General features: G+C 34.2%; 13 protein-coding genes, 1 long non-coding RNA gene and 2 pseudogenes across 23 annotated transcripts; 8 read left to right on the plus strand and 8 right to left on the minus strand.

The window, feature by feature from the left end:
* Nucleotides 1-6,123: 6,123 nt before the first annotated feature.
* Nucleotides 6,124-7,189, plus strand: LOC148199117 ((+)-neomenthol dehydrogenase pseudogene; annotated as a pseudogene).
* A 4,094-nt stretch (nt 7,190-11,283) lies between these two features.
* On the plus strand, nt 11,284-14,968 carry LOC148199118 ((+)-neomenthol dehydrogenase-like). Its single transcript, XM_088112186.1, has 5 exons — nt 11,284-11,437; nt 11,580-11,826; nt 13,082-13,141; nt 14,152-14,331; nt 14,454-14,968. Exons 1-5 carry the CDS (start codon nt 11,421-11,423, stop codon nt 14,841-14,843), a joined length of 894 nt encoding a protein of 297 aa, XP_087968312.1. The 5' UTR covers nt 11,284-11,420; the 3' UTR covers nt 14,844-14,968.
* Nucleotides 14,969-17,508: 2,540 nt separating this feature from the next.
* On the plus strand, nt 17,509-22,339 carry PMM (phosphomannomutase). Its single transcript, XM_047321398.2, has 12 exons — nt 17,509-17,779; nt 18,730-18,824; nt 19,251-19,295; nt 19,432-19,498; nt 19,799-19,875; nt 20,239-20,274; nt 20,565-20,620; nt 20,707-20,806; nt 20,901-20,996; nt 21,086-21,175; nt 21,645-21,696; nt 22,132-22,339. Exons 2-12 carry the CDS (start codon nt 18,756-18,758, stop codon nt 22,185-22,187), a joined length of 744 nt encoding a protein of 247 aa, XP_047177354.1. The 5' UTR covers nt 17,509-17,779; nt 18,730-18,755; the 3' UTR covers nt 22,188-22,339.
* A 435-nt stretch (nt 22,340-22,774) lies between these two features.
* On the minus strand, nt 22,775-25,934 carry EMB3127 (Amino acid dehydrogenase family protein). Its single transcript, XM_047321397.2, has 5 exons — nt 25,588-25,934; nt 24,082-24,407; nt 23,624-23,860; nt 23,316-23,483; nt 22,775-23,163 (listed from the first exon to the last, which is right to left on the minus strand). The coding sequence occupies exons 1-5, from the start codon at nt 25,727-25,729 to the stop codon at nt 22,993-22,995; spliced, it is 1,044 nt and encodes a 347-aa protein (XP_047177353.1). The 5' UTR covers nt 25,730-25,934; the 3' UTR covers nt 22,775-22,992.
* Nucleotides 25,935-29,402: 3,468 nt separating this feature from the next.
* Nucleotides 29,403-32,131, minus strand: LOC124844461 (uncharacterized). The gene is made up of 2 exons (XM_047321407.2): nt 31,795-32,131; nt 29,403-29,986 (listed from the first exon to the last, which is right to left on the minus strand). Exons 1-2 carry the CDS (start codon nt 32,108-32,110, stop codon nt 29,763-29,765), a joined length of 540 nt encoding a protein of 179 aa, XP_047177363.2. The 5' UTR covers nt 32,111-32,131; the 3' UTR covers nt 29,403-29,762.
* A 1,283-nt stretch (nt 32,132-33,414) lies between these two features.
* Nucleotides 33,415-54,675, minus strand: LOC124844460 (K(+) efflux antiporter 2, chloroplastic-like). Its single transcript, XM_047321406.2, has 22 exons — nt 54,375-54,675; nt 52,308-53,986; nt 51,792-51,963; nt 51,619-51,709; nt 50,622-50,758; nt 50,458-50,517; nt 50,242-50,361; nt 49,855-49,923; nt 49,177-49,242; nt 48,664-48,753; nt 47,925-48,029; nt 47,342-47,470; nt 43,034-43,243; nt 38,405-38,554; nt 36,241-36,294; nt 36,096-36,154; nt 35,475-35,541; nt 35,215-35,391; nt 34,883-34,939; nt 34,358-34,432; nt 33,795-34,256; nt 33,415-33,666 (listed from the first exon to the last, which is right to left on the minus strand). The coding sequence occupies exons 2-21, from the start codon at nt 53,903-53,905 to the stop codon at nt 34,125-34,127; spliced, it is 3,618 nt and encodes a 1,205-aa protein (XP_047177362.1). The 5' UTR covers nt 53,906-53,986; nt 54,375-54,675; the 3' UTR covers nt 33,415-33,666; nt 33,795-34,124.
* Nucleotides 54,676-59,585: 4,910 nt separating this feature from the next.
* LOC148199119 (uncharacterized) lies at nt 59,586-64,859 on the plus strand. The gene is made up of 4 exons (XR_015785531.1): nt 59,586-59,799; nt 59,939-61,928; nt 62,423-62,533; nt 64,245-64,859. It is a non-coding gene; the product is annotated as an uncharacterized LOC148199119 (long non-coding RNA).
* On the minus strand, nt 64,613-67,675 carry LOC124844453 (pentatricopeptide repeat-containing protein At2g22410, mitochondrial pseudogene; annotated as a pseudogene). The gene is made up of 3 exons (XR_015785530.1): nt 65,404-67,675; nt 65,041-65,131; nt 64,613-64,905 (listed from the first exon to the last, which is right to left on the minus strand). The product of XR_015785530.1 is annotated as a pentatricopeptide repeat-containing protein At2g22410, mitochondrial pseudogene (transcript).
* A 1,215-nt stretch (nt 67,676-68,890) lies between these two features.
* On the plus strand, nt 68,891-69,997 carry LOC124844457 (protein FAR-RED ELONGATED HYPOCOTYL 3-like). Its single transcript, XM_088112574.1, has one exon. It carries the CDS (start codon nt 68,891-68,893, stop codon nt 69,995-69,997), a length of 1,107 nt encoding a protein of 368 aa, XP_087968700.1.
* A 2,265-nt stretch (nt 69,998-72,262) lies between these two features.
* LOC124844456 (uncharacterized) lies at nt 72,263-77,657 on the minus strand. The gene is made up of 12 exons (XM_047321401.2): nt 77,261-77,657; nt 76,460-76,588; nt 76,261-76,353; nt 76,036-76,115; nt 75,533-75,646; nt 74,710-74,783; nt 74,232-74,308; nt 73,826-73,909; nt 73,649-73,741; nt 73,436-73,543; nt 73,283-73,354; nt 72,263-72,950 (listed from the first exon to the last, which is right to left on the minus strand). Exons 1-12 carry the CDS (start codon nt 77,612-77,614, stop codon nt 72,492-72,494), a joined length of 1,737 nt encoding a protein of 578 aa, XP_047177357.1. The 5' UTR covers nt 77,615-77,657; the 3' UTR covers nt 72,263-72,491.
* Nucleotides 77,658-79,499: 1,842 nt separating this feature from the next.
* LOC124844458 (LIM domain-containing protein PLIM2c-like) lies at nt 79,500-81,889 on the minus strand. Of its 2 annotated transcripts, XM_047321404.2 has the most exons (5): nt 81,398-81,889; nt 80,724-80,823; nt 80,559-80,587; nt 80,291-80,380; nt 79,500-79,946 (listed from the first exon to the last, which is right to left on the minus strand). In XM_047321404.2, the coding sequence occupies exons 1-5, from the start codon at nt 81,530-81,532 to the stop codon at nt 79,674-79,676; spliced, it is 627 nt and encodes a 208-aa protein (XP_047177360.1). In that variant the 5' UTR covers nt 81,533-81,889; the 3' UTR covers nt 79,500-79,673. The 2 variants fall into 2 exon arrangements, with proteins under 2 accessions (XP_047177360.1, XP_087969780.1); XM_088113654.1 differs by lacking the exon at nt 80,559-80,587 and having other exon boundaries at nt 80,704-80,823.
* A 5,570-nt stretch (nt 81,890-87,459) lies between these two features.
* Nucleotides 87,460-90,660, minus strand: LOC124844462 (uncharacterized). The gene is made up of 3 exons (XM_047321408.2): nt 90,520-90,660; nt 88,545-88,662; nt 87,460-88,438 (listed from the first exon to the last, which is right to left on the minus strand). Exons 2-3 carry the CDS (start codon nt 88,545-88,547, stop codon nt 87,668-87,670), a joined length of 774 nt encoding a protein of 257 aa, XP_047177364.2. The 5' UTR covers nt 88,548-88,662; nt 90,520-90,660; the 3' UTR covers nt 87,460-87,667.
* A 740-nt stretch (nt 90,661-91,400) lies between these two features.
* On the plus strand, nt 91,401-94,049 carry LOC124844459 (remorin 1.4-like). The gene is made up of 5 exons (XM_047321405.2): nt 91,401-91,688; nt 92,178-92,228; nt 92,597-92,684; nt 93,130-93,211; nt 93,621-94,049. The coding sequence occupies exons 1-5, from the start codon at nt 91,532-91,534 to the stop codon at nt 93,813-93,815; spliced, it is 573 nt and encodes a 190-aa protein (XP_047177361.2). The 5' UTR covers nt 91,401-91,531; the 3' UTR covers nt 93,816-94,049.
* Nucleotides 94,050-95,102: 1,053 nt separating this feature from the next.
* On the minus strand, nt 95,103-97,893 carry LOC124844448 (transcription factor MYB17-like). The gene is made up of 3 exons (XM_047321394.2): nt 97,401-97,893; nt 96,464-96,593; nt 95,103-95,959 (listed from the first exon to the last, which is right to left on the minus strand). Exons 1-3 carry the CDS (start codon nt 97,534-97,536, stop codon nt 95,302-95,304), a joined length of 924 nt encoding a protein of 307 aa, XP_047177350.1. The 5' UTR covers nt 97,537-97,893; the 3' UTR covers nt 95,103-95,301.
* Nucleotides 97,894-110,142: 12,249 nt separating this feature from the next.
* Nucleotides 110,143-114,615, plus strand: LOC148199120 (uncharacterized). The gene is made up of 2 exons (XM_088114053.1): nt 110,143-111,619; nt 114,158-114,615. Exons 1-2 carry the CDS (start codon nt 110,158-110,160, stop codon nt 114,613-114,615), a joined length of 1,920 nt encoding a protein of 639 aa, XP_087970179.1. The 5' UTR covers nt 110,143-110,157.
* A 9,252-nt stretch (nt 114,616-123,867) lies between these two features.
* On the plus strand, nt 123,868-126,914 carry LOC148199121 (kinesin-like protein KIN-5B). Of its 8 annotated transcripts, XM_088114060.1 has the most exons (8): nt 123,868-124,116; nt 124,207-124,223; nt 124,302-124,341; nt 124,433-124,589; nt 124,664-124,752; nt 125,814-125,895; nt 126,215-126,291; nt 126,663-126,914. In XM_088114060.1, the coding sequence occupies exons 4-7, from the start codon at nt 124,524-124,526 to the stop codon at nt 126,275-126,277; spliced, it is 300 nt and encodes a 99-aa protein (XP_087970186.1). In that variant the 5' UTR covers nt 123,868-124,116; nt 124,207-124,223; nt 124,302-124,341; nt 124,433-124,523; the 3' UTR covers nt 126,278-126,291; nt 126,663-126,914. The 8 variants fall into 8 exon arrangements, 7 of the variants coding, with proteins under 7 accessions (XP_087970186.1, XP_087970185.1, XP_087970182.1 ...); XM_088114059.1 differs by having other exon boundaries at nt 123,868-124,223; XM_088114056.1 differs by having other exon boundaries at nt 124,207-124,341.
* Nucleotides 126,915-138,198: the final 11,284 nt, after the last annotated feature.

Consider the following 138,198-nt stretch of genomic DNA (forward strand, 5'->3'; position numbering starts at 1 on the left):
TAATAATTTTTTCTTTGGAAACAAGATTAACTATCGACACTGTAATAAATTCTTTGATGGGTCACGCCAACTGACTTTTTGGATCTGATATATGTACAAACTTCATTATTAAAGTAAAAGAAATTAACCTGTAGTGTGTTCTCTTCTTAAAATACATGTACCACTAATATGGTATTATACTTTCAAATACATCTATATGAATTGTTAAATGAATAATATATTTTATGAATTTTATTGTTTCTTTAAATTTTTTTTTTCAATATGACATTTTTTAAAATTTAATTATTTTTTAACTGTAAAATTACTTATAAAATAAATAAAAACTATTTACAAAAAAATTGTAAAAAAATATTTATATTTAATTTCATAATTATAATAATAAAAATAATTAAATTAATTTTATTATTTTTTATGATTATAAAAAAATTAATACTCACATGGGTTTTCACTTGTTTTATATTATAAATTTACTATTAATTTATATATCTTACATAATCCTATTCAAGTTTAATATAAACTAGAAATAAATAGTTTTTAAAATATATGCCATTTTTATTTCGGTTAATGAATTCAATAGTTAAACTATCTTGAAAAAACCCTTTAAAACAGGTTGTAAAATTGTTACATGGAAGAAACTGATTAACAACAAATTGCACATAATTTTTTTTTCTCTTTAAAAGCTGAAAATTAACCCCAATCTTGCAAAAGAACAAGTATTGATTAACACACTAATCTTGGAAAGTGTTAATATCAGGAGGCACATGTGTCTCCAACTGGTGGGTCCCACACAAAGTTTCTTCCTCTCTCCCCTTCTTCCTTGCAGATCCCAACCAATTCTTATAGACCCCTTTGGAGGGAGAACTGCTTCAAACTCTGTCCCCTTCTTCAACTTTCTCACTCCCCTCACAGGCAAGTTCTCACCTTCCAATTCAAATCCTGCATTTGCATCAGCTTCAATTACAAAAGCATCACCTTTTCCTCGATTCTGATTATTTGTTTTGATAAATAAGTATTGAAAAACAACTTGGATGGTGTATTTGCTGAAGGGTGTCATTTTTAATTATGTTTACTGAACCCACTCACTTTTAATTTTTTTTTAATGAAGAATGGACTTGTTCTGTAATTGTGTGTCTTCTGCGAATGGAAGAAAAAGAGGTTATTTGAACGTCTGAAGTTGTATTTGTTTAGGTGAAAATTTCAAATTGGTCATTTTCTTTTTTGGTGTCTAAGTCTTTATTTTGTAAAAATAGGAACAATTACATCCCCTACCATTAAATTGAGTCAACGGCATTGACGCGGTGGATTATGTTTTTAATTGAAATGCTGACATTAGTAGGTCTATGAGATTCTGATGTGGATATTTATTTTTTAAAAAGAAAATTGAAAAGAATGAATGAAATATTGGAAATTAATTGGGGATTCAATTTGATTGAATTAGGGATTGGGATTGGAAGAACTTGGTTCTCACATTGTAGGGTTCGTGCAAATTTGGAATCAGTTTCACAAATTAGGGTATCAATTTGGGGATTTAGGGTTTAATCATAGTTGATGTTGAGAAAAAGAGGCTCGAGGTTTAAAGATGGCCCATTTCGTCTTGCTCACGTATTGGGGATTGAATTTATTCGTCTAGCGTGAGGAAGATGAATTGATGTTAGATGTGATTATGGACTTTCTCTATTTTCTTGGTTTGCGATTTGGTTGGCGTCGTGATGGAGAATGGAGGACGACAATGTTGCGAACAGATCACGACTTTAGGGTTTAATTGAGTTTTTGGAAAATTTGGGGTTACTATGCGAAAATATTCACGGTCTGGATTCTCTGGGTGTAGCGATTAGGGCTCGCGAAGACTGCTGGCTTGATTTTCCTGCAAGTTGCCATGGAGATGAACGAGGAGAAACGAACCTGGTTTTAGGTTAGGGTTCCATGGTGAACTCGTTGCGTGGTTGATGCTCACACAACTGGTGCGACTTGGACAAATTGGATTTTGAGTGGATATGCTGCCGGGTTTTCCTCTTTCTTTCCTTTGCAGGTTGATGAAGATGGAGAAGAAGTGACTCAATGGAGATGAACAACGCGAAGTGATGGTTGGCAATCCCTAATTCCTCACTACCTTTTTCCCCATTCCTAATTCGAACAAATTCAATCCCTAATTCGAACAAATTGAATCCCTAATTCGAACAAATTTAATTCCCAATTTCTGAAATTCATTTTTAATGTTCAATTCATTTTTGCCAATTTCTTTCTTTTAAAAAAACAAAACAAAAAAGACACGTCATATTCACCTACGCCAAATAACAAATAATGAAGTCCAAATCATTTAAAAACGAAGATGACCTTGTCACATCAACCTTAAAGGTCCAATATAGAGGCCTTTATTATTGATCGGATATAATATAGATGAAACATAAATCCTATGTACTTCAAGAATTCGTATCATTTCTAATCCAACATTTTAAAACAATTAATTTATAATTTTTTTTATATAATATTCATCTTTCTTATCTTTTTTCAATATATACTCTTTATTAAGAAATTATAAGGGTTGAAATTTAGATTTCAATGACTTGAGGATGGAATCAATGAGTTGCAAGTGCCGTCTACAATACCCAAATCCAGAAGGAAATTAGAAGGAAATTGGTCAACATGTTCTTGTAATTTGTAAAGACATACATTGACATTGTTCGTAATTAATTATTTTTCTTATACTAATTTCTTTGAACAATTTTTACTTGTAATATTGTTATAGCATTCCCTCTGTTTGTTAATTATGATAGTGAAGACGGCAATTGATTCCAATCATGCAGTTGAATTCCAATCATGCAGTTGAAAAACCATAACATGATACATTGTAATTAATTGTTGTGTGTATTTCTTAATTCTTATTTTGAACATAGAAAAAGGCCAAAGTTGGAGAATCACTGCTTATTAATAAGGTTCATCATTGTGATGAATTGAAGGGACATACCCGTAGTAGATAGTTATCACCTTCTAATTTCTGTACAATGGGGGAGGAAGCAAAAAGGTTTAGCTTTTGTTTAACTAAGTTTTTGTTTCTAACTGTATTAGACTGACATCTGAGACTTATTTTTAGCTTAAATATAATATTTCTGCTTTTTAACATTTACAATAACTTCTTTATAATTTCACATTTTCGATTTATGATGAACAAGCAGTAACGGATTTTAACTAATATTTTTAGTAGGGAGAAAAATAATATTTTCAAAATTAAGCCTAATTTTAAGATTTAATTTTCATGGAAAATTATATCTTCCTCCACATATGGTAAAGTAGAGTGGGCGGGTTTCTCTTCCTCCCATACATGTGTTGCATCATCCTCACATTGCATGTAAACAAAAGATACGGCAGAGTTGTACCCTTCGTAATTACCAATAACTTATCTTTGTATCTTCTCTCGAAGAATGAAGCTTTGGAAGTTGAACTTGGCGACTTGGTTGGTGGTTTGAGGCTACCCTGTCCCTACTAAAATCAGCTCTTGTGTACAATATTTTTAAAAAACTAAGTAACTAGTGTAGGAGAGAAAAAGAAAGAATATTAGAAGCAATCTGAGAAATTATGAGAAGTTATCGTTATAATTTACTTTTTTTTCTAATAATTGAATAGACTTTCTAAGTTCTAATCACAAAGTAATTACTTTCTGGACTATCTTTTAGGTATGCTGTTGTGACAGGAGCAAACAAAGGGATTGGTTTTGGGGTGAGAGAAGTTGGCTTCAATTGGTGTTATGGTGGTGTTAGTGGAAGAGGTTCTGGTTTCAACTTCCCCCACTAACATTTGGGAGTTATAAGGTTGGTTTGGTGGGTTTGGAAGGAGATGTGAGAAGAGTTGTCAGTTCAACTCTCCCACTAATGAATCCTGACAACTATCATTGTCGATCCCAAAAAAAATGATGGTGCTAACCATTAGAGATGAGGGAGGGGCTTGAAAGTGTTGGAAGTTATGAGAAATAGAGAAGATTGGGAGAGAATATCCCTTGTGTGTGTTGCATACACATAGGGTAATTTATTTATATTGTAAGATATGGGCCAATGCCCTTAATACATAATAGACTAAGCCCAAATAACAGAAACACACATCTTAACATCTAACACTCCCCCTCAAGCTGGAGCATATAAATCATATGTTCCAAGCTTGTTACAAAGATAATCAATTCTAGGTCCTCGTAAGGACTTAGTGAATATGTCTGCCAACTGGTTGCTTGAGTTAACAAACTCAGTCTTGATATCTCCGGATATGATTTTTTCTCGAATGAAATGACAATCAACTTCAATGTGTTTGGTTCTCTCATGGAAGACAGGGTTAGAGCTAATATGGAGAGCAGCTTGATTATCACATATAAGTATCATGTGAGTGACATCTCCAAATTTCAATTCACTAAGCATTTGTTTAAGCCACACAAGCTCGCAAGTAGCTGATGCCATAGCTCTATATTCTGCTTCTGCACTAGACCTTGCCACAACACTTTGCTTCTTACTTTTCCAAGATATCAGGTTGCTACCAATAGAGACACAATATCCAGAAGTAGACCTCCTATCAGAAGGGGAACCAGCCCAATCAGCATCTGAATAACAAACAATTTTTGTATCGTTGTTAGGGCCATATAGCAAACCTTTTCCAGGTGATCTTTTAATATACTTCAGTATGCGAACAACTGCCTCCCAATGGTCTTCACATGGGGAGTTTAGAAATTGACTCACCACACTAACTGCGAAAGAAATGTCAGGACGCGTAACAGTAAGATAGTTTAATTTACCAACTAGTCTTCTGTACCGTTCAGGATCTGAGAAAGGCTCCCCCTGATTTGGTAGGAGTTTGATGTTAGGGTCCATAGGTGTCTCAACAGATTTACAATTCATTAACCCTGTTTCCTCCAAGATGTCTAACGCATACTTCCTCTGAGATATGACAATACCATCATTGGATTGTGCTACTTCAATACCCAAAAAGTACCGGAGTTTGCCAAGATCTTTGGTTTGAAAATGATGACAAAGGTGTTGTTTCATCTGAGAGATGCCAAGATAGTCGCTTCCTGTGAGAACAATATCATCGACATACACTATTAAGTAGATACATCCAGCACTCGAGTGGCGATAGAACACCGAATGATCTGCTTCACTGCGAGACATACCAAATTGTTGAACAACACAACTGAATTTACCAAACCAGGCCCGAGGAGACTGTTTTAGGCCATATAAGGATTTGCGAAGACGACATACCAATCCAGATGACTCCCCCTGAGCAACAAAGCCAGGCGGTTGCTCCATATAAATTTCTTCATGCAAATCACCATTGAGGAAAGCATTTTTGACATCAAGTTGGTAAAGAGGCCATTGGCGAAGAGCGGCCATGGCAATGAAGAGGCGAACAGAGGTCATTTTTGTAGGGTTGAGTTAGGCTTAAAGTCCACTCCTTAACAAAAAACAGTTGAAACACTGAAAGAGTTTGGTCTCTCATACCTTTTGGTTTTTCATAAGCTTGATGTGGATGACCCTGCCAGTGTTGCTACCATAGCTCATTTCATCAAAAGCCAAATTTGGGAAACTTGATATCTTGGTATGAACCATAATTGCTTATTTTTCTTTCTAAATTAGTTTTGATTCTTATTGGTGTAACACATAGAGATATTGAGTTATACAATTTGAAATGTTGTAAATCCATAAAATGATATAATGATATCTGTCAGTGTTGAAAATTTTATATCGACTAAAGATAAAGAAAATGTACACTATACAAGTGAGTGCAAATCTCATCTTACAAACTGGTTTTGTGGGTTTAAGTTGTTAAAGTCCATCTCTTAACATATATTAGAGTCATGAGTTAGAGCCTATCTTATCAAAGTTTGTTATTTGTTGAATCTATTGTTCCATTTGCTATCAGATCATCCATTAATATTAATCTCATGCTCGAGATGTATATGTCTTGCTGTGAACAGTGTGTTGGAAGTCCCACATGATAAGGTTAATTTACACTATATAAATAGATGCAAATCTCAGCTTACAAGCTAATTTTATGGGATTGAGTTAAGTTTAAAGTCTATTTCTTAATAGTCAACCCTAAATTTAAAGTTCATTTTAGAGTTAGAATAATGTATCACTAAGGGTACTGATGCAGGTGAATAATGTAGTTGTTACTGGGGTAAATTATTAGATGGTGACGCTTTACTTAGAATGGTTTGTTTGCTTCTTATTCTTTTTCTTATTTAATACAATTTCTTTTTATTAATCTATCTACTCATATTCTGCATCAAACTATTAAATGTTGTACTCTAAAGTCAAGTATAATATATTTCTGAATTAGCTAGCTAGATTAAAATCACTCTCCTCATTACTCAATATCAACAACTTATGTGTTCATTTCCTTGTTATAGAGCCATATACACTGTAGGTATATTCCATATATTAGGTCTCCGGGTACTGTAATGGAGAAGAAACTAATTATAAATGTCAGATTTGTTGTAGAGAAATGATGAAAATGTTGATTGGAGTGAAGTAGGGTATGGAACTTATGAGTTAGTTGAACAATGTGTGGAAACAAACTTCTATGGTGTGGAAAGGATAACTGAAGCTCTTATTCCCCTTCTACAGTTGTCTACTTCACCAAGAATTATCAATATTTCCTCAAGACCAGGTCTCTTGAAGGTACATTGCAGCTCTTCTACAGAAAACAAATTTATTGAAGTAATCTTATATTTAATTTTTTTTTGTTCTTTAAGTAAATAGAATACAAAATGTAAAGTGACATATGATAGAGCATGTTAAGATAGTTCATTATTTTTGTTCTATGACTGTTTCAGAACATATCTAGTGAGTGGAATAGAACAGTGTTCAGTGACATTGAAAACCTTACAAGAGAAAAAATAGATATGGTACTCAAAGAGTTTAAGAAAGATTTCAAAGAGGGATCATTGGAAATCAAGGGTTGGCCAGCTTTTGCTCCTGCATATACAATGTCAAAAGCAGCTTTGAATGCTTACACAAGAATTATGGCCAAGAAAATTCCATATTTTCATATAAACTCTTTGAGCCCTGGCTTTGTCAAGACTTATATGAACAACAACACTGGAATATTAAGCATTGATGAAGGTTCTGAAACTCCTGTAATGTTGGCACTGTTGCCAAATAATCTTCCTTCTGTTTGCTTCTTTTATCAGGGTGAAGCAATACCCTTTTGATCATTGAATATCCATTTATTTAGCAAAAGATTCTGAATAAGTAAGTAGATAATCATGAAAACATTGACTTAGTTCTATGCAGAGTCTACATTAAGGCTATTTTCTGCACCAAATTTATATTGGTTCTGTTTCTGCAAGCAGTTTGCAGCATGTTTGAGGAATACATTTTTTACGCCTTCATGCTTTTATGTGTCTTACAGTTTTCTTCAATACACACCAGATAGTGGAATTAATCCGGAACAACTTCTTCATAGAATTTCATTATTAAGTTATTATTCCTAAGGAACCATTTAGCAGTTGATGAAGTGACTGCAATTACTGTGAGTTTGACCTTGCAAACATAGTTATGGGGAAAACAAGTTCTCCGCTTTTGATGAAGTTCAAGAGTCTAACAAATATGAATTTTTGGCACTTTGTAATCCAATAATTGTTATATACTTTATATAGATTGAGTGATTAATGATGAAAAATAAAACATCACGCATTTTATAGATCTGTGCATTTGTATGAAATCTAAGTAAATTAATGTCTAGTATTTATTCACAAGAAACTATTTGTTTCAAGTTGTTAGATGTTATGTTGTGTGTTTCTGTTAAGTTGTATACTCTTTCAGGAATTTTTCAGATAGTATGAGGACCGTCAGCACTCTAGTTCCACTACATCTGCTTCTGTTACACGCACAGGTACTCCTTTTGTCGGTCTGACTCACTCTCTCGGATCTTGGGTCCTTGACTCAGGTGCCACCGATCATATCACTGGTAACAAGTCCTTGTTTTCTTCCTTGTCATGTCCGGTTAATCTACCCTCGGTAACGATGGCTGATGGGTCTCGAGTCTCATCTCATGGTATTGGTACTGTTCATATTTTTCCGTCCATATCCATTGATAATGTACTTTATGTCCCTGGGTCTCCTTTTAACTTATTGTCCGTAAGTCGTCTAACTCGTTCCCTTAATTGTGTTATTTCATTTACCAAAGATTCTGTTTGGTTGCAGGACCGGAGTTCGAAACACATGATTGGCACAGGATGTGAGTCTCATGGCCTATATCATCTCAGCCCTTCTCCACATGCTGGCGTAATCATGGAGTCACCATCCCTTCTTCATGCTCAGTTAGGTCATCCCAGTCTTGCCAAACTGCAGCAACTTGTTCCGAGTCTGTCCAAATTATCAAGTTTGTCGTGTGAGTCTTGTCAGTTAGGTAAACATACTCGTAGTTCCTTTCCTCGTAGTGTTTCACAACGAGCGTCATCCCCCTTTTCATTGGTTCATTCTGATATTTGGGGACCTAGTCGTGTTAAGTCAACTTTAGGATTTCAGTATTTTGTTACCTTCATTGATGACTATTCCAGATGTACTTGGTTGTTTCTCATGAAGAATCGTTCTGAGTTGTTTTCTATTTTTCAAACTTTTTTCAATGAAATAAAAACTCAGTTTGGGGTTTCTATTCGCACTTTACGTAGTGATAATGGCCGTGAATACCTTTCTCAACAGTTTAAACATTTTATGGCTTCTCATGGCATTCTTCACCAAACCTCATGTGCTTATACCCCTCAACAAAATGGGGTGGCTGAGCGCAAGAATAGACACCTTATTGAAACAACTTGTACCCTTCTCATTCATGGTCAAGTACCCTCATGTTTTTGGGGTGATGCTGTTCTCACGGCATGTTATCTTATCAACCGCATGCCATCTTCCGTCCTAGCAAACAAAATCCCTCATTCTATATTATTTCCTCAAGACCCTCTACATCCATTACCTCTTAGAGTTTTTGGGTCTACATGTTTTGTTCATGATTTTAGTCCTGGTCTTGATAAGTTATCTCCTAGGTCTCACAAATGTGTCTTCTTAGGATTTCCATGGTCACAAAAGGGCTATAAGTGTTTTTCCCCTTCCCTCAATCATCATTTTATCTCTGCTGATGTCACTTTTGATGAATCTTCTTTTTACTTTACACATTTATCTTCTAGTTTTGTACCTCTCCCTGTTACTGTTGATATTCCTCTTATCTGTGATCCTCCTGGTGATGCTCCACCCATTTTGTCTCCTTCTTTAGACTCTCCTTCACCACAGGATCGTCCTTCACCACCACCCCTTCAGGTTTATAGTCGTCGCAATTGTCTCCCTCATGACTCACTTCCAGTGCTGCCTCCTATGTCTCCTCCGGCTCCAGCAAATGAGTCTGACTTGCCTATTGCCCTCCATAAAGGTATACGCTTTACCCGTAACCCTTCCCCCCATTATACTGTTCTTAGTTACCACAGATTATCTCCATCCTTTTACACTTGTCTCTCATCCATTTCTTCTGTGTCAATTCCTAAATTTGTGGGTGATGCCTTAAGTCATCCTGGCTGGCGTCAAGCTATGCTGGATGAATTAAGTGCTTTACAGAAAAGTGGAACTTGGGAGCTTGTCCAATTACCATCTGGAAAGTCTGTTGTTGGTTGCAGGTGGGTGTATGCTATCAAGGTTGGCCCTGATGGCACAATTGATCGTCTGAAAGCTCGACATTGAACGTCTGAAAGCTCGACTGGTTGCCAAAGGCTACACACAGTTTTTTGGTTTGGATTATGGTGATACTTTTTCTCCAGTGGCAAAAATGACCTCTGTTCGCCTATTCATTGCCATGGCCGCTCTTCGACAATGGCCTCTTTACCAACTTGATGTCAAAAATGCTTTCCTAAATGGTGATTTGCATGAAGAAATTTATATGGAGCAACCGCCTGGCTTTGTTGCTCAGGGGGAGTCATCTGGATTGGTATGTCGTCTTCGCAAATCCTTATATGGCCTAAAACAATCTCCTCGGGCCTGGTTTGGTAAATTCAACTGTGTTGTTCAACAATTTGGTATGTCTCGCAGTGAAGCGGATCATTCAGTGTTCTATCGCCACTCAAGTGCTGGATGTATTTACTTAATAGTGTATGTTGATGATATTGTTCTCACAGGAAGTGACTATCTCGGCATCTCTCAGATGAAACAATACCTTTGTCATCATTTTCAAACCAAAGATCTTGGCAAACTCCGGTACTTTTTGGGTATTGAAGTAGCACAATCCAATGATGGTATTGTCATATCTCAGAGGAAGTATGCGTTAGACATCTTGGAGGAAACATGGTTAATGAACTGTAAATCTGTTGAGACACCTATGGACCCTAACATCAAACTCTTACCAAATCAGGGGGAGCCTTTCTCAAATCCTGAACGGTACAGAAGATTAGTTGGTAAATTAAACTATCTTACTGTTACGCGTCCTGACATTTCCTTCGCAGTTAGTGTGGTGAGTCAATTTCTAAACTCCCCATGTGAAGACCATTGGGATGCAGTTGTTCGCATACTGAAGTATATTAAAAGATCACCTGGAAAAGGTTTGCTATATGGCCCTAACAACGATACAAAAATCGTTTGCTATTCAGATGCTGATTGGGCTGGTTCCCCTTCTGATAGGAGGTCTACTTCTGGATATTGTGTCTCTATTGGTGGCAACCTGATATCTTGGAAAAGTAAGAAGCAAAGTGTTGTGGCAAGGTCCAGCGCAGAAGCAGAATATAGAGCTATGGCATCTGCTACTTGCGAGCTTGTGTGGCTTAAACAATTACTTAATGAATTGAAATTTGGAGATGCCACTCACATGACACTTATATGTGATAATCAAGCTGCTCTTCATATTAGCTCTAACCCTGTCTTCCATGAGAGAACCAAGCACATTGAAGTTGATTGTCATTTTATTAGAGAAAAAATCATATCCGGAGATATCAAGACTGAGTTCGTTAACTCAAGCAACCAGTTGGCAGACATATTCACCAAGTCCTTACGAGGACCTAGAATTGACTATCTTTGTAACAAGCTTGGAACATATGATTTATATGCTCCAGCTTGAGGGGGAGTGTTAGATGTTAAGTTGTGTGTTTCTGTTAATTGGGCTTAGCCCATTCTGTATTTAGGGTTTAACCCTTATCTTACATTATAAATAAACTACCCTATGTGTATGCTAAACACAAGGGAGATTTCTCCTAATCTTCTTCACTATATTTAACACAAGTAAACATATTAAATTCTTAAAAAATAATAAATAAATGGTGACTTTTGTTCCCAATACTAAGGTCAAAAGTCCAGAAATATATCCTATGTAGAAGTTGTGGAAAACGTTCACATCAAAAAACAGAGCAGGTGAACTAACCTCTTAAAAACTGATGTTAAATTTCAAAAAGCTCACAAAGATTTCTTGCATCACCAATGGCAGCAGCAAAAAGGTACACGTTTCTTCAACTCTCATAATGGTGCCCATTTGGCACCGCATATTATATGGTGCCCAAATTTTAATCAATCATAGAATAACAAAGATATGTAAGTGCTTATTTTTCCATAATTTTGTTGGATTGATTTATGTTACAGGTGCGCAGTTGTCACAGGAGCAAACAAAGGAATAGGATTTGAGATTTGCAAGCAATTGCTTTCTAATGGTGTCACTGTGGTGCTAACGGCAAGGGATGAGAAAAGGGGTATTGAAGCTGTTGAAAAACTGAAAGAGTTTGGTGTTTCTGACCAAGTGGTGTTTCATCAGCTTGATGTGACCGACCCTAAAAGCATTGAATCCCTTGCGAATTTCATCAAAACCCAGTTTGGGAAACTTGATATCTTAGTATGATTAAGTTTTAGCATCTTATTATATGTTTCCACTTTCTTTTTTCTTGTTGATCCTGTGTGTTACAAAGAGAACTGATTAAGATAGTAACATTGTGAAGAAGGGTTTGAATTTGATGTTTATGCAATGAGTTGGTGAAGTTTGGAGGATGAAGTACAGTTTCAGCTATTGATGTGAAAATTAACAGTTTAAATTATAACATCTGCATAATTTGTGATACATGAACTGATATTTTGTTACAATTTTAATCCTTAATTTCTAAATCAAGGATATAACTGCATCCTCTACATAAGCCAAGCCGTGAAGGAGAAAAAGGTTATTAATGTTGTAGTTTTTGGTAAAGAAAATCAAATCCGTATTCTGGTCATTTTGTTTTGCCCCAAAAGTTGTTTTCAGTGTGCTTCTGTACAAAATTTAAAAGCAGGAAGCAGATTGACAATAATAAACTTTTATAATTGGGAAGTGAAGACAGAAAATGAAAATAAGAAATAATAAAAGAAAAAACATGTCTTTAACTTTCTGTCTTTTATGTCAAGAAAGAAACTCTCTGTCTTCATTTTAAATAGTAAAAACCGGATCAAAGAGGGATATCTTAGCTAAAGTAGCACAGCCCATCTCTTAAGACCTGGATTTAGGAGTGATAATGTGAAAGGTTCAGTCTTTTACTGGGTGACATTTTTCCCTACCCTATTTTGGTGCTTGCACCTTCACTATGAAAAGCGGGGCTAAATGGTGGTATAAAGCTCCCCTTATGACAGGGTCCTGGAAAGGATCACACCCTCTGTATATAGACTAACCCTGCATTTTTTTTGAATGCTTAAAATCAATTTCAAAAAATCAAACTAAAAAAATTGATCTTTTGATCATTTGTGGTGATTTGGATCCTCTCTTTAAGAAGTGAAAGACAATTTTGTTTTATTATATGATCAACCATGCTAGTTTCTTCTAGTAGAACAAAAACTGTGTATTTTCTTTTTCCCAATAATAAGGCCATTTATGTTGTTTAAGAACAGGGAGCATCAAGATCCTCATTTTTGGAAGTTCATTGTGCTTCATGACTTCATCAATATTCATATTCATGATTGAAACTTATAGTTAACAAGCACTTGTTCTGTACCAATTCTTAGATGGGCTGATGTTACTGTTTTTCTGCTGTGTATGCTGTTGTATAGTTCATTTTTCTTCCCATTATCATATACACACTTATTTGTAAATTGGAATGGATGTTGATTAATGTTTGAATTCTGATTAGGTGAATAATGCTGGAATAAGAGGAACTACTGTTGACCATGATGCTATAGCTGCTGCACGGGTATGTATTCCTAGTCATGTATAATATTTCCTTAGTCTTTTAACCTGAAAGCTGAAAGTTCACAAGGAAATATTAATTTATAGTAATTTGATTGAAGGCTTAGGTTAGGACATAATTAATCTGTTGATCTAGTTTGTGAATGGTTTTCTGAAATGTATTGTCTGCAGCTTTTTAGTTTGCATAGACGATAGGACTAATATCCTACAGTACTGGGTTATAAAACGAGACAATTTTTAGCATAATCTAACATTTGTTAGCATAAGATCAATAATGGTTGAGCTTTTAATCATGATGATGTGCATAATCGAACGTAAGTTTCCAAAATATAACATATACTCACTCTTAGAATTTGGAATTGGAATTAACCCTAAAGCTAGATAAAGAGTTTAGGGTTATTGTTAGGTTTCTAAGTAAGAGATCTAACTTTTCTCGCAACACCCACTCACGCCAAAGCAAATAAACAAGAGAAATAAAGGAAATGTGTATAACAACTCGAGAGCCTAATCCCCCCCAACAAGATCCAAGATGTTTGCAAAACGTAAGAAATGGCTAGCTATCTTCTAACAATAAATAGAACTCTATTTATATAAGATCTCCCATCCCGCCTTTCCTAACCGCTCTCTCATTTTTCCGTCTTTCTTAACTGCTCTCTCAATTCCTCTTACTTTTATCCTCTTACCTTAGATCCTATCAGTTATTCCCAGTTTATATACTTTATTTTAATCATACCACCACTCAGTTATTTTTCTTTGGTCAATGATATTCCCTTATGCATGTTTCTATGTCATGTCATGTCTGTTATAAACATTTCTTTCTCCAAGAAATAACTGAGGTAACATTTTTACTATATTCAAATTTCTGTGGGTAGAACTTAATCTTTGTTCTTGCAAAGGTTTATTCTTGAAAAAGACATATTAACTATAAATAGCCCTGCTTCTTTTTCTTATTTGAAGTTGTTTGCCCTTATTTGCGTTAAGGAAAGAGGTTAACTTTCTTCTCTTTGACTACAGGAAAAAGTTGACAGTGTTGATTGGAGAAAATTCTCTTATGAAAATTATGAATCTACAGAAGCAAGCATTAGAACAAATTACTATGGACCTAAATTAATGTGTGAAGCATTTATTCCCCTTCTAGAATTGTCAGACTCACCAAGAATTGTTAATGTTTCCTCCACCTTTGGGAACTTGGAGGTATACGTGACTAATATGCGTGAACTTGTTACTGTGTCTGGAATTACAATCTGACTAGCCAACTTTTGCTATTTACTGTTTCTTCAATCATTGTGATGTATTTGATACTGTTGTTCATGCAGAGCATACCAAATGAATGGGCTAGAGGAGTCCTAAGTGATGTTGAAAGCTTAACAGAAGAAAACGTGGATGAAGTTGTGAAAAAGTTTCTGAATGATTTTAAAGAGGGTTCATCAGAAACCAATGGGTGGCCACCTGCGTTTTCTGCATATATCGTCTCAAAAGCTGCTTTGACTGCCTACACAAGAGCTCTTGCCAAGAAGTACCCATCTTTGGGGATCAATGCTGTTTGCCCTGGCTATGTGAAAACAGATCTCAACCTCAATAGTGGCTATCTTGGTGTTGATGAAGGTGCTGAAAGTGTAGTAAGGTTGGCTCTGCTACCTAATGGAGGTCCTTCTGGTCTCTTCTTTTCTCGAAGTGAAGTTGCATCAGTTTATGGAAGACTTTAACGATCTTTACTGCAAGCCAATATATGGCTTACTTACCTATCTGTATGCTTATAAATTTGTAAAGATGGTATATTTGTACTTCTCTGCTTCAGAAATTGGTATGCCCTTACCATTTATGACCCTAACTAATTGATGAAGGAACCGAACATCCTCTAAAGCCAGATGGTAGCAACTTGCTTTCAAAGCCTTATTTCTTTTAACACCAATCAAGTGCCGCAATTTTAGCTCAAAATATTTTCGTTTCATCAGAGTGTGAGCAATATGAATACTCATTGTTGTTAACTCTTTGGACTCTTATGAGTTTATGATTCTTGTTGGAGAAACTAAGTTAATCTACTATTACTCTTTTCTGGGTATCCTAAAGTAAGTTCTTAAACTTACATACACTTGGATAAACTCCCAAATCAAGAAACAATTTAGACTGTGTTATGTATGTTATTGCAGCTAGTTTACAGTCTTTTTTTTATTTTTTATTCTTTACTAGCTGAAAATTTTGTTTGAACTTATTGACAGTATTTGGGAAACAGTTTTTTCACTAGCTTAGACTATTTTTTTAAAGGGCACTCAAAAAATTATTTTAAAACCCTAATTTTTAACCTTTTAATATTTATTACATTTAATCACTTACACGACTGATTCAATTTCAGTTTAATACTTTTTAATATTTTTTTAAAATTCATCCAATTTTGATACATTTATTTACATTACACTATTTTTTAATCATTGCATGAATTAATATAATGAAATGCTTAAAAGTAGGATGTCCTTACTTTATTCTAAATTTAACTATAAATATTTTAAGACATAGTTTAAAATGAACAGTAGAATATCCCATATGAAAAATATACTAATTGAAAATAATATATATGTAATGAAAATGATTGATATGTAAACAAATAATTATAAAAGTTTAAAACTAGTTAAAATTATAAATACTTAAAAATAGTTCATATAAATTAAATAAAAATGTATGTACATTCTAAGTGATTTTATGATAAAATATGTTAATTACATTATGAATTTACTATTAATTTATATATCTGACAATAATCCTATGCAAATTTAATATAAAGTAAAACTAATTAGTTTTTAAAGTATATATGACATTTTTCATTACGTTAATGAATTTAAAAGTTAAAATTTCTTTAAATATAATACTAATCACCATATAACAGAGTCATGGTTGAACTACACAATGTAGTATCACTTTTCTTAAAAAAAATGACCATGTATCAACATCAATGTCTTAAACTATAATCCTTAAATAGTGAAAAAAATATATAAATATAATTTTAACCATTGAAAGGCTTTTATAACCTAAAATATTATAAAAGTATAATTTTAAAATATTTTGAAATAACTTAAAAGGTTTTTATGTGAAATAAAAAGGTGTTTCGATTCAACGCATTTGTCGCACTTGGAAGGTGAATTTGTATGTAAATTTTTTAAGTTTGAAAACTTATTTTGAGGAAAATGGGAAGAAGTTTCCTTTCAACGTAAAGCCAAACTATACTTTGGCCTAAAGTATGCAAAATTTGGCTTATGAGAAATCATCCATATCACACAAAAACACCTTAAATATTTGTCAAATTCTTTTGCTTAAAACATTTTAATAAGCATTAATTGTATAATTTAAAATTATTTAACATTTGATTGTTTCTTGCAAGTATGAACATTTTTACTTTTGTTTATGAAAAATAAGGATTTCTTCTTTGTATCAAAAGTAAATGTCTCTCATGGACTTCGACAACTTTGCGTGCTCAAATCGCAACACCACCATTTCATTGAATGAAATAATAAATACCATTTATGGTTATATAAGCCGCATATAGAATAATTAAGTCAAACTTTAAATGTAATTTCTTAATTTTTATTTTTCATACTAAGTTTGATTTTTATTTTATATTCTTTGTGAATCTCAATTCAAAAACTTATAATGAAATCTGCTAAAATAGAAGGCTTAATCCCATAGGAGAAAAACAAACAAAAACCCAAATCCTTAAAATCCATCACTTGACTACCTATATATGATTTATTTTGTATAACAAAAACCCTCATTATTTATTTTGTATAACAAAATTCCTTAAAGGGAGAAAAGGAGGTGTTCACTTGAAAATCATTAAAATTTGTAAAAGATTTAATGAATATAATAAAATAAAATAAATATTTTAATAAATTAAAATATAAAATTATCTTTTTATCATTACCGTTGTTATTATTATTATTACTAAAACCTTCAAAACAATACAACATAATTGAAAAATAGGATCTCTAAAGTTGGAGAATTGATCCACCAACATACAAAAAGCTTAAAATATAGAATCGGTTCCATTAACACACCTTATACATTGAAATTGGTTCCAACATTATCTCATTCTGCCTCAAACAACAATAATTTCATGCAAAAAAAAGTAATATTGTAAAATTTCACGCCTTACCTCCAAATCTCCTTCCCTCTACAAAAGATTGAATCTTAAATCCTCAGCCAAACCCACCCTCTAATTGTTACAACCAAAAACACAACTATAACTAGCATATTTATAGTCCACAACATAAAAGAACTTGCAAAATTGTTATATGGATAAAAATATCAACAAATTGCACATAACTTTTTTTCCTTTCTCTAAAAACTGAAAAATAACCCTAATTTTGCAAAAGAACAAGGATTGATTAACACACAATTCATGACAGAAAAGTAAGCAGCGTCGACTTGATAGATGAATTCTTTTATATGTACGTCACTCATGAATGAGTTGTTGAAGCTTCGCTTCGGAAAGTTTTAATGTTACGAGGCACATGTGTCTCCAACTTGTTGGTCCCACACAGTTTCTTCCTCTGTCCATTTCCTCTGCAGATCTCAACCAATTCTTATAAACCCCTTTGGAGATCTGCTTCAAACTCTGTCCCCTTCTTCAACTTCCTCACTCCCCTCACAGGCAAGTTCTCACCTTTCAATGCAAATCCTGCATTTGCATCAGCTTCAATTACAAAAATATCACCTTTTTATCTATTCTGTTTATTTTTTTCTGATAAATAAGTATTGCTAAACAGCTTGGATGGTGTATTTGCTGAAGGGTGTCATCTAATTTTGGATTATGTTTACTGAACCCACTCAATTTTAATTTTTTTTTTATGAAGTATGGACTTGTTCTGTAATTTTGTGTCTTCTGCTAATGGAAGAAAAAGAGCTTATTTACCACCTCTCCATATAGGTTCTTCGCCATCGCATTCTTGTTATGCTTTCACTGTGCCTCGCCGTTGTGCTTGGGGTCGCATCCCATTCTTTTGTTTTTTTCAAGTAGGGTTTCCTTCGGGTGTGGAGTGACAGCCTGTTAATTCGGTTTTAATTTTATTTTGGTAATGTGGAGTGTATTATAACTTGGCTCCATTGCTTTTTTTTTCCTTGGTTATGTTCAGATTTTTAAGACGTGTGAAAGTGGTTCAAATTCTAGTCAAATTAATCTTGGTACATCCTCACTTTCCCTTAGAAGTAAAAATGATGTTGAAAATAGGACAGATGTTGGGGAGAAAAATGAAATGCATGTTTTAGGTAGCGGAACAAAAGATGATGAAGTCCTGTAAGTGATTTCATTAGAAGATTGGATGAAAGAGATCTATAAACTCGATAACATTTCTGTTCTTTAGTTATTTAATAATTTTCTTATCTCTTTAAGTATTAATATTTTGTTGGGGTATTGTATGAACATTTTTATTTTAATATTGTAGAATTGGTATCATGAATATATATTGTTTTATTAAATTTTCATATGAAGTAGACTTTCTTACGAGTCTACAGACTCTCCATGAGTCTATGTAACTCTCGACCTTGGATTTGAAGTTGTATTTGTTTTGAAGTTTGATAAAATAATGGTTTAAAATTTTTCAGGTTTTTGTGGATAAGAGAGAGCTATCATGGCTGCCCGGAAACCTGGTGTTATTGCTTTGTTTGATGTTGATGGGACTCTTACAGCTCCCAGGAAGGTATCTGTTTTTTCTAGAGCTAATGACACTACATGACCATGGATGTGGTTATTTTGTTACAGTTTGAAAACAATCTCTGGCTGTTACGTTAGCCTTACCGTCAAGTTTTTGGGTTACTAACATGGCCACAATTGTGACTGCAACAGCCACAACTATTTTCAATTTTCTGCAATATCAAGTATCGTGCAACTACAAGTTAAAACCTTAATTACATAATCATAGTTGAAAAATATGTGCATACTACAATTCGATATAGTTCTAAGACAGATCTGTTACCTGTATGCCACCTGAGGTTATTCATAATTTCATTGATTATCAAATGCTGTTGTTCCCCTTGGCTAAACAAAACTAGAAAATCTGAATTTCTTCTTTCTGATTGTTTAGTTTTCCATCACCTCTAGTAATTTTTTCTCATTTGAATGCAAGGTGGCCACTCCAGGGATGTTAACATTCATGCAAGAACTACGAAAGGTGTGTGATTTTAGATTTTTTTTAATATAAAGTGTATTTACTTGGTCTTTTAGTTCAACATCTACATGGCCACGCATAAAATCTGTACTGATATTCTGTCCCTTTTGTTGTTGAATTTTATGTTGTCTGGGTGCAGGTTGTAACAGTTGGAGTTGTTGGAGGTTCTGACCTTGTAAAGATATCAGAACAACTTGGAAACACAGGTTAGCAATAGATTCATGTCAAGACACTAAAATGCTATAGCAAGTAGGAAGCTGCATTGAGGAAATTTATTTTAGCGTTTCTTTCATTCCTTCATATGTATTATTTTCATATTCTCGCTGCACGTAGGTGAATTTATAATCACTGTTACAAATTTTTCCTTTCCATTGTATTTGTTCTTCATTTCTCCTTGTTCTGAAAAAGCATACATTATCTGCTCTATAGATTAGCTATTAAAGTGAAAGAATGAAATAAAGAAACAAACAGGAGGGTTTATCTTTGTGAATATCTGTCTGTTGCAGTTACCAATGACTATGATTATGTATTTTCTGAGAATGGTCTTGTGGCTCACAAGGAAGGAAAACTCGTTGGAACTCAGGTACAACACATAAACCTGAATTACTGAAAGGAACGAATTGTGATGTGATGACCATGGATGTATCGTAATAGATTTATTCTGATCCTTTGAGATATTTAAGAGAACATAACTAGTTCACTGTGTTCTGACTTATAAGTAAAGCAGGCATGATACAAATTTTATAAGGCCACTTTTTGGTAAAGCATGTTAAGTAAATTATGCCCATTAAAATCTATTGAAAGTTGAGCTGGTAAAGTTTTTTATTTGTGCAAGCTATCGCCCACCACACATACACACACAAACACACTCGATCACTCATTTTTACCCATGTATTTTTTTTCTCTCTAATACACCTTGACAAGTTGTGAATTGCCCTCTTTTCAGAGTTTGAAATCATTCCTTGGGGAAGAAAAGCTGAAGGTATGGCTTTATTTGATGTTGACTACATCCTAAAATTGTTTTGGGCTGTGTTACTCTTCCATATTCTTATTCCTAGGCATATTATGCATATCATAACCCAAAATTGACTGGGAAAATGAAGTTTATCTGTAAGGTCAATTTAAGCAAGCTCAGAAGCCATGAATATAGAAGATTATGCTTGTGTTAACTGCTTGTAAATTGAATAAAGTTGTGACTTGTGAGCATATAGTAAATGCATTTTATATTAATAAATTTCTTTTAATAATGACAGAGTGGGTGATATTTTGCAGGAGTTCATTAACTTTACTCTCCATTATATTGCTGATTTGGATATCCCTATTAAGAGGTTAGTGAGATTCAGAAGCTAATATATATTTTAAGGATTAGTTATATGAACCTGTTAGTTTCTAATTGATATAACTATATTTTTAGGGGAACATTTATAGAATTCCGTAGTGGGATGCTGAATGTGTCACCTATTGGCCGAAACTGTAGCCAGGAAGAAAGAGATGAATTTGAGAGATATGACAAGGTTATTTATTTTGGTTTTTGTCATATTCACTAGAATTAAATTGATATGTTAGGTGAATAATTTTATCCTAAAATTTTGCAATTTAAGCTCTCAGGTTCAAAATATACGCCCAAAAATGGTTTCTGTACTTCGCGAGAAGTTTGCTCATTTTAACTTAACTTTTTCCATTGGAGGACAGATAAGTTTTGATGTAAGTAATGATCCTCCTGACATGATTTGGTGATTTTATTTCTGGCAAAATGATAGTTAAACAGTGCTTAATTTAAATATACTCCACAGGTTTTCCCTCAAGGTTGGGATAAAACATACTGCCTAAGATACCTCGACGATTTCAATGAGATTCACTTCTTTGGTGACAAAACTTACAAGGTTAGTCCATAAGTTTATCATACAGTCCTTGTTTGGAGTATCAAACCAACATCTTACATGTTCTATGCCTCCCTGCATACATGTGCTATCATTATGTATTCTATGCAGTCTTCATAAGCAATCACATTTGTCTGAGTCTCCAATGTCACTTATTGTTATGAAAGTCCTGCAAGTGAGTTGAGGCAAAAGTTATTGTAATAAGCAAGTTATTAGCAATATAATTCTGTTTTATAGATAATGGCACAGTAACATGAGTCCTTTTCTACATTTTGAATATTTCAAACTATTCAGCAAAATATAATGCTTAGTTTTTATATTTATTGATATACTTCTCTTATTATGACACCTTGTTCAGGGTGAACCTTCACTTGTTTCCAATGCTAGATTTCTGGTTTATAAAAGTATTGTTGGGGTAATTAGGTAGAAGGATTGATTAATGTCCTATAATTATTTTATTTTTGCTGTGCAGGGTGGAAATGATCATGAAATCTATGAATCTGAACGGACTATTGGACACACAGGTTAGTACTTAAACTTTGTTATCATTTGTTCAAGGAATTAATTGTTTCAGTGCCATGGGTTAACAGTTCAAATTCGATTTTCTTTTTTAATTAAGACCCAATTTGTTTCAGATTATATTACTTCAAAAACATTTTTCTTTAGGAAAGGCAGTGATGCCCCCCATTTCTTGAATTCTTTACAAAAGATTTAAAAAAGAATCAGAATCTTCAAAAGAAAATATTTTTAACTTACTGTTCAAGAAACTGGAAGTGTACGTTTTTTCTGAATGTCAAAAAATAATAATTATAGTAAACTTTTTCAAAATTTTGGTATATTTTTTTCTTAAATGAACCAACTAAAGTTAACAACCAAGCCAAAGTAGGGTAAAATAACGAAGAATCATTGTCATTTGCACTGATTATGTGATCCTTATCACTTTGTATTTTTCTTTTCAGTTACAAGCCCAGATGATACTGTGAAGCAGTGTAAATCTCTGTTCCTAGAAAATTAAAGATATTTGCAGAAACGTACTTTTATTGAGAATTACAGAGGAAGTGTAACCGTACATGTTCTACATGGGACCATATAGGCTGTAATCAAAGCTCTGTAGTTTGATTGTCTGTTCACATTTTGGTTTAATAATAAGTTTATCATTCCGTAAAATTTGATATTGAGTCTACTCAAAGATCATGCTACCAAGTAGCATTCTTCTCATGAAAGGGTATTTATGTTAGAGAAAAAAGTTAAAACAATCAATCCAAAGTTAAAATAAAACCGGTCAACAGGTCTAAATTAAGTAGGATGCTTAAATTGTTATAAACTCTCAAACTTTGGTCGAAACAACATTGAAGCAAAGTCATCCATCAAATAATTGCATTAATAGTATCAATGCCTCACATTTTAAGAATATTTTGTTCTTTATCTGGTTATGATCCAACGTACTTACCGTTATGTGTATGGCTTCATCCTTCATGTGCATCTACGCATAGTGTAATATATTACGCTCCAAAATGTTATATGGGATTTCAAGCAAAATGCACCAACTTAAAGGCCATCCACAAGCATTTTTATACTATGATTTCTTATATGATTGCTGTATGTTTTCCCAATCAATTTTTATTTTTGTAGCCACGATTTTTGCATCATATGATGCAACTATAGGAAAGGAGAAGTTTTACACTGTCATCCTAAGCAACATTTTCCCTTATTATTTTGGCTTACGGAAAAAACTCAAACCCCCCTTCACAAATGTTGAAAAAAGCTACCTTAAAATCCAAGAATCCCATAAACAAAAAGTATAGACCCTTTTCACAATGTCATTCAAAATTGTGCACCCTCTTTGCAGAGATGAGTGTATTTTGGAGAAGCATTGCTATGGTCATTGGACCAACTCCTCCAGGGACTGGTGTAACGGCAGAGGCAACTTTTATGGCTTCTTCGTAACAAACATCTCCTACCAGTTTATAACCTCGGGGGCTATTTGGATCCTGCAAAATAAACCCCATACATGCATTGCTTGAATAATGTTGGTACTGAAATAGATACATTCTATATAAATTTACTCCTCAAATACAGTAGCAATCAAGGTGGAAGCCTGGAGCCATTGCTATAAACGTGACCTTGATATAAATCTACTTACATCTACTGGGTTGATTCCAACGTCAATGATGACTGCACCAGGCTTTATCCAGCTTCCCCTCACCATGTTTGCTTTCCCAACAGCAGAAATGATAATATCTGCCTGTCTTATGATCTCTTCAGGGTTACTGGTTCTGGAATGGACAATACTGACAGTAGCATCTTCCCTCTAATAACACAAGAGACATATACAGAAGTAGAAACACATAAGTTAGAAGCAAAAAATGAAAGAAGCAAGCAGAGACAATGAAATAAAAACCAGTTTTGAATTGCTAACTAAAAGTTTAAGTTTGACTGAATGTATATTACTTGCAGCAATAGAGCAGCTGGCATTCCAACAATATTGCTCCGACCAATCACAACAGCCCTCTTTCCTTTAATGGAAATATTGTATCTGTGCAGTAGCTCTATGCATCCCTTTGGTGTACAGGGAACAAATAGAGGGTCTCTTCCACGCATGGCAAGACGGCCGATATTTAATGGATGAAAACCATCTACATCCTTCTCAATTCTAACAGCATTCAAGATGTTTTGCTCATTCATATGCTGTCTCATGGCCAGGGAAAATTAATTAAACTTCCATTAAAAAAATCTTATAGTTGTACTTTAGGTGCCAACAAGTTAACTACAAGAATGAGTTATCAATGTACCATGTCTGAAAAGCTTAACTAAGTTCCCTAAGGACCTAAATAGGAAAAAAGATTAATGATAAATTTTGGCATACTTGGCTCCAAAAATAAAATGAAGTTGGAGATCTAGAAATATACCGAAGGCAAGGGCAACTGAACTAGGATGCCATGAACTGACGGATCATCATTGTAGCCTGAAATATAGTTCAAAACTTCCTCTTCTGTGGAATCCTCAGGCAGATTAGCTTCCAAAGAATTAATTCCAACAGATTCACAAGCCTTCTTCTTGTTACGCACATAAGTTGCAGAATCCTTCCTATCTCCTACAAGAATTACAGCTAATCCTGGAATCACACCTGTAGCTTCTCTCATCCTGGAGACCTCAGCCGTTATCTCGTCTCTGATTTGCTTTGCTACAGCTTTTCCATCAATCAACTTAGCAGAAGAATCCATAGCCATGGCAGCTGCATATATTATATAAATTCAGATGGAGGCACACGAGAACAGGCTAGCAAAACCTTATTCAGTCAATAGCAAGAAGAGGAAAGATAATTTGGCATGTACATGTAAGGGAATACATGTAAATACATGTACATGCATAGCACTGACAAACATGTGTACAAGGTAACATAACAACCAGCAGTGTTAAATTTACAAGTAATGACAACAGCAGACAAATTAAAAGAAAGGAACCTTTAGAATTAGTGACATATCATAAGTTGTTTTCATAAATTCTCACAAACACTTGTGCCAAAGAGGATAAACTTAAATAATTTGAAAATAAGCTCTTCCCAACGCACCCTAGACCTAATATCTTGATCCAACATGCTACGACACCTCGAATTCTTCAAAGAAAAACTATCATCTTAAATCTGATCACCGGGAAATTTAGGAAAAAGACTTCTAAAATCAACAGCAACCTAAGCCAAACCCAGAGAGAAACACTGCCACTAATACACACTGTAGCAACACAAACCATGTCTCTACAAAGCCATATACTACCAAGTGAGAACTAGAAGACTATGTAGTCATATAAAATCAGTGCTCTATTACTAATTAAAAAATTTGCAACTAAACAGATCAAGGCTTTTCCACCCTTTAACCTTGCACTTCCAACATATTAACACCATAACCATAATAACAATGAGGACAAAAGTTGGATACAATCTACTGCTCAAAGCGTTATTCTATAAACAAAATTAGAGCTTCAGCTCAATAACATATTGACCTCTCACGAAAATCTTTATTATACAAATTACTGGGGTAAAACTAACTCAAATTCTGATTAGAGAATAGAATCAAAAGGACTACATCTGAGTTCCATGCCAACAACAAATTAAACCAATTAGTAAGGAAACACCAACATTCATAAACTGAAAATTAAAGTAGTCAAATAAGCAGACAAATGACCGAACACCGATTTTGCAGTGAATGGTAAACTCGGTACGAAAACCCTTCACTCAAAACTCCAAGTCCACTGAGAGAAAAAGAAAAACTAAAACAAAAACAAATTTTGGCACACTTTTTTTTTTTGAGAAAAGAATAGAACCCAGTTAAACCCAGAAGCCAAAAATTAGATAGAAGGTTGGCAATGACAAAAAATGAAAGAAAGAAAGAAAAGTTAAGTTAATAGCTTTATCATACCAACGTTGGCAACATGGGAGGATGATAACCGGAGAGAGGTGGGAGCCACACCCAGTTGACGGTGGAGGCGAAAAACAAGAGAAGAAGAAGAAGTAGAAGAAGAGTAGCAATGGGAATGAGTGAAGAACAAAGAAGAAGCCATTGTTGAGATTCGGTGACCAAACCCTAAACAAAGATTCAGCAAACTATAAGTTCTGTTGTGCTTTGCTATGTTTCTCCGCGTTTTGATTTGCACAAAGAGAATGACAACGACAAGGACAATGCTACGAATTGGGTGTTCTCAGAGGACAGATTCTCTGTATTTTTTAAGACTTAAATCCGGCGTAGCATTCATGCTTTGGCTACTATGACTTCTTAAGGTAATGTTTAGAACTAATTATTTAGAACAATAATGATATTTATATTATCTATATTATTATATAAAAAGAATACATGTTGACAATTATTTTCTTCTGTCTCTATTAGCTACACGATTTTTTATTAAATTAAAATAATTTATGATAAAATATATACCAGTAAAAATTATCTACCAAAAACTAATTGCATAATTTCCTAACTTCAAAAATAAACGCATTTTTCTTTTGCTTTTATCCTTAAATAATTGTTTACTTTTTAATTTTTAAAATTAAATTATTTTAATATAATAAAAATGTGAGTAGTCAAACGCACAATTTCTTGCCTTAAAATTATTCGTATAATCTTTTTTAACTTTTATCTTTATAAAAGTATTTACTTTTCTCTATTTTTAAAATCTTATTATTTTAATGCTATAGAAATACATTGCAAATGCGAGAATATGTGTTTTTAATAATAATTAATAATGTAAAATAAATGTGTTTCATGTTTATGTTGACATATTTACATGGTCGAATTGTTTGTGTAATTTTTTATATCATTATTTCACATGCGACCTTGTCATGTTTATATAATCAAGATTTTAGTACAAATTTTTAAATTAGTTTCTCACATTCATGCCAATGCACTTACACCTTTGTGATCGAATCTCTTATAATTTTCTATATATAAGTGTATCTCATAATTTCATATATACATAACAACATTTATGCAAGGAAACTTTTGATGAAATTTTCTACATGAAGCCACCTTCTACAATCATGTAGGAGCAACCAAACTATACATATGTGGACATAGTTACACTTATGAAGTTAAACATATAATGCAATTGTCTATATATGAACTTGTATTTTATAGTTATATTGATGTAATCATAACCTTATAGTTAAACACTTTTGCAAGTTTGTACTAAGTGTGTCTCTTATACATAAGTAGATTAAACATATAATGTAATTGTTTATATGAACTTGTATTTCATAGTTATATTGATGTAATCATAATTTTATAGTTAAACATCTTTTTAAGTTTCTACTACGTATCTCTTATACATAGGTGGATTTACTCGCACTCATGTAGTTGAGTCTCCGTTACAAAGCACACGTTTGACAACAAGGTGAAATTGACCACATCCTTAAAATCAAATCTATGGTGCAATTTTCTATTTTAGTATGTTTCATCATTTCATAATCTTTATAAAAAAAAAAATGTCAAACCTTTATTCATTTGCAATTGAGAATCTTTAAATTAAAAAACATAAGTGACAAATTATACCATGAACTACAAATGAAAATATTGTGCAACGGATTATCTATACGAGCATAATATAAAATGTTAAAACATAAACAACTAGCAATGAGGAAAAGTTATATCTCATTTGATTTTTTTTTCTAAATATACTTTAGGATTCATCATATAAAACTCAAATGTTCTAACTTATTAAACATTCTATTAGAAATGTTAAAATTCTCATTTGATCTATTTAACATGTTATTATATTCTTAATATTGTGGTAAAATATTTTTTGTTGAATATTTATATGAAAAACATTATATTTGACTTTTCCTTAAGTGAATGTTAAATTAGTTTTTTTTTTGTTATTGACAATTAAAATTAACTGCTAATATTTTAATATATGAATGATTAGATTACACATACTTTTTTTTTTATCGAACATGAAGTTACGTTGTGGGAATCCGATAGAAATCGTTGTATTATCATTTTTATATACAGACTAAAGGGAAAAATTAAATACAATTTATTGATTTCTAGTATCCTTTTCTATCAGAATTATAGTTAAAGAGATGCATTAAAAACAAGCATAAGTTACTTAAAAAAATTACGCTTAAAATAGCTAAACAAGTTCATTTATGTTTTGTCGTAATCTTTTTGTCTATTTTCCCATTTTAAAATAATCCCTTTGATTTCAGCATTGGTTGTCTATTAAATTAAATTAAGATTAAGATTACTGGTTTCACGACTTTGATTGGCTCGAGACAAATCATTCGATGTAGTATAAATTAAAGCACTCTTAGTTACTAAAAGAAACTTGCACTTTTAATTAGATATTTTTATACCATGTTCCGTAATAAATTTAAAAAATCATTACAAATACCCGGACATTTATTTAAAGTCTTAATAATCTTATTTCGTATGTTAACATTTGATAATTTAAAATTAATGTAGTCATTTATAACATTAATATGGTTCTTCTTTTTTGTGTACATAAATTCCCACTAATTGTACTTTTCAATTGATATTTTTTTTTTAAATATTGACTTCCTTTTTTAATTTGATTGTATTTTTAAAATAAAATAAATAAATTACCTATAATATAAATAAAAATTATTTACAATAAAATTATATAGTTTATTTATATTTATTTTTATAATTATTAATAATTTTATTATTTGTATATCCATGACTGCAAGAAATTATTAAATATTTATTAAATTTAGAAAGAAAAATAATTAGTTATTATATTCACTAAATTAGAGATATTTTATGAACTAAAAATGATTGATATGTTTAGATTCAATTATTAATAAAAATTATAATTAATTTATGAATTAGAGTTACGAGTACTAAAGTTTTAACTAAACAGTAGTATTGATTCTAAATTAGTTAGTTTCGGTAAACTTTAAAACTTGGAATTTAATTCTTTTAAACATTTTTAGCTTTACTATTTTATAAATAAATTAAGTGAAAATAAGTTAGAAATTAGAATCGGAGAGTTTGATACATTAGTTTAAAGTATTATGAGGATGGCAAATCAACAAAAATTTACAGAACAACAAGAAAGAGCAAAAAAAACAAGTACAATCTTGTTGAGCTAATTGCAATACTCTTTTAAAGTTGGATACGGAACATGAATATCTAGTAGAAAATAATTTGATGAGTAAATTATTTTTTAAACAAACATTAAGCTTTAAATCTCTATACATGCATAAGTGACCAATAGATATATAATACTTAGGTTCAAAGTAATTCAATCTCAAGATCTTTTCTTAAATTGTGCTTCTTTTAGTTGCTTAAATCTTATCTCCTATATTTTAATCAAACCAATTTAAAAAAATGAATTACTGTGAATATGTGTGTATAAAGTGAAGTTATATAGCTCATTCAAATTTCACACAAGAAAATGTCACAAATAATGTAAACTTTATTTGAGGTGCCTAACAAGTTTGTACATAGCAAATATCACCCTAGTTGTTGGGTATATTTGAGGTGCCTAACAGTTCAAATGATCAATCTTAAAATAGGACAAAGAATAAGTTCATTGCAAGAAATTTTTTACATACAATATGCTAAAGCCTAAAGCCATCACAAGTTAAGCAAATGTAAAAGCTTACATACAATTAAGGAAAATGATACTTGAACAACCATTTTTGACAACATTTAGACACGCGCACACGTGTCTAAATTTGAGTGGTCCAGTTGGAAAAATTAAATGAAAATGGACCACTCAAATTTAGACACGTGTGCGCGTGTCTAAATGTTGTCAAAAATAGTTGTTCAAGTGTCATTTTCCTACAATTAATGATGAAGCCGATACACAGCGACAAGAACTATACAACATCCTGTCTTTTCCTTCACTGTCTCACTCCCTGTCCTACTGGCAAGGGTTGCTTTTCAAAATATTACCACAAAAGACCAAACAACGTAATACATTATACATCAGCATCGAATCATTCTTCCCACTTGCAGAATAAGGAAAATGGTAAAGAGGTGGCTTCATCGAACAAATCCAAGTTGGTCAATGCTGGATCACTTGTTTGCTTAGGTGTTGTTTAGATAAATAACTACTGTAAGTTACATCAAGGCTATCCAGTCTTCTTCCTTTTGAAGGCCGGATGTATCATTGAATCTTTGTATGAATCAAACTTTTCAATTCTGGTAATGCAATCTTTCATCCTTTTCAAAACAATTGGCATAGCAGAGCAATTGCTCGAGATCTTTTCATTCAGCAATTTCAGTTTCTTGGCAGTCTCTGGGTCTTCCGGAGCAGATGAAGTTTCTTCTCTAGACATGTTTTGTTCTGATGCACCTAGACAATATAAAACCGATCAACGAGTGAAATACACTAACAAAAAAACATTGCAGCTCGAAAGAGATAAGCAAATAAACAAAATATATAGAAGAAGCCTTAACCACCAAAGTACAAGGATCATAGCTTAAAGACTGAAACTGTCATCTACCTTTAACTAGCACCGGGTGACATATAGTCCTTCAATACCCATGGAAAAACAACTACTAGATCTAAGTCAAGAAAACAATGAAGGAAAGATGAACAAGACACTACCAATCAAGGGAATACAAAACAAGCTTTATGCTCAATTTAACAAAATGTCATCTGTAAATGGTGAATTCTTCATATATTTGGAAAACAACATTTGTTTCCGCCCACCTGTCACTATTCAAAATGCATTTTGAATTTTAATTAAGTTTGATCATCACAATGTTAGCGATGTCTATAGGCCAAATTCAGTTTTCAGCACAGAAAATTCTAAACTTACATCTCATTACTCAAAAAACCTATTGGAAAATGAAGCCAGGAAGGTAAAAGAACATAATACTCAGACAAGCTGATGATGCCAACAAAAAAGTAATATTAATTTTAGAAAAATGAAAGATGATTCAAACAATTTTATTTTTTATACATAAGATTGAAATGACAATTTCTCTTTATTGCTAATAGATCAATCAAGTAATAATTACTAAGTCATCATCTTTTTGTTTTTCTGTTCGGTTCTAAGAAAATTATAGCACCTCACAGTAAATAAGTAGCTAGTTTCATTGCACAATGCACAACAAATTTTTTCATCGCAAACAACATGACATTGCCAAAACACAGATGATCAAAATCAGTAAAACTTTTACTTTTCCTTCCTCCAAAACCAAACCAGAAGTATCATGCATCTAATACCAAACATGCTACATTTTCATTCATCTACGCACATCAACATACTTGCATTACCAAGTACTAGCTTAGAACTTACATACACTAATTCCTTATTTGAATAAACTTCTTTATTAACACATACAGGAAAAGAAAATCAATGAATGTACCTTAGCTTCAGGAAAAGTTAAATCAGATCTTCCACAAAAGGTAAGTGCAAAAGCTTGTTTTAAACTTGTTTGGATAAATTTCTCCATAAACACTTTTAAGAAAAGAAAATAAAAGGTAAAAGGTACATAAACTTCCCTTAGCTTATGCATAAATAATTTGTAGAAATTCTCTTATATTAATTTTTCTAAAAGATTGTTTGTAAGAACTTTATAAAATAATTTTAACTTACAGATAAACTTATTTCACCATTTGTTTTTGTTTTATTCTCCTACTAGTGTTTATTGAAAAATTTATCCAAATAAACTGCTTAAGAGAAAAATTCAATTCAACTTTCTCTTATCTCCTTCTCCCACATGTGCTTACGGAAAAGTTTGTCCTACCATGACCGAATTTCAGATTTCAGTTTCACTAATATGTGCCCAGTAATAACCTCAATAAAATGACAACAAATAAGTAGGGACATATGAGAGAAATGAAAGTCAGCTCTAAAACTCAGTTAAGAATTAAAAATATTGAAGCAACCTACATTACCAACAAGATCCAAACAGCACCCATTTCAAATCACATTACTTAAAACTCACATGCCCAGACAAGAAAAAGAGGCCATCTTTCCTAAATCCCCAAAAAACACAAATTGAAGAAACTAACTAAAACCACAGAACACCATATAAACTCTATCCATCTTGAGGAGCATAAAACAATTCAAAATGAGCCCATAGGTTTGGTCCACACCAAATTTCCCAAATTTAGAGCCATGAAAAGAAAAACCCTAGAAAGAGATGTACCCAGAGGGAGATAGGGTCTGTGGGCATCGAGAATCGAACGGAGTGTGGAGCTGAGCTGATCTGGAAGCGTTGTCCGGTATTCGAGAATCTTCTGCGCCATTTGCTTCAAATCAGATTCCAACTTCTCCACTTCCGCTTTTTCTTCAGCTTCGTGAGTTTCCACCGCTTCGGAAGCCATTGTTTGTAGAAATTGGAATACTTTTGCGTTGGTGTGTTCACGTTGGAGAAGATAAAGCAGAGAAGTAGTGTGAATAAGAAGGCTGTTTAGTGGGTTTACGACTTTTTCTGGCGTACTTTCAAATTTTGAATCTACCATGAATATGTAGTGTTAAGGTGCACAGGGGAAATTATTGTATTTATAATTAGTTAATTAAAAATATTTATGAACCCACGCTGGTTTTATACACTGCTAAATTTGTCAGATATGAATTAAATATTTGTTTTTGTAAATGCAAAAAATTGGCCGAGAAATAACATGTCACCAAATATATTTATCAAGTTTACTGGAAATTATTCGTAAACAAATTTAGTGAATATTTAATATTAAAAATATAGTTTTCTAAAAATTATATTTATAACTTTTTTATTTTGGGATAATTTCATTTTTGGTTATTCAAATTTAAAAGTAAATCTTTTTAACTTCAATTAAAAAAATGTGTAAATATTTTTGTCTATGTTGATGAACATTTAATAATGTAATAGTAAAAAGTAAAATAACATTAAATTAACATCTAAACTTGTCAATAGATAAATTAAAAAAGTTTTCTTCAGATTGGACTTTTAAGACGCTCTGCCTATGTCCTTTATCCAATACTTTTTCTTGAAATTTATTAGAAATCACAATTTTGGTAAGTTCTACTTGTAATTTTATAAAATAAAATTCCTGAATTTTAAGTGAATCCGAAAAGTGCTTTAATAAACTCTAACAATAATGAAAAGAGTGTGAGAAATAAGAGACACGCAGCTCTTCTATAAAGATTAGCATGATTCGAAGATAAAATTAAAAGTTTGCTCTAAATTTAAGAACCTAAAAAAGCATATTTAACATTTTTCACAGACTATAACCACAATTAGTTATCATGTAATGTATTTTTTCTAAGATGGATGGATTTTATCCGTATTAAAAGTTTTATTCTATAAAATATTGAATTCACGTTGTAGAATAACGAAAAACGTAATAATTTTGAGATATAACATATTAGCGGCCTCTGATAAGTTTAAAATTTTGTTGTAGTTTCTAATGTTTATTTTAACATTTCATCCTCTATAAATTTTCCTTGAAAACATGATCTAAATAAATTAATATCACCATTCAAAGTGTTGTCCACATAAACAGGAGTCAAAATAAAAATACAAACACTACGAAAGATAAAATGAAAATTTCATCTAAATCAAAAACATATTTAAACCTAATTTTAATGTTATTTGTTCGAAATAGACGTGAAAGAATGGTTATGGTATTTATCCAATGACATTGTGAAAATATTAAAAGTTAAACAGAAAAGTGTTTCAAACTAAAGTAATTAATAACACTAATAGTTGTTCATAGGAATAAGTAAGGAATATTCCTAACCGACTGCCAAATCTCTTCCAAGAGTGTGTGTGGATAACACAAACAACTCGTAATAAAAGTCTTTATTCTAGAAATAGTAAAAAACAAATCGCAGTGAAATTACTTACAAAGTCCAAGTATTTAACAAACGTACTGAAAACATCGTTAGTGCATGCAAATAAAATGAAATATAACATCATTTTGTTCACTCCTCTTATTTGTTACGTTGCAATACATCGAATAACATCATTCAAACACAACGCAAAGGATAACATTTCTTAACTTTTTAGCCTTGTGGCTATGCGGGCTGAAGCATATAGCTGAAAAAGAAATAAAAAAAACGAAAGATGTTCAGGTTAGAATATGTTTGAGTAAAAATATGTAAGTACCAACTTTCCAACATAACAGCAATACAAAAGTAAGAAAAAGAGTGAAAACAATTATCTACCTGCGGGAGTGACCCTACTTGTCAAGGGCATTGGCATATTGATGTTAAGCAGGGGAAACATGACTGGACGTTTTTCTGGAGCCACGGCAAATGAAAACAATGCCAATGGCGCATATAACTACATCAACAGGGATATCACCCTTTAACAGAAATTTGAGGTGCCCGGAACCAAAATTTTTCTAGGCAAAAAGAAAATAAAACTACTGCATCTCCATCTATCCGGCTATATCTGTACATAACAATAGAACTAAAAATCTGCTATACATCTTTTGATAATTTTTTGTCTAACTCCTCTTCTGCCATCTAACTTTTGTATATATGCAACACTCTTCATATTGCCAGTGTGCCTTCAGAAACAGGGGTCTCGTCTAATGAATCTGTTGATTGGGATTTTGGTTTTCCCGCAATTTTATTATTATTATTATATCCGTAACCCAGAGAATTTCCACTTGCTTCACACAGCTGCACAGATAGATCAAGAACATCGTCCATTTAAATATCCAATATATAAAAGAGTGATACAAACTGTGCATGTTTATGCACGAACTCAAAAGGAATATTACCTCTGAGAGCTCAGCCAGATGTCGAGTTCTGAATTCATTTATAGTGGCTGCAATCTCCGTCGTGGGGAGTTTGGCCTAAAGAAAAATGAAGATCACCCATCATTGTGTCATAATTTTCATAAATTAGCAATAAATATAATAATATTTTTTAATAGTTTACCCAATAACGCCTAATTACACATCATCTGACATTTTCATTTTATTTATTTCATCTCATTTACAATTTTATGAACGGAAATGCTAGTTCTGCCAACTAGATGTGAAGAAAGTGTAAAAGAACAAAAGTTTGTTGAAACCATTTCGAAGAAAAGTTAATCAAGATTGTAAACTTGGTATGAAGAGAAATTAACGATAGTGAATGCACAGGATTCAATCGCAGCAAGAAATAGCCAATAATCATTTGCTACTAACAGACAAATTTGAATATGACTATTAACATAAATACGAGAGAAACAGGTTAAAGTATTTTCCATTACATGAACATTTTGTTTCAACGAAAATATGATATTCACTGAAAAACGTTACCTGAGAAAGCAGAGCAGCTGCAAGTTGAAGACTTGGTTCCAAAGTCTCTGGTACGACCTGCAAATGGAAGAAAGTTCTCTAGAGTAAGCATTTTACTAACGGTATGTTTTTCTTTTAATTTTGCTACAACATACAACAGCGTTTTTTTCCTATGACAGCATTTGGTTGCAGATAGAATAGAGTAGAATGCCTGTTCCGTTTTCTTGTTTAATCCTTTTAATGGACTCATAATTTTCCAAACATTTTAATGCGATAACCAAATGCTACACTGTTATGGAATTATATCAGCAGGTAATCAAACAGGGATACTAGAACAGGTACTAGAATATTACAGCAGTGGCTCCAGCCTTTTCTAAATTCAATCCATGATCAACGTCATGGGCACGGACAAAGGTCTTCACATTTGGGAAGTACTTGCTCAGAGCCCAGACTGTTCTATAATTTGCACCAGGTGTATCGAGTGTTATTGCTGCAGCACATGCCCTTTCAGCTCCAAGTTTATGTAAGACCTAAACACACATCCCAGAAAGAATAAAGATAAAATCAAGTATGAACTGTAATGCGACTAGTGTGCTGAGGTAACGTGCACTACCTCTCTACTACCAGCATCCCCAAAATACACAGGCAGACCCAGACCACGGCCAACTGCAACTCTATCACTGAAGATAATAATAGGAAACATGATAAACAAGTTAGTTCATCATCTCTTTAACATATTGAAAGCCACTCATCTTACAAGCAAACCATAATAAAAAATAATGATATGAACATTCTGTTCAGAGAAAACAAAATATGTAAAAAATTATGTGAGAGTACTCCAATCTTTTGGGTATCATATATTTTATGAATGTAAATTGCATATAGATCATTGACAGACACAGTTGTGACGTGGCTCGACAATTTATTTACTCATCATGTACAATCCAAGATTGTCTCTCATCCTAGACTTCAATTATCAGAATCGTGGAACTAGAACTAACTATATATAGATGCTCTCCAATTAAGTATAAAACACTACACTCGAACCAACCGTTATGAAAAATGAAAACACAATCATATGGCCGAAGGTACTTGTGATCTGTACACAGAAATATGATTGTGATGATTTTATTTTCTTTCCCCCAGAAGACAAGTCGGTATTGCATCTAACAATGTAGATATCAAATCTCATCCAAAGAGAAAAACAATAATCTCAATTAGCAAGTTGCGTTACCTCCTTACATCTAGTGCGACGAACGGAATAAGACGCTCAGAAAGAAGTTGGGCAATGATCTAATCATAATACAAAAAGTAAGCCGTCATAGTTAAATCAGTTATATAAACAACAAACTAATTTATCAAACCAAAAAAGAGTTTACCTGGCCCACTCGTCCAAATCCACAAATAATAATATGATCTTGCAGATCATCTGTCTGTAAAAAGGTGTCATCCAAAAAGATGTCAGTCAACTACCAAATTTTCATGTTACTTGGAAATAAAGAAATTACAAAATGGTAAATCCATATGGGATAATTGCATCCACTGCCCCATCTCTGGTTTAGGAAGAGCTCCTACAGAAACTCCTTAAACTACCATATACTTTTTAGCTATAAATGTCAACTAAATTGTTAACAAGGAACCAATAACATTCGTGTCAAGTGATCAGGATGAAAAAAGTTAATAAAGAACCTATAGCCCAAAAATTTCAAATGCAAGAAATAAGCACTCATAATGTCAAAAATGTATAAAGGGTATCAAAGTTCTCCATTCAGACATAATTATCATTTCTCTGTTTAAGAATTCTATCCAAACGTGCTAATCCCTATGGAATCAGAACAAACTTTTACAGAGGGAGTGAGGACTTTAGTAACTATAGTTAACTGACTTCATAAAAAACTTTACCAACTTTGCTAGGTGTATAGTTCTCAACTTTTTCCATCCCTACACTTTTCTGATAAGATATGTCAAACTAAAATGAGTTACCAAACTGAACTATACGGTGCTTGGGAAAGGTTATAAACCAACTCTAAAATATAAATAGGTATATATAGTACTGTTTCATATTAGGTTTTGATATCCATTGACCTATAGTATAAATGTTGTTATTTACTATAAAGAAAAATTTTTAAATTTGAACAATAAATACAGCTAACATTTTATGTTCCCCATATTTTCAATAATGTTGATAACAGTGACAGCAAGGAAAATTTCATGTGCAAGAAAATTATTCACCTCAAATACTAGAAACGTTTTCTCTTTCAATCACCAAACAAGATAAAATATTGGCAAATTGTTAAGAAAAGACTAGTTATACCTGCTATCAGAAAAAAGTCTTTTAATGTTTTATTTTTATGTAGTCTGAAAAGTGTATATATAGATGAAAGGTCTCCTTGGCTGAACTGGTCTATCATCATTCTCGTGTAATCTTTTTCTAATATGTACATATAGCATATTGATACTGAGTGAAGATAGTTCACTCAAGCGTTTTTAGCAACTCTAAATCTTCAAGTTTAAAGCAAGTTCAAACTCTGTTACTACAATGTGAATTCCACTCTATTCACTTTGTGTGTTTAGACCAAAGTGGAACTAACCTATTTATAGGGTAGATAATATAATTACAAAATATTCAGCTACCTTGTTTTAGGCTAATAAGATAAAAATAAAATCAATTTAATTGATCCTAATATTATCATATCTATAGATTCTAACATACCTACACTCCCCTCAATCGATCTATATTTCGGGAAATTGAAGAATGATTAAGCTAATCCAATACTTATTTTATGTACTACTAGATAATAGTAGATGCCTCTTAGTTTTATTGGAATCTATGAATTGACGGAATTCACTTGCAAACTAGGATTAAGATAATTTAACTGAAATATGTTTTAAAAGGCTAACTGAATAATCCATGACTCCATGTGGTCAGACATCAGTTTCTGCACAACTTTGATAAAGACCAAATATGACAACCACATTATACCTGCAGGTCCAAAATTCCTATACCTACGAAACATAAACAATTTATTCAGCTCTAAGAATGTTGATAAACAATGCACTAGAGCGCCCAATCATAGATACTTAATCTAAAATTTCATGATCATTATCAACGAAGCTGTTGGAAGTCCCACATCGACTAGAGATAAGGCCAATTTATAATATATAAGTGAGGTGCAAACCTCACCTTACAAGCCGGTTTTGTGGGGTTGAGTTAGGCTTTAAACCCACTTTCTAATATGGTATCAGAGCCATGGTTAGAGCCTATCCTAGCGAGTTCTGAGTGGGCATTCTATTCTTCTATTCCACCCGCTATCGGGCCGTTATCGGACCACCCAATTTCTACTATCACGCACGAGATGTCTATACCTCGGCGTGAAGGGGGTGTGTTGGAAGTCCCACATCGACTAGAGATAAGGCCAATTTATAATATATAAGTGAGGTGCAAACCTCACCTTACAAGCCGGTTTTGTGGGGTTGAGTTAGGCTTAAAATCCCACTTTCTAATAGAAGCTAACAGTCAGCTGCTCGTGTAAGAGAATTTACCTCACTTTCTTCAGGTAATAGTCTTCTAACATCATTCTGCTCAAAACGGGAAGCAATCAGCTGGCCTCCTGCTGCTAGCCATGGTGTGATGGCCATTGAAATGCCCACAACAAGAAAAAGCAAAGATGATAGCTGGGAAGACATTATGCCCTGCATAAATGGCGATTAGTGGGGGGGAAACAGCTCTTTTATTTGCAAACTATTAAGGAAAACACCAACTCTTAGTGGGGACTAGTAAAGTGATCTGCATTTTGTATTTTTCAACTTACAAGGAAGACCAATCATTAAAAACTAAAGACAATACAAAATTGACAAAACAGAGAGCTTCATCTAAAACAAGAAACAAGCTAGCCAAGCCCCACAACTTAATTAAAGATCTACAAGATAAATTCCCATAAATGTTGCAAGAGCTGAGCATCAGAAAGAACAAAGAAAGATATAATTCAGCCTAAGAAAACAATATAATCATTCTCAGACTTCAGAAAATACCAAAGCTTCTTCGCATCCTTATATTCAAAGCAATACAAATATAACACATCTCAATCTCAACTTATTGAACTTATTGATATAATCTTACCCAAGGTTGTCAAACTCGAGTGTATTCATAAACATAAATTTGTGAGAGACAAGTAAACTCATAAGAGTTTACTTCACTTAAAAAAAATAATTTTTACGAATAACATCCTAATTCAAATAAGGCCACAAAATTATATAACTTGAAATAAATAAGTTCATACAAATATCGTAAAACAGAAATTCAAATGTCAAGTGTCTATGTGTAATCTTTTAATCCTCTAATGACATAATCATCTCCATCATCATCTTAATCCAACTCTTCCCTCGATGAAAGTTGTGCATCCTCATTGGCATTAAAAGTTATGCAATCAAGATCAATAATATCTAAAGTTGTATTTGTTGTTGCTCCATCTAATTGAACCTTTTCACAATCATTTTCACCTTGAGCTTGCTCAATCACAACAACATCATCTGCCTATTTAGTTATCCATTCATTATCTGATTCAATATCATCAAATGGAAGAACAATAGTTTTTCGAATTTGTCTAATTTTCCACTTCAAATTATACATCACATAGACTAAATTATTCATCTTTCTGTAATGCAAATGATTCCTTATCTTTGTATGAACCTAAAATGAAATATCAAATCTTATTAAAGATATCAACCTAATAAAGAAAATTATAAATTATAAATAATTTAAGTTACCATTTCAAATGAACTCCAATTACGAGGAAGTACAAGTTAAGCTTAGAATTCGAAAAGCAAATCTCTTCAACTCCGAAGTTCCATCCCCGAACATCTCCCACAATTCCCTAGGATTTAATGCTTTCCTACATTCCTTTACATCTTCCATTCCAAAAAGTTCTCTAGCAAAATGAAATTCAACAATTTGAAAATTAACTCTTCTTCTTTCTGGCATATCTAGTACCATTCTTCTCATGCACGTACACAATCCTTCTTTCACCTTTCCACCATCATCATATCTAATGTTACATTCATAGTAGAAGTGGGGGTTGAGAAAATAGGCAGTTGCATGCAAAGGCTTAAGAAGTCGATTATCCCATTGAGCATCAACTATTCTCCAAACCTCTAAATAGCTATAGTCAATACCAAACCAATTATGCTATATTAGAAATAATTTCACACATAAGTAAGTAAACTGTGAACAAGTAAAAGTTTGAAATTTTAACTTTTCTTAATTTGGTTAAAATTGGACCTAACATTCCCTTTTGTAGAGTCCATCTCTTCATAAATGAAACCTGTCGTGGGATTTACATTTGAGTCCACCAATCTTCAGACCACCATAAGAGGAGCAGCGACTTTCAAGCATGTGAGACATTCTTGCAAAACCAGTTATCTAATACCACATGTTCTACTCTTCTCCCCTCTTATAAGTTTCAAACTTGCTTGTCTTCCACTTTTTCAAAGCTAAACATGGTCAATAATGATACCTTCAATTCATGAAGACAAGTAAGAGTTAAATAAGCAAGGACAAATCTAGTCACACCCCGTCTTACCTTTAGTGGACTTTTTCAACAAGGAAATCAACATTGTTCTTCCATAAATGTAAATGGTAATCTTTCTCTTCTGGATTGTCAATTTATGGACCTTCAAATTCTTTTCAAAATCTTCAAAGATCAAATCAATGAAGTGTGTTGCACATGGAGCCCAATACATTTTTTTTCCTTTCTTTGCTTCAACAGATCTCCTATTGCCTTGAAATTTGCAACATTATCAGTGACAACTTGAACTACATTTTCTTCTCCAACAAACTCAACAACGTCATCTAACATCTTGAATACTTCGTCAATTGTTTTTGGAATGTCTGAAGTGTTAATTGAATAAAGAAAAAAATGTGCCTTTAGAACTATTCACCAAAAAGTTGCAAATAAAATGTCTTTTTTTGTCCGTCCAAACATCATGCATAATGGTATAGCCAGTTCTCTTCCACTCTTCCTTATATTCTTTAAGAATTAAATCCGTTTTGTTCACAGCATGTTTCAAGAGCTTTTCTCTAATATCATGATAAGATGGTTTGTAGCCAACTCCATATTACCAATCATTTCAAACATCTTTGCAAATGCTGGATTTCTAAATACATTGAAAGGAATGGCACTAGTGTAAAAGACTTCACCCATTTGAGCATCAACTTCTTTGTATCCTCTTTTCATCATTTGATTTATAGTTGCTTGGACTCCCCCCTTATTAGTAGTGGCAACTTGTTGTTTTCCTTTCATACTAAACACCCCATGTCCTCCTTCAACACTCTTACTTTCTTCATTGTCTTCATCAATTATATTTAACTTTCTTCTCTTTAATGAAGCTTCCTTAGCTTCTTTAACAATTTTTATCATCAAATTTTTTATTTCTTCCAAAACAAAAGCACAAGGTTCAAAATCTTCCCTAGATCTAGCAAGATGATGTTTGAATTTAAATATTCCTCCACTCATAATCTTTGAGCAATAGTTACATTTCACTTTTCTACCATTGCCATTAATATCTAATTTGTGTTTCCATCCAATATTTGACTTGTTTCCCAGAGCATTTTTACTTCTACTTTTAACAAATGAGGATGCACTGGGATTAGTATCCATTGAATTTGATGCATTTCCAGACATAATGGTCTAAGTTTTTCACCACAAAAATTAAAAAAATAAAAACATCATTGGTAGATTGTGTAGAATGTTCGAAAAATTAAAAATAACAAAAAAAAATTAACCATGCTACATAACAGGGGCTTAGAAAAGTGAAATCATCTTTACTTAAACAAAGAGTGCAGAGGGGGAAAGCGAAAGTGGGAGTGCGCAACAAGCGAAGGAGGTGACAAGTGGCCAACAACGAGCATGATGGTCACAGATAGCAACGCAACAGTGATGTGACCAAGGACAACAACAAGATGATCTACAAAGGCGAGTGTGATGGCTATAGACAGAGACGTGACGGCGAGAGGGTGAAAGGATGGTAGCGAGATGTTACATGATGGCTAGAGATAGTGATGCGGCTCAACAAAACAAAGAAAAAGGGGCTTAATATCATAGCCCTAATTAGATCAGTTTTCCCCTCCAAACGACCTCATTTTTGCTTCAATTTTTCCCCCTTTCAAACTTCCAAAAACGTTGCTAATTTGCGATTTCGCACAATTCTAACTATTTCTGATAGGGTATGGAGGGTTTATGAGAGGAGAAAGAAGAGTTAAGAGGGAAATCGGGAAGTGTTTTAGAAATAAACTCATATAAATAGAGTTGATGTACTTTTGTATGAGTTAGTTTTGGATTCTTTTGTAAAGACAGGAACATTTATCTTGTGGAGGGGGGATTAGGCTCCCTTGGAGGTGATAGAGTTGTACAAAGGTTGAGATAATAATACAGATACATTCTTTTTCTCGTCTAGACTCTTGTTTGTGTGTGTGTTGAGTTAGATAGGTTTCGTAATCCAGGAGCCTATCCATTGGTCCGACCTCCTGGATCCTTGTCAGAGAGCTATTTTTTTGTACAATTGAGTTTGACTGGAGTTTAGTCCAGTGGAGGGAGGTTAGGCTTCCTTGAGTGTAAAGAGTTGTACAATGGTTGAGATAATAATACAGATACATTCTTTTTTCCGTCTAGACTCTTGTTTGTGTGTGTGTGTTGAGTTAGATCGGTTTCGTAATCCAAAAACCTATCAATTTCACACCCAATTCTAGTTGGAAATCAAGTGTGTTTCTGAGTTAACTTGGAAGCCATGTCTAGAAATGTAAACTCGTCCAAGTTAATGAGTTAACTCGCAAGTTTGATAACCATGATCCTACCTCAAACCCTCCCTGGCAATTGGAGGAAATCGGTTAAGACATGCATCAAAGCTTCCCAATTAAACCATATATTGCAATCCTATAATATCCAAGGTAACAAGCATTGCAAGAACAAATGTTTATGGATCTCAACTCTTACTACGCATCTTGCTAAAACAGAACTTATTTTATGAACATACGTTTAACCCATAACCCATTATATATACATTTATATAAATAACTAAAGAAAAGTGATTTATTTTACATGAATATCAAGTCCTAGAGTAAACTACCACAAATAAAACACAACTCTTCGCAGAGAAAATAGTTTTAAGGACAAAAACCTGATTAACGGCATCACCAAAAGCCACAAATGCAAACTCTCCACCAGGAGCAAGAAGAAGACCAGCTCTGATGGCAGAAATGAAGGAAATCCCAAACATTCTACCCATCAAAGAAACCAAGATAGTCTTGCCACATATTAAGAGTCCTAGTGTAACTCCGATGATTGGGAAGTTTGATACAAGAAGTTTTGGATCTATTGACATTCCAACCTGAAAAGTCACAAAAACCAATTGCCATCAATTATGTAGATAGAAGCTAGCTGATCATTAAGACACAGATAGTAACAAAAAACAAATTCACAGTTAAGCAATCAAGATTTTCCAATCAGTGTAGCATAATTGTTTTTGCCTAGATTCTAATTCGATCAAAGTTCAAAATGTTATAGGTACAAACCCATTTTTGCTTTAGACAGAATTAACTTTCTTTCAAGTAAACAAGCTATCCCGAAGTGGCCGAGGCCACCTTGTGGGATAAGGCTTGGTTAACACTGTGTAAGTGTACAAGTTCTAACTATAACAGACCATGGCATAACTAATGTATTCCTATTGTCAAATCATCAGTACATAAGTAACAGCTACAGACTAAGAATTGTTCGCATAAACATTAGCCCCTTCTTGTCAATTATTATAGAACTAGTATACAACCCAACTAAAAGCAATACTTCAAACTCTAAATTATTTTCACATAATTCAGTTATAGTAGAATCTAAAATTGAATATTCTTTTTACAGAGTGGTTAGTTGACTTTGTGCATGCCAAAATAAAGGAAATAGTTTGATTTCTAAAATTTTCAACTTTGATTCAGTTTTTCTTCTGGTATTTTTCTGCATAGGGCCTTCGATTTAGTGCTATGAAGTCCACACAATCACCATTAGTAACTAACTTAAAAAAGAGAGAAAATACAAAATCTGACTAATCCTTCAATTTTTGATCTTAAAGGAGTTACAAAGTTGGAGATGAACAGCAAAGTTTGCATTAAATGCAGGAAAGATTTTTTTTCCTGCTGGAAAAATAAAATATTATCCAGTTTACTGTTTCTGCATGAAGCTTTTGTATAAGGGGATAGATAAATTGTTGAGACTTTTCTACTTTTTGAACAATATTTTACATGCATTCTATCCTTTATCCACTAGATCGCAAGCACACCAATTATATGTGTGTCTGCGTGTGTATGTCAGCCACTTCAAAGCACAATTAGATACTAATGAAGATTTCCATCCAACCGTTTCATTGCTTTTTGTTAGATGTTAAGTTGTGTGTTTATGTTAATTGGGCTTAGCCCATTCTGTATTTAGGGTTTAACCCTTATCTTACATTATAAATAAACTACCCTATGTGTATGCTAAACACATAAGGGGGATTTTTCCTAATCTTCTCTACTATTTCACATGGTATCTAGAGCTTAGGTTTTGTTTCAGCCAGTTCCACAGTCTCCGGTACCCATCGCCGCCGCCGTCGCCCCGAGTTCCAGAATCGACCGCCGACCATACCATCCGGATCGTCTCGGCCGAGCGACCACCGTGGTGCAAAGATCACGGCGAACAGACCATCCACGCGCCTCCACGCGCCGCCGCAAAGGTCACCAGATCCGCCGCTTCCCATCGCGCGTGCCGGCGCGTCGCCGGCGAGATCCGCCGCCGACCAGGACCGTCGTGATCGCCTCCTCGACCTATAGCAATGGCTAATTCTGATCCACCTCCCCGATCACCGTCTGCAAACCATCCTACTTCATCAAATACCACAAATAACCCTGTACTCTTTCAGGAATTTCTTAGATGGTATGAGGACCGTCATCACTCTAGTTCCACTACATCTGCTTCTGTTATACACACAGGTACTCCTTTTGTTGGTCTGACTCACTCTCTCGGATCTTGGGTCCTTGACTCAGGCGCCACCGATCATATCACTAGTAACAAGTCCTTGTTTTCTTTCTTGTCATGTCCGGATAATTTACCCTCAATAACGATGGTTGATGGGTCTAGAGTCTCATCTCATGGTATTGGTACTGTTCATATTTTCCAGTCCATATCCATTGATAATTTACTTTATGTCCCTGGGTCTCCTTTTAACTTATTGTCCGTAAGTCGTCTAACTCGTTCCCTTAATTGTGTTATTTCATTTACCAAAGATTCTGTTTGGTTGCAGGACCGAAGTTCGAAACACATGATTGGCACAGGATGTGAGTCTTGTGGCCTATATCATCTCAGCCCTTCTCCACATGCTGGCGTAATCATGGAGTCACCATCCCTTCTTCATGCTCAGTTAGGTCATCCCAGTCTTGCCAAACTGCAGCAACTTGTTCCAAGTCTGTCGAAATTATCAAGTTTGTCGTGTGAGTCTTGTCAGTTAGGTAAACATACTCGTAGTTCCTTTCCTAGTAGTGTTTCTCAACGAGCGTCATCCCCCTTTTCATTGGTTCATTCTGATATTTGGGGACCTAGTCGTGTTAAGTCAACTTTAGGATTTCAGTATTGTGTTACCTTTATTGATGACTATTCCAGATGTACTTGGTTGTTTCTCATGAAGAATCGTTCTGAGTTGTTTTCTATTTTTCAATCTTTTTTCAATGAAATAAAAACTCAGTTTGGGGTTTCTATTCGCACTTTACGTAGTGATAATGGCCGTGAATACCTTTCTCAACCGTTTAAACATTTCATGGCTTCTCATGGCATTCTTCACCAAACCTCATGTGCCTATACCCCTCAACAAAATGGGGTGGCTGAGCGCAAGAATAGACACCTTATTGAAACAACTCGTACCCTTCTCATTCATGGTCAAGTACCCTCACGTTTTTGGGGTGATGTTGTTCTCACGGCATGTTATCTTATCAACCGCATGCCATCTTCCGTCCTAGATAACAAAATCCCTCATTCTATCTTATTTCCTCAAGACCCTCTACATCCATTACCTCTTAGAGTTTTTGGGTCTACATGTTTTGTTCATGATTTTAGTCCTGGTCTTGATAAGTTATCTCCTAGGTCTCACAAATGTGCTTCTTAGGATTTCCACGGTCACAAAAGGGCTATAAGTGTTTTTTCTCTTCCCTCAATCGTCATTTTATCTCTGCGGATGTCACTTTTGATGAGTCTTCTTTTTACTTTACACATCTATCTTCTAGTTTTGTACCTCTCCCTGTTACTGTTGATATTCCTCTTATCTGTGATCCTTCTGGTGATGCTCCACCCATTTTGTCTCCTCCTTCTTTAGACTCTCAATCACCACAGGATCGTCCTTCACCACCACCCCTTCAGGTTTATAGTCGCCGCAATTGTCTCCCTCATGACTCACTTCCAGTGCCGCCTCCTATGTCTCCTACGGCTCCTGCAAATGAGTCTGACTTGCCTATTGCCCTCAGTAAAGGTATACGCTCTACCCGTAACCCTTCCCCCCATTATACTGTTCTTAGTTACTACAAATTATCTCCATCATTTTACACTTGTCTTTCATCCATTTCTTCTGTGTCAATTCCTAAATCTGTGGGTGATGCCTTAACTCATCCTGGCTGGCGTCAAGCTATGCTGGATGAATTAAGTGCTTTATAGAAAAGTGGAACTTGGGAGCTTGTCCAATTACCATCTGGAAAGTTTGTTGTTGGTTGCAGGTGGGTGTATGCGGTCAAGGTTGGCCTTGACGGCACAATTGATCGTCTGAAAGTGGTTGCCAAAGGCTACACACAGATTTTTGGTTTGGATTATTGTGATACTTTTTCTCCAGTGGCAAAAATGACCTCTGTTCGCCTATTCATTGCCATGGCCGCTCTTCGACAATGGCCTCTTTACCAACTTGATGTCAAAAATGCTTTCCTAAATGGTGATTTGCATGAAGAAATTTATATGGAGCAACCGCCTGGCTTTGTTGCTCAGGGGGAGTCATCTGGATTGGTATGTCGTCTTCGCAAATCCTTATATGGCCTAAAACAATCTCCTCGGGTCTGGTTTAGTAAATTCTGCTGTGTTGTTCAACAATTTGGTATGTCTCGCAGTGAAGCGGATCATTCAGTGTTCTATCGCCACTCAAGTGCTGGATGTATTTACCTAATAGTGTATGTCGATGATATTGTTCTCACAGAAAGTGACATATTCACCAAGTCCTTACGAGGACCTAGAATTGACTATCTTTGTAACAAGCTTGGAACATATGATTTATATGCTCCAGCTTGAGGGGGAGTGTTAGATATTTTAAGAACACCGTATCCATATATCTTGCTACAAGAACCATAACAACAATTTTAAGAAAATAGATATTTTCACATGAACAAATAAAATAATTCAATTAACAAATTTGTGACTTCTGATATTTAGAACCTACCGTCATAAAGAATAGCCCTAAAAGAAGGCCACGATATGGAGCAATGTCAGATTCAACCTGTAACGAAAATTCAGTTTCTGCCAGCAGTAAACCAGCCAAAAAGGCTCCTAATGCCATGGAAAGTCCAGCCTGTTTTATTTAAAGTAAAACAGAAACAGGTCAAGATCCAGTTAATGAACTCAAAAATAATGCTTAAAGGTTAGGATTTGAAAACTGGACCAATCAACAAACTAGGTCACAGTTTAATGGTTTAAGCATAGTTGAATCAGAAATCTCTCCATACATCCTAGTATCAAACTCGGTTTTATTTAATGTAATAAGATGAGTGAAATGTTATTTGTCCACCCCACCCCACACCATAAACGTCTACTGATAGAACCAACCCAACTGGCCAGTCGGTTTCCAGGCAATGGCTGGACCAAAGAATCAAACCTTCACAGGCCTCATCAATCCCCCAAATCCTTATTTAAAAGATGAAAAGTTGTTTGTTTCTACATAAACAAAAAGCACAAGAATAAACCATTCAACCAGTTAAAACCCAACAGAGAGGATAAGAATAAAAAGGAATAGGACAATCACATACCCTGGCCGTAAGAAGACTTGTGCCAAGAATAACAAGGAGTGTATTGGCTGAGAAAATTTCAGCATTTTGATTTTCTGCAACCTGCTTGTATATTGGTCGAAGGAGCTGTGAAGAAGAACAGGACACTCAGCACAAAGCATACTCTACATCTTCAATTAAAGTACCACCTTGCAATTTCTTCCAAATGAACCCAACAGGATATCACTTGTCCTATGAACAAATTATTTTTAATGATATATATATTCTATGATTACCATCTCGAATCCTTGACACAATTATTACCAAATATTATAAATGGTCATTCTATTTAATGTACTATGCATGGAAAATGCATATAGAAACTTCCACAAAGATCTCAAGTTCAGTCACTATGGTCCAAAACCCATCTCAAACTATGTAAGCAACTGAGTCTATGTATTTCATGCATGGTACCTTATTGGTAACTTCCACCGACCATGATAAGTAACATGTCAAAATATTTCAATTTCTAGGAATTATATATATCATGTGAGAGTGACACCAAAGTAATAGATAGGTTGGCCTGTCATCATGCTTTATGTAAATGCATATCTTGAAAAGCATACAATTCAAGACTTAATTACATAAAATATAGCGACTATAGAGGATTTTCCTCCACTAAGTAGAAAAATATAAGCATCAGTTATCCTTATTAGAACGACATGTTAGTAACAGTCACACTGGTGAGAGATTTCACAGTCCAGTTCGGAAGAACACTTACCAATCGTCCCCCTGCAATTATGGCAGTGATTGCAACTGCTGCCTTAACAGCAGCCATTCCAAGTGCTTCAGCAATAGCTTGAAAACCAACCTGAATAAATAGATTGGTGTTTACAATGAATGAGGCATTCAGAAGAACAAAGGCAGAAATACAGAATAAATGTGTAAGAAAAATAACAACGAAAACCTCGGAAGGTCACATTTTGACCTGAATATAAATAAAATATAAAATTAATTGGCAGACCTATAAATAGTGATTAATTACCACATTCTGTTCCAGGTCAGTGGAAGGGAAATAATTAAAAAAGAACCCATCATATGCAATGTGGTTATACTAAAAAGTATTGCCGAAATTTCTGCTTGCACTTTTATTTCATGTTTTCATACTTCTTTCTGCATGTTAAATTTAAGTGTTTCATGTCATATATGCCTCTCAGACTTCACAGGAGTCTACACAGCTTAATCATGTTCTATACAACCAAACCTAGGGTCCAAGGGCTTAGAAAAAGATTACCCCTCCTTTGGAAGAATTGGGAGAAATAAGAGGTATGAGAATTAGCAACACCACAACAGCCAGATCCTGAATAGAAACAAACAGTAAAAGTTTATGTCAAAATATTGCATCCCCAACACAATAAGAAATAGAAGGCATTTAAGAGCTAATAACAAAGAATCAATGTCAAAAATGGCAAATTCATATAACTATAACAATTGCCCAGATACAGCAGACAAAGTAGAGAATGCTTGTTGAGGATCTCTACAGAAAAAAATAAGAATAAAAGTGCTCAAGGGGCAAATAATTCATCCAATCATCTGCCCCAACATCCAAAAGACATGATAATTTTACAGTTTAATCCTTGCTTGTTAAGAACATGCTTGTTTAGTGTCTCTCAAAACATGCTATTATTAGTATAGCATCAATGTGTACAAAAATTCTACACTGAGCAAAGTGCAAAGTGCAAAGTGCAAAGATAATATGCTCATCCAATAGCATGCAGCTATTGGAAATCATGATTAATTTATCCAGCAGTAGCAGCAAAAGTATGGCATACTAAAGAAAGAAATATATAAAACTCATACGACAAAGTTCAGCCATATGACACAAGAACAGTATTCTCTTTAAAATCTAGGACAATATTTGACAAAAGAAAATCTTTCAGCATTTAAATAGATGGGTAAGGTACAAAATAACCTGAAAGAGTAACACAGAAAAAGTAGCTCGGCCATGCCGTGATGTGCTCTCACCTCTCTCCTGCAACACCTGCAGAACAAGTTCACTGAAATTATTGCATCATAATAGACTCATCAAAAATAAAATAAAAAGTAGATAGAATGCTCGCTTCATTTTTTTACCATTTGAATGTATGTATAATCTATTACACATATAACAACCTTTCAATGATGTGTATTTGATACAGCTGCTGGCATTAAGTTTTATTAAGCAGTAATACGCATCAAAACGTTTATTAACAGATCCGAGCTACAACATACTTCAGCAATCACTTACCTAGTATTTACAGTTAATGCTAGTCAGAATAGGTAGATATTACTTAAACATGCAATCTTAGGTTATTTATACCTGCAGAACAACAGCAGTGGATGATAATGCAAGGCCATTCCCAACAACAATAGCAGCAGGACCAGGTTGGCCACAAATAAAATGAACCACCAAACCAATAGCTACAGCAGTTGCCAAGACCTTCATTTATTCATACAGTTAGTTAATAAAGTACAACAGTATAACTTGAGGTGAACAATTTTAACAAAGGTGGGAGGGATGGGCTTTCCGGCTCACCTGTGCAGAGCCTAATCCAAAGACATATTTCTTCATTGAACTAAGCCTTTCAACAGAGAGCTAAAAGAACAAAGCAAATAAGAGCATCAATTTAGCTCTTCTAATAATGGTTATGGTCAAAGTAAACATAAACTGAATAAGAACTAAAATCCATCCCCACCTACCTCTAGGCCAATATTGAATAGAAGGAAAACAACTCCAAATTCAGCTACTGCTTTTGTGCCATGTACGTGACGAATGATAGAGAGACCATATGGCCCAATCAAGATACCAGCGGCCAAATAGCCAAGAACAGGACTGCCTAAACATTGTTGCGAGCAAGATAGAGGACATAGTGTTGGCACAAAAATATGTGAATATGTAAGAGAATTAATTTTATTGAGTATACCTTTAAAAGAAATTTAACATATCCAGGTAATGGTTAGAGGCTTATGACAAAAGCATACTGTTTAAACTTAAGTGACAAATTTTCCTTTAACAGTTTCATATTGCCATAACCATACTTTTTAAAAACCAAACATGGGTAAGATAAATGAACCAGCCCACCAGTTGGTCCAGTCAACCTAAAGAAACTCTGTTTGAAATCCCGTGTTTGAACTAGTGAACAACAGATCAAACCATGCAATCAGGACAAGATTTTTCATTTTAGTAATGATCATTTTCAACAAAATGTTGTTTCCACTACGCCAAGTTTTATTTGTTGTTTAACTATCACAAGCATGGTTAACTTTACAAAAAATTGTACTTTTTGTTCTTTTGTTTCTAGGCTAGATTATTAATTATATTATACAATATCTATAAAAGTTTAAGAGATGTTATATTTATTATATTTTTTTCAACTGTTTTTTAATATAGTCACACATTTGAAGAACGTGTTGGTACTTGCAAAACCCAGTTCATCCTTGACCACACTCAAAACCTTGAATCTCTTCTGCATGACCAGCCTAAGTTTGAAAAATTTGGTCATAACCATACTAACAAACAAACCATGAGCTAAATGGAGTGGATATCATCTAAGCATCAAAGTTTGATTGAACCAAAATATGTGGAGTTTGGTGCCTGATCACATTCTAACAAAAACATCTAGAGTCCTACACAACTTTGCCATACTTGACAGACTATGTTCAACTCAACACTAAGAAAACATTGCAAATGAGTTACCTCCAGGAATTTTCTGGAATATTGGCACAAATATAACACTTGCAAGTAATAGCCAGAGCATGTCAAAGAGGGAGGCTTCTTCCTCATTCACCTGGGAACGATGTATAATATAGTCATATAATATTTATAAAATAGCACACAAGACTAAAGGGGAAGAATGAAGAAAAACAAACCTCTTGATGAGGTAAAGACGCAATGATTTTCTTGATTTTCTTGGGCAGTTTCTGTAGGTGTCTAACAAGCGGCTTTGCACTAGAGGAAACTTCTTCAACACTGGTCATGATAACGTCTGCCTGGGGAAGCAGCTGAGCATTCCTATCCACTTTATTAGCAAAGAAGGTAACCCTGAAATAAAAATTCACCGTTTATTGAATACTATGTTTAATCTTTACATTAAACCTTTGCATGTCAATCTTTATATCATATGTCCTGGTCCAAAGTCCAAATAAAAGCAATTTAGCCTTCAAAAAAATAATCAAACAAGCCAGTGAATATTATGCTTAGATATTCTTAATTATGTTGTGCAGAAAGCTCAAAAATATCAAATTAGTATTTTGAATGATTTACTCTATCATACATATTACATGCCAATCACATAATGTGTATATATTCATCCAGATAAAATGCTTTAGAAGGATAGAAATAAATGACAGCAATGAATGAAAAAGATGTAGCAAGTTTATACAGACCCTGCTCCCATTAACAAGAGCCCAAAAATCAGCTTCGGCAACTGCTTCTGTACAGATATTATAAGGCCCTGAAAGACTGATGCTGGTGTGAACTCAGTCCCATCTTCGGTAAAAGAAAAGAATGACGCAGAAAAGAATCGAGAAGACTTTTTCAATAATGCCTTGGGAGCAAAAGGTGAACTATCTTTGGTTAAATCTTTCTGTGTTTCCTGCTTTTTTGCTTGTATGGCATTCTCATTATCACTTAAATAATCAGACGGTGTTTTATCTTCCAAAATTTGGTTGGCTTTATCAGATAGTGTTTCAGGTGATAAATTCGCAACCAAATATTCATCATCAATTGACAATTCTCTGTCTCTTTCAACAGTGACATCACCAGAAAAACAGTTAACCACTTTTTCCTCCTCAAGAATAGCCTCAACATCGGGTGCTTGGGTAGTTTCTATCGTATCAGCATTTGAACTAGAATTAGACTTATCTGCTCGTTGTAAGGCAATCTCTGCATCATTTACATGTTTTGTTGCCTCAAGTTCAAAGGCAACAGCTTGCTCAGCCAAAAGCATTATGTTTGTAACATCCTCTTCAGCTTTCACAGCATTCAGCTGAGCATTTTCAGCAATTTCTTGCAATTTGCTCACTTCCTTCTCCAACTCTTCCTTCCTATTTTGCAAGCGCCTCAGCTCTGCCTCACAATTGGCTAAGTTAGCCTGGCATTCCTTGATATCTGCTTCAGCAAACAAAATAGCTTTCTCATGTTCCTCCATGTCGTTATCACCATTGCTCTCATTAGACCCTTGTGTTGAATCAGGAACTTCTTTTGTAGGCTCCAAAGATTCTATGGCTACTTGAAGTCTTGCCTCAGCTAATGAAAGAGCCATTGTTGCAGTTTGGACAGCTTCTTTGGCCATAAGCTCTTCATTAGCTAGATCTTTGATGGTGTCAAGGGTAGAATTAAGAGCATTCCAAGAAATCACAGCTTCATCATGCAAAGAAATGGCAGTCTCTGATATTTTTTTAACCTTTTCTTCAAACATGGTACTATTTATTTGAGCTACTTCTAGCTCCTTCCTGGCCTTTTGCAATAGTTCTTTCAATTCATCCACACTTGGTTCCTCTGATCCTATTTCACTCCCTCCCTCTTTTCTTCCTGCTTGATCTGCTTCTTCCAAAGGTGCATCAGATTCAACACTAGAAACAGACTCCAATCCTGCATCCTCACCTGAACCTTCCACGTAATCAACAGTCCGACCGTTGCCAGTAACATAAGCTAAAGAGTCATTACCCTGGCACTTCGACCAAATCACTCTAGACCCCGTAAAAAGATTATTATTCTTACAAGACAAACTTCTCTCAATATTCAAAAATTTAAACTCCCTACCTGTAAACACCCTGGAATTACTCCAACAAGCAGAAGCATTCACTCCACTAACACGAAATTTTGAAACACTTCTCGAGCTGTCAAATCCAACACAACCAAAACCTCTCCCTCTAAAATCAAAACAACCTAACTGACCAACTGATCTGTGTCTGTAACTCGTCCCCACACCTCCGTGCAACACCCTTGACTGCGGTAAACCACAAGCCATATCCATGTTCATACTCCTCGACCTATCACAACAGAGAGACAACACTTTGTTCAACGCATTTTACAGTACACCAATCAGCAATTCGTCATAAACCTGTTCGGAGAAAAGAAAAGAAAATCAGAAACGGTTAATACGACGCACCCTCCACATTCACCTAAAACAATTAACTCACTCAATACAACGAGATTGCCAGCATTCAGTATCCACACACACCAACACTACACTGTTCAACACATTCCCAAAACTAATAAGTAATTCACCGAGCATTCAGTATCCACACACACCAACACTACACTGTTCAACACATTCCCAAAACTAATAAGCAATTCACCGAACACCGTAAGCCAAAATCATCCGAAACAAAAAAATTGAAAAGCCGCCAAATCCAACGCGATTTTCATAATAATCAGATGCAAAACACTTATTCGACTCTTCAGCACAAAGAGATTGGAAGAGATTAACAGAAACTGCATGTACATACCTGTCCATCAAAGGATAGGGGTTGTTTGGAAGTGGGAAGAACAGTGTGTGAGGAGGATTGATCACAAAAAACAGAGAATAATGAGAAACGAATCGACGGCGGGGCGTAATCTTCGAAGTTCGAAGGTTTTCCTGGTTTTAAAACGGCGAAATTTATGACAACATTTTATATTTTATATTTTAATTTATTTATTTATCCTTTTCTTATACCTACTCCTTCTCAGTATTACAATGTTTGTTTTGGAAAAATAAAATAAAATCTGAAACCCAGAGAAACACTTGCACTAGGGCGAACAGGGAAGCTTTTCTTTTATAACAGGTTTAGCATGTGCTGTGGCGTTATTATGATGTGTCTTTGTGTTATTGGGATGAATGGCCCTTTTCATATTTTTGTGAGATAGCAACAAAAACGGCCATTGAGTATATGAGAGGGATATTCTTGAGGTCACTTGTATTCGCACACGTGTTCAAGTTGTTGTAGAACTGGACATTGTTAGCAATTTTTTTAAGTATGATTATTGTTATTATTTTGGAAGAGAGGACAAAGTCAATGAAATGAGTCACGAAGAGTGTGTGGTTTCATGTAAAAAAGAAAAAAAAGGTAGAAGATTATGAAAGGGGTTATTTGAGTGGTTTAAACTCGTACACACACTTTTCTTGTTGGTAGGTTCAATTTATGGCTTTTATTTTGTGAATAAAGAATTCAAATCTTTTGTGGTAAGTAACTCTTAAATGTTGTATGCGAAAAATAAACTAGTGTTTTACTTGTCAATAACATCTTTTAGAATTTTTTTTATATGTTTGAATACAATAATTTGGAGTAGAATTTATATATATATATATATATATATATATATATATATATATATATTATTTAAAGACACATCCACGTGGACTAGCTTGGATTGTGAAAATAAAAGAGAAACACATCTTTTTTTTTTACTAAGAGACATTTTTTTAGTTTATAGGTTTAAAAGTTATTCATTTAGTTTTTTTGTTAATTTAATGGTATTTAAAGTTGAATGAGAAGATATGATATGAGATTGAATAATCTGAAAACATAAGAAAATAATTTTTTTTAAAATATATGAAATTAAAAGAAATGTGAAACTGAGAATTGAAAAAAGGAAATTGAGTAACGAAACTATTGTTATTATTTTCTTTTTCAATACTGTGCATTTCTTAGAAATTTATAGTGGTTAAAAAAGAGTAACCAAAATTATTAATTAAAAATATAAATAAATTTAAAAGAAAAAAAAAGCTAAGATATTTAATGTAAGATGAACTGACCAAAAATTAAATAAGATATTTTATATATCATTTATTTGGATTTATCTTATGTTAAACACTTATGTATCGTTAAACTCCTAGTCCGAGTTGATGAAAATAATGTATATAGTATGTATAAAAGTCATTTAACTATACAAAAAATTCATTCAATATAAAAACAATTTTAACTAATAAATACTTATTCAATACAACCCTGATTAAACTGTTTATCCAAATAGGTTATAAAAAAGCTTTTTTAGTGAGTATTCATAAGAATAAAATAATACATCTCCTTAGTCAATCAGTATTTTAATCATATCATCTATCATGTAGGAAATAATAATGCTAACTCTTTAAAATACTCATACTTGATACTTAGTATATGTTACCTCTTAATTTTCTTTAACTATTTTAACTCTCTTATTGCACAAATTTCTAACACATGTTATAATAATAATAATTTTATTTTTACATGTAGGATGAATGATTTTATTTTTGCATGAAGATTTATGTAACATGGATAACAACAATAATTTTATTTCTACATAAGTCTAAACCTAAACACTTTAAAAAAGCAGAATAATAAATATAAAAGGTTTAAAAGTGGGTTAAAAATGTTGAAAGGATATAAACGGCAATCAGTAAATTGAATTGATGAGTGCAGAGGAAGTGCGGGAAAATCACATTTCTCTTTATCTTATGTTTTCCAAATTATTAACTTTTGCAATTGTGTTATGGTGGAAACATGAGATTAGATAAAGCAGAGGATTTCATTTTCGTCGTCTTTTGTATTATTTTTCTTTTCTTTCTTTTTTTTTCTGTTTATTTTCAAGAACTTTTGTTTGTTTGAAGGTGGATCACTGATCATTACTGGCTTAAATGTTTTTCTATTTCAGTCATACCTAGTTCCTTGTCTCTGTAATTGATTTATTTGCATTTTATAAAATGTTATGTGTTATTTGTGCTCTCTGTTTTCTTGTTTGCTGTATCTTGTTTTTTTTTTTACTTCTTATATTTGCTTTTTCTGAGCAACCGATATTCTTCTTGGACTCCTTTTGTTTGTGGAGTCTTTCTTTATATTTTGTTATTAGGTCTTATGTTCTTGTTTTTTCTTAGTACTTGTTTAGTCTTTTACTTGGTTTAGGAGTTGGTGTTGATCCAGATCAATGTTACCCTCAATCAAACTTATGACTTTTATTAATAAAATATTAGTCAATTCAGTTCTGAGTTGTACTATTACATATTGTCTGCTGAGAAATATCCAATGCTTTGTCGCCAAAAAATTTTGAATGGAAAGGTGATGTTTTGACTACCGATTGAGTCTTGTGTTCTGAAATTTTTCTTGACATCGCTTGACCATTTTTCACTTATAACTTACTTGAATTTTCTTTCGGTGACTCTGTAGGCAGAAAAGTACAAGTGGTTAACATACAAAGAAATATATGAGAAGGTGATTAAGGTTGGGAATTCCATACGCAGTTGTGGTTATGGACATCCATGTATTTATTACCGAAAAAAGAAGCATTTTCCCCATTATTACTACGTTATCCCAAGTTCTTGAATTTGTTTTGTCGTTTAATTGCTTGCTTCGTGTAATTTTATTTAGTATTAGGTCTCCCTTGTAGTTCTTCGGTATTCTTTTTAGTTATTCCCTACCAATCTATCATCCTTGACACGTTAACGTTTATATAACAAAGGAACTTTAAGTTGGTGACACTCCGAATTTAAGGTGATTGGCTCATTTTCCATTCATAGATGTACATTGATTGGAAAAGTTTGTATTTGTTGCTCAATGTTTTCAGCATAATGTGGTGATCAATCTGGTTTCCTAAACCTAGTGTGCCCTTAGTTGACTTTGAATTAAAACTTGTAATAACTCCTTTTATCTACATATTCAGTGGTGAGGGTGGAGTCGGAAAGACCGAGACAGCAAAAACAGCAATGCAATACTTGGCTGCCCTTGGTGGAGGAAGCGGAATAGAGAATGAGATATTAAAGACTAATCCAATACTAGACACATTTGGTAATGGAAAAACATTAAGAAATGACAACTTGAGTCCTTTTGTAAGATTTCCAATTTATTATATTGATTCTTTTGGATGATTCATTAGGTTTCTTTCAATTCAATATGGATGCTTGTGGATATGCTCAGCTGGGAATAGAATGCACTCCTTGTTGCTTTGATAATATGTTTGAAAATTTTCAAACGAAGATAATTTAATAATAAAAGGAATCAGTCTTTTCTTTATTGAGTTTGTTTGATCCCATTAATGGATAATTTAAATATTTTGCTTGTTTGTCTTACTTTTGGAGTTCATTATATCAGAAGCTTCAGTTATGGCTTCAACTACCAAATGGGATTGGGAGCTGGTAAAGATAATAACAACTTCCGGAGCTGAATCTGTCGTTTCCCTGCCAGATGGGAAAGTAAGATAAACAACATTGTTTCTTTAGACTGTTATGTTCTTTTTGGTCTGATTAACTGTACACTCCACCCTATCACAGGTTTTAAAGGTTTTTGGTCTTATTTAAATGTACCAGCAGTTTTATTCAACCTTCGATATAGATACAACCACGATATGATCTATGTAAGGTTATATCTAGAACAAATAGTGGTCGAGCGACATAGGGTATCACGAGATCAGATTTTGGTGTTCACAATTGGGTTTATGGTTTCTTTGCAAGTTCGCCTAGGTTGTTTTGGTGTGCTTCACTATAAAAATAATGAATCCCTAAAAAAAGGGAGAGTAGTAAGAAGATAAACCAGATGGTGCTATTTATGGTTGAAATTTTTCCTTTAATAGTTATGAGAAGTATTTACCAACGAAAACAATTTATCGATAATTACTTGAAAGATAAAAATTTCGTTGGTAAAATTTATCAGTGAAAATTTAACGACAAATTTTTTTTATCGGTTAGTTGTCGATAATTTTAGTTATGAAGAGGAGAAGAATGAGATCGAGGATAATCCTTGCATTGCAGAATTTCTAACAAATATAAATTAGTTGGTAAATTTGAATTACCAACATATTTTTAAATTTTAATTAGTGGCAAATTTTAACATCAATTTTATTATCGATTGATTTGTCTATTGGTAATTTATATTTTATTTATTGACAAAATTTTTTCGCTACTAATTATTTATGAAAAAAATGTTCCATCTATAAAATTTCATGACCGTGGTGTGATTTTGTGCAATTTGTGTTTTCCAACATTGTGGTTAGTGTAGAGGATTTCATGATTGCGATGTCTCAAGGTTCTGCAGTGGTTATTGGAGTTGCGAGAAGGAATAGTGGTCGAGCGAAGGAGGGTATCGCAATATCAAATTTTGGTGTTCACAATTAGGTTTCTATTATCTTTATAGGTTCGTCTAGTTGTTTTGGTATCCTTTACTCCATAAGAAATGAAACTCTAAAAAAAAAGGTAGAGAGAAAAAAAAGAAGATCAAGTAGATTGTAGAATTTATCAATGAAATTTCTTCATCAATAATTACCAAAAGTATTTACCAACAAAAAATCTTTTTATAATTATCAACAAAACAAAAATTTCGTCAATAAAATTTATTGATGAAAATTTGTCAACAAATTTTTCCGTCTGTAAATAGTTGATAAATTATTATAAAGAAGGTGAACAATGAGATCGTAGAACAAACCTTGTACTAACAAAATTTATGATAAATAGATATCTTTGAATCATCGATAAATTTTAAAATTTTAATTAATGACAAATTTTAATGTTGATTTTATTTATTATTGATGGATTTTGTTTTTGTTAATAATTCATATTTTATTTATAAAAAAAATTATTGTTAATTCATATTTGACTAATTAAAAAAAATCTATCGATAATTCATAATTTTTACGAACATATAAATCTGTCAATAAAATAAAAGAACAGTAATTTTCCCTCTAATAATACTCATACACACAACAAACTATTACATTATTACATAGAAAAAAAAGAATTTACAGTAAATGTGACGAATTAGGAGGTGAGATAGTGAATCACGGCAACGGTGATGAAGTGTGGCAATGATTACTTCGGTATGGCAATGATGGAGAAGAAGGAGAAAGGGAAACCCTAACGTGAGAAAGGAGAAGCAGCTACAGTGGGCACTGCAACGACGGTGAAGAACGAGATCAAAGAAAACTGTTGCTGTAATCAACCTTTTCTCTCCTTTTTTTCTCTACCTAGGAACTGTAATCTAATTCCTTATTCATAGAACTCAAGTCACATACTTTTTCTACTCCTTTTCATATTGTTAATTTGGTGCATTGCTTTGATGCCATGTGACAGGAGGCAAGGATTTTAGAATCTATATACCATATGTTTCTCACTATTTAAAGAACAAGGTGCTGCTGAATCGGTGGGAAATTTATTTTTATTTGACTCCTGTTTGTCTCTCCCTCCTTTTATTTACGATACTAGGGCCACAACCGGAGCAGAATTAATCCAGTTTTTGGAGATGATAAGTTTGCTAAATGCCATGTATGTAATTTGGAAGTCGGTGAATTGAGACATAGAAACTGCGCAAATCTTGATAGTAATTTGCTTTTTCTGTAACACTCCCTTCTCTGTTTCATTTGTCATTTTTTTGATACACTTATTTTTTTGCATTTGATGATAACATACACCTCCTTAACAAACACCTCAGTTATGGTATGGGCTGAACAGGGATGTTTCAATGGTAAAAAAATGCCCTTGTCCATATTTACTGAGACGGTCCACCACCACTAGCACAACATCGTATCCTTGAAATTTGGGCAACTTCACTATAAAATCCATGCTCACTTCCTCCCAAATGGTGTTAGGTATGGACAAAGGTTGCAACAACCCCTGTGGGGAGGATGACAAGTATTTATGCTATTGGCACACCAGACAACTTGCAACGAAACCAGTCACTACTTTCTTCATTCCTATCCTATAAAGTGATTGAGTTACCTTGCGATAAGTCCAATAAACCCCAGAATGACCCCATGTTAGAGTCATGTGAAATTCAGCTATTAGTTTAGGTACCCAGGCTGATTGAGCTGAAATCACAAGCCTTCCCTTATAGTGCAATCTGACATGCTCCATGGTAAAAGCTGGGTGCGAGTTAGGGTCCCTTTTAATGTCTCCCATTATCTTCTTCAATGCTTCATTTGCCTCAACCTCCTTCAAAATCTCCCCAAAGTCTTGTCAATAAGGCTGGCCACAACCCTCAACTTCTTCTCTTCTTCCGTACCCTCCTCCTTCTCTTGGCTTTTATGCATTTTCAGCTTTTGCTTCGGGAAGAGTTGTCCTAGGCTGCTCTTCTTCCTCTAATTTTTCTGGTTCAATTTGACTTTCACCAACTTTAACACACACTAGTTCTACTTTCTTTCCATTCAGAGATGGGATTTCTTTAGGTCCTCCGACATCCGTATGTACTAATTGCAATTTGTTTGTTGTTCTCAAAGATTTGTCTTTTGGAAAAGGCAACCTTGTTTGTTTTCCATATTGCAAAGTTGCGCATACGGGTGATTTCTCTTCCAATTCAGGCAGCCCTTGTACCTATATATTGTCTTCAACCTTGTGCACAACAAACTGCTCTTTATCAATCAAATTCAAGGCAAAGCTCTTGCCTTTCATTTGAACTCTGAATAATTCTTTATTATCTGAATCTTTAATCATGCAGGTTTTATCTTCAAATAAAACTTTATAGCATTTCTCAAGAAGTTGGCTAACACTCAACAAGTTTTGGTCAATTTCAGGAACATATAGAACATCAATAGTTATTTTCAAACCTGTGTCACCTTCGATCGCGATGGTTCCTTTGTCTTTCACTGCTATTTTTGTTCCGTTTCCAATTCTAACATTTGTGTTGTAGGTTGCATCAAGATCTTTGAATAATTCTTTATTGTAAGTCATGTGGTTCGTGCAACCACTATCAATTAGCCAACTTTCTGTTGATCTTACAGTAGCAAAGCAAGAAACAACAAAAAGTTCTTCTTCACCTTCTTCAACAACAACTTGTACATTCTCTTGTGTTTTTGATGACTTGCAAATTTTCTCCACATGCCCTAATTGTCCACATTTATGGCATTTCACATGTGGCCTCCACCAACACTTTGTATGTGGATGATTGTTTTTCTTACAAAAAGGACATGATGGAAAAACATGAGAGGATTTGCTATCATTTTTGTGGTTGAAACTTCCTAACCTTTTTTTCAGTAATTTAGCTGCCAAAGCCCCTTCAATATGACCTTCCTCTTTCATGAGTCTTCTTTGTTCTGGAGCCTGAAGTGTGGTCAAAAGTTCTGCCAAGGTAATAGTAGAAAGATCTTTTGAGTTCTTCAAGGAAGTCAATGTGGCTTCATACCTTTCTGGAATTGTTACAAGTATTTTTTGAACAATTTGAGAATCAGGAATCTCAGTGCTAAGAAGATGTATTTTATTTGCAATGCTGAGAAGCTTGTTGCATAATCATTTATTGTCTCCGAATCTTTCATCCTCTACATCTCAAGTTCTCGAACTAGATTCAAAGCTTGCATTCCTTTTATTCTCTCATTGCCTTCATACTCTTCCTTCAAAAACTTTCAGATTTCAAGGTTACTTGGAGTTTTTCTCAAGGTTACTTGATAGCATTTTGAATTGAATCCATGGTTAAAAAAATTATCTCATGCATGTGTATTTTGAATCCATTTAAGTAATGTATATTTAACTTGTCTATTGACTTATATTCTCTTGTGATTAATGGGTGCTTGATGTGCAAGTTGAATATCTCTTAAGACGCATAAGTAATGCATGGCAGTGAAACAGTGCAGGAGAAGCTGATAGGAAAACATTTTGCATGTATTTCTTCTTCAAATGCTGAAGAAACAACATCAATTGGAGTTAACCACAATTGTCACCACCTCAATCCTCAACTATGTAATCATTTACTCTCTTTTCCTTTTGCGCATTACTTTTCTCTAAAATTGTTGTCTCATGTTTTTATGATGGGCACCTACTGAGGTCGACATGGTTGATGGATATTTTATTGATTTAAATTTGCTGACATCTTTTGCATGTAAATCACACTATAATTTATCTATTTACTATATTTCTGGAGGGACACCTCTCTTTTGGATTGGTGTTGGATTCTGCACGGTTTTCTATGGTGAGAACTAAGAACTATATGCACAACTGTACATTACATGTTTTGATGACTGATTTACTTTTGCTGTATGTTTAATAAATTGTGTTCCGACTCAAGATTAAAGGTGAGCGCCACTTTATTGCTATGCATTGACATAAGCTGGTTCATTCTTTGAGTTCAGGTATAAATGAGTAAGATGTAAGAAATTTTGCTAGTCATTGGTGTAAAGGCTATAATTTGGTGCATACTTTGAGTTCTACTATAAATAGGGGTTTGTATGTTAGAAATTTCACTAGGCATGGATATAAGCTGCTGCATTCTTTGAGTTTTGCCTAAAGGTATAGGGACCATGATTAGTCAGAGGAGTTATTTAAATGTGAGAGTCAGAAGGTCAGATCTTCACCATTAGATCTTAAGTGAATAGTCAGGACTAGAAAGTAAACACCATGCATCTTTTTTAAATGACTATTATTAGGGGTTGTATGACAGATGAGATCAAAGTTATTGAATTGCAACCCAAAGCATCTAATTGCAAGAATGGAACTCTTAGGAATGCACCATGTTTGCAATGGCTCATGCAAATTAATTTGATTCGCTTCTAACATTTTTTTTATGAGCTGTCTGAATTTTCCAGATTTAGGACACTTGAAATAAATATACAGTCATGTCTGCTTACCATCTGGCAGAAAGTATTTTCAAACTCCAGGTTTGAGAAACTATTTGGTGATGTGAGGAATCACTTAGTCTTTTACTTCACACATAGATTCAGGCACCTACCATAAAAGCTTGTTATCTAATTTAGAAGTCTCTATGAATGGTTGGAGAGTAACTAGAATATGATCTGTTAATAAAACAAATGTAAGTCCCTCAATACAGGCATGAGTAACTAGAATCTGGTCTGTTAATAAAATAAAGAATATTTTATTCAAGTACCATGTGGTTATTAGTTAAAGTTTAGTTGGAGAAAAGGTCCCATAAATATGTCAAACTGTTGTGAAAAATAAATAAAATAATAATTGGTTAAATTAAAAATGGAAATGTGCGAATCAAGATGAAGTCTACATATTAAATGGTTAACGTAAAAGGGAATTAAGCTTGGCCTAGTAGTGTGTGTGGGAATGTTGCTTCTGGGTGTTGTGCTGGACTGGGTTTCGAACGTGGTTGAAAAACAAAAGTGTTTTGTCGTTGTTTGTGTGACTGGTTAATGTACTAGGGAGTTAAGCTTGGCCTAGTGGTGTGTGTAGTGTGTTGCTTCTGGGTTTTGTGCTGGACTGGGTTTCGAACCTGGTTGAAAAAAAAGGTGTTTTAATTTTGTTTGCATGACTGGTGTGTCCATTTCGAATCTGGATGGGAACAAAACTGGTTTATTTAACCCAAACTTCTCTTTCTCCATTATTTGGCAACCATTTCCTTTCTAATGAGTATGCGAGAGTTCGATTTTTACAAACACATTAATCTTTGCTGTTATTTCTTACATTTTTAATTTCTTTGAACTATTGTTAGTCTTTCATTCCAAAGACACTGATGTTAAGAATGCTGAGGAGGATGTACAACGGATAACAAGTGGAAAGGACACTTAAAGATTTATACTACCAGGACCGTTACTGGGCTTAAACATGCTCTGTCATTAACTCAGTCTTCACAGCAAAAGACCCAACAGCAGAAATCAAGTGCCACAGAAGATTCACCGATCATTTCTGAAGAGTATTCATCCTCAGAAAGTGAAGCAGTGGATCTGCAGGAAAAAAGAGAGGCCAAGAATGATAATAAGAAGGTGGTGAAGAGGGGAAAAGAGAAGCACGTAAAACTAAAGTCCCTAAGGCGGTTAAGAAAAGAAAGAAAAAGTTGGCTAAAACACGCAAGACCATATAGATAGGAAAGAGAACGAATAATATCCCGAACATGGAAGAAAGATTCACATGATAAAACAAAAACAATAAAGCAAGTGTGCTTGAAGACATGTCCCAAAGCTTTCTACAACAAGAAGAGATGTTCTGGTTGCCTAATAATTCTTTCTTAATATTTAAGCCTTCAACACGATCTACACCAATAGAACAAGCCCAATCAGGCTAACATTTATTGTTCATATTTAAATACCAGAACGGATGTTTTGTATAATTTAGTTGCGAGTCCTTGACCAAAGTTTCATGATAAACCATGCCTGCTAGAAGAGAAGAAAGTAAGAAACAGATTAACACATAACTAATTACTCAATCCGAGTCATCATAGCAGATTCTAAACCATGAGATCAAGAAAAAAAAACGAAAGAGTAAATAAAATTTTAAGGTGAATCCCATACTTGCTTTCCAGTTCAAGTGCATCATTTGAGAACATGAACACAATTCTGTTCTGCATTTCGAATAAACCCGGCATGTTCCATGATTGATTACCTGGCAGAAATTTTAGAATGAGTTCATAATAATAGGAAAACGGTATCAACAGAAGAAAACGATTCAGTTATATATATATATATATATACGATTTTGTAGCGGCCACTCACGATTTTAGTGGGGCATTGTTTGCAACCTAGTCTACCGACTAATACAAAATAAGCACATCGTTAGTACTAAAAGCACATTAGCAATTTAGGCATCATTAAACCTATGCCCTATTAATTCTCATTTTATGCTAAAACTTGTCGAGTCAGTAACAATTACATTACCGTGAGCATGATCAGTCTCTAACCACCAGTGAACCGGAGGAAACTCGTCGCAAGACAAGAAAATATATGCCCAATTAGCAATTCCATCCGTAATCCGTAATTAGAATCAAAGTACTGCTCCATCAAAGGAAAACTACTAGTTCTCCATCAAAGTAGTGCTCCATAGCATCATATAAGAATTTGAATCAAGTCCCTTGCTTGACAAATCGGAGTTGATAAGGCCATCAGGTAAGGTTCAAAATTTTCAGACCTTTTGGTTTATCATGTCCATTGCACGTGCGGTCCCACAAATGAAATCAACTTATGAAGTAAAAAATGAATCTTCTAGACAGCAGTTAATTCACTCTTCTGTTGATGTTTCATAAAAGAATCTCGAGAACTGTTTGGACCATTTATTTCTATGAAACTGCTACCTGATGGTTTCTGAACATTACTCTTATCCATCAGTCCTCTCATTTTAACGACATCTTCCCATCTATTGGAGCCCGCATAAGTATTAGAGGAAAGTACATAGTTACCACTATTAGAAGGATCCAGTTCAAGAAGCTTCTTTGTGGCAATCTCGGCCAAGTGAACATTTCCATGAACCTGAGAAGCGCTCAACAATATCCTCCACACTACCACATCTGGAGTCACAGGCATCTCGTTTATGAATTCATATGCCCTTTGTAAATTTCCAGAGCGACTCAGAAGATCCACAACACATCCATAATGTTTCATTTCTGGTTTCAGTCCATAAACTTCTCCCATACTTTCAAAATATTCCAATCCTTTGTCAACCAATCCAGCATGAGCACAGGCTAGCAATACTCCAACAAAGGCACCATGAGATGGCCAAACACTTTCCTTCAACATCCGTGAAAAATAATCAAGTGCTGAATCTGCAAAGCCATTAACTGCAAAGCCTGAAATGATCGAAGTCCATGACACTGAGTCCCTCTTCGTCATTTCTTTAAATACTTCCAATGCTTTCCCAACTACACCACATTTGCAGTACATATCTATCAAGGCATTGCCAACATAAACATCAGTTTTCACATCATATTTCCGTATGTAGTGATGAACAGCCTCCCCAACATCAAGTGAACCAATATGAGCACATGCAGAAAGCACACTGGCAACCGTTATTTCATCCGGTTTGACCTTAGCTTCCATCATTTCCTTGAAGAGCCTCACTGCCTCCGTAAACCGGCTTGCTTGAGAGTAACCCGTGATCATAGAAGTCCATGAGATCACATCTCTCTGCGGCATAGTGTCAAACAACTCCCGCGCAGCAACCAAGTTTCTTACTTTCCCATAACCCATAATCATGGTGTTCCATGAAACTAAATTTCTCCGTTCCATCCGATCAAAAACTCCACGAGCCAGGTGCACCAAACCGCGCCGTCCATACATGTCAATCAGGGTATTTCCCAAGTAAACATCCATTTCCACTTTATTTCCCTCAATGTAGTCAACCATTGCATCAGCAACACTCCACTCACTCAAAAAAGAGCATGCAAGAACAACCTTCACCATCGTCACAGCATCACCCTTCACATCAGCCACCCGCATTGCTTCGAAAACACCCAACACCTCCCTGAATTTCTTACACTGACCATACCCACAAATCAACGAATTCCAAGAAACCAAGTCCCTTTCAGGCATTTCATCAAACACCTTCCGAGCAAAATCCAGATGACCACAAGAACCATACATGTGAATCAGGGCGTTGGAAACAAAGAGATGGGGTTGAAACCCAAGTTTCAAAACGCGGCCATGAAGCGTTGTACCGCGAGAAACATGAGGGACTCGAGCACAGGCCTTGAAGAGAAAAGGGTAAGTAAGGTTGTTACCCAGCAGGCCTTGACCGTACATGAGGTTGTACAAGCGAATTGCTTCAATGGGTTGGTCACTGATGGACCAGCCACGGATCATGAGGTTCCAAAATGACAAGGTGGGTCGGTGGATTTGTTGGAAGAGGTGGTGGGCTTTGAGGATGGTTGAGGGGGAAAGTGCGTAGGATTTGAGAAGATTGTAAATGGTGGAAGGGTCTGTTTTGAGATTTGGGTTCACCATGTTTTGTTGATTTATGAACTACACCAAACTTCAAATACCACCTATTTATACTCTTGCCTTCTTTCTTTCTAAACCTCGCCTTGGAGAAACCATGTTACTTCATTTTTAAACTCCAAAATTGTCTGTTTACACAAATTTAGAATGTAATTTTACATTTCTGTCTAAAAGATGAAAAAAAAAGCGCACTAAATGAATTTGTAGGTGCAGAAAACTACAGTTGAAATCCTTAATTAAATTTTTTGGTAGAATATCTCAATGGTGAAAAAGGTAAGAGGTAGAGAGGACTCCAATGCCTCAGTAGAAACCACTGGGAAATTTCTACATACACCTAAGCTACAAAAATATTAAATTTTATCTTATTGCAGCTATTTAACTATCTTCGGAGTGCTAAAATTTTAGTGCAGATAGAATCGCATGTTATTTATTTAAAGAGTCATTCTTTTACACCTCACTATCTTCATCATCCTGCACTCCCATTTTATTTTTTTACCCTTCATTTAACAAAAAATCAAAACTTAATTAATCAATTAATGTTTCTTAACCATCAACCATTTTTTGTAACTGTCAATAACTAAAATTTCTTTTGGTATAAATCCTAAGTTGCAGCCATCTTCTTTGTTTCCACTGTTTCACTATAGCATAACATTCTCTGTTCATTGCTTTTGTTTTTTTTTTTCACTCCTTTACTGTATTGAGTTGGTGGTTATCATTCCCTGACTGTGTTGGGTGTGCTGGGAGATCTGGTGGTGTTGTGGCATTGTTGGGCGAGAGGAAGAAGAGAGGTATGTTATTCGCGGAATCCTAACCGCATTTCGAAGTGCGTTTCCTAGTGGTCGCACTTTGAAGTGCGTTTTATATGTTTCTGTCGCACTTTGAAGTGAGTTTCTTATATGTGTGCGTTTTTCTTTCATTATGTTTTATGCTACGAATTTTATGAATTTTTATTTTAAATTTGTTGTTTGTGGATTATGTTTAGTTAGTAGGCAGTGTATTATTAGTCTGGCAAAAACCTCTTTAATAATATTTAGGTTAGTTAATTTTTAATAATATTTAGGTTAGTTAATTTTTAATAATATTTAGGTTAATTAATTTTTAATAATATTTAGGTTAGTTAATTTTTATGTTGAAAAGATGAATATGGAAGTTAAGATCCCACCAGACTCAATATTATTCTCTTGCCTTATCCAACAACTCAATATTATTCTCTTGCCTTATCCATCAACTTAATGTCCACTTACGAGAGAAAGATACTCTATCTAGTTCGGGGCATAATTTGTAGTTCTAAAAATATAAGTTTTCATTAACATTAGGATAAAGATCTTCTTTATAGTTTCATTTTAATTTTAAAAGTGCTTTTTAATTTTTTTTTTGTTATTTAATAAATTTTTAAATTGTAGTATTTATTGTAGGTCATATTTAATTATATCAGATGGATAAGTATCCATATTTGGATTCTGAAATAAATTCTGATTTTATATTGGAGTTTTCTTATTTTTTAAAAGAAGTGGGTGAGGGTGATTACACAGATCAATTTTCCACTGATCAAATATTCCCAACACGCGCCGATTTAATTGAATGGGTTCGAAAGATTGCATTTGATCTTGGATTTGTTGTTGTCATTATAAGATCTGACACAGCAACTGGTGAAGCTGGTAGAAAGACATTTATTTTGTTAGGCTGTGAAAGAAGCGGGAAGTATAGGAAGTATAAGCCAGATGTTCAACCTAGTGTCTCTGGTACGAGAAAATATGAGTGTCCGTTTAGGTTGAGGGGTAAACCTAAAGGAGATGGTTGGGTGTTAAAGGTTATGTGCGGCTATCACAACCATGAATTAGCAGAGACTTTGGTAGGTCATCCTTTCGCGGGTAGGTTAAATGCTGCTGAACAATCAATTCTTGTGGACATGACTAATAGTCAAGTAAAGCCGTCAAATATTCTTTTGACTTTGAAAGAACATAATGAAGATAACGTGACCACGATAAAGGAAATATATAATGTGAGGTACACGTACAAACGATCTTTGAGAGGGTCTAGAACTGAAATGCAGCAGTTGATGATGTTGTTAGATAGAGACAAATACATCCAGAGAAGTAGATGTTTGGACGATTCTAACGTGGTAAGTGACTTGTTTTGGATACATCCCGATTCAGTGCACTTAGTCAATTCTTTTAATATTGTTTTCTTAATGGATACGACATATAAGACGAACAAATATCGACTTCCGTTGCTGGAGATTGTGGGAGTCACATCAACTGGTTTGACATTCACAGCCGCCTTTGCATTACTTTCAAGTGAACGCCAAAGTAATTTCACTTGGGCATTGGAAAGGTTCAAAGGATTATTATTGACATCAGAGGGCAGTCCACGCGTTATTATCACTGACAGAGACCTTGCTTTGATAAATGTAATTAATAATGTCTTTTCGGAAACTTATCAGATGCTATGTACATTCCACATTGCGAAAAATGTTAGAGCGAAATGCAAGATGTTAGTGGATAAGGTTGAGTCAGTGGATGTGTTGATGGAAGTGTGGTAGAATGTCATGGATTGTGGCGACCAGTCCATGTTTAGTACTTATGTTCATCGTCTTGAGTATGTCTCTTCTGCATGGCCTCTATTTTTTTATTATGTCAACCGCACTTGAATAATTCCGTACAAGACATACTTTGTCAAGGTGTGGACGAACAAAGTTATGCATCTAGGCAACACTACAACAAACAGGTAATTTTTATTTTCATCGGCTTACCATGATAAGATGATGCACCTCTAGTTTTAACCATATCTATTAACCAATTATATTATTAATATATTATATACAAAAAAGTAATTAATTATATAATAAAAATATTCAAACAAATAATAAGTAATCAAAGAATATAAAATTTCAAAAAAATACATATATAATAATTAAATAATTACAAATAAATCCAAAATAATATTTAACAAAATTTACAGATGATAATTATTATTTAATTCAATAAAAAATTTAATAATTATTTCAATTTCATAAAAAATTAAAAAAAATTAAATAAAATTAAATACATAATAAATAATATATTACGAAAATAATAATATGTTAAAAAATAACAAATTCAACAAAATTTAACAAAAAATTAAAATAAATAAAAATATATTAAGAAAACATTTTATTTATCAACTAACAAAAAAAATTAAATTTATTATACTAACCTAATAAAATAAATATATATTAACCTAATAAAAAATTAACCTAATAAAATAAATATATACTAACCTAATAAAAAAAATTAAAAAACCTATAAATCAAACCTAAACGCTATTCAAAATGCAGCGACAACTAAAGCATATGGATGTGCGGTTAGTGTGAGCCGCCTGGGAAACCCTCCGCATATCGATATGCGGTTTCCCTACTTTCCGCACTTCCAACTGCGGAAGTCTGTGACCACTGGCGTTTAAGCAGCTGCTCTCCGGCGACCAACACCCAACGAACTCAAAAAGCACATGCATATATTTGTATGAGAGCAAATACCTACATTTTATCAAGATACTAACCTGGACGCCAGAAAGCACCTGAGATTTGTGAGAAATCAAGCACGGAGGAGAAACGCAAACAGTTTGGCACAGGAGGGAGGAGAAAAGAGAGGCAGATGAGACTGGAAAGAACAATGGGAGAGGAGGGAGGGCGAAGGAGGGAGGAGTGATTTAGAAGGGGGCGTAGGGTTTGAGGGTGAGATGCGACAGAGTTCAAGTTTCAAAATTAGTCAACCTTTTAAAAATTCAAAATATTCTTGTTGACTGTATGAAGAATATACTTTAGAATTAAAATATATTTTAGAGGTGCATGACGAAGACAGTAAGGTGCAGAGATAATGTCTCTTATTGAAAAAGATGAGTTATTTTGTCTTTTCACTTTGATTCTACCGACAACTTCCTCCTGACATGCTTGTCCTAAGAAAAAAGACAACAAACTTGCATGTCCTGAAAAACACAATTTTTATTCATAAATAATAAATTTTAGTGACGTGAAAAAAATGATAATGGAGTGATTTTTTACACAATCAATGTTGGTCATGCTAACCATCATTACTTATCCAAACTGATAGAAACTAATAAAAATATATCGAGTAGCAAACATTTTTTAAAGTAGTAAACGAAAAAAGAAAGTAATATATATATATATATATATATATATATATATATATATGTGTGTGTGTTTATTTGTTTATTTTGTATTAAAATAATGTTTACAAAAGGCATAAGTTTTATGAGCCAAATTTTTATGATATTTTTAATCAATAACAGTTAAACCATTCAATTTTTCGTTTATAAGTATAATTTTATGTTTTAAAACATTAATTCTAATACTTTTTTCAAGTTTTAGTTTTAGATCATATGATATTTTTAAATAAAACAATGGAAGAGGCGTTACTTTATTAAAAATATAAAAAAAAATATAGATGTCAATTTATTAAAAATATAAAAGTAAAAGTTTTATTTTAAAATAAAAAAATTGTAAATTTCATTTAACATAAGGTAATTGCAATTTTCCATTAGATTGTATTGCATTTTGGTGATTATCACTTCAATATTTAACATTCTCTTTCAATAACATATTAAGGACTCAGTTCAATATTTTAAGGTGTAAGTGTTAGAATTTATGTGCCTCTTCAATAGTTTTTAAATCATAATGACAGTATTAAGGACTCAATTACAGTATTTCAAGTTGTAAGTAAATAATTTTTTTAATAATTACAACAATCAACACGTGCATATTACTACATCATTGAGATTTTCATGTGACAAAATCATGAAAGGGAAGAGGTACAAAAATAAGATCTCATAAAATTTGATTTACTATAACGATTACATATCCACAAAATAACTTTCCATGACAACTATATCAGTAGAAACTCGAATTAAGAAAACAAAATTTGAAACTTCAATAATACTAAATAAAGGAAGAGAATCTATCTTGAAGTTATTTTCCATGACACTTCCATTCAACTTAATACAAATAGAGTGTAGAAAAAAGCAAATATTATAACCACTATCTATCTAGTTTTGCGTGATTTAGCCAACTTTTTCTTTCTCTTTTTAACAGCCTTAGGAACTTTAGTTTTACGTGCTTCTCTTTTCTCCTCCTTCACCTTCTTCTTATTATCTTTTCTAGCCTCTTTTTTAGCAGCTTTTTTATCTGCAGGATCCATTGTTTCACTTTCTGAGGATGAATCCTCTTCAGAATCACTTTCGTCATCTTGGTCATCGTCAGATTGAACATCAGCATCATCCTCCAAGTTGTTAGATTTATCATCAGAAATGATAGGTGAATCTTTTATGGCACTTGATTTCTGCTGTTGGCCCTTTTGCTGTGAAGACTGAGTTAAAGACAAGGCATGCTTAAGGCCAGTAATGGTCTGGTAGTATAAATCTTTAGTGTCCTTCCCACTTGTTATCCGTTGTACATCCTCCTCAGCATTCTTAACATCATCAAGTGTCTTTGGAATGAAAGACTGTAACAATAGTTCAACAAATTAAACATGCAAGAAAGAACAGAAAAGATTAATGTGTTTGTAAAACTCAAGCTCACACATACTCTCGGGAAAGAAAATAAGAAAGGAAATGGAGGGTTAAATGAGAATAAGAATGAATTTTGTACTCAAGCTAAAAGCATAACGTTCTTAGATGTGGCTCACACATAAATTCAAATATGATATTTGAACAATAATAATATTTAGTTTCTTCACCCATGACCAGAGCTTCTTAGTTTTTCCATTAAGCTTAGCCAACAATTCAGATAAGGATAATAACTATAAAATGAAATTGACATAACAAGGCAAGTTACCTGCACAAATACAGAGTCTGCAATCTCATCCTCTACAGATACATCTCCTCTGGCCAAAATTTTTTGTTGCATCTGGAAATATTTCAAAAACCATTTAAGATCTCTTTGAAGTTGGTCAGTAATCATAAACCACAATATAACAAAGCCAAATACCTCTTCCAAGTAACTATCCACAGCATCATCAGCTATTGATGCATCAACAATAAAATCAAACAATTCTCTTATTGTCATGACCGCTACACCATGCTTTTTAAAGAAATCCTGCAGGTCAAGAAGGTACTTAACCACACTCTTTCCACGTCATCTCGCCTATTAATGAAGTCAACAAGGAATCTATAATTACATCTAACAATTGGAAGTACTTACAGATACATGAACACAATCTTCACGTAGAAAATCTAGGGCATGAGGATGTTCAGGATCGACAGCTTGAGAAACATCAATAATATACAAGTGACCCTGTCAAAAAAAGAACATGTGAATTGAGTATTGGCAGAGTGACATTCAACCAATGAAATATATACTGGAGAAGGAATTGTTCACCTCATAATATAGTATATTATATTCACTCAGATCTCCATGTACCAATTTGCATTTCTGATACAGTGTCCGCATTGCAATAATAATCTGAAATAAGAAATACCCAAATGATTTCAACCCAAAGTTTTGGATTTATGGAATAGAAACTAGAAAAACGTGAATGATAATCACTAAATAAATAGAACAGACAAAATTGTGATTTCTAAAATTAATCTCAACCCCTAATAAAATGCACTCAAAAGAGTGTTTTAAAAAGTGTGTAGCAGGCATGTCTCATCTAGACAAGTAACCTCAGTAGAAACCGTATACTACAGCATCCCAGCATCATAATGTTTAAGACACTCGTTAAAAGGATTCTATGTACAAAACCATGCTAGCATCAGAAGAATACTGTAGTGATTGGACACACCTCAACATAGCCTTCCCGCAACTTGTCTAAAGATAAAGCAGCATCTTTAAGACGAGGGGCAGCCCAACCAGATTTTCCTTCAAAAAACAACAAAACCAGAGAATTTAAATAAAATTGTATTTGTATTTATTTTTTCTAACCTAAACTGTAGTCTGCATTAGAGTCTGATGATATATGCCGTAGCAAGAAATTGAAATTTCTATGATTGATAACAATAAAAAATTTTAGTGCTGAGGTAACTACAAGTAGTTATACCTTCAATACTAGTATAAAAAAACAAGTAAACTATTCATCACACTTTTCATTCATTCTTCTTTTTTAAATTTTTTTATCAACGGTATACATTTATACACTGATATTCCATATATTCAATGATAGAATAATAGACAATTGAGCAACAGATCACATATAAACAACTAATCACATTGATCACAGTAACATCATATTATATTCTTGAAATTCAGAACAAAAGTAATACCTATAAACTCCATAACCAGAACATGTAGTCGCAGAAGATATGCTGTAGGACACCTAATTCCTGCTGCCTTAAGCCTGCAATCCAATATAAACAGGGTAAAAGAAAGAAACAGTCCAAGTAAGCATGTAATCAAACTTTTGTTTCTCTTAATTGAGAACAACCAACAGAACAAACCCACAAGCACACAAAGAGGAGCCACTTGAACAGAAAAAGAAAAGGTAGTGCATGCTAAAATTGATGAACAAAACATTGCCTCTTCAGCGCACATTAAAACTTGATACCTTTAAGACAAATACATAGTTCACAAAAAGAATTTTCACCTAAATAAATGACTACACAAGTTCCTGGTAAGTACAAGCCATCATAGAATACATCTAAGGTCCATAGTACTTCAAATCATAACTTACAAAAAAGAGGGCTAAGTAACAATAACCACAATGACGTATTCATTCTCTCTTCAAGTATTCCTCCTTCCCTTGTTATATTAACAGTCTAATTTAGTACATTGTATTGTACTCCTTTTGACCTTGGATATAAGAAAAAAAAAAACTAATTCACACTGATTTAAAATGTCAGTAGCTTTGAATTATACTAAACTTATTTAAAAAATAACAATTGTTCCTAATTTACCCTTCCTTATAACTTGATATCAAGAATAAAAGAGAGTCATTGGAAGTAAACATTTCAATTAAATACAGGGGCCTTTTAGAGATAGTTTCGTTAAATAGAGTAGTTGAGATTTGCGTATACTCAGGCTGGAGGAAGTACTTTGATTTTTACAAGAATTTTAGAAGAAGTGAAAGAAGTAAGAACAAATGTGAACCTCATAAGATTCCTCATTTCTTTTTCTGCCCATTTTTGTACCATCTTCCTGGGATTATGCTTGCTGTATCCATTTCTAAACCGGAAGTCTCCTTGCACATATCTATCTCTATCCCTGATATCATAAGATCATAGAACACAGTTCATAAAATAAAATAACTTTGAATCAAGAAACTGTTTGAAGTAAATGTAGCAGAAGTATATTACAAGCTGCCTTTTTGCTGTGCATATGTAATGAATAAATTAAAAAAACATCCATCCAGAAAGTATCAATAATCCCTAGCCCAGAGCTTTTTATATTTCTTCAACAATATATTATATAGGTAAACAGAGAGAATAGACACAAGCAATACAAGTACACCTGAATACAAATCCTAGTTTTCTCCTTAAAAGAGAGAAAACAAAGGTATGATTACCTATATAGTTCTTTCTTAACATTTCAGCCTTCAAAACAATTGACAATAACAGAAGAAGCTGAAACAAGATAATATGTGATATACTTACTTAAATACCAAAATAGATGTTTTGTATACTTTTATTGCAACTTCTTGATCACCAGATTTAGTTGCATGATAAACATTTGCCTGTTAGAAAACAACAATGTAAGAAACAGAAATATGTTGGCTTAACATCACATAATCAATTATCCAAACCATGTTACCGTCTTAGAACCTAAACAGTAAGATTGAGAGAAAAAAAGGAAATAAAAGCTCCTGGCACATCACGTACTTCCTTGCCAGTTGAAATGCATCCATTGATATCATCAAAGACACCTCTGTTCATCATCTTGTATAAAACCATGCGCGTTCTTTGATCAATTGCCTGGAGGAAACTTTAGAGTTACTTGCATAATAATTGTAAAAAAGGAATCAACAAAATAACAAGGCTCAATTTAGGTGCCACATTTCATGAAATCACCATCACTCACCTGTTCAACAGTTGCCCGGTCTGCTTTATCTGTAGTTTTAGTCTTCCCAACGGCACTTTCTCTAACACTTCCACGAATTGCTGTCGTCACAGAGTTTGACATGCCAATATTCATCCTCCCTTCCCACTCCTGCACCACGAACCACCTAATTTAAAACTACAACCAAACAAGCATACCCCACAGAATTCCAAAAAACACCATTCACCACACAACTTTAAATTCAAACTAGTCCATATTAAAGGAACACAAAAGAGCCAATAAAACAGAAGTGAGAAGTCAAGTTCATGCACCATGCTCACAATTAGAAAAAAAAGATATTATCTTTAATAGATAACAAAATGTCCCCTGTAATGTTTCCAGTGGATAATCAAGAATAACACATTAACCGGCACGAAAACAGCTACAATGAAATAATCCCGTTAACCTGCTAAACACTGAAAATTTATCCCAAACTTCAAAAAACGAAATCAGAATTTCCCTATGCTAGTATCCTCCTTTGAGAACAATCATGTTAGCACATCTTCCAGCCAGTCAAGGTTCAGATTGTCAAACACTAAATGTTAGCACATCTTCCAGCCAGTCAAGGTTCAAACCTTGACTCACCACACTTAACAAGATAGCCCTTCTGATAAACCCAACCCTCGGTTAAGTAATTAGAATGGTTTGTGATCAGTCATGAAAAAAGAAGATAAAAATCCAAACTTCAACGAACAAACAAATAAAAAAGTTTAGAGCGAAGGGATACCCATTTAGCTATTGACAATTATGAATGAAAAGAAGTAAAAGGGTATCTAAGAAAACCTCCAAGGGTGAAGCTCGAATGTGGTGGGAGTACTTTTGGTTGCGATTGGCGAGAGGCTGAAGAGTTGAGGAATGGAGGTGGTGGCCACCGTGAGCATTGGGGCGCCACGAATTTAGGGAAAAGGATGAGCCTTCATCTTCCTCCTTCGAATACAAACAGTCCAACGCATCACCGATTTCGGAATCCGAATAACTGGAAACCTCTTCATCTTCTTCTTCTTCTTCGTAGTCAACTTCATGTTGTTGTTGTTGTTCTGTGTGAGTATTGAGGTTGTTTTCGATATTGTTTTCCATCAGTGAGTGTGTGAGGTTGCTAATCAAGCAAACGGCTTCCTCTGTGCCCGGAGCGGCCATTTGAGGTTTGGAAGTAGAATAACCTACGTACACTCTTTCAATGTGATTCAATATTTCTTTTTAGGATATTTAATATATATCATTGGATATTTCTTTTAGCTAGTATTTTAGGGCCTGGATTATATTTTTTTATATACTAAACTAATAATAAATATATTTTTAGATAAATTATCGTAGAACAAAATTTATACTGAAAAATATCATCAGATAACTAAAATATATTTTTTGTTTGGAGTAAACAATTTAAATTAAGATGTATAAGTATGTGTGTTATTTTTTTATGATAATAAAATTATTATTTTTATTTTTATTATAATTATAAAATTAAACGTAAATAATTTTTATAATTTTGTTATAAATAGTTTTTATTTATTTTGTTGGTAGTTTTATAATAAAAAAATGGTTAAATTTAAAAAAATAAAATATAAAAAATAATTAAATTTAAAGAAATGAGAATAAATTTAATGAAACAGTTATTTTAATTTAAAAAATATTTTTATTTAGATGATAAAATTAAAAAATAAATATGGATAGTAAATACCAAAGTTCTTTGTATGTAGATATGACGATACTTTTATCTATGATAGAAAATTTAAAATTAAATTATTTTAGTGTAAAAATAGAAAAGGATGATTGAAATTTATAACAGCCAACTGGAAAAAAAAGGTATGATATAGTGCAGAAAAAAGTAACCATGTAAATTAAAGGTGAGAAAACTAATAGATTAAATAAAAATTTATTTTATATTAGAATAGATTAAATAAAAATTTATTTTATATTAGAATAAATTAAATAAAAATTAATAATGTATTTTGAATAATTAAAAATTAACTAATTTGTTTTATCTATTTGATCTATTCATTGAGAATTTTTTACGGATGGATAATCCATTTATAAAATAATATATTTTAAATATTAAAAAATTGTAAAACATATTTTAATAATTTAATTTTGAAATTTTAAATAACAAATTTAAGGATAATTTGTTTATGAAAAAAAAAAGTTATTGGGTTAATTTTGCTAATATTGAGGAAGGAATGAAATCTATTTTTAAAATTATGAAAGGATAATTAACAATTAGATAAATGAAATTGATAAATCTATTTTTTTTATATTTTTATAATGAATAAATTTATTTCATAAATAAATTATGTCAATAATATTAATAAATGAATGAATTTAAACAAGTATAAATGTTGTTCTAGCATAAACTTAAATTTTAATGTTATTCATTTTCACTCCAAAATAAAGGATTGGTTTTGGATTTAAAATTTCTTCAAAGAGTTTTGAATTCTAGATAATTTGATCGGTCCAATCTTATTTCATGAGGAAAAATCTTACTCTAGACTACTTATTTTGCTCGATGAAAAATTATTCAGCCATCAAATTCAAGGATTTCCAATAGTAAATCTCGTTCGGAGAATGATAAGGTAATTTCTTATTTAATTTTGATCAGTGAATTATATTTCAGTCTACTAATACCCTCTTTAGATAATATGTTATAATTAAGATGCATAAAAAGTGTTTGATGGAATGCCTTACAAGATTAGGATTAATGATGTTTCAGAGTTTGAAAAACCACGCCCTTTAATGCTTTCCCTAAACATATGAATATCTCAATATGCTTTCTTCCAGCATAGTGTAAGTGTATATATAGAAAATTTCCTTTGTTCTTGCATTTGTCATGTATACCATCCTCAGAAACGTCATTATCCTGATGAAGCATCGTTCCCAAATGAAGTGAAAATGGGTAGAAAAAAATTGTGAAGCATATTAGATTGTGTTCCTTAAGTTATTATTACATAGTAGTGATATGATATGATATTACACGAGGAGAAAAACCTCCAATAAAGAATATCTTGTAGTGAACAACTCTTTGTTTAAATACATAAATAAACCTCTCAAATTAGCTTACAATAAACTAATTTGTGAAAAAATGTCAGAAAGTGGAATTTAACCAAACAAGAGTGAGCCAAGTGCCAACACTCTAACGATAGAACTTTCTATAGTATATCCCTGAAAGAAAGGGAGGAAGCAACTCATTTTTTCTATGCTTCATTCAGGATTTTTCTTCTGTTTCTTCCTGTTCAGCTTCCTCTGGCTTTGGTGGTTCTTCTTCTTCGGCTGGTTCAGGAGGCGGTGTGGCATTCTTCCTGTTTGCAGCAGCTTGGAGTACATGATGGTAGTTCCCTTTCTCCATGAAAAGCTGTTGGAAATGGTGCCTGCAGTAGAGAACACCGTCTAGGGAAGCATAGGAAGAATGTGTGAGGTGGCAACCTGCATGAGCACACCTAAAGCAAGTCTTGTGATAGCATTCCCCTTCCAGTGTCATCTATTCAGCAAAGCAACAATTTTTTAGCTAGTTCAGTTCAATCAAAATTCTAATCCAGGTGACGAGAAATAGTTTATAAACAAACTAAAGTGTGTCTAAGATATTAATCAAAACACAAATCATTTTGTGGATTTTTCAGCCAGGCAGACCAATCCCAACCAGCATCCACATGTTTCAGGCTCAATGCTTTAAGGAAGTGAAGACTATTCTGCCATTGCCTTTGCATCAAACATAGTAATGGAAAAACAAAATCTTATATCAAATTGTTCGGCGAGATATATAGTATTTCAAATTGTTCAGCACTTGAAGGGTTGTGAGATGGTGTTCTGATAGATACTACAAACCTTTTCCAGAGGATAGACTGTTTTTGAGCAAACTGAACATTTGTCTAGAGTTCCACTGAACATGGACGAGAGTCGGTTGGGGGTCTTATTCTGAAAATGAAGATTATTGTTATTGACATGTTAGAAAATCACACAAGAACATTTGAAAGAAAAAAGTTGTGTAGCTCTTTGATGTCGTAAGCTTATTATAATTAAGGTCTTAATGATAATGATGATAGTGACGATGATTTCCAAGTAAATATGTGTTTAGGCTGGATAGTGAACGTACCATCTCATTTTGTTTTTCAGAAGACCTTGCTGTGCCGCAATTACGATCATGAAAAAACGCATAGCATGTTAGCCAAGCCAATAGAAAATTACAGGTGCAAATGAATTTGCACTTACTGAGATTCTGGCTAAAATATGCGCTGAACAGAAGATGGTAGCATGTTACCTGTCTGAAAGTTCTTGCTGAAATTGCCAGATTCCTTGAAAAGCTGTTCAAAGTGTGGCTTGCAGTAGAGGACACCGTCCATTGAAGAGTATGTGCTCATCTGACCAAAATATAATTGCACCATTGGCACCAAAGTTAAGAACAAGTTTAAACTGCACAAATTATTTTTTCTTGAATCAAGTCATATCAATATCAAACTACAAGCTTGGCCATTTATGTCATTACAGATTTCAAATTCTAGCACCAGGATTCCAAGATCAAAACTAGTCATGCAATTCAATAATGCCATGTACTTCATTACATGTAATTAACAAAGTATTTGCATTATTCTATTCTATATGATTTTGATGAAAAAATTGCATTGTAGGTATTTGGTTAAGCAGGTTTTATATTAAAAAGAATTGGCATACAAGTATATAAGCAGCCCTCTATTATTTGAGTAAGGAGATATGAAACTTCTCAACAGATATATCCCTATAGATGGTGAGTCAGTTTCTCCAGCAAAGATTAACCAATTACATGGTTACCAGAAAAAAACTATTGAATGCATATTCAAACACAATGACTAACACTAGAAGAATGAGAGAAAATAACAAACATATTCAGAAAACATGATTATGGCAACAAAAGAACTGAAGATGAAGAAAAAATGGTGTGGAAGAAGTATTATATACCGTGAGGTATCCCTTGCAGTGACTGCATCGGAAGCAGTTCTTATGGTAAGGTGTACCTTCAAGAGTTAACAAGTCAACCACATAAACAGTCTTATCACAAGCCTTGCATTTATCAAGAGTTCCTGTGAATGACATTTTGGCTTTCCTCCTCAAGAATGATGCAAAACAAGGCTCGGGAATTTTCTGGCTGGTGTTTCTGTTTTTCCCTTAATCCAAGATCAGAGGATTAAAGAGAAGTTCAACAAGAGAGAACAGCACACATTACCTTGCACCTCAGACAAATGAGGATTGAATAAAGTCTTTGATATGTCTTAGCAAAGTAATTTAAATCAGATTATAACGTATTTGATTGCTATGGTAAATGGTTGGCAAGTGATTAGAGACCTCAAAATATTAAGCAAAGGATGGGAAATCCTTGCCGTAATTTGTGGATGTAAAACCTTATTGTGTGGAGTGAAAAACGATGACCATTTCAACAACATATACAAAAAAAATAAAAATAACCCTCGTTCCAACTATTCTTGAATTTAACTTTTTCACATTTAACTAGCCAAAGAAAGAAAATTTTCATATTTAAGATGCTGAAAAAAGTTACATCCAGAATAATCCAAAACAAAAAATTAAATCCACAGAAAGCAGTTATATTTTTAGAATCTGATAAGTTAAGAGAACTTTGCATTCCTTGTAAGAAAAAAAAAATCTTTTTTTTTCTCTCATAAATCTCACTCTGATGGTCTCCAACAATTTGAACCTTGTCACGTTCGTTCTGTAAAGCTGTTTATGGTAAAAAAATCTGTCAAGCTTTTATTTTAAGTAATGGCTAAACCAAATTATATTAGTCTCCGTATAGTAATAATTTATTTTAGTAATTTATAATATTTTGATTCTTACAAATTCATTACATTAAACTTTAAAACTAAAACACAGTCAGTTTGCTATCATATACACATTCAAAAGCAATTAGTTTACAACCATATACACATTAAACATTAATTAATAGTGTCAAAAAATGAGACAATGGGATTGTCTGTGATAGCATGATTCACACTGAGAGAAGAATTTAGAGTTAGAGCTTCATAATTTCCATATTTGGGCAGTATTAAAGAGGCCCAATTGCTTGAACTGATAAACAAAGTTGGAATATAAACTATATTGTTCTTGAATCATACAAAAATAAGATAATAAAAAACAAGGGAAAAACATCATCCATTGAAAATCTTGAATGATAATATTAGTCACATATATATGTAATGCAAGGGCCACCTGCAATGTGAAAACTTACCTCTCTACCATCAATTGTCTTAATTGTTCTAAACATATTACACTATATTTTGTCAATGGATTGTGTTTTGTGCCACAAACAAAACAAAAGGGTCATGTCTTCATCTTATTTTATTGCGGTTTTAATAGTCTCAATTATTCATTTTAAATTTTTTATATATACGGTTGATATTTTTGAAAATCCAATCACTTTTAGAGTAATATAATAAGAATTTAAAAAATTATTATATCTCAAAACCCTTTTCTTTTTAAAACAAAAACAAAAACAACTTACCTCACAAAACAGAGACGCAGTACTCATCATCCTCAAGTAGTCTTCTCCCTTTAGTCTTTGTCTTCTTTGTTAGAAAACTTACACTATAAAAAAAAAGTTATTATTAACGGATACAAATTTGTTGAAAATTTGTTATTATTAATGAAAATATCTACCGATAAGCTTATATCAAAACTTGTTGACCAAATACTTGTTAATAATATTTGTTAGTAAAGTTTTCTTAGGCGTCTGTTAGTAAATTTTGTTGTAATAAGTTAACAATAATCATTCTTTTCTAAGTGAACAAGAAAATTTTTTTTCTAGCTATCTGAATACTGTTATTAAGAGTGATTACGATCATTCCATGTATGATACTCCTTTTAGTTGGAACAATTATATTAATAGTTGCATTGATAGTTATTTTCATTCTCAAATCTGTGTTGATAGTTGCATTTTTGTTGATATAGACAAATACAATGACAGTTCTTTTTATAGCTACTTTTTTGGTAAGGGCAGAAATGGTAGTGAAAGTGAGAATTATATGAAAAATTGGTGGTTCAATTCTAGGTTACTTAATAGGAAGTTCGAATACAGGTGTGAATTAAGTAAATCAATGGAGAGTCTTGGTTCTATTGAGAATACCAATCTAAGCGAAGAATCAAAAAATTTAACTGATATAGATAAAAAAAATTCAGAGGTGATAAGTTACTAGATAAAATGATATTAAAACTTCATATTCCCTCCTCTTCATTCTAGTTTCTTCCCCAAAACATGAATCAAAAAATCTCCCAAAGTGCAAATCCAACCTGTGGTGACCTCGGTTGGCCTTGTCGTGAGGAGTATGTGATGTTGATAGAGAAGCTCTAGAAGGGCAACATTCAATGCAATGTTTTTCTCTTCTTTTTACAATTCAAACCACATATTTTGTTACAAGCACAAGAGCTGGGACAATATGTGTTTGTTGATGAGATATTTCAACAAATTCATCTTCGCAAGGGATCTGACCAATTTATTAATCAAGGATCTCGCAAGACACATATAAGCAAAGACTTTTATTCTTATTTCCTTTAAACTTAAAATTTTACCATATTTAACTAATTTCTCATTCTTTTTCTTTAATAGGAAGAATTTGAAAGTAAAGTTTCACATGCTAGATTTGAGCAAGGATCATGTCTTGATGCATCAGATGAGAATAATGATGATGCACAAATTGACATCATTAGGACACAGTGCTAGGTTGAGGTTGTTGGTGGAAAAAAATAAAGTAAGACTATATGGTGCAAGACAATTTGCTGCTAATTACATTGCTGGAAGAGGTACCCTCAAACACCAACCATCTTCTTCCATCAATGTTCAGGACGTTATGTACCTTAGGCAAAGACTAAAAGCACGTATTTAGGATTATGAAAATTTGAGTTGCCAATTTCAAATCTTGCAAAATCTAGTAATGAAATTCTTGCCTTCGGATGCCTAAATTTGTCTTCAACAACCTCAATCCAATCCAACACCATCCCGATAGCAACCCAACCCAACCCATTCCAAAACACCCCAGTTCAGTCACAATCCCAACAACAAGAACAACATCCTCGAAAAGGCCCTTAAGAATAAGACTAAATTTTGATAATTATGTTTTTACATACTTATTATAGTTTTTTATTATGTGTGAATACATTACTTATAGACATATTGTAAATGATGTTTGTTTGCATGACCTAGTATTAGCAAATTTTTCTTAGTGTCCTGTATATGGAAAATTGCACTTTTATTGCATGTTTGCATATGAGATATGATATTGTAAGATTGTCAAGTCTGACTAAGTGCACAAAATACAACTCACTACACTGGAAACATGCATTACATTTATTAACAAATTTTACCGACAAACAAATCCATGGGTACTATCCTGTACTTGAATCATGCTATTACCGAAAAATATATTCATCGATAATTACTAACATATCCCAATTTATGTCGTTAAATATTATTGACGAATTTTTGCCCATCAGGAATATTCAATTGAATACAAATTTGAAAATTAAACACATTATCAATAGAAAACACTAAAAAAAATATATGTACTAAATGAACAACTTTTAGCTTGAGTCCACCCATCTCGATTGATTCTAGATCAGCCCGTCTCTACCTCTGGCAAACACTAGCCTATCTCGATCCTTAGCCAGGTTTGTCTAGCTCGATTTTGTCTGTCTCGTCCGTCGGTTGAAGTTAGTCCATCTCAACCTTTTGTCTAGTTTGGCTCGTGTTGATCTTTAGTTCATATTGATCCTTCTCAACCTTCAACTATAATTAACCTATCTCAATTTTATGCTTGTGTTGACCCGTCTTGACTCCTACCTCGAGTTGGGTTGTCTTGATCATTGGTTTGGTTGGCCCATTCTTATCCTTGATTCAGGCTGACCCATCTTAATCTTTGGTTTGAGATGATGGTTTGGTTCAAGCTAGCTTCTCTCGACCTTCAATTTAGGAGTCTCTTCACAACCTTTGGTTTACCAACTCGACTTGACCTTTATCTCAGTCTTACTCAATTATAACCTTAGTTGAGACTCACTTGATTTGACTTTCTATTCGGGTTAACTCTGCTCAAACTTCGGTCATGGTAGACTCGGGTTAACCTTCAAGCTAGGATAATCCGAGTCGAACTTTGATCCTGACTAAAAGTGTTGTATTTAAAAATTAATTAAAATTTTGTAGTAGGATCAAGCTTACTTTAATCTGAATCCTAACTTACTTATAAAGAGACTAAGCTTCGATTTCTTTTTTTCCACTTATAAAGAGACTAAGCTTCGATTTCTTTTTTTCCATTCGTTTAGTGTTCCTACAAACATGAACTTATTAAAAAATAGCTTAAGATTAACCATGAGTTATCAATTAAATTGACACATAGCACACCCAATTGATTAAAAAAGAAGAAGGTAGAATTGAAGTTAAAAAAGAAAAACCCGGAGCATGGTGGGAGGCGGAGTCACGAGCCAAGAGTGTTCCTCTCTTTCATGGTGCATAAACAGTTCAAATTACTAAAGTGATTTGAATAGAAATTTGAAAATTAAACAGATTATTACCAGAAAACACTGAAAAAAAATTACTTTCTTACTTTTTGTTGTTATGTTTAAAACTAAATCAGACTGTACTATATACTAAATTTATAATTAATTTTTATTTTATTCTTGAACAAGTCTTAATTCCAGTCGGACTGTTTTATATATGAAAAATGAGTCACTGAAAGAGTTGCCCAGTTTAAGAAAATAATTTCTGTTTTCTAAAAAACATTTTCAAAATTTAGAAAAGAAAGTTATTTCATTTTTCAAGAATCTAGAGGTTAGTGAAGGAAAAGAGTCAATACAACTAAAGGTGAAGCTGTAAAATAAAAGCATCGAACTTTGAAGTGAAAAAGAAAAGGAGGAAGGAGAAAATATATTATAGAATATTTCTAACACAATTTTTTCTATATCTTTATCATTTTTATTAGAAGTTGTAAAATTATGAACAAGATTTACAAAATATGTAGTAGTAAAGATACGTAAGTTTCTGACTTTAATGTATTTCAATCAATTAAAAAATATATTAGAAAAACTGTAAAGGTGTGAATCTAATATTTCTGAAGATACGATAAAAGAAAGGGAACAAAACACCACAGCAATAAAAGGAACATTCATATAAAATTTAATATTCTCAGAATTTTTTTGAACAGAGTAAGTGTTTAAATTTAAGTAAAATTAAAAATTTGTTGTATCAAGATTAATATTTTTTTATTACTGTACTGAAAACAAAAATATATCAATATTTATTAACTGTTTACCCTTTCAAACTTATCGCACTCTGTTAATATCTTTAGTAAAAATAATGATTTAGGCATGTTATGTAGATCAAAAGTACAATCTAAAAATATGAATACTAAATTTCAGCTAAAATATTATAAGAGATTAAAATGTCATAACGAGATGGAATTATATGTTTATTATATCTTTAAGAACTGTAAATAATTTTAATCATCCATAAGTATTTGTGTATAGTCTTAAATTGTTTAATGCTATCTTCGTATTTTCTTTTTCAATTTATTCAATTGCTTTAAAATTATTGAAATGCTTTGCCAAGCATTACGCATGGTTAAAAGTTGTGTAACTAGTACAAATATAAATGAAAGAAAAAAACTTATTTTAGTGTTTATTCTAAAAAATATAACCGATAAATTTGATGCTTATCTAGTCTAAGAGAATTAATTACTTTTACTTTTGTACAATTAAAAAAATAAATTCTTTTAAATTACTGAATAAATAAGGTACCTGTGTTTGCCAATATGAGTAGGTAAAAATCTATCATACATCAGGATCTTAACACAAATGACAAGTTTTAAATCAACATTAACAATTTTTAGGTTGTGGCCTAGAGAACAATTATTGGATTTTGAACAAATGTCAAAATAGAGAGGTATTGAAAGTAAATATAAGTATATCAATTGGAAAATAATCTAATTAAACGGAATAAAAAAAGCAAAGAAAATATAAGAAGAAACTACTAAGAAAGACCTTGCTAAAAGTGGTTTTTAGTGAAAAATTAGTTTTTCACAAAGTTTTGATGCTAGTCAATTGATGCTCAACTGACCTCAACTAACAGGGAGAATTGGTCGTTGTAATTATAAGGCCTTCTGAATGCCATGGCAATGCAAACATAACAGTTGTCAGACAAAACATCCTAGCATCAGAAATCATTTGTTTTCTCAATCAACACTTGTTGTCACTATTGGTGCCTCTCCAAAATGAAAATAAAGGAATATGTGTAAGCAAGGAGCCTATGAACCCAGAAACAGATTGGTTTGCTTCATCCTTTCCATTATCAAAATCCCGCCAGAACTTGATTATATGGAGACTTTCTTCCTCTGTGGATCTTTGGACAACAATCTTAGAACCATATCCTTTCTTTCTCATTTGTTGGCATATCTCAGAAGGATTGTTTGCAGTGAGGGTCACCATGTATAGCCATCCCTTTTCTGACAAAAGACGGTCTGCAACCGGCAAAATCTTATCTATAACACTTCGGCCATTCTCCCCACCGGCCCAAGATGAGGTAATACCTTCAACACCAACTTCGTCTTCAGGGGTAGGCACATAAGGAGGGTTCACAACCATAACATCAACCAACCCTGCCAAACGCTCCTCTAGTCCAGCTGCAATATCTGTTACTACCAACTCAGCACCAACCCCATGTGCTTCCATAGTCTTTCGGGTCACCTCCACAGCATGAGGGTTGATATCGGTTGCAAAATAGTTGACACCATAACCTTCCTGCCCCAGAATAAGAGCGAGGGAAGTGATGACATATCCACTTCCACAGCCTATCTCTATGCACAATGATGGATGATGTTCCAGCAAGTTACTGCGATCAGCTAGAAGAGCATCAACCAGTGCAAAAGAATCATCACATGGTTCATAAACCTCCTGATGGGAACTTACAAGGCGAATTTGAGCAGTTCTTGGTAATTCTTTGTATGAAGCCTATCAATGAACACATAACTGTCAGTAAACCTGAAAGGTTCAATCCAATTCACAAGTAAAAAGGGTCTGGGGAAGTGGCAGCAACAAAAGATTTGGCACACCATACCATTTTACCGGTGTTCACTTTGGCATTGATACACGGATGACCTTTATTGAATCCAGCTCTGACTGGCACTGCCCAATTTCAAGACAAAATTTGCAATATCAATTTCTTCCTACTCCTCCTGAGCCAGAAACGGCAGAATAATTTAGTTGTTGATTTTAATATTAAAAAAAGTACTAACAAGAAGCAGTAGAAAAAATAAACTAAAAAGTGAACCCAGCAATCTGTCCAACAGCTTTTAGCTATGAGAATCACCTCCAAATACCAATACATGCCACACTTAGACATATTTTTGCTTTTCTAACTCTACCAAAACCAGTGAAAGAAAACAACCCCTGTGCACTAATTAAAGGAAAACAGCATGATTTATGCCCCTGCAGCAGATACACCAGCGCTGGTCACGTTCCAGCATTCCAAACAATGCTCAACTCTTTCCAGAATAGCAATTTCTGCATCCAATTCCGCTTATGCGTCAGTTTACCAGACTTCACTGCATATATCAGCGCCAAAACACCAATGTGCTAGCATCCAGGAGTAGTTTTCCATCATCTGAAACCTTATACAACAATATACTTACACTGTCCAGCACAATTCTCCCTTGATCATTCCAATTTCTTCATCATGCAGCACGCATATAAAAAAAAAAACACTAAAACAGCCACATAACAGAACAATATTGCCCCCTTGAACCAATGAATTTCATGCACCAGATTGCTTACCAATAGACCAGAACTTATCACAAAATACATCATAAAATATAGTAACCTAAACCATATCAAAGATCACAATTTTAAAGCACTTAAACACCAACTTTTCCTTACACATAACTCAAGACAGCACCTCTAATAAAGCAGATTCTGAATGAAACAGCTACTTAAAAGGACAACTTTGCACCTTTCACCCACTGATTTCGTGCTCCAGTTTGCTTACAAACAGATCAAAATTTAACACACTAAAACATATAACATATAGCACACTAGACAAGATAATTAATCATAATGTACACAACAGCAACACCAATTTTTCCTCAAACATGCACTTCAAAACAGCACCCCAAAAGCAACACATTCAAGAGACAAACAGCCCCTGCATCAGGCCTAAACATGGTTCAATAATTGGTTTAAAACAAAGTTTTCATCAGTTTATACAATCCAAAAAAAAAATCCCAAACTTAAGCTTTATACTAGCTACGGTGACTGCTGCAACTACCATCCTAACAGTCTACTGCATTGGACCACTACCGCATCATACTGGACAGGTTTTTAAGCTGCAGACTCACTTCAGAAATGCTCCCTACCCTTCACTCAACTCACGGCCACTCACAAGTCATTGCACAGGACTCTCATGCACCAAAACCTACTAATGTGCTACACAATACTGCACCCGAGATCCCTCTCAAACCAAATTAGCTGGACTCCTACCACCAGGAATGACTCTGCACGAATAACATTTTCTGCACAATCCTCACACAAGGCTGCACTAGCCATTCACCCCTTGATGACTCTATTACCATGCAGGGCTGCACTAACACTCCCCCCATCCCGCTACTGCCAATGTAGTAAGGAAAACAGGCCACTGCCTTGCACAAAACTCATCTACAACAGTTCATTCTAGTATCACCCTACATGAATTTCTCGTTCAAATACTTAAACAAACACGGCAAGGAACATATATGCCAATTTACGTTCACACACAAGTTTAATATCCTACTCCAGCTAATACAACCCAAAAAAAACCACCACATTGCCCTGTCACATGTAAATACAAGACACTCCAGTTGCGTGGTCAATGAAACCAGAAATTCATACATCCGTTTAGACTGTGGATGTAACACATTCTTCACCTCAAACTCACGCCTAATGCTATTGATTTCAATTGAGCTGCAACCAAGAGTCCTTTGATGCAAATAATGAATACTCAAATAGGGTAAGAAGAGAACAACATGGACATGTGGATAAAGTGAGCGTAACAAACTCACCGGCGGTCGCCGCCTTCGCACTCGCCGCCCTCGAGACTCTCTGCGATCGCAGCCCTCGCTGATGCCAGCGCTCTCCACCCCGCTGCTGCCTTTTTTCTTCCACTCCTTATTCTATTCGCGCCTATGTTTTTACTATTGTGCTTTCTATCTAGCATATATTTAGAATTTGAAGAAAAAGGCTCTTTTTCATTCTATTTAGGGTTTATTTAGAATTTGAAGAAAAAAAATGGAATGATCATTCTTTTATAAATTTATAAATTTATTAGTTGTTTCATATATGAGTATTTTATGAAATATCATATTATTTTTTACAATTGTATTATAAACCCATTTTATAAATAATACATAAGTTACTTTTATAATTTGTATTACTTTTAATGATATTTCTATTTATAAATATAATTTTTCATCTATTTATAATTTTTACCAGTTGAATTACAATTTTCGAGTTTAAATTCTTTAGTTAGAATCTTATTTTCACTTTTTTTATTCTCTTATGATATGCAGTTTAATAATATTAGTTAGATTTAAAATACACTATTAAAAATTATTAATTTTTTTTAATGAAATTAATTATTTATTAAATTTATTATTTGTTGAATTTATTATACAAAATAGTATCAAATCTTAATATATATTTATTGCACCCTTCGTTCATCTATCAATTTTCTTCATTTTTACAATTACCTTAAAAGGTCAAAGTGAGTTTAGTTCTCACAACAATGTCCTCTGAAAGGTATAACCATAAATAAAATGTATGGTTTAACATTGGTTGAGAAGTTTAGCTATCTTTCAGGGTTTTGTCTAATTTTGTTTTCGTTCTAATATGTGTAACATGTTTGTGCTCACTCATTTCTAAGGTTAAAATTAGTTAAACCGTTGAAAACAATGTCTTATTGGAGGCTCCACCTTGTTTCTTGGAACTTTTGTAAACTATAAATAATAAGGCTTCCTCTGTTTTTTCTCACCTCACTTTTTCTCTGCACTCTGTTTCTCAAACCAAGCAAGGACGATGGAAGAGCCGCAATCGAAGCCCGAAACTATCCCTTCTTCGGCTTTGGTTGTGGCTGAGGTGGCTCCGGTTGTGGATGAAGTGCCCTCCAACGATGCCGTTGCAAAGGAAGCTTCTGGAGCAGAGGAGTCCAAAGATACCCTTGTTAAACCCGAGAGTGAGTTTTGCATTGCACGTGTTGGTGTTCATGTTTTCATTCTCTGATGACTCCTTTCACGAGACAAAATTCGTGGGTTTTTGTCAAAATCTATTTTTGAGTGTCAAAAATCTGTTTTTGAGTTTCTTCCCAATACATGTTTTTCTTCCAAGGCTTGTGGAAAAGTGTTTCTGAACCTTTTTTGGGGCCATCTAGCTTTGTGTTTTGATTTATTGCACTTAAGACACTGCAAATAATAATGAAGGAAAAACTGTGTCATATTATGTGTACTAAACCTTATTCTGCACTTAAATATTTTCTTTTTGAATTATTCTTATTTTCGAGGCTGTTGGCAACTATATCACTTAAATCTGTTTATATTTTCATATTTTTTGCCTAAATTTTAATGATGTACTTCGTAGTAACTATTGGAGATTTAATGGTTTCTTGTATAAACTTTTCTATCTGTTTAAAAATTTATATAGATATATCATTTTCTTAATTCGACAGATACAGAAGTTCCAGAAAAAAAACAAAGCTCGAAAGGGTCTCTTGATAGAGGTTAGTGTTAACTCTTTCTCATTTAAATTTAAAATTTAACGTTGGAAATTCAACCTTAACTACATATATAACCAATTTATAATATATAATTAGAAGTAAATCTCATTTTACCGATTGATTTTACGAAAGTGAGTTTAGTTTGAAGTACAAGATAGAAGATACTAGTAAGAACAGAAACTTACACTACCTAATTAAAGATCTTTAGCTGACATGTTAATGTGTCTTCCTTGGTAACATGAATATGTGTTAGTACTAACAAAATTTGGTAATCTCTTAAGAAAATCGTGTTTGAAGAATCTGATTCACCAATCACTTTTTTCAGGATGACGTTTATTGATTTCTAAGCTATTCACTTATGTTATGAACAGATGTCGCTCTGGCTGAAGTAGTTAAAGGGAAAAAGTTGTCCTATGTGAAGGCATGGGAAGAGAGTGAAAAGGCCAAAGCAGACAACAGGTAATAATACTTTTATGCACTTTATCAGTTTATGTATATGCCTCAAAGAAGGGTTATTCTTCATTTCTAAAAGTTAAAACTAAATGTGTTTAGAACTCATTGCAAAGTTAAAAATCACGTCATTTATACTGCAAAATGCAGAAGTTATAACATTTAGCTGATTGTTTGGCCAAACTAAAATGTTACAGTTGATTTTACAGAATATATTATTACATTTATATCTTAGACAAAAACAATCTGATAATGCTTAAACTCAACTAGTTTCTTAACATGAAAGGAAACATATGACTATTTCCCTAACACACACTCATGCCTTCCAAAGTCTGTAGGATATTATGATTTTGTGCTATGTAGACCATGATGATGATGATATGCCATTGATCCCTTTTACAAATTTCCAATACAAACTCACCTAAACTCGAGAAATCATTTGGTCTGTTAACAGAGCTGAAAAACATTTCTCAGCAATTGCTGCTTGGGAAAGCAAAAAGATGGCAGCTCTTGAAGCTGAGTTGAAAAAAATAGAGGTAATACTTGATTTACCTGTTCACTATTTATCTTAACGTGATGCCTTTCTTGTATATACATGTTATGTAGTAACATGGCTGGACTGAAGAAAGTGTTCCTTTCTTTACATCAAACAATATAATAAACTTCACATGTTGGGAAGATGCAAGATGTATGTTCTCTGCATGATATTATTCTATACTTCAAATAAGGAATTTTTTTTTTAATTTCAATCTATATAGTGTATAAGTGGATATAAATCTTGAATTAATAAACTAGTTTCCTGAAGTTGAGTTAGATGACCAAGTTATGCTAGAGAAAGGACAATTTTTTCTGTGGAGTAAAGTGAATGAAGTAGATCCCAATGAACATAGAAGTATGGTGATTGTGCTGAATAATATAGCTTTGAAAAACTTGTTATGTGAGTAGGAACAACTGGAGAAAAAGAAAGCAGAGCAAGCTGAAAAGATGAAAAACAAGATGGCTTTAGTTCACAAGGAAGCAGAGGAGAAGAGGGCAATAATTGAAGCCAAGCGTGGAGAAGAGATTCTCAAGACAGAAGAAATGGCTGCAAGATACCGTGCAACAGGAACCACTCCAAAGAAGACCGTAGGCTGCTTTTAATTTATCTTTTTGCCTTTTGGTCTGACGAAATTTGTAATAGTTTCACCTCTCTTGTTCTCAAGGTTGTCTATGTGCAATGATTCTTCCAAAGAAGAAAAAGAAAACCAAAGTTTTGTAAATGCCTCTTGTTTTTATCATCTAGCTTGGGGTGAAATGTTCAATGTAATGCTGTTTTTCTCTTAGAGAACTTCTTTACTTACCAATTAATTGAGTTTCTCTATTCATTCTTTTCTATACCATTGCCCATTGGATCATCACTGTTTCTCTATCACCATTCTTTTCTATCACCATAACTAACCTCTTTAGATGATTGTTTATAATTAAAAGGTATTAATAACGTTTAATATGGTCAAGAAGAACTTCAAATTTACAATGTAAATATCTTGGGTGCAAATCTAACATAAATTATGTTTAAGTGGCGAGTATTTTTTTAGTATCATTTTTTTTTTTCATACATACAGTGTGTTTTACTGCTATCATATTATATTATATGTTAAAATAGATTAAAAACATGAAGTCATTTTTTATTATGGTAAATAGTGTGATGATATCTTAAGATATAGTATTAAAATGAAAAAAATGAATAACATAATTAGTGTGATTGTGAAATTAAAAAGGCTAATAAAAATCATATTCAAATGTCAATAATATAGACCTATGCAAAGTGGATTAGACTAGGTGGTTAGGCTCCAATTTACGAAAAAGAATATTTTTTTTACTAATTATTTAGGTTTTAGATTTTTTTTAAGATTTTAGTGTTATTGAAAATTTAAAATAACAGTCCACTTGTCTTGTCAGTTTATTTTATAAATGTAATATCCGTAGTATTAATAAAAAAATCATATTCAAATGAAATTTAAAGTAAAATATTGAAATATGTCAAGGTTTTTAACTAAATTTATCATTTAATTAGTTTTCTATATTTTTAATTTTAAATTTTGGTGGGAAGTTCCCTATATAACAGCAACTCATTGCAGTTAATTGGTTCTTATGAAGTCTTCTGAAGAATGTACTCATATAAACAACTACAGACTTGAAAAAATAATTTTGAAGTCAAAATAGAGGTTCTTGTGTAACAAAGAGATAAATAGGACTCATTCAAAATATGAATTTCAAGTTTGGATCACAATAGACCTCATCAAATAAAGTATTCCGAAGAATCTAGTTTGCAATCTTCTGGGCTATGGATTACAATTGCCAATTTTGTGAACAGTTTTCCTATTTGCTATTGTTAATGTGATTTTGTGTGCAGAAATCTGACAAACATATTCAAAACATGATCATATGTAATTAACATTTACTATATTCATACTGAGACTTAAACAATAAAAAATCCACAATAATGGCTCACCTATCACAGGGACCATATTCAGCTAATTGCCAAGCCATGTCATTCTCCTACTTGTTCAAATGCTTATACAGACAGCAATATTACAAAACACCAAACCAAAAGGTACATGATGATCCTATAATTCATGCAAATGCACTAAAGTGGACACATAAAAGAGTTTCCTTCTAAGAAGCTCATGTCATTGTTTATAGGAAAATCTAACAAGAGCTGCAAAGCAGTGTCTGATGAATCCTCCATGTCATTAGAGCTTGAAGAATCAGATCCACGAATCCTCCACTCAAACTCTTGTTTCACAATGTTAGAGGGCGTGGTTTCTTGTGCAATGGAAGCCAAATCTGCATTTATTCCAACTGACTCACACTTGTTGGAAGATGATCCTGCAGAGAGGGGACTGGGGCAGGAGCTGGTAGTGGTGATTTTGTTGTCATCAGCTTTGTGATGAACAACATTGCGAAATGCCTCTCCAACTTCAGAGTTCCAAATGCGGAGAAAGTAGTCAGAGTCAGTGGTTTTGGTATCTGAATTAGGATTGGTGGTGTTGTGGCTGAACCTTGTTGACTCATTTGAGAGCCTGGCCTCAGCTTCAAGCCTAGCACTCTCCCACTGAGCCATGTGGCGTGTGGACACAGATGCATGTGCCTTGTGGAAGGGGTAAGATGGAGATGAGACCAATGGCTCGTGAGTTCGAGGGTCAAGTCCCATGCTTTTGAGACGCTTCTTCAAGTGGGTGTTCCATAAGTTCTTTATCTCATTGTCTGTTCTTCCTGGTAACTGAGAAGCTATTGCAGCCCACCTGAAAATTTGTTCAAGATTTCTTGTCAAGTGCATTCAAAGTAAGAATTTGAACTGATTCAGAACAAACCAGAAAATTTTATGTACTTTGTACAGTTATTCGCCAAAAAGATCTATGCTTTATTATGAAGTTTTGCCAAAGAGATTAACAGTTTCAAAATGAGTGGATCTTGCAGAAAACAGAAAAGTTAACACAGTTGTTTCTTTGTTTTATGTTATGTGGGGAATTCCAATATCATAGATTTGTGAGGCAAAGCAAAAAAGGTTGTGCTTTGAAAATGTAAAAAAACTTCCATTCAATATTATCATCCCAAATGGGTTTCCAAACTCACAAAGATCCAAATTACTGCATGTTTGGTTTAAGAGTTTTTCTGTTTGTTATCATATTTTTACGGTTTGATTATTAATCTTTGTATAGGAAATATTAAACAATATTTACCTTTTCTAGAATATCTTCAAAAAAATATTGAAAAGACAGAAATATAATGGTCAATAAATTGTTTACCTATTTCCTAGGATGCCATGAAGCTGTATGACTAGTTTTTCTTCCTCTTGAGTAAAGGGACCACGCTTGATGTCAGGTCTGAGATAGTTTGTCCACCTAAGCCTGCAACTCTTGCCACAACGAAGAAGACCTGAAAATGACAGATAATCTTATAACCTATGGAAACATGGAGATCATGTCATTTAGTTGAAAAACAGAATAAATGGTTAAGCATTGTCACACTTGTTTCACAAGGCTATGAAAAAAATAAAAAGAACAAAGATTTTGCGAGGAAAAGTGTCCAAAGTGAAAGGGTCATGGGGCATGTGGCTACTAAATCCGCAATAGAAATATAATGAAGTCAAAAGGTAGCACAAGTTTTGGTCAGGATTAGGATGCAGACAGAAAACAACAGAGAAAAAAATAAGATCGTAGCATAACATGAAAAAGGGTAATGTAAACATGATACAGAATGCTCCAAGTACTGCATTTAATTTCTCTTGCACTTAATTACTTGCCTATTTATATTCCTGCCTTTTAACATTTAAGAACTTGAAAAAGAAGAGTGGAGGAAAAGGTAAAAAGGAGTCAAGAGGTATAGCTTCTCTTCATTTGTTCAATAGTTGTTAAATTGGGATATGATATGATGGGCAATGTTATCATCGCAGCACACCAAGAATGTGAATCCAGCCATAGAAATGTAAAAGGGTGTAAAAGGGCAAAACAAAAAACCATTCAAACCACTTGGAAACAAGGATTAAAGCTGGTTTTAAAGTAAAAAAGTTATGTTAATATATATTTAGCAACCATAAAAAAAAGCTTTCTTCAAGAAATATATATATATCTATGCTCTATACCATTAGAAAGACAGGTTGAGACTAAAGTGGTTGTTGAAGTTCAGTTTAGCTGATTTTAACAGAAACAAAAACTAATCAAAGTACCAGCAAAAGAGCAAAACCTGCCATCCTTGGAAGAGAACGCCAGCTTCCATGGCCACCATTTTTCTTGATATAACTAGCAAGAATTTCATCTTCTTCAGCTGTCCAAGGTCCCTTCTTCAAACCCTTCTTGTCACAACATGGTGTTCTTCCCATTCTCTTTTAAACTCTCAACAAAAACACACACCACAGCACATCAACAAAGCAAATATATATCACAAGCAGAAAACTTGGAGAACCCTTTGATGCAGACAAGTTCTCCCTGTATTTTCGACACTACAGAAACACCCCAGAAGGAACTGGAGGCACTCAAAGCAATGAGAGGACAAATAAATAGTGAAGGCGTTGGAGATGATGAAAAATTGAAAAGTTGATTTGAGGTGGCATTGCTATTGGATGGGGGCTTGCTTGCAAGTATGATCAGCGAGTTTCCAGCTGAGACAAGCAATAAATGCGTGTGCTGTAGCATTGAGAAGTTGCATCATCATTGAGGCGAAGAACTTGCACAAACAATGAAAGTGGAGGGTCTTTATGAGGGTGTGCGTTTTGCATTTTTTGGTTTTTATTTTGCACAGAAGTGGGGTGAGAGAGAAGCAGATTGCAGTGAAGATGACAGTGACAGCATTAAATGTGGAGAGTGTGGAAATGAAAAAATAGAATGCATTAATGGCGGATTCTCTTCCAGAAAAGTCAGTGCAGGATTAAAAACCAACAGAGACAGTTAAAGGGAAGGACATGAACATTAATGGGGGTCCAATTAATGACATGCATTGCAGGGTACGAACACACACCAGGAAATGAATGAATGCTACTACAACACAACACATGATGTTTCTCTTTCTTCTTTATTGCAAACAAGACCATGAACAACACCTTATCCTTATTTTTCTTAATTAGAAACATAATATTATCACCTATTAATAATTCTTCACTATCTACTACGTTCAAAGTTTACTTCAATCAAGCATAAAGAATAGCATGATACGAACTTAAAGAGTTTAGTGACACTAACACAGGCTTTAATTTACAAAACTATGTATGAATCAAGGACTTGTGTATTGTTTTAAGTTGTGGTTATAATTTAGTCACAAATCTTTAATACTGCAGTTTAATTGTGGAAAAACATTGTGGATGAGGTCACAGTTACCTCACAAAAATATAGTTGCAGTAAATTGAAAATCTTTTACCTCATAGTCAAAGCAATAAGTTTGATTTGGTGTCTAAAGGTGGATTTTGTGATTTACACTGCTGATAAATAACTTCCATTTTTTACATTTGAATAATTTTTTAAGTAATCACAATTAGAGTTACATGATGATTATTTTGGTGAGGAGTGGATGCTGAGAAAGACTGATGATAAAAGGAGTATGTAGAGATTTGAGAGCATTGATATGCCTAAATTACATATTCTGTAATCATAACTTGTTGATAATCTCATACCCTTTTGTGAATTATTGTTTTAGAATAACATATAATTTATTTTGGAAAAAGGTTTTCAGGAGTAAAATCCAATACATTCCTCTCAAATTGAATAAAAGAAGTTGATTTGTATATAAAATAATTCAACAATATATCATGCAATTACACATGTTCACCTTATTTAATGATTGAATTTAATGAATACATAGAACTTGTCAGATTCCTAAAATAATGTGATGTTACATTTGTATAAAATTTGTGTACCAAACTGCAAGAGAACTAAATTATAAATATAGTAGAAAAGTTACAGTTGTTCTTTTATTTTAAGAAGAGAAATCACATCAAATCCTATTTGAACATAAATGACAATAGGGCCATCTCAAGCTCAACTAAAGAACATGCAACATCAAATATAAATATTTCTATATGAAAGAAAGAAATTAATAGTTTTATAAATCAAAATGACTTTATGTGTAATTTTTTTTTTTAATTTATAAATCTTTTTTACATATTTCTACAAATAGTTAGTTTTTGTTATTCGAACAGGCTATAAGTTAAAATGGAGTTCTTTCTTCACTGTCACCTTCCAAAACACATTCAACATAAGTTCTTCTCTTACAGTAACTGATGATTAAATTAACTGAATGAAAGCATAATACTTAACCTTATAATTATATATTTTAGGTTTAGATTATTAGGAGGTTAACTCCATATGCAAGGACAGGAATACCCACAATCCAATGAAAATTTATGGTAAAATAACAGATCAAACAAGTCACATTTCTGCATATGATCATATTTTTTTCGAAGCAACAAATAACTATTTTTGTTTTATGATGATTTTTGTATGTTATGATTCTCTATCAGCAAATCAAACACATCATAGATGAGTCAATTCCCTTATAGGTATGCACGAAGAAAGGTGACAGATAATAATTTTTTAAGTTTTTGAAACCTTTTTTGTTTCATAAAAGATTTGGTATGTTGACTGGGGAAGTGAGTGGCAGAAAGGTGAATGGAAGAAGGAAGGAAAATGAAGGAATGGTCAAATAAATCCACAGACAGAAACAGTGACACTGTAATGCAATGATCTACTGATAATAAATGCAGTCAAACAATTCAACGTAAGGATATATATAGTGTTGTCAATAGCATGTATTTACCATCTATGTGGAATAGTTTTCTTTTAAATTTGTATGATCTTTTGTTGTGAGTCTTTCAGGACTATTTATTACAAATTCTTTTAGCACTTATGTAACCATAATTTAGCATAACAAATCTAAAGTTTATACGTAATCATATATTAGATATATTATATGTAAATAGTTTTTTTTTAAGATATAATAATCTATTTTGTTTAAATTAAACAAATAAAACTTCCAAATTTAATTTACAAAAATACATTCTTTAACTATTTATAGAAATCCAGAAATCCAAATTTTCACATGTGAACAATCACTAGTACAAAATAGGGATAAGAACACGGGTCATACGTCTCGGTTTTTAGAAAACCGAAGCATATGTAAAGGCGGTGACATTTTCGCAATTTCGACGAACTTATACACCTCGGTTGTAAAAAAACCGAAGCATAAAAACCAAATTAACTCGGTTAAAAACAAAATCGAGACCTAATGTTCTGCCACGTCCCACCTAAAACTAGTTAATTTTTTGAAATTGCCCTACTACCTCGGTCCTCTAACCCAACCGAGGCATAAACGTCCCGAATACCTCGGTCCTCTAACCCGAGGCATAAACGTTCCGAAATCCAAAAGGGGTATCCTCTACTACTCCCGTCACTTGCAACATCCAGAGCACGCAGTGAATAAGGAATTCCAAATTCACTTTCCCCTTGCCTATCCATCCATGCGAAATCCAGAAGCAGCTTAACATTGGCGGCGAGTGCGACGAGGCATGGTGAGGTCGCGGCGAGGTAGCGGCGAGGTCGCAGCAAGGTGGCGGCGAGATCTCTTCTTCCCTTGTTTCTTTTTAGGTTCAGACGCGATTTCGTGTAGGTAGGGGCGGCCGCCGTGACTTTGTCTCCGCGGCGTGACTTTATCTCCGTTAGCGATTCGATATAGGGTTTCGATTTGGGGCTTGGCGACACTGTGGGAGGCGCGACTCAGGCTTCGTTGGTGGCGGTTGGCGGTGGATCTCGCCTTCGTAGGGGATGGACCGACAAGGGCGAGGTGATGGAAAACCAAAGGCGCGACGATGGAATGACAAGGGCGAGCTGATGGTGCGGCGGCGGTGGGGCGACGAGGGTTTCGTTGGTAGCAAGGGTTTCGTTTTTGGCAGCGAGGGCTTCTGCGTTTTTGGGTTCTCTGCGTTTTTGGGTTCTCTGCCTTCAGTTTCAAAACTCATCATTCAATTTTATTTTTGTAGATTTTGCCTGCAATATGGAATGCATGCTGGAGTGATGAGAAGGGGCAAGAGAAGGCACCACGGAGGAAGCCATGGAAGCTTTGGAGATCCTGCAGGAAGCACTGAAGGAGAAGAGGTTCTTTGAAGGAGAGAGCATAGGATTGGTAGATATTGCTGCCAATTTCATTGGATATTGGGTTGAAATATTGCAGGAAATTGTTTGCCAAGTTATTGCTGCCAGGAAATTGGGTTGAGATATTGCTGCCAAGTTGAGCCAAGAGTTTCCCAGAGATGAATTGTTTGTTGTCTTCAAAGCTTGTGTAACCACTCTCTGGACGCACTTCTGCTTCCCCATGCTCCACAAGGTGTGGCAAAAAAAAACCACTTTACTGTCTCGGTTCAGGTTTCAACTGAGACAGTATAAGACAAGATACTAACTCGGTTTACAATCGAGGCATAAGAGGAAGACTTTTTACCTCATCTGTATATGCCTCGGTTTCTCAACCGAGGCCTATGACCAAAATCAATCGAGGCCATTTCCTTCTACTGTACTAGTGAATAGTCTTCAACAACCGAATAATTGACAGGTTTTCCCATACAGATGATCACTATTCAATAGTCTTCAAATTGTCACGTCAATCAAATCCTACACTAATTCTCACAAACTTTACTTCCAAATTCATTCTCATTTACCTCCAAATTCACTCAAATAAACAACAAAAATTTATCTTTAAATTTTCTCAAATCCCCTCGATTACTCTCCCCAAAATCCATTCAAGTGAACAAGACCTAAATGAGTTTATTTGTGTAAAGAAAATTTGAAGAGATTTATTTATGTAATTTTTTAAAAAAAATAGCTTTATCTGGAAAACAAATTTATAAATAAAGTATACTTATCAATATATGATCACTATTATTTTAATTTTATTTCAATTTTTTTCTTTTTTTCTCTTACATGCTTTATTCATCTCAATTTCTTCTCCCTCAACTAACAAAGAGTTAATAATTCACTATAAATTTCAAATATTCCTTAACTCTTTTTGTTATATGACCATTAGCCAGGACGATCGACCATCAAACAACGAAATGATCAACTGGTACAGAGCAGTAATTAATTAATAATTAATCTGAATAATAAAAATTATTAATGGAAAATTAATAAGAATAATAGTCATTAATTAGAAATTAATAGGAATAATGAAAGTCATATTTTGGTAATTAATGAGTCAAAACTAATTGTGTTTCGAGTAGGGATTGAGAGCCCTTACTCAAAGCACTCCAAGCTGTTCTGAAGATCGGATAGGCTCTCTAATATCTTCCATCATCTGAGTTACGTTGTTCGCTCTCTCTCCTTGTTGTCCTAGTGGGTACCTGTCAAAGACACTCTAACATTCAAGTGAGTGATTTTACTCCATAATTATATGGTAAAGATGAGTCGTCAAAAGCAATACCTGACCTCTCTTGTCAAACATATATTTATAAATCTTATAATGGACTTACAATTAGTTTTGTCCCATTAATTACTAATAAATGACTTTCATTATTCCTATTAATTTTCAATTAATGACTATTATTCTTATTAATTGTCCATTAATAGATGTTACTGTTCAGATTAATTATCAATTAATTACTGCTCCGAATCAGTTGGTCATTTAGTTGTTGGATGGTCGACTGCTCGGTCCTTGGCTGACCGGGTGGTCATACATACAGTACACAACCCCCCAAGCCCGAGCATGATATAAGGTGTGAAGTGGTTTTAGGTAGTCCGCTTCCGATGCATATTAGTTTTACCTTCGACACTTGTCTTTGTGTGATGTTGTACGTTGACATAGATATTGAGCTTCATCAATCACTCGTTGTAAATAAGGCCAGAGTTAAAAAGCGTTCCCCACAGGTAAGTCGTGAGTTTGAAAAACGTTCTTTGGCCACCCGTAGAGGGCTTGGTAGGAGTTGAAAAACATTCCCTATTGGCTGGTTAAAGGTAAGTCAGGAGTTGAAAAACGTTCCCTGACCACCCGTGGAGGGCTTAGCAAGAGTTGAAAAACATTCCTTGTGGTCTAATTGAAGGTAAGTCAGGAGTTGAAAAACGTTCCCTGACCACCCGTGGAGGGCTTAACAGAAGTTGAAAAACATTCCTTGTCGGCTGGTTAAAGGTAAGTCAGGAGTTGAAAAACGTTTCCTGATCACCCGTATATGGCTTGGCAGGAGTGAAAAACATTCATTGACGACTGGTTGAAGGGAAGTCAGGAGTTGAAAAAGTTTCCTGACCACCCGTGGAGGGCTCGACAAGAGTTGAAAAACATTCTATGCTAACTGGTTGAAGGTAAGTCAGGAGTTGAAAAACGTTTCCCTGACCACTCGTGGAGGGGTCGACAGGAGTTGAAAAACATTCCCTGTTGGGTGGTTGAAGGTAAGTCACGAGTTGCAAAACGTTCCCTGACCACCCATGGAGGGCTTGCATTCTCTATTAGTTGGTTGAATGTAAGTTAGGAGTTGAAAAACATTCCCTGACCACCCGTGGAGGGCTGCAAGAGTTGAAAAACATTCCCTGTCGGCCGGTTGTTCAAAGTTGGCCAAGTTGTTTGTATGCAAGGTCCTATCATCTACACAAAAGAAAATGAGCGATTCAAATTTGAATGGTTAGAAAAAGTGTAGTCAATCAGGCTAACGCATTTACGAGGTTAGGTTAATATCAAACTCACATAGGCTATAAGGCCCGATGACCAAGCAAGTGAGATCGTTCGATCTTCAGTTGAATGTTTGAAGGCCAAAATGAAGAATCCATATTAGGATGTGTCACGATCGAGATGTTAGTGCTTAATGCCTTGTGACTTGTATAAGAGTTGAGGACATTGACCGTGACTGTATGGATAGACACTGCTTGAAATACGCTAGGTGCCTAGTTGAGGCTTGAATGAGAGCCTAACTGTTGGGACCTGACGAGGCTAAACATGAAGGCCAACTAGGCGAGCGAAAGAGAGACTCATATATGCCCAAGCTATATCCTAACATCGATAAAACATAATTTTCCTGTAGTATATGAAGATTGTATTTGACCTATAATATTATGTTCCAAATATTTTTTTACAATAAGTTTAATTTAATTTTTGACAATATAATGCATAAATATAAATTTTTTTTCTCTAAATATAGTAAAATATAATTAAGAATGTATCTAACTTATCCATAGATACCATATTTTTTATTAAATATAGTTAAAATTATGTTTTTCTACAAAATTAATTGAAATAAAATATGTTAACAAATTATATATATATATATATATATATATATATATATATATATATATATATATATATATATATATATATATATATATATATATATTAATTCCTGTTTTTTTTATAACTTTTGCTCACTGTAGATATATATAGCATAGGGTAGACATTTGGAAATAACATAAAATAACAAGTATTGAGGGAAGAAGAGAAGTATACACAATATTTTACAACATGAACTTCACCTCTCTTCTCAATAAGCATTTTATTCATATTCACGTTGAATGTATGAATGGTTTGAGATTTGTTTAAAGCATACTTTCAAATTGTCTATGTCGACGTTCAATTGCTTAAGGTACTTCAGACGCAGTATTTCCACTTTCCACTTAGAGATACTTGGATTCATGATAATGATTAATTTTATGTGTTTTTGTATATATATTTTGGTGAATAAATCAACTCCTTTACACCTTTTACCTTGTTTTATCCTTAAGTTTAGTGTGTTTTCTAGTTTTCTTGTGTTTGTGTTCGTATATGCTTGTTTTTACCTCTAATATCTTTGTTTGAGTGTGTGAAATAAATGAATAGGAGCAATTCTAGTGGAGAAAAACAAGAAAGAACTCAAGGGAACATGTTTTGGGACAATAAAAGATCAATTTAGTAAATACCTATGTTGGACACATTTGGAATCACACAAGAACTTGAATTTTAGAATGCTATCAAAACTGTTGTCGTTGGGCTACCGCTGGGCGACCGCTGAGCGCTCTGTCACTGGAACTTCTAGCGCTAGGCTACCGCTGGGCGGTAGCTGAGCGCTCTGCTCTCTGGAATGCTACCGTTGAGCGGTGACGACGCTGATGTGTCAAAATGGGTTATTTAAACATGGGTCTCACGATATTTTTGGCATTCTTCTCCTGCTACACTTCATTCTTCACCTAGAGAGATTGAGAGAGACCCTTGGAGGCTGTTTGGGGGTGTTGGGAAGCTCTCCCACTCCTCCTTGGGTCTTCAAGCTTCATCAATGGTGATTTTGCCGCTTTTGGGTTGAGGAAGAAGATGGATCACGAATTGGAAATGAAATTACGAAGGGGAGGCGCAAAAGGAGCATGGAGCAGCTGCCAAGAACCTTGGAAAAGGTTGTGCATGTTCTCTTTGGTTCCAATTTCTTCCCTATCTCTTCAATTTTATAGAACCCTAAGTTCTCCACCATGGAGGGCGTTTCCTATTTGTTGAGATTAGTTGTAAAACATGGAATTCTTATGTATTTTGTGATGTTAATGATATATGTTTTTCCAATTCATGTTAATGTTCAATTTCTATGCTTAATGCTTACTTTGGATTCATCACCCATGCATGAATTTTGGTTCTTATTGTATTGAGAAATATGATTTGAACCTAGAATTGAAATTGAATACCTAGTGGGTGGAATTGAGATGTTTGTAAATGCATAAGAATGAAATGGATGAATTCTAGTCTTGACAAATTGTAAATACATTATGTTAAATTCCTTGCACACCAACTGTTTGATAAAATATCAAAAAGAGTTTCTTGTATTGTTTTGTGCACTTTGATGTCTAATTGAGCTATAAAAGGAAGAATTGTCATGTGTTGCACAAGTCCCTTGGAAGAGAACAATATTTATCACTTGCTACGCTGCAAATGATGCACTTGTCGTTAGTTTTGCAGCTAACAAATCATACTTTTGAGTTTTCCTCCAATTATATTTAGCTCCGACAACCCATTATCATACCTGCCGGGCAAACAACAATCTACAAAACTTTTTGGTTTAAACCCTCCCTTGGTCCTCATTTTTGTACGAAAATCTCAGTTCAGTCATCATTTTTTCATCTGTTGTAATTGGGTCATATTTTATGTAAAAATGAACACATTTTACCCTAACTGTTAACTGGTCTCAGACGGCGTTAAATTGATCTGAGCTGTATTTTTTCTTTTATTGACGTGGCATTGTGCACTAAAATTGAATGACTCTTGTGTTTTATCCAGGTGGACTACCAAGCCCTAACATTTAAAGGCATCCCCTCTCATCCAAAGTATATTTTCGTCTTGGGGAAGAAGAGGTTCGTCTTTCGTCTTTCGTCTTCGCCAAGCACACCTGCTGTCTTTCGTCTTCGGCAAGCACTGTGGTGTTGAGGTGGTGGTAAGGATGTCTCGTTCATCTTCCTCTTGCAAATGTTTGGGTTCGGCCATGCAACACAGTAGTGGCAGTGTTAGGAGGTTGGGTGCAAAACCAACATGCTTCTGTGGTCAGAATGCAGTGTTCCGTATTGCGAGAACCCCTAAAAACAAGGGGAAAAAATTTTGGGGTTGCCCTAACTTCAAGGACAGTTTTACATAAGCATAAATCTCTTTCTATTTATTTGGGTTTTCACGAAGGAGTGTGTGTTCTTGTTGAATAGGGTGGGAGTGAAGAATTGGTTGGCTGCAACTTCTTTGAGTGGTGCATTGAAGAAGGAAATGGGCTGAATGTAGAAGAAAGGAATGGTAGTGTAAGAAATGAAGAAGTGGGTGTGATGAGCATGGAAGACAGTGTGCTGCAGAAGGAAGAAAGATATGGTGAAAAGATCATAATGGGTTTTATAGAGAAAAGTTTAGTGAAGTTGGAAAAGTGGTTGAAATTGTTAGTGGGGATGATCTTTGTCATATTTGTTTTGAATGTAATTGTATTAGCAATGTTGCTGAAACTTGGTTGATACTGTCTCATTTGATTTCATTGTTGAAACTTGGCTTTTATGTAATGTGTCTTTTATTAATGAAGGTGAGTGATTACAGTGATAATGTGTGTGATTTAATTTCTTTTAATTATATTGGTAATTTAAGTGGGATAATCATAAAGAAAAGTCATGACTGATTAAGTGGAATAATCACAAACATCATAAAGAAATGACCAATAAAGATCATGACTGATAACGAAATTGGACAATAATCACTTTGTCATAACCACAAACATTATCTTACATCATAACAGAACGTGTTCAAAATGATAAGAACATTGTCTTACATATCCAAAATACATCATAACAGAGTGTGTTCAAAATGATAGAGCAAACATTTGCTACAAAATATAAATAAGTTCAGTACATTAGATCATTCATCACATCATTCGTCAGATACAGGCATAGTTGTTTCGTGAGTAATAGGAACTTGTGTTGCTGAAGGTTGACTGTGTTGTAGTTGTTTAGGACATTGGTCAGTACCAAGCATAGTAGACTCTTGAGTTATTGGAACATCTGTTGGTGGAGGTTGGGTGACTTCTGTTTGTTCAGCAGATTGGGCAGTAGGAACCTCTACTGTTGGAGGTCTTTGTGGACAACTTTTTTTGTTGTGTCCAAGTTCTTTGCAGATGGCACATTTTTTCCTGTGCCCACTGATAATGACCAATTTTACTTCATTATCCAACATCAAATTGATGGAAATTGTCAACTCTTCCTTTACTTCTAGTCTTGTTTAACTCATTTTCTTGTTATTCGTAAGTGGTTACATTATTAGTTGTAATTAGCCATTTGATGGCTAATCCCCATTCAAAGAAGCTGGGAGAAGCTACCCACCAAAGAACATTGCCAAAACCCAAGAAAAGAGAGAAGAGTAGCTGAAAAGATGAAGAACCCAGGCTGCTGCAGAGAGTCACGCCGGGCGCCTACTGGCCTAGGAGGCGCCGGGTGTGACAGTGCTGACCGAGGGCGCGCCTGGCGCCTGTCTGTCGGGCCGCCGGGCGCGACTTTTGTTGATGTGGCAGAAACGGCTTATTTAGTTCTGGAACGTGAAGGGGTTGGGATCTTTGGCATCCCAGACACGATTTCTCTCAATTGGAGCGTCCAGAGGCGAGCTAGGAGCTGTGGGAACAGCCCTTCTTCATCCTTGGGTCTTCCTCCTTCTTCCATTTCCACCATTGTTGTAAGATCAAGCTCTCCATTCATGGAGAGCTAGTTTCATTCTTGTTGGGGGATTGATGTAACCACAGATCTCTTATGTAAACTACAGTTGTTTTGAATGATTATATGCCTCTTTGATTGATTGTTAGTGTTTAATTCCTTTGCTTAAAGCTTGTATGATTGATTCAACCATATCATGATTTTAGGGTTTGCTTGATATTGGAAAATATTAGGTGAATCTAGAATTGGATTAAACACCTAAAGGAAATTGTATCTAGGGATAGAACTAGGACCTTTGGTTGTTTTGAATCTCAATTCTTAAAGCGGATGAACTTGTTAGGTTTTCCAAGGGATTGGAGTTTAAGAAGTAAGTCTAGGCTCTTTCTACCAAGGGATTGGGTTTGAGTAATTTAGTAGATTGACATTGGCATATTAACAAAGAGGAAGTGTTTTTCTATGCGTAAGAGTGAAGTCGGTGAAATCATACCCCCAACAATACCATTCCATATCATTTCTAATCTTTCATTTCCTAAGTGTTTGCATTATCAAAGATCACTTTTACCCTTTATGTTTTATCTTTAATTTAATTGCATGAAAACCCCAAAAACATGGAATCATTCTTTAGTCTAAATTAGTTAGATATTATACGATTGTCTAGGACACGAGTCTCTTGGGAAACGATATCCGGTCTTACCGGTTTTATTACTTGAACGATTTGGTACACTTGCCAAAGTCACAACAAGTTTTTGGCACCGTTGCCGGGGACCCGTGTTAAACTAGACTTTTGTGTGAATTTTAACCGATTTAGGCTTTATCTTTTTGTGTATAATTTTTCTATTTTGTTGTAATTATTATCTTTATTTTTGGGGCTAACTTGTGGCACGAGTTTGGTTGTTTTCTAGTTTATGCAGGGAAATATCCGTACAAGGAGGACTGTGTCATCTGAACCACTCCTTGTGGATCCTGAGATTGAGAAAGCAGCTAGAAGGAACAATAGTGACACTAGGAAACGAAAAGCTCTAGTAGCACAAGCTGCTCTTGAATCTTCATCTTCTTTCAACAATCAAGACATAGAGTCTTTTGATTCTTCTTCTGTGAACGGGATGGCTGGCGCAGGACCACCTCCAAGGAGAACCATAGGGGACTCAATCACTTACACAAGCCCGAGAAATTTCTCTAGCATTGTGAGGCCCACTATGAGTGACAAGCTGGCAGAAATGAAGCCTGCTCTACTCCAGCTCATCAGTTCAAACCAATTTTCTGGCCTGGACAATGAAGACCCTCATGCGCACTTGGTCACCTTTTATGAGTTGTGTGGCACTATGGGTGTACAAGGGGATGATGAAGAAGCATTATACATGAGACTCTTCCCATTTTCTCTGAATGGCAAAGCAAAGGCTTGGCTCCAGTCACAGCCTAATCAAAGTCTTACTAGCTGGGAGGATGTGGAATACAAATTTCTAGCACGCTTCTTTCCACCATCAAAGAGCACAGAGGTGAAGGCTGCCATTGCTACTTTCGTACAAGGAGTAGAGGAACCACTATGTGAAGCCTGGGAAAGATTCAAGTCTCTATTGAGAAAGTGTCCCAGTCATGGATTCAGTCTAGAAATGCAAGTGCAAACTTTCTGTAATGGTTTGCAACCTCATACAAAGATGATATTAGACGCATCCTTTGGTGGTTCAGTACTCTTTAAGACTGCTGATGAAGCCATTGCTGTGATAGAAAATATGGCTTCTACTGATTTGAGGAGCCAGCATGGGAGAATTCCAGCACAGAGGAGAGGAGTGTATGAACTTAGTGCTCAAGATGCACTACTTGCTCAAAACAAGCTTCTTTCTCAACAAATGGAGCTGTTAACTCAAAGCATGGCTAAGCTACCTCAGCAGTTACAAGCACTGCAAGCTCATTCCCAACCACATCATCAAGTCATGAGATGTGATTTCTGTGGAGATGATCATCCTAATGGTCATTGTCAAGTTCCTGGTAGTTCCCAATCTGAAGAAGTCAACTATATGGGGAACCAAGGACGCCAAAATTTCTTCAACAATCCTTTTCCTAATCCTGCAAATCAAGGATGGAGACAAGCACAGGGAGCTTCAGGTAGTAGAAATCCTTATCAACCTGGGCAACAGTATGCATCTCAAAATGACCGAACAGCAAAATTAGAAGATGCTTTGCAGATGCTTATACAGCAATCCATCCAAAATCAGAAAAACACTGACGCTTCAATCAAAAATTTAGAAGTACAAGTAGGTCAGTTGGCCAAGCAATTGGCAAATCAACAGGGTGGTCAATTCTCTGCTAATACTCAAACAAATCCAAAGGAAGAATGCAAAGCTATAACCACCAGAAGTGGGAAGGAAATAAGGATAACTGAGAAAGAAAGTACAAGAAGAGAAGAGAAGAAAAAGATAGAAGAAGAAAATAAAAAAGAAAGAGAAAGTGAAGAAGAGGATGATAGAAAAGAAGAAGAGACTAATAAAAGACAAGAAAAAGAAATACCTCAAAAAGAAAAAGAAATAGTGAAACACCTTCCATATCCAAAGGTGTATACAAGAAAGGAGAAGGAGAAGCAATTTGAGCGATTCTTAGATATATTCAAGAAGCTGGAAATAAAAATTCCCTTCTCTGAAGCTCTTCAACAGATTCCAGCCTATTCCCGCTTCATGAAGGATTTACTCACGAAGAAGAAAAAGTATATTGAAGCAGAGACCATTGAAGTACAAGGCAACTGTAGTGCTATCATCCAAAAGCTTCTCCCACCTAAATTCAAAGATCCGGGCAGTTTTACTATCCCTTGCACTATAGGGAATCTAGCTATTGGGAAAGCTCTGATTGATTTGGGAGCAAGCATCAATCTAATGCCCCTCTCTATGTTCAGAAAGATTGGAGAGTTAGATCTGAAACCTACAAGGATGACTTTACAATTAGCAGACAGATCTATTAAATACCCTCATGGGGTGGTGGAAGATGTGCTTGTTAAAGTTGACAAATTTGTCTTTCCAGTGGACTTTGTAATAATGGAGATGGAGGAGGATACTGAGGTTCCTCTCATTCTGGGTAGACCATTCATGAAGACTGCAAGAGTTCTAATTGATGTAGATAATGGCAAACTCAAGGTGAGAGTACATGATGAGGAAGTGAATTTCAACGTTTTTGAAGCTATGTCTCACCCCAATGATGATGAAGCATGTTTTCAAGTTGATGTTCTGGATGAGGTATGCTCAAATAATGAGAAAATAGCGTATGTTTCATCCCCTCTGGAGAAGACACTTATTGATGCTTGTGAAGCTCTTAATGAAGAAGAAGAAAAATTGATTGATGAATGCCTGACTAACTTGGATGCTCTGAAGGAAATTCCCCCTCATGAAGCAAAGATTGAAGATATAAATTCCAAGGAAAAAGTCAAAGATGGCAAACTTGAGTTGAAAATGTTACCCCCTCATTTGAAGTATGTGTTTCTAGAAGAAGTTGGTAGCAAACCAGTCATCATCAGCAATTCTTTATCTCCTGCAGAAGAGGAGAAATTAATTGAAGTTCTCAAAGCCAATAAGGGAGCCATCGGGTGGTCAATATCTGATCTAAAAGGAATAAGTCCTTCTTACTGCATGCACAGGATATTCATGGAGGAGGATTTCAAACCAGTAGCTCAACCGCAGAGGAGATTGAACCCTGTAATGAAAGAAGAAGTAAGAAAAGAGGTTCTGAAATTGCTAGAAGCTGGAATCATATATCCTATTTCTGATAGCACATGGGTGAGTCCAGTACAGGTAGTGCCAAAGAAAGGTGGTATGACCGTAGTGTGTAATGATAAAAATGAGCTCATACCCACGAGAACAGTAACTGGGTGGAGGATGTGCATTGACTATATAAAGTTGAACAAGGCTACAAGGAAGGATCATTTTCCCCTTCCTTTCATGGATCAGATGTTAGAAAGGTTAGCTGGTCAAGCTTTCTATTGCTTCTTGGATGGTTATTCTGGTTATAACCAAATTGTGGTGGATCCTAAAGACCAAGAAAAGACTGCTTTTACTTGTCCTTTTGGTGTTTTCGCTTATAGGAAGATGCCTTTTGGATTATGCAATGCACCGACAACGTTTCAGAGATGTATGCAAGCCATTTTTGCTGACCTAGTGGAAAAATGCATTGAAGTATTTATGGATGACTTTTCAGTGTTTGGTAGCTCATTTGACTTGTGCTTATCAAACCTGGAGACTGTGCTTGAAAGATGCATTCAAACAAACCTTATTCTCAATTGGGAAAAATGCCATTTCATGGTTACTGAAGGTATTGTTCTAGGTCATAAGATTTCTTCTAGAGGAATTGAAGTTGACAAAGCTAAAGTGGAAGTTATTGAAAAACTGCCACCACCAACAAATGTGAAAGGAATCAGAAGCTTTCTTGGTCATGTCGGTTTCTATAGAAGATTCATCAAAGATTTCTCCAAGATTGCCAAGCCACTCTGCAGCCTCTTAGTAAAAGACACTCCTTTTGTGTTGGATAAAGAGTGTCTAAATGCATTTAAGGTTCTCAAGGACAAGCTAATTTCTGCACCGGTGATAATTGGCCCAAATTGGGAACAAGAATTTGAGTTGATGTGTGACGCCAGTGATTATGCCATAGGTGCTGTCCTAGGCCAAAGAAGAGGAAAGGTGTTTCACAGCATTTACTATGCGAGCAAGGTGTTGAATGGAGCTCAATTGAACTATGCCACAACTGAGAAAGAATTCTTGGCAATAGTGTATGCTTTAGAGGAGTTCAGACCTTATCTCATCGGAACAAAGGTGATTATTTACACTGATCATGCTGCTATCAAGTATTTGCTTACCAAGCCTGATTCCAAACCAAGATTGATAAGATGGGTTCTTATGTTGCAAGAATTTGATTTGGAGATCAGGGATAAGAAAGGAAGCGAAAATGTCATTGCTGATCATCTCTCAAGACTTGTCAATGATGAAGTTACAACTAAAGAAAGAGAAATCCGCGAAGAGTTTTATGATGAGAACTTGATGATGGTCCAACAAAGGCCCTGGTTTGCTGACATAGCTAATTTCAAAGCTGCGGGAATCCTTCCAGATGATCTTTCATGGCAACAAAAGAAGAAATTCTTAAATGATGCTAAGCAGTTTATTTGGGATGACCCCTATTTATTCAAACTGGGAGCTGACAATCTCTTGAGGCGGTGTGTTACTGAAGAAGAATCAGCAGGAATCTTGTGGCATTGCCATAACTCACCCTATGGAGGACATTTCAATGGTGAAAGAACAGCTGCCAAAGTCCTCCAATCTGGATTTTACTGGCCTACTATATTCAAGGATGCTTATGCTCACGCCAAGCGTTGTGATAAATGTCAAAGAGTGGGCACTATCTCAAGAAGGCATGAAATGCCACTACAAAACATCCTGGAAGTAGAGGTTTTTGATTGCTGGGGTATTGATTTTGTTGGTCCCCTACCTTCATCTTATACTAATGAGTATATTCTGGTTGCAGTAGACTATGTCAGCAAATGGGTGGAAGCAGTAGCATGTCAGAAGAATGATGCAACCACTGTGATTAAATTCTTGAGGAAGAATATATTCTCAAGATTTGGGGTGCCAAGAATTCTTATCAGCGATGGAGGATCACATTTCTGCAACTATCAGCTTGAAAAGATACTAAAACATTATGAGGTGAAACATAAAGTTGCTTCCCCATATCATCCTCAAACCAATGGGCAAGCGGAAGTATCAAATAGAGAAATCAAGAGCATTCTTGAGAAAACTGTTTCTTCTTCAAGGAAGGATTGGTCATTAAAGCTAGATGATGCTCTGTGGGCTTACTGGACTGCAATGAAAACACCTGTTGGGATGACTCCCTTTCAACTAGTCTATGGCAAATCTTGTCATTTACCGGTGGAGATGGAACATAAAGCTTATTGGGCCCTGAAGTTCTTAAACTTTGATTCTACCTTGTCTGCAGAAAAGAGGAAACTGCAATTACAGGAGTTGGAAGAAATGAGATTGACAGCTTATGATAACTCCAAGAATTACAAAGAGAAGGTCAAGTTGTATCATGACAAAAAGCTCTTAAAGAGAGAATTTCAACCTGGCCAACAAGTCCTCCTTTTCAATTCTAGATTCAAGATTTTTCAAGGAAAGTTGAAGTCAAAGTGGTCTGGACCCTTCACCATCAAGGAGGTAAAACCTCATGGAGCAATCGAATTGGTTGACCCTACTTCAGATGATCCAGCAAGAAGTTGGGTGGTTAATGGGCAGAGATTGAAACATTACCTAGGTGGTGAGATTCAACGTCTCACCACAATCATCCACCTCTCTGACCCTTGAGCTAAATGGTGTCAAGCTATTGACGTTAAACAAGCGCTCACTGGGAGGCAACCCAGCTTTCTAACCTTTTCTCTTGTGTGATTTTAATTTCTGAGTGCTAGTTGATTGTTTGATTGTATGTTGTTATGTGTAATGTGATTTCATTGTTTTGAAGCATGTTTGTGTAAAGAACAACCAAGGTGAATTTTTGAGTTGATTGTTAGATTGTTGAAGGATATAGTGCATTGATGTGAATTAGAGATGTGAAACTGTTTTGGCTATTTTCTGGGCTGTTTTAACATGATTTCAATGTACCTTACTTAAGCCAATAGCCAAAATTGTTGCCTAACTTGTGGAATTTTAAAACTTTGAAAGAATGACTTTAATTTTGCAACTTGAGTGCTCCAATTCAATTCCTTGGGTTTTGAACAAGTTTGTTTAATGATAATATGGGATTCTGGAGCATCTCAAGTGTTTTGAAGTTCAATTTCACAAAAACCCGAGTTAGGTAACTTGAAAACCAGTTTCTGCATAATTCTGCAGAAACTCACGCCCGGCGCCCCAAGCACTAGAGGGCGCCCGACGCCAGCTCGTCCAGTCTGACCATTCCTTCTCTGATTTTGCATCTGGTTGGGTCACAATCCCACGCCTGGCGCCTCATGATCCATTAGGCGTCGGGCGCGACTTCAGTTGCAATTGGGTCTGAGTGCACAGTTGAGAGGCCCAATTCAAATAACCTAAACCTAAACCCATCCCCACCCACTCACGCACTCCCCTTTCTCTCCACTTCACGTTTTCCACTCTTCTCCACTCCAAATCACCTCAATCAACTTTCTTTTCACAAATTTTCAGCCCACCACACCTAATTGCTGCTGCCTTCACTGCCCATCATTCCCAATCACTCTCGGCCTTCTCCACCCAAGCATTCTCCCACTGCAAAAATCTCCACACCAAGCTAATCACATTCTCTGCACATCAAGTAGGCTTTTCATTCTTTTCTATTGTATATTCCTTCACAATGCTTGGCCTTGGTTGTTCATCATGTACTTGGTTTGATTTTGACCTAGGGTAGTTTAATTCAATTCAAATTGAGTGTGGTTTGTTTTTGCTGTTGTGTTGTATTAATTTCGTGCCCTTTTTGACCTGCTTGAACACACACACACACGCACAATGGCTAGAATGCAGAATCTGGGTTTACCCCAAGACTACATGTCGCGCCCGGCGCCTACTAACTGAGGCGGCGCCCGGCGCGAATTTCCCTGCCCAGTTTTGATGTTTGTTTTGGTGTGTCCTGCAGCTTGTGTGCATCGTTTCAATGTTAATTGTTATGATTTCTTGACTGAACTGTGATAAAATCCGAGTTTGAGCTATTTAAAGTTTGAAAACATGTGTTGATTCATGAGAATTTGTGCTTGTACCTTGACTTGTGATGATTAGTTTATTAAAGGCTGCATGTTTTAAGTGCTTAAGCTTATTTCAATGTCTGGAAACTGAGCTAGCAGCTAAGAGGCCATAACCACAATCTGCATAACCTGCTGTCACGCCCAGCGCCTACTGACTGAGGCGGCGCCCGGCGTGACTAATCCTGGCAGGTTCATTGTTTCTTGCTGTTTTTCTGGTTTGGCTTCAAACTTGCACTGATCAGGACCCTTCTTTGCTCAATTTTGAATGTATAAGTAGTGTGAATATCCTTGCATGTTTTGGTTGCATAAAAATGAAAGTTATTGATGAGTTCATTCATGAATCTAATAACATGTAACCTTTTTGATCCTACCTTATTTTGCAGATATGGCTTCTTCATCTGGGTCCAAGAGGATTAAGACCACTGCTGGTCTCAGGGAAAACAGAAGGAAAGAGAAGATATACTCTGATATCTTCTTAACCAAGGACCATAAGAAGCACTTCTGCAATGTCCAGAACAGAAAACTCTTAATGGAGAGGAAAGTAACCCTTCTACCTCAAGATGTGCCAGACTTCTCCAATGAGATCATGGAGAGGCAATGGAGCTATTTAACCACATACCCAGAACCAGCCAACATAGCCATTGTCCAGGAATTCTATGCCAATGCCAAATCCTTCTCTCCGGACACTGAACCCTTCTGGAGCTATGTGCGGGGTCAGCGGATTCCATTCAATGCTGACACTATAAATGAGTTCCTCAACACAGAGTGGGAAGATGATGATGAGCTATGTGGTTACGCCGAGCTGATGGCGACTGAGATAGACTATGAGGAGATTGAGCATGCCTTATGTATTACAGGAGGCACATTTCAAAGAAATAGGCAACAACAACCTCTTCATATAAAGAGGGTACATCTCAGTTCTCTCAGCCGTCTATGGATGCCTCTTGTGCATTCCAACATTTCACCGTGCACGCATGTCTCTGATGTCACGGTTAACAGAGCTGTCATCTTATATGCCATTTTAACTGGACGCTCTGTAAACCTGGGGAAGTTAATCGCTAATGAGATACGCAACTGTGCGAATTCAACAAAAGCTCCCCTTGGACATCCATCTCTGATCACACATCTCTGCAAGCAAGAAGGAGTGGACACTACTATTCCACCATTCGAGCATCCCAGGAAACCGATTGATATGGGGTATTATACCCAATTTTGTTTGGATGCAGATGATGGAGTTGCCAGTCCACCACCCAGATCACCGAGGATACATGCTAGACAGCGCCCTATCCCCAGACGTCCTCAGCCACCACCACCAGCACCTCCGTCTGATCCTTACCAGATGATGGACATGAGACTTGCCCTGATTGAATCAAAGTTGGAGGCGGTGAACCGGATCGGCCAGGCCCATGCAGAGATGATGAGGCATGTTTATGCAGCATCCCATCCAGGTTTTATGACATCGGACCAGTACAGCACCTTCGTTGCTTGGCCTGGGGACCAGTCCTTTCCTTCTGGGGGGGTAGACCTCAGGATGGCACTGCTGCTATGGATGAGGATGATGATGATGACGATGAGGAGGAGGACGATGATGAGGCAGACGAGGAGGAGGACTCAGACTGATTGATGGCCATCACAGCAGGAGTCGACTTTCTTTATTTTTTTTTCTTTCTTTTCTTTTTCAGTCTTTATGTTACTTTTAGGTTTTGAAGTTTTTATGTTTAGAACCTTTTCATAAACATCTTCTATGCATTTGGTTTGACAGTATGAGTTAATGATGTGTGAAAATCTGGTTGTTATGCTTTATTTATGTGATTGAATGTGTGGAAATAGTTGAGTTAATGGAGCATTGATTGTGGATGTTTTCACTGAGTTATGCTAATGCTTGGGGAGTCAATTGCAGTCAATTTTCATGACATTGTGTTTAGCAAAGTATGGAATCTTGATTATCAGGGTGAGAATTTGTGCCTCAGATTTTTTTTTTTAATCAAAGAATGCTATCATGCTAGATCACAATTGGCTTTGCCTGAGTTTCTATGATTTGAACTATCTACTTGCTTGTTGAATTTGACTAAGGCATTCTTTTCTCACCTTACATACACATTAGCCATTCAACCATAAATGTAAAAAGATCTTTCCTCTTTGTACCTTGAGTGTATTGAAAATTCCCTGAACCTTGTACCTTGAGCTGAGTAGAACATGCATCCGCATTACAGGAGAATAATCCAAGTTTGGGGGGGAAATATGGTGTATTGAGAAAAAGACAAAGACGGAAAAGTAAGAAAAAGAGAAAGAGAAAAGTACTGAATGAAAAACAGTTGGGTGTAAGTTTGAAATTGGTAATGATACATGAGGAGCAAAAGAGAAGTTTATTTGCATGAAGTGAATTATGTAATCTCTCAGCTCAAGAACCTTTGAATTCCAGAAAAACCATGATTCTTTCTTAGCCCAACCACAATACAAACCAATCAAAGTCCTTGTGACATCAACTTGCTTGTAAATTGTTTTGAATTGATTGAAACGAAAGGCAAAGTTAAATTGTGTGATAATATGATTGCAGAGTGAGCTTTTTACACCCATATACACCATTGGTTTAGAGTGAAACACTTTCCAGGTGAGGATTGACTCCATACATCATGTGAAACACTCTGTCATGTTTGTTGATTTCTTTTATGCCCTTTGCATTGTGATCATAATTGTTGATAGGTGAACAACACTGTTGTGCTTGATTGATGAAAGCTGTATATATCCATTATGTTCTTTCCATTAGATGCAAACACATGATTTTTACTTCATGAGCTTAAAGGATATATCAAATTTGAAACCAATGCATGTGAATGATTGTTTTTAAGATAATTTACCTTTTGCTTGAGGACAAGCAAGGTTCTAAGTTTGGGGGAGTTGATAATGACCAATTTTACTTCATTATCCAACATCAAATTGATGGAAATTGTCAACTCTTCCTTTACTTCTAGTCTTGTTTAACTCATTTTCTTGTTATTCGTAAGTGGTTACATTATTAGTTGTAATTAGCCATTTGATGGCTAATCCCCATTCAAAGAAGCTGGGAGAAGCTACCCACCAAAGAACATTGCCAAAACCCAAGAAAAGAGAGAAGAGTAGCTGAAAAGATGAAGAACCCAGGCTGCTGCAGAGAGTCACGCCGGGCGCCTACTGGCCTAGGAGGCGCCGGGCGTGACAGTGCTGACCGAGGGCGCGCCTGGCGCCTGTCTGTCGGGCCGCCGGGCGCGACTTTTGCTGACGTGGCAGAAACGGCTTATTTAGTTCTGGAACGTGAAGGGGTTGGGATCTTTGGCATCCCAGACACGATTTCTCTCAATTGGAGCGTCCAGAGGCGAGCTAGGAGCTGTGGGAACAGCCCTTCTTCATCCTTGGGTCTTCCTCCTTCTTCCATTTCCACCATTGTTGTAAGATCAAGCTCTCCATTCATGGAGAGCTAGTTTCATTCTTGTTGGGGGATTGATGTAACCACGGATCTCTTATGTAAACTACAGTTGTTTTGAATGATTATATGCCTCTTTGATTGATTGTTAGTGTTTAATTCCTTTGCTTAAAGCTTGTATGATTGATTCAACCATATCATGATTTTAGGGTTTGCTTGATATTGGGAAATATTAGGTGAATCTAGAATTGGATTAAACACCTAAAGGAAATTGTATCTAGGGATAGAACTAGGACCTTTGGTTGTTTTGAATCTCAATTCTTAAAGCGGATGAACTTGTTAGGTTTTCCAAGGGATTGGAGTTTAAGAAGTAAGTCTAGGCTCTTTCTACCAAGGGATTGGGTTTGAGTAATTTAGTAGATTGACATTGGCATATTAACAAAGAGGAAGTGTTTTTCTATGCATAAGAGTGAAGTAGGTGAAATCATACCCCCAACAATACCATTCCATATCATTTCTAATCTTTCATTTCCTAAGTGTTTGCATTATCAAAGATCACTTTTACCCTTTATGTTTTATCTTTAATTTAATTGCATGAAAACCCCAAAAACATGGAATCATTCTTTAGTCTAAATTAGTTAGATATTATACGATTGTCTAGGACACGAGTCTCTTGGGAAACGATATCCGGTCTTACCGGTTTTATTACTTGAACGATTTGGTACACTTGCCAAAGTCACAACACCCACCCTTTCTTAATTCATTGTCATTCTTCTTCAACTCCCAATCCTCCAGTCTTCGTTTCTTCTTGGGCCTTCCTGGCATTGTCCTCTTCTTTGGTGGTAATATATCTGAATAGGGTGTAACATCCCAGACATGTTGACCATTGATAGGGTTAATAATTGTGTTGTAAGTCTCTTCATAGGTAGACTTCCTAAACCAGTGCCCAATGTATTCTTCTGCATTTATATTTAAAAATTTCATTGCAGTTATGGCATGACTACAAGGAATGCCAATAATGGCCCATTTTCTACATGTGCAGTCCATGTTGTCAACATTCACAACAAATTGTTGCCCAAATGTTGAAACATGTTTCACTTCAAATAATTTTTCTCTTGACCACCTGTATTTAATACACAATTAACAACACAATTAGCTGGATCAATATAAATGCCTAAAATGAATGGAAACATTTGGTGCATCCTGCACATACAGCTGCCCCACCAAGGTCCTCAATTAGATGCTCCAAGAACCAAGTCCACGACTCTTTGTTTTCTACCTCAACAACAGCATATGCTATGGGCAACATTTGGTCGTTTCCATCTCTTCCCACTGCTGTTAGTAACTCCCCTCCATACTTTCCTTTCAAAAAGCATCCATCCAACCCAATAATAGGTCTACAACAAATGAAGTTATCCTTGCATGCCTTCAAGCATGCATAAAATCTTTGGAATATGACCTCACCATTACTGTTATCAACTTTTATTTGTACTATTGTACCTGGATTTGTTTTCAACAGCTCATGTTCTAAATTGATCCTTGAATGACCCTTCAACCTTATCTTTTGTCATGGCTCTTGCCCTAAAAGCCATATTTCTTGAAATTCCTACATTCCATTTCCTAGTGACTTTCTCCCTAATGTCCATGACCTTCATAGTAGGGTTTTCTCTCACAGTTTTCTCCATGCTTTGACTCAACCACTTTGAAGTCATCAACTTTACATTGAAATCTCTACTACAGCTGTGAGCATCAAACACTTTTCTTAGTTGCCATGCATTGACATCACTGCTAAAGGAACAATAGGCATACCATTTACAATTTCCTCTTCCACCCAAGCACTTCACATAAATCATTTTCTTGTCATTCTTAATAAATTTTAAATTTCTCCCATTAGTGCATAAGTCCTAATGGCATCTGTGAATTCATTTTTCTCAGCAAAATAGGTTCCTACTTTCCATTTATAACCCTCCAAAGTTTTAGGCATACTAAAAGTGGGAAACCTTATCTTAGTGGACCAATCATTATCCTCACTATCTGATCCACTAATCAACTCCTCTGATAGCCACTCATTGTCAGACAACCCACGGACATAATGAATACAAACATTATCTGTTGACCGTGAAGACTCAAGTACTGCACTGGAAGCTTCTTGTCTCACATTTCCTTTAGAAGTCCCAATGTCACAGTGCACGCTGACATCAATTAGACTTTCTTCACTGACATCAATTTCTTCATCATCTACATCTTCGTCCTCAGTCTCTGCCTCATGTACATCATCACCCTCACTGTCCTCTACATCATCATCCTCTCCTAAATCCTCTAGCTCAAAATCATGTACCTCAGCTTCCTCTACATGATGGACCTCACCATCCTCAACCTGATGGACCTCAGCATCCTCACCATCACCCTCATGGGCATCACCCTCACCCTCAACCATTTTTGTTCCAAGTTCAGTATGGACCTCACCATCACCCTCATGGGCATCCCCCTCACCCTCCACCATTTCTGTTCCAAGTTCACCATCACCAACAACCTCAGCCTCCTCCACTTGTGTTACAACATCACCTTCATCGTCAAGATGACCACCAACCCAATCAATCATTTCTATTATTTCCGGTTCCATCATATTATGAACCACATACAGATGAACTTCATCATTTAACCTAGCAATGTTCAACATATGCATGACACCCCTATCATCAGTTAATAATTCTAACCTATCTGGGTCCACAGACTGACCTCCTAAACTGTACCATAATTCTTTGATGTCCATATGACCTAATTCTTTGACTAAGGCTACTATGCCAAAATAGCTTCATAGGTCTGGATCACAAGACCATTCTACTCTCTCTCCATCAAATTTTAACTGCCCATTATCATCACTGACAAAATCTCCACAATGGTGGACCACAACTTTAATACGTTCCTCATCCATATGAACAAGTTGCTTTTATAACCTGTACATTATGGGGGTTAACAAATCTTTGAAATATTACAGTCCTACCACTACGGGAACACTCACTCACTAACTAAACACTCACACCGACACAGACAGGGGGACAGGGAACAAAGTAACATCCCCACTAACGAAACACTCACAGACAGGGGCCCACTACAGCTGATAAACAATTCAACAAAGAAAATTCGGGACCACAATGTCTAAACTACAATGTAACAATTGAACATGCAAAATAGGGACCACAAATCATTATAAAAATTGTTACAGACCAAAACAAAAACCCAATTGTCGAAGACGCACATGTTTGTAAAAGCAAAAAGACATTTATACGTTCAAACAGAAAACCAAACACGAAACGAAATACCTTACCTTAGTTCGCGTCAACTATCGGCTGGATTCTCTTCGTCTTGTCCAAGATTGCAGTTGGTGATCGTCTTCCGCTTCGTCTCGCAACAAGGAAATGAAATCCCCAATTACAATTTCAAATCCCTAATTCTGATATCACTAAAGTGAATAAAGGGAAGTAAATAATGTCACATCAGCACTATTTATTTAATCAAAACACTCCACGTAAATGAGCAATACACATCAGCACATTCTCTGTGCACCACGTGGCCTTAATTTAACGCCATCTGAGACCACTTAACGGTTAGGGTACAATGTGTTTATTTTTACAAAAAATATGACCCAATTCAAACAGATAAAAACATGAGGACCGAAATGAGATTTTCATATAAAAATGAGGACCAAGGAAGGGTTTAAGCCAAACTTTTTTTCAAGAAAACATTCAAGATGCAACTTTCTCAAACCTACTGGCAAAAGGATACGAGTTTAGCATACCTTAGGTCAGACACACTCCAAGATATTTTGAGATGCAGGAAAATTTTCCAAACTTTCAAACTCCCCATCCCTGACCATGGCATCACTTCCTATATGTATGTTGAGTCTCCTTAGTTTTGTCAAATTATTAGCAAGGTCTGATATTCTGCAAGGAGTCTTTTTAGAAGTGGTTATTAAAAATCCTTTGAGTACTTGGAGAGTAGTGAGCTTCTCAATCCCCTTTGGCATGCCCTCCAATAAGCAACAGTCAGACATAATCAGATGTGTCAGACTTTTCATTGATGAAATATCATTTCGTAGTCTTTCCAAATTATGACATGCTTTCAGATCAAGAATTATAGTAGACTCTTAAGTTTAGCAATGGAGAATGGAAGCTCGAGTATTCTTCATATCCCACGCAGACTCGGACATTTCAACTTCTTTAGATATCTCAACTTGTGTCCAGAATTCTTGGCTCCCAACTTCAGGAAGAATTTGAAATTTATTGACACACTAGTCTAAAATAAGCTTTTTATAGCTACGATTTTACACCGACTATACTGAAAATAGGTATAAAAAATAATATAATGGCAAAACCGTAATAAATGATAAATAGTTTTATACCGATTAGACTCTGAATAGGTATAAAAGTTATTTTTTATACCGACTACACTTAAAACCGGTATGCAATATTCTGACGCGTTTTTATTGCTGGATTTTGCAGATTTAGAGGTTCAAAGTCCTTCAAAGTGGAGCATTCGGAACACACCTTTCCAAAAGCAAATTCATGTGTGGATTTACATTCCAGGAATGGGTTTGCGATTGAAGATAATCCAAGAATTGAACACCATGATTCTTTATGATGCTACGACTGTGTTTGAACCAAATTCAATTTATTCTTCTCCTGTTGCTTTCTTTCTGTAGCATAAAAGATTGACATGGTATATGTCATGTTTCTTGTTCTTAGGTTTCTTTGTTTCTACATTAATGCAAAGATGTTGTTATTAATTTTTATTTTCTCAAGAATTCAGAAACCTACCTATACAGGGTATGTTCTATGCTCAATTTTTGCTTTCTCTCCATTGCGATAATGGTTTTGTGTTCTTATGGATGTTATATTATGCAGGTTGGTCATTCAGAGAGCTTTTGGCAGCTAGGTTCAGCAGGTTCATGTTAACAATATGTTCAATTACTATTGGTTAATTAAAATTTGAAAACGTTTTCCTTATCATCAATGTCATGTTCGTGTTGTTTCAGAGACAGCAAGCTTACAAGGATTTTGCGAGACTCTCTAGGTGGGAAAACAAAGACATGCATAATTGCTACCATTTCTCCTTCTGCTTATTGTATGGATGAAACACCAAGTACACTAGACTATGCTAGACGTGCAAAAAGCATAAAGAATAAGCCTGAGGTCTGTTGCCACTGCTCTTATTGTCCTTTGTACAATTCTTCTAAAAGCAGTTTTAATTTGTTGGCTTTTAATAGGAAAACCAAAAGGTTTCAAAGGCCGTTTTGCTGAAGGACTTGTACATAGAAATTGAGAGGATGAGAGAAGGTACATTCATCACCAATTTGTAAGTTTAGGAATGTAGAAGAATATTTTGTATCTCATCTTTGCCTATGTGAATTAGAAAGAAGGTACATAGATATTTGAGTGTTGTTTGATGAATTAGAACGTAAATCCTTAGTCTAGTGGTAAATGATGAATTGACTAGGAAAGAAGTTAAAACTGTTTTGGATGGTCACTTATTTACTTCATTAAGTCTGGTGGTGCATCTTTTGTAAGAAAAATAAAGAATCCTAATTTTTGTCAGTGATTTGATAGGGTAACATTGCTTGGTTGTTCTTGTACCAAATTTAATGTGTGCATATGCTTTGTTAGTGTAGTTTTTATATGAACAACCATAATAATCAGATGCAGAAACACAGATGAAAAAGAAAAGAGATCTTATCCCAAATTGGATGAACATCTGCAAGGTTAAAAAGGTAAAACAACATAGGAGATGGTGGGAGCTTATATACAACATAAAATAAAACAAGTCAGGCTTAGTTTTAGGGAGAATTTTTTCCTTGCAGATCTTGTAAAAAATGTCATTTATTTAGTCTAGCAACAAAAAATATTTGGTAGTAAGAAACAATATGTTTATTTTATTATAAGCTGTTATCATTATTAACTCTTTTTTAAAATCTTATCAACTAGTAGAAATTCATAAGAAATATCCATGTTGTAACAAAGGTGTGCACTTATAAATTGCCTGGAAATGAGAGGCAAATGTTTCTTGTGTTATGCGTTGCTGATTTTAGCTAGAACAAGTGGTTCTTAGATTGCTGATTTTAGCTTGAACAAGATGTCTTCAACCTATTAGTTATGATAAAGAGAAATGACTACAATCTGGAAAACAATTCCTCACAAGAAACCCTCTGAATGAAATATCTACTTTAATTCCCTTTGTTTACTTGACAGGTTAATCAATGTTGAAGTATATAGTTTTTTAAAGTAACACTCTACTGAGGAAGTTTTATTTTCTTACATAGCCTTATTTTCATTTTTGTCTATCTTATTTATGTTCTCTCAATAAAAAAACTTTAAAATGGGTTCTTATTGTTCTTAACTATTTATGGAATAAAAATATAGGTGTTGGAGCTGCTTGGAATATTGCCAATGTGCATTCTGGTTCATCAGTGGCTGTTTTGGTCTTGCAGCTGTTGGGTTAGCTGTAAGTTTTTCTTCTTCTTCCAACATCTTTGGTTTCACTGTAATTTGCTTAAAGCTGAAATTACTTTTAGTAATTTGCTTAAACTTGCAATAAGACTCACTTTTTTCTTCTTTTCTTCATATATATCTTCAATCAAACCACAAAAAAAAAAACTCCTATGGTAAAAGTGATGGCTAAAGGAGTAAGAATCATAAAAAAACACTAATGTTGTAATTTTTGTTTATTTTGTTCTCTTCTGATTAGGTTTAAGCCTTAGTAATATATGAAACAAAAAACAAAATCTAAGGATGATGTTGGTTTTAAATTGGACTGAATCTAGGTTGCAGAAGGGGCACGAGCCAGAGGTGCTTTTGAGAATAATAGGTGTCGACATCAACCCTGATAAATTCATTAAAGGTTAACTTCATCAAAGTAACCTTTTAAAGTTTTATTTGAAGTCTTAAACTTCCTCTGTTTTCCCCTTTCTGTAAAATGTCACTACGCACACTTTTTCAATTTTTAATTTTAACAAAGAAATCTTTAAAATCTCAATTTCATAATAAAAAATTATCCCTTTCTTAAAATTATTATAATGTTAATTAATTTTTCTTCTCAGTTATTTAATTTCACTTAATTATTACGAGGTTATGATCGATTATTATTTTTATATCTCATATTTAAGAAATAAATAAATTATATCTATTAGTTTTTTCAAACGATGGTTTCTCAATAAGCATGTGTGATTATCTATTAGTTTATAATATCTATTTTAATTGTAATGGATGCAGGGGCGATGCTGGTTTCTCAAGTCAAATTTGCATTTGTATCCGGATTAGCAATAACCATTTTATTTATACCAGGTAGAAATATCACTTAGATTTTTTAAATTACTGTTTGGTGACATGTTCCAAGTTCAACTTAAACATTTCCTCGGTGTTATAATTTGGTCAGATATAATTGTTCTCTCTCATTCATTTGGACCAACTGGTTTAGTTTTACCTTTTCTTTTTCTTAAAATTTGCACTCAGTTTTGGGATTGACGCCACAGTGTAATCTTTATTTATTGTTGTAGGTAAAAGATGCTCTTTGTAAATTCAGTATCCAAAATGGCCTATAGATAATGTAGTATTTGTTAGGGTAACACTTTGATTTGGTCCTTTTTCTTGCAGAAGCTTAAAAAGTTAACGTAAAACATGTAGCATTGGAGATTGGCATTTCACCATATACATTAAATAAATGCAAATACAAATGTAACCAGTGGAATTTGTCATGCTTTCTTTTTGGAAAATTATCATTCTTAGTATAATATTAGTTTATTAATTTTATGTCCCAATCCTTCTTGCAAGAAGCTTATATGGCCCCTGATGTCTGTGACATCCCAAAAATACAGTCAAAACTATAAATTTAGAAAATCACATTTAATAATAATCTCAAACAGTTTTACACTAAAAGTTAAAGAAATGCGAAGCAATTGAGCGCTCAAGGATGAACGTCCTTGAGTGCGAATCCAACATAATAGACGAATGTGCAAAAGCCGCACGTCACACAAAAGAGTTTACAAATTAAAGCCAAACGTACAAGAAACCTGACCGAACGGTTTACACAGGACAATTACCGAACGGTCGAATTAACTTAAAAGAAAACAAGAGATGGTCGAACGACCACTCAGTTCAACTAAATACAATACTGGCCGAGCGGTCTCACTGCTCGATCTTCACTTCGATATCAACCATGTTCTCTTCATTCAACGCCTCTTCCAAACGTTCGTCTCCCTCTGCTCACATCCACACGGATGATCATTGCAATGACAAGACGGACGTACAAGGACAATGGACAACACAAGGAAACGAAAGGGTAAGCTTACGTAATTTAACTCATGCATCAACATGCAATTTCAGGTAAACAATTCAACATACATGCATATCTCAACATACACATTCATTAAATAACAACCCACTTTAACGTATTCACAAATTAAAACTCAACACGACTGACTGTCCGGACTACAAGGATTTTGTGTAGCTTCGGTGTTCGTGCACTCGGGTGATGTAGTAACTGGAACTATCATCAGCTGCCACCCGAGGTTAATCCTATCTGTCCAAATAATCACCAGGACTAGGACCTCCTGCCGTTCCCACACATGACGTACCCTCTCTACGTGAGAACGAGTACTCACGGAACATCAGGATGAACAACCGGCTAAGCTTACCACATTCATACTTTACAGATCTCAATAATCAATTCCTGAGTCGTTCCTCCCCGGAACGCTCTTTCAAAAATCATAACTTTCCATTCATCTCATATACTCTTCATCATTTACTATTCATCATTTATCATTCATCATTTATCACTCATCATTTATCATTCATCATTTATCATTCATCATTTATCATTCATCATTTACTGTTCATCATTCACTATTCATAATTCCTTAGTCATCATTCCATAATCATTTTCATCATTCATAAGAAACCACCGAGACCGAACGTTCTGTCCCCAAAGACCGAGGACGAACGCTGTAAAATGAGACCCAAAGGGACGCTCGTTCGAATCAAAGAACGAACGGTTTAAGTTCACAAATGTACAAGTCTGGTACTGTTCATTGGACGAACGCTGTGGAAAATAGTACGAGAGCTCAAAATAATGCCGAGCCCCATTTTGGGACGAACGCTATGTTCAAACCAAGCACCATCATAACGAACGCTCAGAGTTAGACCGAGCACAAATTTGAACGAACGTTCGGTAGGAGACCGAACACCAAATTCGAACGAACGTTCGGTATGAGACCGAACTCCAATTTGAACGAACGTTCGGTATGAAACCGAACTCCAATTTGAACGAACGTTCGGTATGAAACCGAACACCAATTTTAGAACGAGCGTTCGGTATGAAACCGAACACCAATTTTAGAACGAGCGTTCGGTATAAGACCGAACACTCCTAAGTACGATCGTCAGGTGTGAAACCGAACGTTTAATAACTTAAAATACAGAATTGATAAATATACTAAGGGACTTTTGAAGAAGTGTTTACGAGTGGTAAAATACACTGTTTCACATATGCATACAACAGAAGGGAATTTATCAAAGTGTACCATATTCAACAATACTTGGCCGAACGCTCAAGCATAGCCTTTAGACACGAGGACGCTCGTCCTCAACAAGGGATTGATCCAAATGAACGAATCCCACTTCGGTTATTTTCATCAGAAAAACCGAACGGTCAAAGACCGTTCAGTAACGAACGCATAGGCAAAGTATTTTAGCCGAGGACGCTCGTCCTCAACCAGAGTTTTATTCAAATGAAGGACTTAACATTTCAACCAGGTTACTTTTGTAAAACCGAACGGTCACTGACCGTCCGTTCAGTACGAACGTACAATTTCATGAGAAATTCATTTTCAATTCCAGATTCCAGTATATCTTTCATCATAGACTTTCATAGCTTCATATGTTCATATCAAAATCAATTTCCACATTTCATACGATCCAGATCATCAAAATCTCATGTATTTCATGCTTCATACATAAATTCAATCATATTTCATTTTCATTCATTCAACAACGAACGTTCATGCCACTTAATCACAGTAACATCATGCATCATATTCATGTAAATAACGAACGTTCATATAGCATACATCAAACTAGTTAAATTAAATAAGCTTCCCTTACCTGGAAAATGACGAACGTTCACAGACGCACACAATTACTCCTTTCCGCTACAAATCCCCCGCTCGCCAACGCTCGTCCAAACCAGGCTACAATGGACGAACCCCAAACACCATCAGATCTACCCCTCGTTAAAATGGTGATCAACGTACGCACACAAAACTGGTTTTGCATACCAGTAAGACGAACGTCAGAGAGGGAGAACGAACTTACCAGTTCAGTTTTCTCCAGACGAACGTTTCCTCTGAAATCCTTGACGCCGAGCGTCCTTCAATGTTGCCGGAATACAGATTGGAGGAGATGAAATGGGTGGTTCTTAGAGAGAAGGTACACAGAAAAATGAAGAGAGAAGGAGGAGAGAGTTGAATTTTTCAGAAATGAAAATGGTGGAGCATGTGGAAGGTGGAGGATATTTCAGAATCTCAAATTGCTTTCCACCTCACCCGCGTTCGTCCGCACTCGCCAGTGCACGTCCCACTCGCCAGCGCACGTCCCACTTTGCCAGGCTGGACGCACGTTTTGAACTCCTGATTCCCGACAGTCCACGCTGGACGTCCACTCCGCAGTCGCCACGTGTCTTCCACTTCCAATTCCTGACTCAGCTTCACGTGCAACAGTTGGCGCTCGTTAGTGGATGTCGGACGCTGCTGTCGTCCAAGTGCGTTGCTGAGGTGGCGCGCTCGAGGCTCGCCACGTCATTTTTTTTTTTTTTTTTTTTGAAACCTCACAATGTCCGACATAAAATAGTCAATTGGCTAAAAGATCATGTATATTCTGGTGCATTTCAGAATGGTTTAAAGGTCAATACCTTCACACTTTCAATATGTATAATTAAAATATAATGCTTTTTTAAGCTTTCTTTTTCTTTATATTGTTCTACTGTTTTGTTTTATTACTCTAACTCTTTTTCATATATAGAATCAACATTCGGTGTTTTTTTATAATTTTATTTCTACCTCCAATTTAAAGGTTTAATGAAAGTGGAAAAGTGGGTGATAAGAGATTGGTTATGGACAGTAACACATACAAATTAAATATTCAAGAAAAATGTTACTTTTGTACCTGTCAAAGCATAACAGGTATAAAAAATCTTATTTTTATACATGTTATAACACTGATAGGTATAAAAGTGAGATTCTTTTATATCTATTATAGAACCATCAAGTATAAAAAAGTGGGTTTTTCTGATATTTTTTATACCTACTCCCAGAATTGGTGTGAAAATAAAAAACTTTCTATACTCCTTTTTCTATACTTACTTAAAAATAAGTATAAAAAGTCTTTTTTATACTCCTTTTTCTATACTTACTTAAAAATAAGTATAAAAAGTCTTTTTTATACTAGTGACAAGGAGGTCCTTTGTACTACCATAGAGTAAAATCATCTTAAATTTCAATAGATCATCAATCACATCCTCACCCAATACCTCTGTTGTATTCTCCTCTGTATTTTTAATTAAATCCTTTCCAATCCACAGATGAATTGCATTTCTTTTCCTTATGACTGTTCTCAGGGAAAACTAAGAGAGAGAACAAGCAAGCTTTTAAAAAATCGTCTTAACAGGTTAAAATCTTCCAGAGTCCAACTCTTCTGTTGGACCTGCACCAACTCTTCCGATAGAGGAAATATTTAAGCACCCTTGTTGTCCTCCTCAGATGACTCATCAAAAGCGTTCTTTGGGAGCAATTCGTGACCAGAATACAGCTCTGCTATTGTGTCAAGCAGTTTTCCTTCATTTATTCTGTTGAGATCCAACTTCAACTTCTCCAATGTCTTATCAAGTGATTCATCTCTTCCCCTTTCATGAAATTTGTTCCTTGTTGTCATCAACATGCTTCACCAACACAACTACTGCTTTCATCTTGTTTGTTCGAATCGACATTTTACTGCAAACAAAAACACACACATCGTCACACCTCCTCTAGAGGCAAAGACAAGAAAGAAAAGAAGAAATAAAAAACAATAAGTACAATAGCAAATACGTTTTGGAAATTATGCTAGGCTCTGTAGAATTATGTCAATAAAAGAAAAAGCATGCATTAGTATAGAACATCATGCATGATCGAACAGTAGTTTTCACTGAGCAATTAGGAAAAGTTTAATTATTAAGCTACATAAGATCAAACATATAATGACAATTATCAAGAGTGAATAATCAGTCATTACTTAATATAATACATCTCTCGGTGAATATATAAAACATAATATAAATAATATATAAAACAACATAAATTATACGCTCAAATTTATTTAATTCAAAGGATATGCAATATAATATATAAAAAGTTTGAACTCTATAACATTTAACAAATTGGTGATTTATATGGAGTTATAACTCATTTGAAGAATCATATAAAAGTTTATTATTTCTAATTAATATAAATAACAAAATAGAGTTGAACCTTTGAAATAATATATAGAGACAAAAGAAGCTAGATGTAGGAATATATTCAGTCCACTAGGTAACCTCATCCAACTCTTTCTGTTACACCTTGCTGCTACTGACACAAAAAAATGATTTTAGAAAATAGCGCAATCGAAGTTAGTATATGATTCAAAACATACATACATATATATATATATATATATATATATATATATATATATATATATATATATATATATATATATAACGGGGTTTGCTAACATACGTGAAGTTCTTTTTTTAGTTAGTACACAAAGTGTATCGGATTTTAATAGACAAAAATATATTGTGAATTCTAAGTTTTAAGGTAAAGGGTATTTGAATAATTTTTATTCTCAAAACTAAAAAAACAAGAAATCTCCAAACCCTTACTCACCCCTCTTTCATCCCTCATTCCTCTCAACTCTTTCTCTTTCATCTCTCATTCCTCTCAACCCTTTTTTTTTCATCTCTCTTACTCTAACATTTTCTCTCTCATCCTTATAGTAGTCCCAACTAAAAAAGTCAGGAACACTCACCTAACCCTGATAAAAAAAACAAGAAACCCTCAAACTCTTACTCACCCTTCTTTCATCTCTCATTCCTCTCAACTCTTTCTCTTTCATCTCTCTCACTTTAATCTTCTCTTTGTCATCCCTACAGTAGTCCTAACTAAAAAAATCAGGAACACTTACCTAACCCTAATCGACCTTCCTCACTTATCTAATTTGTTTCTCTCTCACCCACACACAATAACACGCGACACTGCAATTTGTTGCTCTTGCTCTGTTCGTTCATTTGCATTTCCACTTTAATAACAAAATAATTGATTATGTTGATGTTAATTTTTGATTGGAGGGTTGTGTTATATCTTTTCCCTTTTGATTTTTATTAAATTTTATTTTTAAATTTTAGAATTAGTAGTTTATCTTCAAGGAGATTTGATATTTTGACTATTAAATTGATCGTAAATAAATGAGGAAAGGAGATTCCGGAAGGGGTAAGTTATTATCCAGAAAATAGATTTATGAAGTTAGCTCTTAAAAATAATTCTAAAAACATATTTTCCGCTGAAAACAATATTTCGAAATATACTTTTCATCATATTATGTAAGTTTATTTTAAACAATTCACATCTCCAACTTGTTTGGTCAATATAAACATGATGTTGTCATTCTGATTTATCATTTGTCGCAAAAGTGAAATTAAGAAAAAAAAACGCATTGAATTTCAAATTGGAATTTAAACTGAATAAATTTGTTATCATCACGCTCATAATTTAACTTCTACTCCTTTCATTTCTATGATTTTATCAAAATTGGTATTAAGAAACTAAATGCTTTGCAACTATTATGAGTTGATGCTATTGCTTTGCAACTATTATGGGTTGATGCTAACGTCTTTTCGTGAGGGGTTTCTTGTTTTTTTTTTAGTTTTGAAATTATTGAAATGATTGTAGACTTTAGTTTTTTACAAATTTAATAACAATCAAAAAGGAAAAGATATAACACAACCCTTCAATCAAAAATCAACATCAACATCATCTATTATTTTGTTATTAAAGTGAAAAACAAATGAACGGACATAGCAAGAGCAAAAAATTGCGGTGTCGCAGGTTGTTGTGTGTGGGTGAGAGAGGATGGAGATGAGAGAGAAACAACATGGATAAGTGATGAAGGTGTATTAGGGTTAGGTGGGTGTTTCTGATTTTTTTCATTTGGTATCATTTGCTGCAAAAGTGAAATTAAGAAAAACAAAACGCATTGAATTTCAAATTGAAATTTAAACTGAATAAATTTATTACCATTACGCTAATAGTTTAACTTCTACTCCTTTCATTTCTATGATTTTATCAAAATTGGTATTAAGAAACTAAATGTTTTGCAACTATTATGGGTTGATGCTAATGCTTTACAACTATTATGGGTTGATGGTAACGTCATTTCGTAGGGGTTTCTTATTTTTTTTTAGTTTAGAAATTATTGAAATGATTGTAGACTTTAGGTTTTTACAAATTTAATAACAATCAGAAAGGAAAAGATATAACACAACCTTCCAATCAAAAATCAACATCAACATCATCAATTATTTTATTATTATAAAGTGAAGAACAAATAAACGAATATAGCAAGAGCAACAAATTGTAGTGTCGCGGGTTGTTGTGTGTGGGTGCGAGAGGATGGAGATGAGAGAGATAAACAAATTAGATAAGTGAGGAAGATATATTAGGGTTAGGTGAGTGTTTCTGATTTTTTCAGTTGGGGCTACTGTAGGGATAACAAAGAGAAGGTTGGAGTGAGAGAGATGAAAGAGAAAAGGAGAAAGGGTTGAGAGGAATGAGAGAGAGGTGAGTAAGGGTTTGGGGATTTCTTGTTTTTTTTTTAGAATTTAAATTATCCAAATACCATTGTTTTTAAAACTTAAAATCCATAATACATGAAGGCCAATTCAGTCACGTTTTCATGTTCCAATTGAACACTTTCCTTTTTATTATTCTCAAAGAAGAATATTTTTTCTTTCTTTTTACCAAACATATGTGGATCCAATTATCCAAATACTATTGTTTTTAAAACTTAGAATCCATAATACATGAAGGTATTTTTGTCTACTAAAACCCTGTACACTTTTTTAAAATGTACCAACTAAAAAAAGAGCTTACGTAGAAAACCCATATATATATATATATATTATATGTATATCTATATGTATATGTACTAGTGCAAATTTGAAGCTATTTGATTTCTGAATTTTTGCAAGTTCATTAGAAAAAATTATAAACTTTAATTAGATTTTGCAAACTTATGTTCAAGAGATCAAATTATAATCAAATTGTGTTATTTATATGCTCAATAGTAAAAATTATATCCCGATTATCAATTAAGTTTTAGTAATATATACTTGCTTATCATAGATTTAATTTCTTAATGGAGTAATTGCTCATTAAAAAATTGTTAGTGATTGTATAAATGTCTTCTAAACAGAAGTCAAGTCAAATTAAAAAGTATTTTCTTGATAGATGAATTGTTGGCAAACATTTCTTATCACAGTTTGATTTCTATCAGTTATATTTCTCCTTCATAATTCGGTTTATTTTGATGTTTTTTTAATTGGCCATGCCTATGTGGTAGTAGAAGAGTTTGTAATAGCAGTTAGTTGCCCAAATAAGGTTTGTCCTGTTCCTATTATTTTTTTCATAAAATTGTTTCTTATGAGTTGTATTTATAGGAGACCCTTTTTTATATATGTAAGTGTCTGTATGTATTTATATTTAGGAAAATGATACTTGAACAACCATTTTTGACAACATTTAGACACGCGCACACGTGTCAAAATCTGAGTGGTCCATTTTCATTTAATTTTTCCAACTGGACCACTCAGATTTTGACACGTGTGCGCGTGTCTAAATGTTGTCAAAAATGGTTGTTCAAGTGTCATTTTCCTTATATTTATAACCGTGCGGCATCTATCCTTATCAGACTTCTATATTTTTTACATTTACATAGGTTTCGAAGGATGGAGTATGCTTGTCTTCAAACCTTTATTATACTATGGGATGTCCTCCTATGGGCATTTTCAGTTTCCTTGTGATAATAAAAAATAAAGTAAATAATTTATACTTCTGTTAACGGTCTTACATTTTAATAATATTATTTATTATACATTTGTCGAAATTTTATAGTAATTATCTCAAAAACTAATATTATAGTGCATTATTAAAGTTACGTAGTACATAAAATTAAAATTTAGAAAGTATAGTATTATTGATTTTGCATAAGTTTTTATTCTCTAATTCAATATCACTTGTGTACGATATTTATTGAATTTTGTGAAAGGTTTATCATATAGAAGTATCTTTTTCTTTTTATTTGATGTACTAAAACTATCCTAATAATACTAAATGCATAATAAACCTCTTTCATGCTTGAGCTGTAAAATGATAATAATCAACTTAATTATTCGTATGATTATTCTTTTTCTTAATTTAGTTTCTTAAAATAAAAAGTAAAAAGTTACTGAATATATTGTAAAGAAATAAATATAATAACAAACATAAATTTACTTAGTTCAATGTTTATCATTATCTGATATAATTTTTTATCACTTGTATTATTTCTCATGTTGTTAGGTATCTACAATATTGCAGGCTGCGAAGAAGGGTGATACTATTTTTATTGGTCAATACCTGTCTATTAATATGGTAAGTTTTTTAATAATTTATTTGTTATGTACACATAATTGATTTTATTAAGTTTTTTAGGATTTATTTAAATATACATTTAACTTTATAGAGTGGTTAAGACATATTCAAAGTTGTAGGGAACACATATCATCTCTAGAAAAAAATTACAGTTCATTACACCAACTGTAAGTAGTTAATTTTTCAAACTATAAATACAATTATAAATTTTATGATACTTTATAAATTTAACTTGTAGTGCTTATGTCAACCGGAAAGTTTTGAGTGCGGATGTTATGTCATGAGGCACATGCAGAAAATTATATCTGCCAATGTCGTTGACTCATGAAATTTGGTAACATGAACATTTTATAACTAAGATCTTAAGTCATTAATATTATAATTTGACTCAAACTATTCATTGTATAGATATTTGATGACACGTCTCCAATGGAACAACATGTCATAAAGATGTTTGGGAGCAGTGGACTGCATTTCTTATAACCATTTGTAATATTACATTATGAGTTTATAAATTATTTTATGTGTAACTATGTTAAGTAACTATGTTAGGTAAATGTATTTAGGAACTTTGTTAGGTAAATATTACATTTTGATCTGTTAATAAAAACAACATTGATTATTTTTCTTGATATTGATTATTTAGACAATATTCTAGGATTGAATTTTATACGGATCTAGATATGGATAATAACACATACAAATCAAATATTTTAAAAAAACTTTCATTTTTTATACCGGTTAAACTCATAAGAGGTAAAAAAAATCTTGTTTTGTCACACTGATTATAATAGCACAGTAATAAAAGTGATACTCTTTTATACCTAGTCTAGCATAAACAGGTGTAAAAAAAAGTTTATTCCCTATATAAATATCAAACTTTTATATCTATTGCAGACAAAATTCATGTAAAAATTTACATATTTTATACCTTTTCTAGAACCTGTGTAAAAAAGTGAAAATTTTATATACCTCTTACTTTTATACTTGTTTGGAAACTAGTATAAAAAGTTTTTTTAACCGGTATAAAAACTCTTTTTTGACACAGTGATATATATATTATGAAAAGAAAAAAAAAGAAAACTCAAGGTATATTTAACCAAACACCAGAAGGAATTTCAAGAGAAGGAAAACATTAACAAAATATTGTGGAAGATATTCCTCCTCTGGATAGAAAATTCTCAAATAGTTAAGATGCTTTAAACGATTCAAATATTATATAGTTAAAGATAGTTTTGAAGGAAAGTATACTTGACATGGAGGAGGGAAGCTAATTCTTGGAATCATAATTTCCAGTTTTAGTAGGATTTGAAGGAAGGAATTACATCACAAAAGTTTCACGTCATTTTGGGTAACTCTTACTTTAATGACACCAAAAAGTTTGATTTTTACTTCTCCTCAAACAGAGAATCTATAAATTTATTATGTTTGAAAATACAAGGATTTTGTTAAAACTATGTTAGAACATCTATCATAAAAGGTTTATTTTACTTGTGTGCACTAGTGTGTGTTATAAGTGATAGTATATTCTATTTTTTTAGTGAATAATTTAAAATGATTGACCTCTAATATGAACATTAAACAAAAATAGTAATTTTCAACATTAAAACTCTGTCATGAAAAATAAAACCACCTTTTGTTTTCTCAATCATTTAATTTTCGTATGTATCCTAATTTTTATATTTTTTTCCTTTTTAATAATAACGTAAAATGATTTATTTTACTTAATTATTTTCTCTTTATATTTGAATTTTAATAATATTGTGTACTATACTTTACTAATTACTATTATGTGTCATCCAATTTTATTTTATTTTAATTATTTAACTTGTTTTTTAAATTATTTTATTTCTATTATGTTATTTCATTTCATTTTCGTATAAGTGAAACATATAAGAAATTACATAATATACAAAATTGTTAAATACAGATCCATATTTGACTTATAATATTTTGCTCAAAATATTTTCTTACAATAATTTCAATTTAATTTTTTATTATTTTTATAATATAATGCATAAATATAAACTCTCTTTCTGTATATATAATAA

The sequence above is a fragment of the Vigna umbellata genome, chromosome 4, assembly GCF_029865625.1.
Source record: "Vigna umbellata cultivar VRB3 chromosome 4, Vumbellata_1.0, whole genome shotgun sequence".
NCBI classification, from domain to species: Eukaryota; Viridiplantae; Streptophyta; class Magnoliopsida; order Fabales; family Fabaceae; genus Vigna; species Vigna umbellata.

Excerpts from the sequence above, each read along its gene's own strand:
- LOC148199118 (XM_088112186.1), top strand. Across the intron at positions 11,827-13,081 it reads TTGGGAAACTTGATATCTTA|GTGAATAATGCTGGAATAAG; the intron begins GTATGATTAAGT and ends AATTCTGATTAG. Across the intron at positions 14,332-14,453 it reads CCACCTTTGGGAACTTGGAG|AGCATACCAAATGAATGGGC; the intron begins GTATACGTGACT and ends TTGTTCATGCAG.
- LOC148199121 (XM_088114054.1), top strand. The coding sequence starts at position 124,226 with ATGTTCTATGCTCAATTTTTGCTTTCTCTCCATTGCGATAATGGTTTT. Across the intron at positions 124,590-124,663 it reads GCATAAAGAATAAGCCTGAG|GAAAACCAAAAGGTTTCAAA; the intron begins GTCTGTTGCCAC and ends GGCTTTTAATAG. Across the intron at positions 125,896-126,214 it reads TTGCAGCTGTTGGGTTAGCT|GTTGCAGAAGGGGCACGAGC; the intron begins GTAAGTTTTTCT and ends GACTGAATCTAG.
- PMM (XM_047321398.2), top strand. The coding sequence starts at position 18,756 with ATGGCTGCCCGGAAACCTGGTGTTATTGCTTTGTTTGATGTTGATGGG. Across the intron at positions 19,499-19,798 it reads AGAACAACTTGGAAACACAG|TTACCAATGACTATGATTAT; the intron begins GTTAGCAATAGA and ends TGTCTGTTGCAG. Across the intron at positions 20,997-21,085 it reads GAGGACAGATAAGTTTTGAT|GTTTTCCCTCAAGGTTGGGA; the intron begins GTAAGTAATGAT and ends TATACTCCACAG.
- EMB3127 (XM_047321397.2), bottom strand. The coding sequence starts at position 25,729 with ATGGCTTCTTCTTTGTTCTTCACTCATTCCCATTGCTACTCTTCTTCT. Across the intron at positions 23,861-24,081 it reads TTCAGTTGCCCTTGCCTTCG|CATATGAATGAGCAAAACAT; the intron begins GTATATTTCTAG and ends GCCATGAGACAG. Across the intron at positions 23,164-23,315 it reads TTGGAATCAACCCAGTAGAT|GATCCAAATAGCCCCCGAGG; the intron begins GTAAGTAGATTT and ends TTTATTTTGCAG.
- LOC124844456 (XM_047321401.2), bottom strand. The coding sequence starts at position 77,614 with ATGGCCGCTCCGGGCACAGAGGAAGCCGTTTGCTTGATTAGCAACCTC. Across the intron at positions 73,742-73,825 it reads ATAATATACTATATTATGAG|GGTCACTTGTATATTATTGA; the intron begins GTGAACAATTCC and ends TTTTTTTGACAG. Across the intron at positions 73,544-73,648 it reads AAGATTGTGTTCATGTATCT|GATTTCTTTAAAAAGCATGG; the intron begins GTAAGTACTTCC and ends CTTGACCTGCAG.
- LOC124844459 (XM_047321405.2), top strand. The coding sequence starts at position 91,532 with ATGGAAGAGCCGCAATCGAAGCCCGAAACTATCCCTTCTTCGGCTTTG. Across the intron at positions 91,689-92,177 it reads TACCCTTGTTAAACCCGAGA|ATACAGAAGTTCCAGAAAAA; the intron begins GTGAGTTTTGCA and ends TTAATTCGACAG. Across the intron at positions 92,685-93,129 it reads AAGGCCAAAGCAGACAACAG|AGCTGAAAAACATTTCTCAG; the intron begins GTAATAATACTT and ends GTCTGTTAACAG.
- LOC124844460 (XM_047321406.2), bottom strand. The coding sequence starts at position 53,905 with ATGAACATGGATATGGCTTGTGGTTTACCGCAGTCAAGGGTGTTGCAC. Across the intron at positions 38,555-43,033 it reads TTGGTGATGCCGTTAATCAG|GGCATAATGTCTTCCCAGCT; the intron begins GTTTTTGTCCTT and ends CCATTTATGCAG. Across the intron at positions 35,542-36,095 it reads GTCGCACTAGATGTAAGGAG|TGATAGAGTTGCAGTTGGCC; the intron begins GTAACGCAACTT and ends TATTATCTTCAG.
- LOC124844461 (XM_047321407.2), bottom strand. The coding sequence starts at position 32,110 with ATGGTAGATTCAAAATTTGAAAGTACGCCAGAAAAAGTCGTAAACCCA. Across the intron at positions 29,987-31,794 it reads CAGACCCTATCTCCCTCTGG|GTGCATCAGAACAAAACATG; the intron begins GTACATCTCTTT and ends TATATTGTCTAG.
- LOC124844448 (XM_047321394.2), bottom strand. The coding sequence starts at position 97,536 with ATGGGAAGAACACCATGTTGTGACAAGAAGGGTTTGAAGAAGGGACCT. Across the intron at positions 96,594-97,400 it reads TTCTCTTCCAAGGATGGCAG|GTCTTCTTCGTTGTGGCAAG; the intron begins GTTTTGCTCTTT and ends TGTCATTTTCAG. Across the intron at positions 95,960-96,463 it reads CATGGCATCCTAGGAAATAG|GTGGGCTGCAATAGCTTCTC; the intron begins GTAAACAATTTA and ends ACAAATTTTCAG.
- LOC124844458 (XM_047321404.2), bottom strand. The coding sequence starts at position 81,532 with ATGTCATTCACAGGAACTCTTGATAAATGCAAGGCTTGTGATAAGACT. Across the intron at positions 80,588-80,723 it reads CAGCAAGAACTTTCAGACAG|CAAGGTCTTCTGAAAAACAA; the intron begins GTAACATGCTAC and ends ATTGCGGCACAG. Across the intron at positions 80,381-80,558 it reads CTGAAAAACAAAATGAGATG|AATAAGACCCCCAACCGACT; the intron begins GTACGTTCACTA and ends CTTCATTTTCAG.
- LOC124844457 (XM_088112574.1), top strand. The coding sequence starts at position 68,891 with ATGGATAAGTATCCATATTTGGATTCTGAAATAAATTCTGATTTTATA.
- LOC148199120 (XM_088114053.1), top strand. The coding sequence starts at position 110,158 with ATGGCTAAGCTACCTCAGCAGTTACAAGCACTGCAAGCTCATTCCCAA. Across the intron at positions 111,620-114,157 it reads AGAAAAATTGATTGATGAAT|TCTATGGCAAATCTTGTCAT; the intron begins GCCTGACTAACT and ends CCTTTCAACTAG.